Below are 102270 nucleotides of genomic sequence, written 5' to 3' on the forward strand. Positions count from 1 at the left end.
ATGCAGTTCTGGGTGGTAACTGCTAAGGTCCAAGCCTCCCTAAGTGAGCTCCTGGGTGAGCTGCTTCCCAGGGGAGCTGGTCTTGAGACTGAGGAGTGAGGGCGCCAGGGTCAGAGGCCGGCCCCCACCCGTGCCCACCCTGCCTGGTGACGCCGCTCCCGGCTGACCCGGGCTCGGCCATGCGACTGTTCAGGGAGGGTTATCAGCAAGTGTGAGCGCAGCGCCTGCACGCTGGGGTTCGTCTTCCTGGAACGCTGCCTCGTGGAAGCCAGCTGCCACGTGGGGGCCCGGTGGCCTGAGGCCACCACGCTGCCCAGGAAGCTGGAGCTGGCCTAGGGGCGGTCACGCGGGGAGAGCTTGGTGCCAGCAGCTCCCAGCCGGGTCCTCCCTCCTGGGGCGGAGGCCCCTGGCCCCGGGCAGCGGCCCTGGAGGGCGCCCTGCCCAGCCGAGCCCCCGCTCAAGTCCTTCACTGTGGCTTCAGCCCCTGAGTTTTGAAGGGTCTCACGCAGCGATAGCCGAGGCGCGGTGACGGTGAAGGGGGCGGGCCAAGCGGGGCGGCGCCCGGGGGAAGGGGAGCCCGAGCAGGAAATGCTAGAGAGCATCCCGCCGGCGGTCATGCGGCCGGGGCTCCGACCGCTTCCGGGGGCTCCGGGCGGCACAGTGGGCGAAGGGCCTCAGGACGCGCAGCGGCCCCACGCCGGCAGCAGCGGCGGGCCGGGGGCGACTCGTTTCTCAGAAGCCCCAGACCTCAGGCCCCGCCCCGCCCCCCCCAGGCTTCCGGCCGCACCCGCGCGGCCGAGGCGCACGAGCACCGGGCCAGGTGGAGGTGGGGGCCACCTGCCCGCGCGGAGCTATGTTGAGGTTCCGGCGCCCGAAGGCCTTTGAGGGGAGAGGTTCACCCGCTCGCTGCGCCGCACGCGCAGCAGCCAGCCTTCAGTCCCCGGTGCAGGCGCGGGTTTCCAGGCCGAGTGACCATCCTCGGAAAAACGTCAGACAAGGGATCTTTGTTCACTGTTGATGCAGAGCAGAGCTGCTGTGTTGACGGGAAGTGACACCTGGCGGTCCTTGGGGGGGGAGGCGGGGCCTGGGGGGGAGGACTTTCCGGAGGCGGGATGGAGGGGGTGGGGGGATGGAGGGGTGGGGCGGGGGTGGGGCTGGACCTTGGGGAGGGGGAGGGGCCTTGAGGAGGGCGCCCTCGTGAGGGTTCCATGGCCTCCGGGCCGCTGGACTCCAAGCACCCGAAAACCTGGCCCAGCGGCTCCTTGAAGTCCGGGCACGGAACTGACCCGCATCGCCGGTCAGAACCGAGAGGCCAGGCCTTGCCCCGCGGACCCTACGCCCGGGGCCGAGTGGACCTGAGACTGCAGCCGCAGGACAGCACGGCGTCTTGCGGTGATGTCAGGACCGCCCTCCTGATTTCATTTGAGGAGTGCGGACCTCTGGCGGGTCCAAGCGGCGCTGTGCTGTAAACCAGCCGCGGGGAGCGGAGGGGACCCACAACGCCCCCCCCCCCCCCGTTTTGCAGTGTCTCCTGATTTCTGTGGTGTAGACACTGACTGCCGCAGACTCCTAGCCAGTCCAACAGCCAGCTCCCCGAACTGCTGACGACGCAGCGGGGAGCGCCTCAGCCAGCACGAGAGCAGGGCTCCCCTGACCTGCGCGCCTCCCGCGGGTGCCCGCGCCCAGGGCACCCCCTCCCCTCCCCGCTGACATCGGCCGCGGGCAGGTGGGCGGTCGGAGGCGGAGGCTGAATCACGCCCAGGCCCAGGCCGGTCCGGTGCGCGCGGAGCCCAGGGCACGGGCCCTGCGCTCTGTGGACCGCTGGCCCGGGAGGATCGCGGCCGGCATCTCTCCCTGGAGCTCCGTCGCCACCTGGCGGCGGGGTCCCCGCGTCTGGGTGCCCGGCGGGGGTGCAGGTACTTCCCGGGACCCAGATGGTGTGACCCAGGCACGTGAGGGTTGCTGCGTCTGGGGCGGAAAGCCACGTGGCCAGACGAAGCCCCGAGGACCTGAGCCCCCAGCCCCTGGTCAGGTGCTCAGCTTCCTGCCTCCCTGCTGCTCCCTGCAGGTGTGTTTCGCGCTGTGGTCTCAGGCTCTGCTCTACAGGGACCGAAGTGGGGACCAACCCCAGTTCGCTCCTGTGCCGCAGCGCTGCCCTCCCCTCCCCTCCCTTCCCCTGGTGCCGATGTAGGTGCCACAGGGTCACGTCCCTGATCTGGCCGGGCGTCCAGGCTCCTGAGTGCCCTGTCCAGCCTGACCCGCCTCCGGCAGGACAAACTCCAGGAGCCGGACAATACACATTCTGCTCCTCCCAAAACTCTGGGTTGGAAAAGTGACTGAAACAAGGAAGTATTTCTTTCTAAAAGCGTTTTAATATTTTTTTCAAAATCTCAGCTTCCCAAATATATATAATGTATAATAGTGTAACATTAACATACAATGTATATTCACATATAAAGTAATATATAGTCCCAGCTTCCCATATATATGAACCATACATACTATGTTACAATACATGTCAACATATTACATGTATTATTCTTTATATGTATTTGGGAAGCTGGGATTTTGAGAAGATTTTAAAGGCTTTTAGAAAGAAAGACTTCCCCGCTTAGGAAGGAAGTTCCTAAATTACGAGAAGAACGTCTCTAATTTTGCCCAGAGAGGATCACATTAGCGGTTTGGTACCTGCTTCTCTGCAGCTGCTCTCGCCTCAGCGGCTTATGTGTGCACACGTCCTCTAAAGTGGCAGGACTTTTGCAGCTTTGCGTTTCCTTAGCTGCGCGTCTCAGTCGGCTTCCCAGAGGTGTCTGGGCTCGGACACCTCCAGGACGAATGCTCTGTGATGTGTTTGCGGTTGTCTGATCGATCCCTGATGGGAGACCTGCATCTAATTTCTCACTCGCACCTGCTGCTTGGTGATCTCACCCCCCAAACCCAGAGGGTCTTATGCGGGGCCAGTGGGAGGTGCTGGGTCCCAGGCTGGCATCTGTGTCCCCCTAGGAGTCACACCCACCTGGCAGAGATCAGGGGACAGTGCGTCTGTGCCCTGTCACCTGCTACGATGGGAACGTTCTGTCCTGCCTCTTGTTCAGTTTTGCACATTTGCTGCTGTTGACGCTGGGGACTCTGAAGCCACCTGAATACAGCTCCAGTTACATTTGGGCCAAGAGATGTGACACAAGGGGGACCAGCAGAGCCTGGAGGATGAGCGCCGTGTCCCGGCCCCGCATCCTCACGCAGTGTGCCCCCGCAGGCCTTGAGCCGGAGGAAAGACATCCTTGGAGACACACACATTGTTTCGGTTGCTATGGCTTCACAACAGACCAGCCGAAGCCTCAGCAGCTTTAAACAGCGGTGTTTATTGACCTCGCGTGTGGGTCAGGGATCTGGATGAGCACAGGACGTGCGGGGCTCTGCCGGACAAGCCTGGCTAGCCGGGCCCAGTGCCCTCTCCACGTGGTCTCCCCCACGTGGAGGCCAAGCCCCAGGAGAGAGAGGCGGCTTAGCCTCGGACGTCAGCACAGCACCGTGTGAAGGGTGTGGGGGACGGACGCGGCTCAGTGTCACCAGTTCATCATCCAGGCTTCTGTCCAGGTGACCTCAGTGGTCATGCAGGCTGGACGCTCAGGGACAGTGTCGGTGGACTGGAGAGCGGGCTGGGACTGAGCAGGCTGGGGCTGGGGAGACGGTCCCAGGGAGGATGCAGGGGGTCCTGGAGGGTCCTTGGCCCTCTCGGGCCTGACGATACCCCAGGTGGAGGGGACGGCTGCAGGCTCCAGGCAGGGGAGGAGGTGGATTTGATGATGGAAGGCACTGTGTTGCTGGTGGGCCATTAGGTCCTTCTGACCCAGAGCCCCACCAGTGGCAGAAGATGAAGAAGGTGGGACAGTGCAGCCTCCATTGTGCAGCTGGACCCAGGCAAGGGGCAGGGATTTTTTCCACCCTGTCCCGTAGCCATAGGGCCTCCTCCCAACAACAAGTCTGAGGCCTTTCTGCCAGGGAGGACAGGCCGGGGCCTCTAGCAGCCCTGTTAGGTGGCAAAGGCTGAGGCCACCTGGTCTCCCTGCGTCCAAGAAGCCAGTCATTTCTCAGACAAAACTCGGGGGTGGCGGGCCTCCTGTGACTGCAAACCCCTGTCCCGCCTCAGATGCAGCTCCCTGAGCTGGGGTTCAGTGGCGTGCCCTGAGCCAGGCTGCTAAACGGGGGCAGGCTGTTGCTGCTCAGACTAACACCCCAGGATTCCTCTCCTCCATTTCCCCTTCCTTCAGGAAGCCCTCCATGACTTCCTGCAAGCAGGGTTCCAGCATCTGCCCCGAGCACCCAGTGCTCCAAGGCGAACGTGAGGTTGGCTGGCCCAGGACCTGCCTTGGCTGAGTCCTCCAGGCATGAAGCGCCGTCTGGTCCACAGCGGAGGCCAGACCCCCTCGCAGGCCTTGCTGGGCAGAGGGCACAGGACCACAGTTCTGACGGGGGCTGGACGTGATGGGCTCGTCCCCTGCTTGCCCCCAGGGAAAGGAAAGTGGGATCAGGAGTGTGGGTGACGGATGGGAAGCGGTCTGAGCTCCCGGCCGCTGGCTCTGGTCACGTCCGCAGGGTGCACTCACCCATGTTCTCCGTGGGGCGGCAGGTTTGTTACCCCAGCGTGCAGGAAGGAGGCTCATGAGGCTTGGACCCCAAGAACGACGGACCGTTGTGAGGAGAAGCTGTAGCCGGGGCACGGAGGAAGGGCTGGGCCGTGCCCTTCCCGGGGGTGGGGGCCCATCACCTGGGCACTGCTACTCACATGGGGGCACCCACCTGCCCCGTTCCTGGCAGACCCTGCTGGAGCCGTGGGGCCACTTACCTGGAGGAGACTGGGGTCCGGGTGACCCCACTGCAGACACTCAGGCCCACCTCCTCCAAGTTCCCCCAGAGCCCCCGAGCTCCCCGCAGGCCCCACTCACCCGAGCTCACTGCAGTCTGTGGGATGCTTTGGGGGAGGGATGCACAATTTTGGTGCAAACAGAATGTGACTCTTGTTCATGATGGAGAAGAGGGGGGTGACACCAGCGTGACCTCGCCATGACAGTTTAGAGAGTTGGGCAGGGGCTGAGGTGAGTGGAAGGGTGCTGGTGGGAAGGAGGGAGGGAGCTGGGGGTGTGTGTTAATCCCAGTGCTCGGGAGGCCAGGCAGCAGAGCCAGGACTCAGCCGGCAGGGCCAGCCTCCAGCCCAGCAGCCTGGCCCCGCGCGGAGCCCACGTGGCTGGAAAGGGGCACGTGTGAGCCACGCCCCTGCCCGGACCCGGGTGTCTGGGCTCTGATTAATTAGTATCGGTGCTCTGTCGTCATCCTCGAATGAAGCTCCCGGTAAGGGTTGCCGTGGCCACGGGGCTCTGGCGCGTGAAGGGCCCTCCGAGTCCTACACAAGGCGCTCAGGCGGCTCTGAGCCGAGCGCCAGGCCCAGCACCTCTTCCTTCTGCTGCATCCGAGGATCCGCGGTGCTCCTGGTAGGAGCCCGTGATGGCAGGCTGTCGTGCATTGTTTCCTCTGTGCCCTCCCAGCAGCAGCACCAGGGTCAACAGGGCAGAGGCTCTTCCACCACTGAGCAGAAAAGGAGACAGAGGTTCACAGAGGACCAGTGACTCACCCAAGCCTAGTTAGGACCATCCAGGCCTTGTGTCTGGTGAGGATGCTGATGATACTGGGCAGGTCTGCAGCATCCAGCGCTGGGCTCGGGTGGGCCCACCCAGCGTCCCAGCAGCGTGTGAAATTAGTGCAGGCAATCATCCCCACTTTTCAGGTGAGGGGAGAGGCTCAGAGAGGGTGAGTTACTTGCCTCAGGTCACAGAGCAAGTGAGAGGCTGAGCTGGGCTCCTGGGCTGCTGGGGTTGCAGTGGCTCCTGTCTCGTGCCGTGTTGGGAAGTGGCCATAGCAGGGTGCTGCCCCCCGTCCCCGCGCCGGCCCGGCAGCGGGGAGGCCGGGAAGGCGGGGATTACACTGTGTCCACTCACGGCAGCAGCCCGGCTTTGCTCACAAGCTGGAGCGCGTTTCACAGACACGGCGGCGGATCTCCCTGGAAGCCTCAGCAGAGCGGCCCCTGCAGTGTCTCCTTCCAAAGGGGCCGAGTCTTCCTGCCTCACCAGCGCACAGGCCCATGCGGGAGCCAGGCGGGGTGTGAGAGCAGCTGCGGACGAGGCCCGGGCAGACCTGGGGGCGGGGGGCGCACCTGACGCAGTCCAGCTGCTATGCCCGTGTCCCCGTAATTACTGTCGCCGGGCCCGCTGTTCCGGCCTCCTAATTAGGGCGACGCTGACCTCTGTGTCCCTGCAGCTCGTCCCGCTCGTGTTAGACGACTGCGGGCCGCGCGTGGTCAGACCTTTGTTCCCAGAGGCTGGGCTTCCAGCTGGGATGTCGACCCCCTCCTCCGTGTTCTGGGCGGGGCCTGGGGTAAAGGCTGGCTGCTTCTCCGCTGTGCTCGTCCTGGGCTTGATGGGGTCAGAGGAACGCAGCCCTCTCTCCTCTCCTCGACGCCGGGGCTTTGTCCCATGGACCCGCTCCCGGTGGCCCTCTGCCTGCGAGCAGCCCGGCAGGTAGCCCAGGTCAGGCTCAGTCGGGGGCTGCCGGCTGCTGAGGCAGGAGGACCCCGTGCCCTGAGGCTCAGGCACAGGGTTGGTGCTCATTCACTGAGAGTCCAGAGGGCTTCCAGGTTGGCGGGTGGCCCCTCCAGCTGAGGATCCTCCCAGGCCTTGTCCTCGGTGTCCTCCACTCCGGGGGTTCGGGGTCCATCCCTGTATTTACCAGGTCCAGCTGCAGACGGGGGAGGAGGTGAGGAAGAACAGCCAGGTCCCAGGCCCCGGACCAGACGCTGGCAGCCTGTCCCTCCTGCCCCAGGCGAGCCCGGCCTCCTGCAGGCGCCCCCCTCCCCCGATCCCACCTAAACCTCTGTCACTGTCCTCAAAGGGACTTGGGGGTCCCAGGAAGCACAGTGAGGAAGTGGGCATGCGAGGCTGGGACAGCAGGGAAGCCAGTTAAAAAGGGGTGAATAACTGCTTTCCTGGGTATTTTCCTGAATGAAGTGGAAGCTTGTGGTCCCACGAAGGCCTGGACACACGCAGCAGCAGCTTAGTTTGCCATCGTCAAACTGCGAACAACCCAGACGCACCTGCACAGACGGTGCTGCGTTTACAGGGACCCTCAGTGATGGAGGGACAGTGGTGGGGGGCCTCAGTGATGCAGGGACAGTGGGGGGGGGCTCAGTGATGGAGGACAGTGGGGGACCCTCAGTGATGCAGGGACAGTGGGGGGGCCTCAGTGATGGAAGACAGTGGGGGACCCTCAGTGATGGAGGGACAGTGGGGGACCCTCAGTGAAGCAGGGACAGTGGGGGGGCCTCAGTGATGGAGGGACAGTGGGGGACCCTCAGTGATGGAGGGACAGTGGGGGGGCCTCAGTGATGCAGGGACTGTATCAAGGACTGCAAGGACCTGACGACAGGTTGCCAACTTTCAGCCCAGGGGTGACGGGGAGGGTCACCGTGACACTCGCCCCGAGATCGATGATCCAGGACACCTTACTCGTTTCAAGACCCCTGACCTCATCCCCTACTCCCGGCTCGCACTCACCTGGGGAGGACCGGCTAGACATCAAAGCACAAGTTCAATGTCATTAAATTCTGGACACGTGTAAGGGAGGCCTTCCCGCCCTCTCCCTGCAGACGCTGTGGAGCTCCGCCATAAGTGTGTGTAACTGACCTGCACTTGATAAAAGCAGGGAAACGAGGCACTTGGGGGCGGGTGGGAGGGAGGGCACCGTGTAACCGGGCCGGGATCAGTGAGCATTTATCCAGAGGGGACACAGGCCGTGAAGCCTGAACAAATCAATGCCTCAGAAGCAAACTCAGAGGAAGAATGCGGAGTGATTTTGAGGTTTTCCTGCCACTGATGGGGTGAAAGGGGAGGCAGTGGTGTGGGGTGAGGGTCCCGCGGGCACTCCCGAGGCAGAACCAAGCAGCAGCAGTGGCCGGGTGCACTGTCTCCAGAAGATGGAAACAGGAAGGACGCCCAGGCGGGCTGGCGAGAGGCAGTCCTCACGCGCTGCTATGAGTTCCCGCGGCAAAACCGGGGTGCTGGTGGGATGCGCGGCCCCTGAGTGTGTGGGGCCGGTGGTCAGCGGGCATCTGAGTGAGGCTGGAGGGCGCAAAGGCACAGCCGGTAGACCAGCTCGTGCCCACGGCGGCTGACATCCGCGGGAGGAGCAGGGTTCTCTTCTCGCTCCCCGTTACGGCATCACACGCTCTCAAGGGTGACTGTGACCACATGAAGCTTTCACTTGGCCTCATTTAGAAACTATTTTAAGACGCATCTCCAGGTGTCCCCTGAGGTCGTCTGACCCTCGAGCGTAGTCAGCTTCCTCATCTACGTCACAGGTGTTGCCATCAGTGCGGGTGCTTGTCACCACCGACACTCCCGGAATTGCCCTCCTCCCGGCCACCCTAGGTCCTCACGTGTGGCTTCCCTGTGAGCCTCTCTCATCCTTTGCCGATGGAAGTGGGCAGCGTCCTGTCCAGGACTTCGTCGGGGAAGGCGGACGCCAGCCTGGCGCACGTCTGGGTGATGTCCCCGCCGCGATGACACGGGAGGTTAAAGCTGGAGGACCTGAGCTCGGAGTCCCTAGGCTGTCAGGCTCCCTCTCCCAGGACTGGTGTGCGTGTCTGTGGCACCGGAGTTGGTGCTAGGCCTCTCGGTGTCACCCCTTGGACGGACCCTTTGATCTGGGGCCCGCAGGCACCGGTGGACAGACAGGTGGGCAGACCTGGCCGGGGCTGAGGGCAGAGGGTGGGGAGGGTCTCGAGGGCACTGCGGGCCGTGTGTGTGTGTGTGTGGTGGAGCGGAGCCAGTCGTGGGGATGGAAGACGCTCGAGCTTGGGTGGTGGTAGAGCTGAGCTGTGTCCCCCCAGACCCGTGTGTTGGGTCTTAACCCAGCACCTTGGAGGGTGGCTGTCATTGCAGATGGGGTCTTCACAGAGTGCAAGTTGAAACGAGGTCACTGGGGTGCGTCCTAAGCCCCTGGGGCTCTGGAGGCGGCACTTCCTAGGTGGAGGCGACCGTGGGGTGGCTCCCCAGAGGGTGTCTCCTCCCCGCGTCCCCACCCAGCCTTCCTCCCTGGGTGTCGCGTTCCTCTTCTAATGACGCTGGGAGCAGTTTCCCCCTGAGACAGAGGCTCTGCCGGGCCTGGTGCAGGACTGCGGGCACCGAGCAGGGTCCGCCGGCCACGCACGCTTCACATTGCAGGTTCGTGTGATTTTGAAAAGGCCTGTTGTCTGAGAGCCCCCGAGAAGCCAGCTGGAGGGCAGGCTGGGGCCTGGAACAGCTGGGCTTCTATTTGGGAAGCAGCGAGAGTGCTGCCGGCCCCGTGTTGCTTGGACTTGGCTACAGTCGGAGAGGGGCCCTGTCTGTCCTGAATCAGCCACCGGCGCCGGACACGGCCGTCTCGCCCTCCTAACTACTCAGGCCTTCCTGAGAGGACACACGGGGCTGAGCTGCGCGGTTTCGTGGCCCTGCCCCTAATTCAGCCTGAAGGAGACCCCATGTGAGCTCCTTCCACTTAACCAGGAATCCGTGTTCACCAAGTGAAACAGAAAACTCGTATCTTACAAAACGTGCTGGGACCACGTGCAGGGAATGGAGACGTCACGGCAGGGGACGAGGATGGTCACTTCCCCAACTTGATTGTTTAATGAAAGAGTTTGAATCCAATACGGATTCTCCAGTGTAGACCGATGGCAGAGCAAGTCACTGTTTATTCTTCAGCTGAGTCACGCTGGACACGGATGACCTGGGGTGCCACAACCCAAGGCCCGAGGGACTGGACAGTGGCCTGGGGGCTGCCGTGCCCTCGCCCCTCAGATGCGAGGTGTCTCCCCTGTCATCCATCTCTACTTCTCTGTCTCACTGCCTCCCTACCTGCCTTTCCTCTTCCATCTGGCCCCAAATGACCTGATTCCAGTGAAACCCAAGCCCAGCCCCCAGGGGTCAGAGGTCAGAGGTCTTGCCGGTCCGAGTGCCCGGCAGAGGCTGAATTCGTGAGCCTGTTCCCCTGGTGGGGTAAGTGCGGCCCCAACTCCCTAGTTGCGGGAGAAGTTCTTCTGGGTGACAAGGACACTGACGGCCGTGCTCAGCAAAGGGGCAGCCATCCCACTGCCCGGGGCTCAGATCCGCCACCGCGGCGCGTGCCCCGCCGGCCTGGGTCAGCGGAAAGAGGAGCCCAAGGTCAGAGCTACCCCGACGCTGCTGCGGGCCTGGGGTGGGGAGGCAGCACCTGGCTGGTTTCAGAGCGCGCGGCTCCTCCCTGGGAGCCCCAGCCCGGGACGTGCCACCTGGCGCTTCTCCCCGAGCGCCCGACCACCCGTCCTGGTCGGCCGCGCTGTCTTCTCCACCGGGCAGGTCTGGGCAAACCTCTAGAGCCCCAGGGGCTTCCCTGCCCGAGACCCACTTGGGGCGCCCAGGGAGCCACCCCCCGGGGTGGGGGCTCCAGGCCCCGTGCCTGCTCTGCCGTCGACCCTGGACCCTGTTCCCAGGCCGCGCAGGCGGCCCCACCGTCACTCCCGCGGCGCCGGACCGCCGGCTCTCGGCTCTCAGAAGCAGCTGTGCGTTGCGCACAGGGTCTGCCCGTGGCCGCCCGGAGCCCTGACCCCTCCCATGGGCTCAGCAAGATGACAAATTATCACTCGATCTGCACGCTTGGCTGGCAGGTGTGACGCCCGTCACTGCTTTGCTAACGGGAGCAGAATCTCCTGGTGAGAACCGGGGCTGAGCCCGCCCCTGACCCCGGCTGCTCAGCGCATCCTGAAGATGGGGGAGGGGGGCTTTCAAGACGTCATGGGGGCCTCAGCCTCAGCCTCACAGCCCTCTGGCTCCACTGACGCTCCCAAGGTCGCCAACAGCCAGCACAGACGTGAGCGTGACCGCTGGTGGGTGGGAGACGGGACAGCCGTGTTTCCCAGATGGCAGCCTCCGCTCAGGGTCTGAGTCTACACTGAACGGTTTATTGGCAAACTGGGTCAACAGATGTCAACACCCGTGGCCACAAAGGCACGTGGACATTGAGGGGATGACACAAAATTGTCCTCATAAGGGCTGGTGCTTAACCGGCCCCCTGGGGGCCTCTGAAGCCCCAGGGCCTGGAAGGGCAGCTCAGCTCAATGACCCAGACGTTGACCCTGGAAGTGCTCGAGGTTGTTGGCAGATGGGAACGTGCCTCCACGGATGCATTTTAAAGCCAGAGCTTCCCCGAATGAGAGACGGCCCCCAGCCTCCTGAGAGGTGCCGGCTTCTGGCTGGGGCGAGGGATGCCTGCCTCGGCTTCGGGACAGGCTGGTCCTGTGTCATGGGGACCTGCTCCCAGGCAGCTGTGCGGCCCCCCGATGTCGTCTGTGTCCGCTGTTGGCACGGCATCCCGTGAACGTGGCCTCCTCCCCCAGGCTCTCCTTGGGCCCGGCAGTTCCCTGGGGAATGCTGGACCGTCTGGGCCAGCGGGACACCTGGTGATGTAGGACACCTGTGAAGCCAGGAGGCCCAGGGAAGCAGGGCGTGGAGGGGCCTCGAGGCCGGAGGCAGGCAGCCGCGGGCTTGTCCAAGGACGTGGGAGGGGTGGGCTGTTGGGGAACCAGACACCGCCTTTGCCAAGAGGATGTCTCCATAAGGCCGCCCCAGGCCCCTAACCCTCCCCACTCCCCTGCCCCCCACCTGGCACCCTCTGGCAAGGACGTGCCTGAAAACAAGCCAAAGTCCTCTCAGGTCCCTGGGAGCCCTGGCCCACCAACACGTGACTCCCGACTTTGTAACCACGGCGCGGCCCTGCTGGGGAAGGGGTAGGGCCAAGGGCCTGACGTCCGGGCTGCAGCCTGACTTCGCTGTCTCCCGGGAGTGCGACTTTGGGAGAATTTCCTGCGCTGGGTCTCTGCCGCGGAAAGAGTCTTTACAGAAAGTGGGGAGGGCGCAGAGTGGAAGGCGGTGCCCACGGGGGCCAAGAGGGGGTCCCGGGGCGCTGTGTGGCCTGGGGGAGTGCTGGTGGGTCTGCCCTCGCCCTGCTGCTGCCCTTGGGAGCATCAGGCAGGTTGCTGTCTCTGAACCTCAACTCTGACCACCTGCCCTGCCCCCACCGGGCCAGGGTCTCTGGGGGACAGCGCGGTCCCAGGGCCTGGGGCGGATTCTGTTGAGATGGTGCCCCGTCTGTGGTGGCTGCAGTGATGCTGTGGGGCTTACACTACGCCATGTGCCCACCCCCCACCACAAGGCTGAGCCGCTCGCAGGGCTGGGAGCTGCAGGCCACATGGCCCGTCAGGTGTTCTGTGACAGGCTTGGCCTGACCCTCGCACACTCACAACCACTAGGCCCTGGGCATGGCTGCCGTCCTGGTCCTGGGGAGGCTTGGCGGAGTTCAGACGGTCCAGGGAGGGCGGAGCGTTTTGCAGGGAGGGTTTCCACAGGGAAGACGGGGGCCCAGGGAAGGCAGGAGGGGGTCCGGCAGCAGCACAGAGGGGAAGGGTAGGCCCGTGGCGGTGGCGGAGGTGGGGGAGAGAACACACCGGCTGGATTCTGCTTCTCAGTCAGACCAAGGATAGGCCAGTTTGGGCACCTCTTGAACTAAAAATGGACATTTCAGGATAAATACGAGGACGTCATCTCACACACTGACTCTCGCTGAGTAAACCCGAGAGACTGGGCTGATAAGACAGGACGCTGACGAGCCACGGACGGACTCCCAGGACCTGAGAGACCTTGGCCACCCATCCCCCGCATGCCGGCAGCGGCCAGCGCCCTCCAGCGCCCTCCGTTCACCAGCAGCCCTGGGGGCGGGCCTCGCTCCGCCCGTCTCTGGGAGACGAGGTCCAGAGAAGCGTGCGCACCTCCCCAGGACCACACAGCTCGCCCTGGCCGCAAGCCCGGGGGTCTGGTCCCGCACCCTCGCTCTCCCCCAGGTTGCTCCAACTCCCCGGGGTTCGGGTTTCTTCCGTGTACCCCGCTCGGGGTGCTGCTAGAGCGTCCAGCAGACGCTGATGCCAGGTGGGTCTCAGATATGACCCGGGACGGCCGTGCTAACAATTTTCAGGATATTAGAAGTGTGTGGGGCGGAGAGGGTAGAGGCAGTGGGGGCGGGCAGTCAGCCTGAGCCCTCACTCTGGGATGGCCGCCCCTGACTGTCGCTGTGCTCTGGAATTGCCAGGCTGCATCCCTGACCAACCAGACGGCTTCGGGGCTGGGAGGCAGGGATTCTGTAAGTGCTTGGGTGGCACCACAGGGAGGCGGCCTCTGCGTCCCCCGAGGGGTTAGGATAATGCTGTTCGTCCGCGTGGCTGCTGGGAGCCCTGGGACACCCACCTGCGGGCACCTGACACCTGCTCCGGCCGCCGAGTCCTGGGGGCTCTGCACCTGCTTTACCGACAAGGGAAACGTGAGACTTAGGGGCTGATACTGGTCAGAAAGAAAAGCCGTAAGCAAAGAAGCTAAAAGATAATATTTGTTAAATAAGGAACACTCGTGAAACAGCAGTGAAATGGTATTAAAATGTCTGTGATCACGTCCTTCTCAGCGCTGGTCTGATAACATAAGCGGTAGAAGCAGCAGCTGCACTTAAAAAAAGGACAAGGAAATAGCTGTTGGCTTAGTCGACGGAGAAGGTTCGTGTCCCGTGTGCGACCACCAGTGCCACTGTCGTCACCGAGGTGTCAGGGCGGGTGGTTCAAGCGGCCCGTGTCCCTATGCTGAGGGGCGTCCGCGGCTCCTTTGCCTGGAGGTCCTGGAGCAAACCTGGGCCCCCCCCGGGAGGGGCCTGGGGAGGGGCTGGCCTGTCCCCCAGCCCCCGACCTACGAGGCCACGGATTGCATATTGCTGCGTGGGGGCTGCTGAGTGTGGACACGTTCTGGAGGAGGCCCGACATTCCCAGGGTGGGGACAGTGTGGAGGGAGACGCGCTTGGGGCCTGGGGGGCAGGTCCCCGCTGTCCTGGCTTTGCATTCTCAGGGCTGGAGCTGTCTGAAGACCGGTGACGGCCGGGGGTGCCCCGTTTCCTTCTTGCGGGGAAGGTGCGTGGGCTGGGGCTGCCAGGGGAAACGGCCCAGGCCACAGGCGGACCAGCACATGCCCCCAGCCCCTTGCCTACTGCACCACATTCTGTGGGAATAAACACACCTTCCAGTCTGAATATTGCTAATGTGACGGCGTTCCAGGCGCTGGCCGCCGCGCCCTCGCCGATCCCCCAGAATCCGTCCGGAGGCTGCCTCGCGGTCAGGGTCTTTGGAGTTTCCGCTTGGGAGGGTCGGCAGTGCCCATCCGTCTGAGCACTACATGGCTCTGAGAAGGACGTGGAAGGGTGGAAACAGAGGCTGCGTGGGCAGAGGTCCCAGGACTCCAAGTATCCTTGGTGATGACGGACACCACACAGACCCACAGGCTGCCCGGGTCCACCCTCGCCGGCTCCGCGCCTGCACCCGCTGGCCAGGCTCCTCCGGGCGCCCGGGGAGGCTCACAGGTGGTTGTTCTTGGAGAGGTAGGCGATGAGGGCCACGGCCACGCCCACGTAGATGCCGGTCCCGATGGTGATGGAGAGCACGGCCAGGAACAGGGCCCGCCGGGAGCTGGTGCTTGCCTGGTGGAAGTCCCCCTTGGCCACTGCCTTGTTGGTCTGCAGAGTTGGAGGGGGGAGGAGAGAACGGGGGTCATGGTGAGCAGGCCCGGCACAGGAGCCTTGACCCTAGCGGACCCCAGAGAGGACTTGCCGAGAGGCTGCGTGCTCCCAGCAGACGGTAGGGAAGGGAGGACTCGGGCTGTCGCTGACCCCTGCCCACCCCCACCCCCCAACCCTGGGAGGCAGTCAAAGCTTAAAAGAAAAAAATCGGGGCCCTGGGAGATACCCGCGGCCAGCAGTCGTCCAGCTGAGCACCTGCAGGGGGGCTGGGGTTGCTATAGTGGAGCCCTTCCACCAGCCCCCTCGACACAGGAGATGCCGGACTGTGAGGACTGTCACGTGATCCAGCTGTGACATCATGGGGGGGGCCGCCATTGTGAAACGGCTCCTGTGGCAGACGAGGGTGGAGGCCACCAGGGCAGGACCCCGGGAGCCCCATGTGACGCCGAGGAGGTCTGACCCCCGGCGGCTGGGGGGACTGCTCGTCAGGGCAAAGGTGGGGCCAGTCCCTCAGGACCCACCTGCAGACCCTGGACTCTCACTGGACCCCACTTCCGTGCATCCTTGGTGTGTTTCTACATTTTTACTCAAACTGAAAAACAGCGAGGTTGCAGAGGGTCAGACTCAGGGTCACCAGGAGCTACTTTCTGCCCTCCGTGGCCCTGACCCTGACCCGGTGAGATCTGGACTCATGTCGGCTCGGCTCCTGGCCCCCTTCCCTTTTCTCTGACTCTGGGCCTCGAGGGACGTTCAGTCCTCCTCCCCCGATTTTGGGCTTGGATGTGAGGGGGCGGGCAGAGAACAAGGACAATGGTGACTCACTCCGTCTCGGCTGCCGTCGCCATATCTGGTGGCCCCCAGACTCTGCAGGGCCCCTCACGCAATTCCCCGGACCTGCCTCCTGCTCTGTAGGGGACCCCTCCCTGCAGCCTAGCCTGGGCCCACCCGTGGAGCCACGCAAGCCACAGGGGGAGGAGGCCGGGCCTGGGCACCCAGCCCCCGCAGGGCTGAGCACTGACCCGCCGCGTCTGGCTTCGCGCACGTTGGTTGTGACGCATGGTAGCTGGGAGCCACGGCTCGGCTGTTACAGGCTGGCACCTGCTGGGCCCCGGCCCAGGCAGGACAGGCTCCCTGAGGGCCGCCCTCGGCAGCCTGACCCGCGGGCGCCCAGTGCTGAATCCAGGCCCCCGCCCTCCCTCCAGACGGTGGGCTCACTGTCCTCTGCTGATGTCCACCCCCCACCGCTGTGCGACCTCAATCCAGAATGAGATGCCAACCTCCCACGGGGTCCGAGGGTCCGGGGTTGGGAGCTGAAGCGGGAACCTGCTCACAGCATCCCTGCCAGGACCTGCCGGCTCCTTCCTCGCGGCCCTGCTGGCCTCCGGTCCACCGACTACCCCCAGGACAGCAGCCTGGCCTCCTGGCCTCTCAGGACCGGCTTCTGGGGGCCCTTCATGGAAGCGGCGCGGGGGGCGTGGTGCCGGCATCCTCCCCACCGAGAACATGCTGCTCGCCGACCCCAGAAGGGCCCAAAGGGAAGAGAGATTCCACGCTAAGTGTTGGGAGAACGCGGGAAATCCCAGCTCTCCCGCAGACCTGGTGGGAGCGTGAACTCTCATCCCTGCCTGGGAGACTCACGCTCGCGACAGACGTGTCCCACTCCCCGCAAACCTCCCCACGGCAGTTCCGTGTTTGGTCCCCAAGGACGCTGACGGGTGGTCCGTGACCATCCCAGCCCTGACCGCGAAGCCAGCCCAAGTCCACCAACAGTGACAGGACACATGACAACGGTCCCCGACACGCGGTGAAATGCATCTCAGGAACTCAGCGTGGGCCAGAAGGAGCTGGACACAGGGTTCTGCCAGGTTCTAGCCCGTGAAGTACAGAACAGGCCAAGCCGTGCATGGTGTTGGCAGGGAGGCCGGGGCGGAGGGCGTCTCTGGGGAGGGGCAGGAGCTGGCAGAAAACGCAGTTGAAAGCACTCACTCTCACATGGAGATAATTCGAGAGGACTCTCCGAGATCAGACGAGCAGACGGGGGCCGTCTGCAAAGCCAGAGACGCTCCTCTCCCGGGTCAGGGAAACCGCGGCCTCGGAGCCCGAGGGGGAAGGCGGGAGGGAGATGCGGGTTCCCTGTCGGGTGGGCGCAGGTGAGGCGGGGTGCGGTGGGCTTCTCCGCACTTCTCTGCCTCTAGGGGACTTCTCCACCGCTGCTCACAGCATTTCCATCCCAACTCATCGATTTCCCCTTCCCTGCCCTGCGGGGAAAAGGGCCCCGGGCCCCAGAGCCTGCAGCCCAGCGCTGACCACGGCGTGTCTCAGCTGCACGTCCACGGCCTGATGGGCTCCCCAGGGACGGGGGCCTGGTGGGTGAAAATACCAGAAATCTAAGCTCTTACGGGAAGGCTGGGTCCTGGGCTTCGGAGCCGTCAGCGTGGCCAGCTGGGATCGGAGAGCCAGGCGATGCGGGGTTAACGTCAGGACCGCTGTTTGAAGGGTCCCTGAGAGCGCCCTGGCCCCTCAGGACAAGGTCTGCGTATCACTTACCCAGGGAGGCTTGGGGGCACGCGGAAGGGCTTTTCCTGCCATTTTCACAGCTTGCCCATTTGCAGATGGGACCCACCCCCACTGCCATGTCCAGACCCCCAGGCTGACCTGGTACCGCGGGTGGTGGCTCAGGTTCCGTCCAAAACACGCCTAATGAACCGACCACGCTCCTCGCCTATGACACAAAACATCTCCTTTGCTTGAACATAAATGTTTTGGTAAATTCGTTCGAGAACAGCACGCGAGGTTGAGGCTGAGAGTCCCGGGACGTGGGGACAGCGCTGTCTTCTGGGTGAGACCACGAGGCCGCTGTGTCTGCAGGCGCGGGGAGCCTCTGCTGGGCCCCCACCCGCGTGGCCTTCACCCCCAGGGAGGGCTCGGCTCCAGACGCCCCACTGTCGACGCCCCTGCCCTGCGGCTGGGCCGTGGGCCGACGCCAAGTCCTGGCTTCAACCTGACCTGGGCCTACCGCCAGGAAATTCTGAGACTGTCCTGATTTCCCCAGGTGTCTGCTGGTCGCCACCTACGCCGCACCTCCTCCCGGGTCTCCGCGGGCAGCCTTTAATCTACGTCGCCTGAGGATGACCCTGGGCCCTGCGACCGCCCCTGAGACCTGCATCGTTGCCCTGCATGTCTTCACGGAGTGTTACGCTTTGTCGCTCTTCACAGCTTCTTCCCTGAATCCCGCTGGTCGGGTACTGACACCCCTGCAGCTGGCTGTTCAGAACCACCTCCCTTCTGGCCAGGAGACCCCGTAACTCGGGGTGGGTGCAACACAGGAGCGTGGGTGGCCCGAGGGGGCAGCGGCCAAGGTGCCTGTGGAAGGTAAACAGGTCCTGGAGGACCAGCACCAGGGCTTCTGGGAGCCGACATCTCAGGAGCCCCCGACGGGGTTCCAAGGCTGCTTGGACCAAGCTGACAGGCCTGTAAACCGCCCTCTGCCCTCAGGGTCCCTGAGATCAACTCTGGCTCTCCTAGGTTGTTTGTTTGGGGCTGTGACGAGTGACTGTTGTGAACGATCTTGCAGACGCTCCTCTGTGCCCACGTGGGGTCGTTTCTCGTGGGCAGATGTCTAGGCGGGAAGCAGGGAGACGGACGCTGATGTTTACAAGACATCGCTGCATGTTCCCCCCTGGCAGTGGGTGAGCGCCCCCCCACCCCCCGCCATGGACATGGTGATCGCCAGCATGATCCCGCTGCGGGGGGCCTGCTGGTTTTCACTGCGTGCCCCGGGGGTGCACGGCTATGAGCCCCTTCTCCCATGCTTCCTGGTCCTCCACCACCTTCCTTTGCACGTGAGCAATAAAAATCTGTCTTTATCACTGAGTCACTGTCCTTCTCTATATGGAAGGGAGGACATGTCCTACCACCAGATGAGTGAAATGGGACACGGAGAGTGAGGCGTTCAGGCGGCTGGCCTGCGTAGCGCTGGGCTTGGGGTCAGCTTCTGACTCCGGGTGACCGTGGATGTCCCGCCTGCTCAGCAAGGTCCTGGTGTGCACGGCGGGGACGCAGCGACCAACACCATCTCAGCTCCTGGAAGCTGCCTGTGCCTCACCTTGCCTGCCCCCCGGAAACAGGCTGGAAAATGGTTCGGCAAATCCTGCATTATGTTCATTTCTCTTTGCTGGGATTGTGCTGGGCTCTGAGTCACTCTCGATTTTGGTGCCTCAGTGCTTTATAAATGGCCAGAAGGGCCCGGATGGTGAGTTCCGAGGGCTCACGTGCACGGCGTGGACTCTGTGGAGCTGGGTGATGGACAGGACTGCTGGATCTCTTCCCCGTGGCCTCATTTCCCTTCCTTCTTCCCTCCTCCTCTGGCCCCATCTCTTTGTCTCTCTGTTGTTTCAAGATTTCCATACCTGTTTGGAACACCCTGATGTCTCGGCTCTCCCGGGCGAACAGGGAGGCACGCCTTGGTCACATGGCCTCGGGCAGTCACTGTGTCACCGCTGGGGCTCCACCCACCTTGGGGCTCCACCCACCTTGGGGGTCTTCCCTGGTGGTGTGAGCGCTGGACCCGGGGTCGCGATGTGCAGGGCAGTGGTCCCCTCTCCGGGTGCCCACCGCACCCTGCCTTCAGGGTCTAGAGCTTAGATTCCGTGTGGGACGACCACGGCCCCTCCTGCCTGGGCTCTGGGGGCCGGAGCCCGCGGAGTTGAGACCGGTTTTCACTTCCGGATTCTTGGAAAAGGCTGGGATCAGCCTTCAGATGAGGGAAGGGCCACATAGAGGTGAGGCAGGTGGAATGAGGGTGGGTGAGGTGCCAGGTGCGTCCCTTGGAGGATGGCAAACTTGGCTGTGGCCAGTGTCCCCCATCTCTGCCGTGCGTACCCCGGTGTCCTCTGTTGGTTGGGGTGGGACATCTGAAAGCTCTGATACCTTGGATTCTTGGAGACCAGTGCCCAGAGGGGAGCATCGTCCTCTACAAGGGCCTTCCTGAAACAGACACCCTCCCAGGTGCACGCAGCTCCCTGTGTCCTTAGTCCACTGACCACGACCTTCCTGTGGACGTCTTCGGTTCCCTCTGCTGTAAGTCGATGGGCCTTGAGGGGGGTGACCCCCACCGAGGGCCCCCCACCAACACACCGCCAGGAGGCAGAGCCACCTGGGCTCCACACAGAAGACGCTTTGCTCCATCCAGACTCCAGGTTCACGGCTTCCAAAGAGGGTCACCTGACCGACCATGGGCTCTGGCCGCCCCCCAGAGCTCTCCATGTGCCCCTGGCAGCTGGGGCTGCTCCTCTCCTTTTCCTTCCAAGGAAGTTTTACACAGGGAAGGCGCTGAGCAGCTAGGCATGGCCCGGGAGCTGGAACACGCGAGCGGGCCGCCCTCACTCAGTTCCCCGGTTCCCAGCTGGGACCACTCGCCTCTCCTCTGAGTGCCATAAGCACAAACGAGTGAAAATGGTTTAACATCCACGCTTACACCCACTCCATGAATCTAAGATCTAAAGATACTGCCACAGCCGAGAGTACCAACTCCTTAATTTTTTGTCACTGCCTCTGCTCTCCAGCCCCGAGGATCTCCGTGTGCGGTGGCCATGAGCACTTCGTCGGACATGCAAGTTCGCACCGTCGGGGGGGGTCCTCCCCAGCTGGGTCTGGGGCCCAGAGGGGCCCCTGCGTTAGGTTCTTCACCCCGTGCATCAAACACAGGCCCACGAAGGCCCCTTTCCACTCTGGGAGCAAAGCGTCTTGCTGTTGAGAAGGATGGTTTTCCACTTCCAAGGCTGGAGGTAGAAGCCAGCGTCAGCTCCGGGCACTGGGGCTGGGGACCCCTCATGCTTCCAGCTGTCGACAGGCCGGCCAGGAGAAAGGCTCCTAGAGCAGGAAACTCGGTCTTCCTCAAAGGACGTCAGAACGTGGAGACACCGAGCACCCCGGCCCCACGCGGACCCTGCCCGTCACAGAAAGAAGCCTACGAGGGGGGCCCGAGCGCCAGCCGCTCACGGGCGCAGGTGATTCCGACACGCGGCCGAGGAGGGGACCGTCGTCGCACGGAGACAGCGATTCTGTGAGCCGAGGTCCTCGCGAGGGCTGGCAGCTGGCTCTCAAGGAGCCGGCCCACTTCCCCGAGGTGCTGGGCTCCGGCACAGAGCTCTCCCCCGTGAAGCCTCCGCAGATGCGGCCTCTCCCTCCTGGGACAGGAGGGTCCGCTCCCTCGCCCGCTGGCTAGCCTGGCTGGAGCTTTGTTTGTTTATTTTTATTTTTTAGAGTTTTATTAGTTTCATGGATCTTTTCAAATTTTATTGATTCCTCTTTTCAAAGAGGTGGCTTCTCATTTTGATGGCTTCTCTACTGCTCTCCTGCTCTCAGTGTTAGCCGGTTTCTTCTCTAATGCTAATGATTCTCTTCGTTCTGTGTGCTTTAACTTACTCTTGTTTCTCCGGTTTCGTAGGGCGGCTGCTTGGGTTATGACTTTTAGATCTTTCTTCTTTTCTAATATTTGCATTTAATGCTGCAAGTTTCCCTCTCAGCACTGTTTTAATGACACCCCACAAATTTTGATGTTTTATTTTCATTCTCATTTAGTTCAGAATATTGAAAAATTTCCCTTGTGTCTTCTTTGACCCATGAGGTGCAAATCTTGAATTCTGAGTTTATCCCGTCCCACCCCCTCTACCCACTGGTAACCATAAGTTTGTTCTGTGTGTCTGTGAGTCTTTCTGTTTTGTAAATAAGATCATTTTTCTTTTTCTTTTTCTTTTTCTTTTAGATTCCACATCTGAGTGATATCACACGGCATTTGTCTTTCTCTGTCTGGCTGACTTCACTTAGAATGACCATCTCCAGGTCCATCCATGCTGCTACAAATGGCATTATTTCATTCTTTTTTTATGGCTGAGTAGTATTCCACTGTATAAATACACCAGAGCGCCTTTATCCAGTCGTCTGCCGATGGACATACACTTCCTTTTGAAGTCTGTATCTCAGTCATCTAAGTCTACTTTTGAACAGCCCCATGCCGTCTCGAGAGCGGTCCAGGTACCTCGTGACGGAAGGTCCCTGTGCCCCCAACCCTGCTGTCACTTGCACGTATTCCTGTGTCACCGAGCGCTGGTAAGCACTGTTACATGTCACTGCTCTTGCTCTGCACTGACAGCAAGCCTTTAGGTGAGTTAAGAATAAGCAAAATAGAAGTGCTTCCCACCCTGGCAGACAGCTCCTCTCGGGGGAACCCCCCTGCGGGTCAGTACAGACAGGCCTCCTCTGCCTGTGCCTCTCACACCTCCCAGGTGCTGAGGGACAAGGACACACTGACGGTGCCCGTGCAGGGACCTGCTGCCTCCCGTCCCCCCAGCGGCAGCCCTGAGGAAACAGCCTGAGCTCCGACGGTGACCGTGGAGCTTGGGGGGCCGGGGGGGCTGGCTCTGAGGGGCCCCACCCAGTACGGGTCCTTCCCACCCACCCTCCTGAGGGGTCCTGGGGGCCCGGTCGCGGTGAGTTCAGCCGAGGTTCCAGCAGCACAGACGAGATGCTGGTGCTGAGCACAGACCTGCTCGTTGTTCCGGCGGAAGTGATTCACTGGTACCGTGCCATCATCCCCCAGCAAAGCTGGCCCAGCGCTAAGCCCGAGGCCACCTCCGCAGCGGACCCTGAGCAGTCCTGAGTCGCGGGCTGAGACGGGCCTGTCCGGGGTGAGACCTGCCGGCCCGGCGCCCAGGCCCGAGCCTCCGGCTACGGGGCCCGGGCTTCGCGGGGGCTGCGCCTCGTCCTCCACGGCGTCTGACGGTTGTCGCTGCTGTTTCAGTTGAGGAAACACTAATTCTCGAAGACGCCCCGCCCTCGGCCATGGGGACTGGTGCACAACATGCACGGTGTGAAAAAAGAGCCAAGGAAAACGAGGAGACTCTTCCGGAGAGAGGAAAGGTCGCGGCAGCGCCTGCAGCGCGTGGGCTGGCCATCAGCTCTACTGCGTGGAGGACGCGGGCGAACGCACAGCGGGAAGGGGCGCTTTGCCTCGGAGCGTCTTTTTTTCCAGCTTCAGTAGATGAGAGTAAGATATGAAGGTAATGAGACTGCTGCGGAGATGAGGTCTTTTCCTCCTCGGCTTTGCGGGTTGGTGGAGTAACGGGCTGGTAGGAGTGTAATTTGTGGGCCAGAAATGACTCTGGCAAGAGAAGGACAGACAGGTGGAGCCGCTGGTGCCCGTGAGCCCGGCGTCCTGACCGGCAGCCACGCTGCGGGACCACCCCCGGGGCTCCCCCAGGACCTCGGGGCCGACAGTGCAGAGGGCAGGCCCCTCCCTGCAGGGAAGGGAGGTGGGACAGTCAGCCGGGGCGGCCGTGAGCCTGCGATGCCCCCTTAGTCCCGTCGGACAGGGAGCCGGGGGTTCTCCTTTGTCAAATCCCAGCGCGGAGCTGGGAGGGGCGCGTGGAGCGGCCCGGGGGTGGGGGGACCCAGAGCCGGTGGGACCGCGCCGGGGGGGACGGGGGCCTGGTCACACCCCCAGAGGACCCCTCATCTTTTGGTGCCTGGACCCCTTTGAGAGCTGGTGGAACCGATGGACTTGCTCAGGACAGTGTTTTTAGGTTCATAAGCTGAAATACAGAGAGTTACAACAGGAACCAAATCTACTGAAACAGAGCCACGAAGACGTTAAAAAGCCACTCGTGATCACGTTACGCGTGACGCTCTGTTAACGGCTCCAGCCGGCCCCTCGTGCTGGAGCGTGGGTTCCCCGAGCAGACGTGAGCGTGAACGGTATCTCGAGACAGCACGCTCAACGGCCCCGTAATGAGAAGCGGCCGCGCTTCCCACGGGGGACGGAGGCTCAGCAGAGGCGCTGCCCGCGGTCACAGTCGGGAGAAGCGCTCAGCTTCAGTCAGAGGCTGGTGAAACCTGAGGAGCTCGCTCCACCCTGATCGCAGAAGTTCCAGATGATTCTCCTGCCTCTCAGGCGTCTGGGCACCTGCCCTCTGGACAGGACAGTGCATGTTCTCTGAGCTGGAAGGGCATTCCTGGGGGGGTGAACGCGGGTGCCTGTTTTAGGGACGACGTGGGGGTTTCCCATGCCCGGTGTCGCCAGCAAAGCTGCCTGTGAGAAGAGACCACCCGGAGGGGGGAGGTCGGCTCGGCGGGCCCAGGAGCAGGCCAGGTGGGCACGGCCATGGTTCCCGTGCTCCGGCAGTATTTCCTTGTCACTGAATCAGGGCTCACGAAGCTGCCAGCACAGACAGAGGGACATGGACAAAGTGTGCTCATGGGGACCTGTGACGACAGGACAGCTGGTGCCCGGCGTCCCTGCATTTCATTCAGAAATCCTGAGTCGCAGGGTCCTCCCCTCCTGGATCACGTCGGATGCTGAAGGAAGGCAGGTCTGGCCCGATTCCCTGGGCGCCTTGTGCCCAGAGCTGGGCCCCACTTGTGTGAGATGGGCACCGAGGAGTGAAACAGCACAAAGGCCCACAGGGTTCTCTGAGGACACCACTGCAAGTACTGGGGTCACAGAGCCCCCACAAGGAGCTCCATATAGCGAGGGGGCCGGCAAGGCAGGTGGGCCAAGGGAGGACCCTGGGAGGTGGTGGGGGCGGGGCGGTGCTGTGGGGGTGGCTCATGGGGCTGTAGGGAGCAGGGGTCCAGGCTGGGGGGCTCTGGCCATCCTGCAGACCATGGGAGCCACTGCACCAGTGAGCGGAGGAACCCACGGGCCATCTGCACATGGGGCCTGGGGAGGAGATGTACACAGTCAGGGTCACCTGGTCGTTCTCTCTTCTGCACCCCACATGTCCCCACCCCAGGGCCTTTGCACTGGCTGCCCTCAGCCCGAAAGCTCTTCCTCCCAAGATCCTCATCGCTGGCCTGTAGTTTTATCTTGAAATGCTATGCACTCAGCAGCCCCTCTGTGACCTCGTTTAAGATGTGAGCTCATGTCCGTTTCCAGCTTGAATTTCCTCCTTCATAGCTAGTCGCCGCCAGGCACCCTGTGACGAGGGGCTCTGCGCTGCTCGGTCCTGCGCCTGGAGCAGGGCCTGGCGCACAGCAGGTGCTCAGCCAGCATCGGCGGGTGGATGGACTTCGAGGGCGCGGTTACGGCTCTTGGACTCGAGCTCTCCAGACTTCAGGGCCATACGGAGAGTCTCTTTCCCCCAATTCATCCAGCTCCCAGTTGCTGGCGCTATTTGTAAAACTTATAATCTGATCCTTAATTCCCTTTTCTCATTTAACTATTGTTCTAATGGTGCAGTTGGTAAAGGAAAGAAACATTTTACGAAATGAAATGAAATCAAGACATTATAGATGCTCAAATGCAGATGTCTGCAGCAGACGCAGCACACGGAGCCCTCAGGCCTCCGGACCCAGGGTCTCAGGGTGGAGGGTCCTCCAGCTCCAGCCCGCCCTGCCACACGGGGCTGAGTGAAGCTCCCATGTAAGCGCCCAGTCCCGCCTGGAAGGCACCTCTCCTTCACTGTAACTCGCTCCAAACAGTGGGGAGACGGTGGGTTTAGAAGTGAGTTCTGTGCTTCTATTTTTGTTTGCAGGGGAAAGTCAGCTAAACTGCAGGAAATTTGATTTTAAGGGTTAGAAATGTCGGTATTTGCGTCGTGCGCCCTGCTGCCTCTCTGATTTCTGTGCGTTATTCAATCCCTTGAAACTTCAGTGTTCTTATCCATTAAATGGGTGCAATAAATCCCAGCCTTTCAGTTTCACTGCAAAGATTAAACAAGACACAGAGGGCAGCTGGACCGGCTCATGGCCACCACTTAGCAACCTGGGTTCTTTTAGCCTCAGTGCCGCTTGGAGCATGGGTTCCTGGTGGCTCCACCAAGATCACACACAGCACGTTCCCCTCTGTAACCATTCATAAAGCCCACTCGCACCGGGAGCTGGCTCAAACGATCGGTGTTGCCAGAGTCAAATGAGCCGTGGGCAGACGCCACCCTCGGGCCTCCACGCCGTGCGCCCCAGGCCCCCGCGCACGCAGCCCCCACGTCCACTGAGCCCGCTCCACTCGCAGCCACCCAGGCCCCTGACAGACCCGAGTCGTGCGCCGCGGCCCGTGTCCTCCAGCGGAGGAGTCTCTGACCCTCGTGGGACGAGGCGAACACACAAAAAAGAAGCTCAGATCGACCCTCCAGGCCAGAGCTCGATGTGGACCCACCTCTCAGCCCCCAGCCCCCCACCCCCATCCGTCCACCCTCCAGAGCTGGGACCCCAGAGCAGCACCGGGCAGCGGCCCGCCACGTCCCCTGGAAGTGTGTCTGGGGTCTCTCACTGTCCCTGCACAGAGGCACCGCTAGCGGGTCCTCCTGGGGTCAGGATAGGGGGGTGGTGACAAAGGAAAACACTAAGGGTCCCTCCACTCACTAGACAAAATCCAGTCAGTACAGAAAAGTGCAGGGAGCGGCGAGAGGCCAGGGGTCTGTTCTGTGAGCAGCCCGGGCCCAGGGCCAGAGCGGGAGCCCGAGGGCTGGGGCGTCCGGGTGCCCTGAGCACACGGCGAGCGAAGGGGCCAACGAGGGGCTGCCTCCCTCTGGTCTGGCTGGGGTACCGCGGTTGGGGAACGCAGGTTCTTTCTGGATGAACACTTCCCACGTGCTGGAGGAAATGTTTCACAACCTGGGCTCCGCGAAGACACAGGTGGGTGTCTGCCTGGAAAGGGCTGGACACCGGTCCCGTCGGAGGCCCTCGCACTGGACCGCATGCTCGATGACCCACGGGGACAGGCCGTTTCCTCCAGCGGAGCGTGGACCTGGGATGAGCTCAGACGGGTGGGCTAACCGGCATCTGAGGTATGTGGGCGAGCCTTTCACGAAGCAGACACCCCTCTGCTCTCCGTGCTCAGCTAGTCTCCCATCCCCGGCCCCGCTCGGCGCGTCCGGCTCCCAGCCACCCCACTGGCGCCACCGCAGCATCGGCTCGGGCCCGGCTGACGCCTTCCCACCTGGTCCCCCCGCCCCTAGGCGGCTGCCAGCCGGGCGCGCTGGCCGCGTGCGGGGCATGGCAGGGGCCTCACCTCATGAGACAGGTAGAAGGCCGCGATGCCCAGGGGCCAGAAACAGCAGAGCATGGAGAAGACGCTGAGGCCCAGGTGGTCCCGCGGGGGCATCATGAGGAAGTTGTCCTCGCTCTCCGTGTCACTGGAGTAGTCGCTCTGCGGGGAGAGACGGGCAGGAGAACGGGGTGAGCGGGGGTCCCTCTACGCTGCGCCCGACACGGGAGTCAGCGGGCACGGGGCAGTCCCTCCTGGCACGGAAGCTCTTACAGGAACAGGAGGGGACGCACCCCAAGGGCCGGTTCCTGGGCCGCTCAGGGGAAAAACCACAGACCCTCAGATTTCTGGGACGGAGGGCGGGACAGAGGGGTGAAGGTTCACCCCTCGGAGCGGGGCGGAGGGCACGCGCACCTCCTCTCCGTTCCAGGACGGCAGACGGGTTCCGGGGACAAGGCGGGGCCGCTGTCGGGGTCGGGAGCTGCTCTGAGCCCCCTCCTGCCTTAGACCCCGACCTGAGCTCGGGTGTCGCTGGGCCTGGTCTCAAGCCCGGGTGTCCGGCTCCTCCCTGGAGCTGAGGCGGCCCTGTGATCAGGTCACGCGCTCGTCGGGGGCCCCGCACAGGCCTGCACAGAGCCTGCTGGCAGGTGGGGGACCCGGCACAGGGAGTTTTAAGAAGCAGCTCAGGTGACGCCCACAGTCAGGAGGCCCCGGGCCCCCGGGCACACTTCCCACAGAGGGACCCCAGCCCCCGGACAGGACGCTCGCGGCTTCTGTCCTGAAAGCACGGCCGCTCCGGGCGCCCCCGATGCCCCTGGTGGGGGGCACATCTCCCTGACGGGTGCTTCTGACCCCCCTCCTCAGCACCGCGCTCACGCTGACCCCCCGAAAACCAGGGCCACTCCGTCTGTGCTGACTGTACCCAGCACTGTATCTGGAGTCAGACTTTACTCCAGATTTCGTTTCTAAAAAGAAAAGGAGCATTTCTTCCTGAAAGAAGGTCACTAGCTTCCTGCCTCCCTCTGCCGGCCCCGAGGTGGTCACATGTGGGGCCTCCTGCTGGGGCTGGGGGCGTCGGGGACGCTCGGGGACACTGGGCGGCATCTGCCCAGGCAGCCTCAGGGCGAGGCAGTCACCTGAGGGGCCAGGCACCCCCCCCCCGGGGGGGCCAGTGTGATGGTAACACCTGGGAGGATGCTTGCCCCGCCAGGACCGCCCCCGCAGCGCCCCGGCCCCCTCCCCCACACACACGACAGAGGAAGCCCCAAGGTGACTGTGACCTGGAGTCCCTCCTGTTTTGGTTAATTAAATGCACATAAAACTGCCAATTGGAGCCTCTAATCAGCCTGCGGCAGAAGCTTCCAGATGGACTGTTTCTGTCCGGTTGTTTGAGTGAAAACAGGCAAATTCGAAGGGGTTCACTCAAATCACAGACAGCGACCTTCTCCAGGGACCCCGGATGGAAGCGGTGACGCCCTGTCTGTCCAGAGAGCACCTGACCGCCCTCCACACGCACACAGACACACAGACAGACACAGACACACACACACACACAGACACACAGACACACATACACAGACATGCACACAGACACACAGACAGACACACACGCACACAGACACACACAGATACACAGACACACACACACAGACACAGATGGACACACACAGACACAGACACACACAGACACACAGACACAGACACACACACACACACAGACACACATACACAGACACGCACACAGACACGGACACACACACACAGACACACACACAGACACAGACACAAACACACAGACACACACATACACAGACACACAGACACACACACACAGACACACACAGACACACACACACAGACACAGACACTAACACACACACAAGACACACACAGATACACAAAGAGACACACACACAGACACACACACTCACACACCCCTTGAGGGTCCTGGGCTCCGGACCCCTTGCCACGTGGGTGCTGGGTCTGGACACCGAGTCCAGCCGCACGCCAGCCATGGCCTCAGGTGCTTCTTGTCCAGAGATGGGACGTCCTCTCTGCACCCCACATCCCACCCCAGCCTGGGAACCTGACGACGGCTCCCTGACTTGTCTGTGTCACGGTGGCCACGGGGAGGCCGGTGGCCAGAGTGGTCAGTGGCAAGTGTCCCGGCCAAAGAGCAGTGTGGTGTGAGCGGTGGCCACAGACCACGCAGGGATGGCCGGGCGTCAAGGGACACCACCACGCCTGGGAGGCAAAGGCTGTCCCCAGATCTTCACAGGTTTTATTTAGTGGTGGAAGGGAACCACATCTGTAAATGGCAAAGCTGTGGCCATGGGGCACCAAGATAACGAGTCAATTTTGATTAAAACAGATTTTAAAATTTCAGATAAATTACAGGGCAGCTGAAGCCAGCTCGGCTCCACGTCTTCCCCCTTCGTGGGTCAGCGGGTGAGGACGTCCGCAGGGCGGAGGCACGCGGTCCAGAGGCGTTTACAGTTCACAGCTGGAGGAACAGGCCCTACGAGGGGCAGAGCGGGGCAGGGCTGCTCGCCCCCAGGGCCACGACCGCCCCCTGGACAGCTGGCTCTCGTCCCCGGGGTCTCTTCCTCGGGAAGACCTGACAGAATAACCGGGCGCCAGGCGGGAGGCCCTCAGCGAGGCTGCAGGGCTGCGGGGTCGACCTTGTCACCTGCCCTCTCTCCAGGCGTCACCAGCCCTCCAGCTCTTCTGGCCCCAACTCCCTCTTGTCCCCGGCCTCCTCCGCTCGCTGATTCTGGGGAGCACCTCCGTGAGGCCCCGAGGCGGAGGGGGGCCCAGAGACCAGGATGGACGCGGACCTGGGGCTTCCTGCGAGGGGTCCCCTTGCAGGCGCACAGCCTGCAGAGTGCTCCTGACGGCAGTGCTTCCAGCAGCGCAGTCAGAGAGGAGTGTGCGAGGGAGTCTGTGTGGCCACGGAACCCGATGGTGCAAGGGCCGCTTATCGCCCCGGAAGGACGCTTGTAACAGCCGAGGTACAAGCCGGGGCAGGAAGTGGAAGAGCTCACGCTTCCTCCAGAATGCCGGACATTAAGACGCTTCTGCATGGCAGGCTTCTCAGTGATTTTTTTCCTTGCATTTGTGAGTTTCAGATTTTTCTACAGCGAGCAGGGTGATTTGGTAACGACACTTTTCACGAAGGCGCAGACGTGCTGACCGGTGGGGGCTCCCCAGCCCCGTCCTGGCTTCCCTGGGACTGGCTGGGAGACGCTGCATCACGGGCCCAGTGAGCCGCTGGCGGAGCAGGACCGGAACCCAGCATGGCAGCTGAGCCCCGCGATGCAGACAGACCCACCAGGACACTGGGGGTCAAGGCCAGCGCCCTCCACCCACAGTGCCCACGCCTGCGTCGGCCAGGGCGCCACCACCGCCCACAGAGCGACTGAAACAGCCCAGCCAAGACGCCGGCCCTGGCTCTTCAGCCACGCTCCGCCTCCCGGGCTCGGCGCCCGGCACCCGGGGCAGCACGCAGCAGGCACACAGCTCGTGTGCTGACGGCACGGAGAGTCCCCCCGGGCCTGAGCCCACGCGGGCAGCACCGAGGGCATGGCGACACCCCAGGGTGTCGGGCTGAGCTGTGCACTCGTGCCGCCTCAGGGAACCGCGCTTTGCTGCGTGCTGGGCTGGGTGACTCAACGTCCCTGAGGAGCTGAGTGACCAGCGGGCTCACTGCCGCCACCTGTTCAAGTGAGCACGTTTATGTGCCGCGAACCTTCTGAAAGAGACGCTCGGCCAGCGGTCTCCCCCCTGCTCCTTCCAAGCTCGTCTCCGAGCCCACGCCATCCTTCCCTGGCTTCCAGTCTCCAGATGCTGACGTCCTGCCCGCCAGGTGGGCTCCAGATGGGGCCGTGACGTGGGCACCGGTCCAGCTGGGACACGGCGGCCGATCTGCTGACAAAGGACAGGGCAGTGCCCCGACAGGAGCTCACGCCTTCCTCCAGACCACGGCCCGAGGCCAGGACGCCGCTGAGGCTCCAGCCGCCATGGGGCCAGGACTCCGCCCGCTTCCTCCGTGCACCTGGATGGGACGCCAGACACGCTTAGACGAAGAAGACACGTTTAGAGGGTCTCAGGCCAACGTCTTCCCCCACGGGCAGCGTGAGAGATGAGGGCAGAGCCTGGCTGGAGAGAGGCAGGTGCCTCCAGATGGCCCAGGTGCGGGCAGAGCTGGCCGGCCTCAGAGCCGAGACCCCACGGTGAAGCATCTGGAATGGGGGCAGGGCGTCCCCGTGTGCCCCACGCGGGCAGATCGCCTCTGCGTGAGGCCACGTCTCCGCTCATCCCCTGGGAGACCCGGAAGGGCCAGGAAGTGAGCAGAGCCAGCTGCTGTCCCTCCAGGAGGAGCAGGGCCTGGGGACGGGGCCAGGCTGTGAGGGCCGGGGGCCGTGCTTGGAAGAAGGAGGGCGATTCTCCGGCACCCAGAGCTGCAAGGGGCAGTCCAGCTCCAGAGACAGAAAATGTTCCCAGTCAGGCCGAGGGGAAGCGGATTGGAAGCCGCCCGGGCCTCTGGTCAGCGGGGCGCTCTGTCCTCCCTGCTCGGGGTGCGGTCTCGGGGCCCAGTGTCGGCCTTGCTGGGGGCTGGCAGACATGCAGACACCCAGGACCCGCCCACACAGTGGCCACGGGCTCAGGAGAGACTTCGGGCTGAGGAGTCACTGGGGGGTCTCCCCCATCCTGTGTCAGGAGTGACCCCAGCGTCTGCCTGCTACTTACTTGCTGCCTAGAAGGCACAAAACTCTTGTTGTAAAACAAATCACAGGGGTGCCGTGGACAGCGCGGCAGATGCAGTCGGGAGTATCGTAATGACTTTGGCGACAGGTGGCAAAACTCACTGTGGTCATCGTTTCGTTCTGTATAAAAATACCGAATCACTATGCGTACACCTGGAACTCCTGTAATGCTGTAAGTCAACTACACTTCTACTTAAAGAAGAGAAAAGGATAGCTGGATTTGGTGAAGATCGTGGGCTGGGGGTTCTAACGTGACGTCACCTGCAGGCCTGTGAGGACAACGCTGCCCCCAGCAGTTTTGGCCTGGCTGGTTTGCAGCACGGCCTCTGCACCACTGCCTTTCATAAAAGAGCCGGGGGACACGGTCATCGCGGAGGCGGGCCCCGGCCAAGGGGGTGTCGGCCCCATCGCTGTGTCTCTCCCGGCCCGGCTGTCACAGAGCAGACCTACCCGGTTAAAACGACCTTGGGGCCTCTCTGTTATGACTGAAATGCCAGTGGCGAGTCCCTCATGTCCTGCCTTCTCCTTATTCCTTATTTGGAGTCTGTCTTTGTTTTCGTGGTTTGGGAAAAACACAGTCCGCTCCTGTGTGTCCACACACTGCTGAACGCTGCTTGGGGGCAACTTCACTCGTGCCAGGAGGCCCCCCTGGGAGGCCAGGAGCCACCGGGCGCCGTGTCCCCGGAGGCCGGCTCCCACGTCGGCCCTGCGCACTTGACGTGGGTGACTTTCTAAAGCACCTCATTAAACAGAGTCAAGGTCCATAAAATGCTCAGGAGGAAGATCTCCAGGCGCTCGGGTGCTCACGTAGAGTTTGGCCTCATTTCCACTAAAAAGAGCAGGATGCTAACCTGGGAGGGCTCCTCTGGGAGCGTTATCTTTTCACTGGTAAACTGATCAGCTCAAAGCCAGCCAGGCGCCCACTCTGGCTGAGCCTGCGGACAGAGCCAGGAGCTCCCGCTCTGCCCTTCACCCTGGACGCTAAAACCCACTGAGCGCAGCCCGGGGGAGGAGCGGCCCTCAGGCCGGGGACGCCGGCCACGCTCCAGGCCCCCGCGGCCAGGCTGGGGCCCCTCTGCGCTGGCTCGGAGCCCTCTCCTTCCTGGACGCCTCTCCCGTCCTGCTCCCCCACTGACCGGCCGGTCCCCCAGGGAGCATTTCCCAGTAAATCACGTGTCATGAACCCTCACAACACTGTCCGCTCCTGGGAAACTCAACCTCAGACGCCCGTGTCCAACACAATGGAAAATACGCAAGTAAACACACACGACACAGAAACCACGGCCTCAGCGCGGAGTCCTGGACGCTGACGGGGAGGAGGAGCATCCAGGCGCAACACCAGCTGCGGCGCAACCGCCCGGGACTGGGAGGCCCGGGTGCTAGGGACGGGGCAGGGACGGGGCAGGGACGGGGCGGGGGTTGGGGGGGCGGGCAGGGCACTGGACGGGGAGGCCTGGGTGCTGGGGACGGGGCAGGGCGGGCAGGGCACGGCTCACGGGCGCCCACGGGGCTGCACTTTACTGAACCCTCTTTGGGTGGGTGATCTGCTGCCTGACGGTATTTCAAAAGGGACAAAACCAGAAGCACTGGAAGAGGAGACACTAATGGACAAGCCTATAAAGGCTTAATTTCACCCCGACTTTCAAGAAGAACATGAGAGGAAAATCCCATACAATCTGCTGACGGACACGCCTCCAGACTCCGCCCTGCCCGGCCGGAGAGCGCTGGATGGTTTGCTGGGAGGACGCCGTCCTCTGGGAATTGACCTCAAGGCCCAGGCGGCCCACCCCATCTCACCCCGGCCTCCACCCCGGCCTCCCTGACACACCGCCTCTTTGCAGCTGTGGTTGGCAGCGTGGACCTCTGTGGGGCCTCTGAGGGGAGGTTACGATTCCAGCGACATGTTCTGTTTCTAAATATACTTCTTTCGGCCCCGAGGCCGGTCCCCTGACTTCACGTATTCTGCGCGTTTGATGACGGCACAGACCTCCACGGATCCCCTGGTGCCTCTCACCTTCCCAAACTTGAGGTTTCTTTCTCTCTTTCTTTTCTAATCGCAGGAGAATCAGTTCACAATGTTGTGTCAAGGCCCGGGGCACAGCAGAGTAGTTCTGCCATACGTGCTCACACACGTCTCTTTCCGTTATCCGTCACTACAAGGTACGGAATATAGTTCCCTGCTCTGTACAGTAGGACCTTGCTTATCTACTTTATATAGACCAGTCAGTATCTGCAAATCTCAAACTCCCAATTTACCCCTTCCCCCCCCCTTCCCCTCCCTGGTAACCGTAAGTTTGTTTTCTATGTCTGTGAGTGTATTTCTGTTTTGTAAATAAATTCATTTGTGTCATTTTTTTAGATTCCACATATGAGTGATCTCATATAATATTTTTCTTTCTCCTTCTGGCTTACTTCACGTAGAATGACATTCTGCAGGAGCATCCATGTTGCTGCAAATGGCATTGTGTTGTCGGTTTTTATGGCTGAGTAGTATTCCATTGTATAAATATACCACCTCTTCTTTATCCAGTCACCTGTTGATGGACATTTAGGCTGTTTCCATGTTTTGGCTATTGTAAATAGTGTTGCTATGAACATTGGAGTGCAGATGTCATCCTGAAGTAGGGTTCCTTCTGGGTATATGCCCAGGAGCAGGATTCCTGGTTCATATGGTAAGTCTATTTCTAGTCTTTTGAGGAATCTCCATACTGTTTTCCACAGTGGCTGCACCAAACTGCATTCCCACCAGCAGTGCAGGAGGGTTCCCTTTTCTCCACAGCCTTTCCAGCATTTGTCATTTGTGGATTTTTGAATGACGGCCATTCTGACTGGTGTGAGGTGATACCTCATAGTAGTTTGGATTTGCATTTCTCTGATAATTAGTGATACTGAGCATTTTTTCATGTGCCTATTGATCATTTGTATGTCTTCACTGGAGAACTGCTTGTTTGGGTCTTCTGCCCTTTTTGGAGTGGGTGGTTTGCTTTTTTGGTGTTAAGCTGTGTGAGCTGTTTGCATGTGCTGGAAGCTAAGCCCTTGTCAGTCGCATCATTACCTCCTCTGGTGATGACCTGTAGAAATCACCCCTGAAAGCACAGCCTCCTGCGATTGATGTTCCGGCTGGAAGAGGCAGTTCTCCTGCTGCCCCAGCGATGGGCTCGTGGTACACGACGCGGCTCCCAGCATCCTTCCTCCTGGAACCCTCAGCCAGCCCCGACCCCCGGGACGGCCGAGGTGGGACCACCCCTCTTCCTCCCCCTGCTGAGCAGGGACAGCCACTCATGGAAGGTGAGCCCGGACAGGGACCCTCAGCACTTTGGATGGCGAGGTCTTTTTCTTCCTCCTCAGTGTCTGTCTCCTGCAGGTGAGGACACGCACCGGCCATGCCCCGCTGCCCGGGCCACAGGGCGAGGTGCCGGCTCTCCCTCCGAACAGACAGAGTCTCTCTCACTGTCCATCGGTTCGACCCTCTGAACATCCTCACACGAGCCTCATGCCTCTTGTCACAGAAGTCAAGCTTCACGCAAGTGCCCGGGAGCCGGTCCCCAGCCCATCAGCTTCCTTCTGCCTCTCGGAGCCCAAGATGCACCCAAACTGCCTGTGAGTTTCCTCCTGTTTTAAAGAAACATCGTGAGATGGTTTGCGAGGGGGAAAAATGGAAAGTATCGGCTCTTATAAAATTGGGCTCACCCTGGATTTTTGCGTTTATTCTGCTATTGTTTTCCTGCAGCAGGACAGACAGAAAGTACAAGAACCACGGCACAAGGGCAACGCTCCCCGAGGCCCCAAAGCCGGGCGTCGTCACCAGTGCCTTGAGTTCAGAGGAGGTGCTTCCTCTAACAAACTGGAGCTCTTGTTACGACACACCGAGTGGGAGGGCATCGTGGTCCACGCCGGCCAAGGTTAGGGGGCCTTCCGGGGCCTTCCGCACACGTGCAGGCCACCGAACACGGAAGTCAGCGGCAGGCCCACGAGGAGACCCGTTTCACGAACCATCGAGCAGAAACTGCGTCTCCAAAGGGTCCTTTTGGGGCTGGGTTTTGTTCACATGACTTGCTTGAAACGGATGAACCTTCAGCTAAGCCTGGGGAGGATTTATGGAACCGCAGTTTGGGTTAGCATCACGTTTACTGGTATTTGCTCCAAAGCGGGCCTGGGAGGGGCTCCCGGGGTCCGGGCCCTTCCTTTCACTGTCATCCGAGACACCTTCACCGTGTGCGCGTCTGGCTCCCAGCGCCCTGCAAGCGCACGGAGCCGGTTCCATCATAATGCGTGCAGCCTCACAGGAGGAAGGTTCTCGCCCTCTGGTGACGACTCCCTTCGCGGACGTGGCCACAGATAACAGCTCTCTCCTCTCCCCAGGTCTGAGCAGGGGCCCAGAAGCCACAGCCAAGAGAGCTGAGAGGCGCGAGCTGGAGAAAGTTCAGAGGCTTTTGTTTCCCGAGCGCACAGATTTGGTGTGATGCCCCCACCCTTCTGCTTACCGGAAAGTGTCTTGGAGAAATACGACAAACGGTCCCCTCGTGTTATTATGACAGATGGGTTTCTCAGCTTACAGAGTCTCTCCAAATCAGATTGGCTGTAATTACACACACCAGTGCCTTTTCCTGGCATATGTAAGATGACGCTATAAAGGTGTTGATTTTTATTGGGCCAGAAACATGCCGTAAGCCCACTTTTAAATGAGAGTCTTCCTTGACACAGAAAAGTAAAATGGTAGGTGGCATGCTACGACTCCAGTCATGTTTATATTTCACGTCGTATTCCTGGATTTGTCTTTGGAAATTTTAAGTGTTTAGCACGCCCTCAAAATACTTATTTCGTAAAGGTAAATGTAATCTCCAGATGTGGACGTAGGTCATATTATTGAAAGATAATTCATTCGATTGAAATTCTTAACCTAACCCCGAGCCATCTGTGGACATCTGAACATATTCTTTGTCCGTATCTTGCGTCTGCAGAAAAATGCACCTAGCATTTCAGACAACACCCTGTGAGGCTTCTGGGGGCACAGCCAGCAGGTGGGCAAGTCGGAGAAATGGCTGGACAAAACTGTCAACAATCCATGGGCACGCTTTAAATTCTGAGACAGAAACAAACTCTACGCTAAAAGGTGGGAAAAGATACCTCATGCAAACGGTGATAACAAGACCGCTGGAGTAGCGGCGCCAACGTCACACAAAACAGACCCGAAGGCGAGACGTATTATCAGCCACCAGGAGGGGCATTTCACCGTGATAAGACGGTCGGCACTTCAGCAAGATACGATAATTACAAATGTACATGCACCGAGCAGCAGAGCCCAACGTTTGTGAAGCAAAACCACACAGAACGGATGGGACAGCCAGGCAGACAAGCAGTAAGAACAGGAAGCGCGAACAGCACGGCCAGCGGGACCCGACAGACGCTCAGCGGACTCGTCACACAGAGACAAGCACGTGTGCCCCCACGCGGGCGCGAGGTGCATCCCCAGAGCAAGGACGTGTGAGGCCACACCTCGCATCTCAGCACACGGAGAAGAGGAATTACACAGACTCCGTCTTCAACCACGTGAAGCTAAACTGGGAGTAAACGACAGGCAGAATGTGGGAAGTCCCCAAGTGTGTGGAAGGTAAACAACACTTTTATGAAGAACCCATTAGTATAAAAAGAAATCACAACGAGGCTAGAAGCTATTCTGAGCTAACTAGAAAATGAAGACACAATCCATCCGATTTACAGGATGCAGTTAAAACAGGGTTTGAAAGTTGTAGCTTTATTACTATTTTTTTAAATTGAAGTACAGTCAGTTACAATGTGTCAATTTCTGGGGTACAGCACCACGTCCCAGTCCTGCACATACAGACGTGTATTCATTTTCATACTCTTTTTCATTAAAGGTTGTTACAAGATATTGAACGTAGCTCCCTGTGCTCTACAGAAGAAATCTGTTGTTTATCTATTTTTATATATAGCGGCTAATATTTGTAAATCTGAAATTCCCTAATTTATCCCTTCCCATCCCCTTTCCCCTGGTAACCATAAAATTGTTTACTGTGTCTGCGAGTCTGTTTCTGTTTTGTAGATGAGCTCATTAATGTCCTCTTTTTCCTTTTTTTGTGTTTTTAAGATTCCACACATGAGTGCTATCATGTGGTATTTTTCTTTCTCTTTCTGGCTGACTTCACTTAGAATGACATTCTCCAGGAACATCCATGTTGCTGCAAATGGTATTATTTCATTCTTTTTATGGCTGAGTAGTATTCCATTGTATAAATATACCACAGCTTCTTTATCGAGTCACCTGTCGATGGGCACTTAGGTTGTTTCCATGTCTTGGCTGTTGTATATAGTGCTGCTATGGAAGTTATAGCTTTAAGTACATGTAATACAGAAGAAAAAAAATCTCAAACTGAGAACTAAGGTCCTACCTAAAGAAACTAGATTAAAAAAGAACAAATTTATCCGATAGGAAACAGAGGCAAAAAATCATAAATATCTGAGTGCAAATCATTGAAGTGGAAAACAGAAAAGCCAGGGGCAAGTCAAGAGGAACCAGAGGTCAGTGGCTTGAGGAGGTGAACAAAATTGATAACCCTGTGGCCAGACTGACCGAGGGAAAAGTGGAAAAACTCAACTCACCAAAATTAGGCACGAAAGAGGAGACGTCACCAACTGTACAGAAAGTAAGACTTAAATGGAAAGTTATGAATGACATTATGCCGACAAGTTAGGGCGACGTCGCTAAAAAGCAAGTTCCTAGCGTGACACAAATGACAAAACTGAGCCAAGAAGAAAGGAAACCCTGAAGATTTTCTTCACAGCAACAAAGAAACAGGTCTGACCAGAAAGCGGAGATCTTCCCGCAGAGAAGAGCCCGGCGCAGAGGAGTCTCGGTGACGGCAGACACACACTCGAAAAGAAAAAACACTGATGCAGGGTCTTGCGGAGAGAAGAGGAGCCGCTTCCCGGGTCAGCCTGGGGGCCAGGCCACCCTGACACCAGAGCCAGACAAAGACACGGGGGAGGAAGACTGCAGACCAAGAGCCTCGTGCGCAGAAACCAAAGCCCCCACTGAGCCACCAGCACGGAGAGCCCAGCGGTACTTGGGGGGGGGTCCTCTGCCCCGGCCTCGGGGCGTTCGTCCCCAAACGTAGGGACTGTCTGATGCATGAAAGTCAGTTAATGAAATGGTCACGTCCACAGAGTAAGGGACCCAAAAGGCCACCGTGATGACACAGAAAAAGCATTTGTTGGAACTAAACACCCACTTTTTATATTAAAACCCCTACCCTTGGGTCTCCGCCCTGAGGTGACTCCCGGGCTCCGCTGAGTCTCCACCAGCACGGCCTGGTCTCCTTCCTCTTCAACCCAGAGCACTTGGGCGGTTAACCGCCTCGGACAGCAGCGCGCCGGCTCCTCGGGAAAGGCCTGGACACATGTGCCTGCCCCCCAGCCCTGACCCTGCGTCCTCTGCGGGGGACGCATCCCTCCACCTACGAAACGCACTCACCCATCAAAGCCACAAACAGACCTCCTTTCCCTCCCTCCTGAGGCCCTTCCCTCCCGACGGCCCCCCCTCCCGCCCCATGTCCTGGGAGAGCCGGCTCCAGCCTGCAGAGAAGGGACCGCCCCAGGCTGGGGTGGACGTGTGACCTCCGCTCAGACCCAGCGGCATCTCCCCCTCCCCGCCCGGGCTGCTGTGTGATCTCTGAGCGTGTGGTCCGGGGCCGGCCGCCCTCCTGTCTACTGAAGACAGGTTCAGAGATAATTCGGCTCATCTGCCCTTAAACCATCAACTTCAACTGTTTCTTCCAGCAGGTCAGCTATTTCTGGAATAGCAAACCAAAGAAGCCACTCATGGCAGCAAACATGTCCCCAGCTGTCCCCACACATGCACTCCCAGCCTCATGTGATCTGGGACCACGCGCCCTCCCTCACCTGCTCACTTTGCTGGAGACACTCTCCCCTGTGGCCGCGGGGACAGCAGGGTCCCCGCCAAGTGGGCAGCACTGTCAACCCTAATCCCTCAGCCCTGCCCGACGGCCGCAACCACGGGTCCTCACTGACCAGAGTCCCTGTGGCCTGGACCTCGCCTCCACCTCCATCCTTCCATCTTCCACAAATATTCCGAGTGAGGGGCACCCAAGGCCTTGGTTTCTCTGCACTGTCCCACCCTGGCGCTCCGCCGCACACCGCACGCCGCCCGCGGCCCGTCCCCAGGGCCCACGGCGGTCGCACGCCCTGACCTCCAGCTCCTGGAACTCCTCCTCCTCCTCCACGTCATAGGACAGCGTGTGGATTTTCATGTCTTCGGCCGAGAGGTCGATGAACTTGCTGTCGGGGTACTCCAGGCTCTCTTTGGGGGGCGACCGGTCCTCGATGAAGGTGGTCTCACAGCAGTCGGCGGCCACGCCGTCCCCCCAGGAGCGCAGCACACCCTCGGAGTAGAGGATGATGTTGGGGCGGTAGTGGGACTCCACCGACTGCTGGAGGGTGTTGGGGTCCAGCAGCTGCTGGAGCGGCTCGTTCCTGCTGCCGTGCAGGGCGGCCGGGGCTGCGCTGTCTGCCCCCCGGCCGCCCTGGCACTGGTGTGCGGGGTACACGGACGCCCGGCCGTCCCTGCTCTCGGCCGTGAAGCTCCGGGTGTTGATCAAGCCGTTCCTCCTGCCGGCCTCGCTGAGCTTGCTGCGCACCAGCACGCTCTCCTGCTCCAGGACGCTGGCCATGGTGCTGGCCCTGCCGGCCGGGAGGCAGGCTGGAGGGCTGGACACGAGGGTCACGCTCGCCTCACAGGGCCCATTTCTCCTGAAGGAGGAGGACACACAGATGAGACAAGAAAACCACACCCGAAAAGCTGCCCATTGTCCAGACCCGAGTTGTTTCGGCGTGGCCGCGTCGCTGGTCCGGCGCTCCCTCGTCTGCCAGTTTCAGGAGGACTCCCCAGGCACCCGGCCAGCGAGAGCCTTCCACACACCTCTGCAAAGTCTCTGCTTCCAGATGAAGGAGACGCTGCAGGAACTGGAACCACTGCAGCTCGAGAGAAACCCATGGTCCCAGCTGCCCCCAGACTCCACGTGGGCCCCCCACCAGCCCAGCCACGGGGACATGGGGCTGGTTCCCCCCAGACCCCCATGTGGACCCCCACACCAGCCTGGTCTCAGGGACATGGGGCTGGTCCCCCCAGACCCCCATGTGGACCCCCACACCAGCCTGGCCATGGGGCCATGGGGCTGGTCCCCCCAGACCCCCATGTGGACCCCCACACCAGCCTGGCCTCGGGGACATGGGGCTGGTCCCCCCAGACCCCCATGTGGACCCCCACACCAGCCTGGCCTCGGGGACATGGGGCTGGTCCCCCCAGACCCCCATGTGGACCCCCACACCAGCCTGGCCACTGGGACATGGGGCTGGTCCCCCCAGACCCCCATGTGGACCCCCACACCAGCCTGGCCATGGGGACATGGGGCTGGTGCCCCCCCCGACCCCCACGTGGATCCCCACACCAGCCTGGCCACTGGGACATGGGGCTGGTCCCCCCAGACCCCCACGTGGACCCCCACACCAGCCTGGCCACTGGGAGATGGGGCTGGTCCCCCCAGACCCCCATATGGACCCCCACACCATCCTGGCCTCGGGGACATGGGGCTGGTTCCCCCAGACCCCCACGTGGACCCCTACACCAGCCTGGCCTCGGGGACATGGGGCTGGTTCCCTCAGACCCCCACGTGGACCCCTACACCAGCCTAGCCACAGGGAGATGGGGCTGGTCCCCCCAGACCCCCATATGGACCCCCACACCATCCTGGCCTCGGGGACATGGGGCTGGTTCCCCCAGACCCCCACGTGGACCCCCACACCATCCTGGCCTCGGGGACATGGGGCTGGTTCCCCCAGACCCCCACGTGGACCCCTACACCAGCCTAGCCACAGGGAGATGGGGCTGGTCCCCCCGGCCCACGGCTCCTCATCCGAGCAGACAACATGCACCAAGGAAGGAAGGGTTTCCCCGACGTCCCACACAGACTTGGAAGATGTGTGATGGGAGACCCACACTAACTGTGCGTGGACAGACATCCCCACAGGCGAAGGGAATCCCACGCGCACATTCCAGGACATTCTAACGCGCGTATTAGAATTCACTCAACGCTCACACACGCCACCGGCCTTCAGCAGGGGCCCAGGAAGCGGACTGGAAATTTCCCTGCCTCAATGGTGCTCAACCTAGAGGAACGTCCAGGTTCCTGGGGTACAATTAAGACAGCTTCTAAACGCTTCTCCCTAGATCGTGGGCCTTCCTAGAGTTTCAAATGTTAAGAAAAAGGAGACACCCAAGCCAAGCGTTTTGGAGGCAAGTTTCCCTCAAGGTAAGAACTGTTCTGTAGGAAAAGGTTCCACCTTGGGGCTTTGGGGTGCTCTGACTTTCTATGTGATTTAAGAATTGTCTTCCGTGACAGCTGCTTTATTTAGGGGGGAGCTACAGGAATCTGAAATTCCAGACTGAGCAGAGGAGGAGAGAGAGGAGTAACTGGAAAACAGCAATTCGACAGCATTGACAGGTGACCAGGGTGTCACCAAGGTGACACTGTGACAAACGAAGAGAGGTGAGAAAGCAGTGCAGACCCTGCTGTGCGCTGAGACGTGCTCGTCCCTGGGGACACAGTGCAGTCAGAGCCGGAACCACTGAGCGCGCTCTGAGCTCCCGGGAAGCTCGCTGTGTGTGAGCACGGCCCCTGTGCCTGGTCACCTCCCAGCCAGCACGGCACGATTATCCACGTGTTTCTGGTCCACACGCCTGGCTTCTCTGATCTTCCTCCTTCCACGGAGAAGCCGCCGGGCTGATCTCAAAGCCGGGCCCTTGTGCGGGGTGGACATCCCACCAAGGCCAGAATAATCTTCTTGGGAGCATCACGCAACTGACGTTCGGTGGCACTTGTTCAAGTTCCTCCTCCTGGACGGAGTCACCTACTCCACCAGCCAGTCTCCCCTCCCTGTTCAGCTGCGCCCCCAGCAGCCGTGCTCTGGTTCCTCCGACAGCATCCTTCTCTGCCAGCATGACCGCTACCAACGCCACCTCCCCGTCAGCCCCGCCCGGCGCCCAAGACCAGGGAACCACGGTTACTCCCACCCCTAACGCCTGGTCCGCGGCACGGACCCCGTGAACGCCTGCTGAACAACAGTCTCAAGGGTTGCAGGTTAGAGGACCCCCCCAGAAGAACCCCCGAGCTGCCGCTGCCCCGGGGGGGGTGGGAGCCCCAGCGCCCTGGGGCAGGCGCAGCTCCGTCTCCACCCGAGCTGAGCTGCGGCTGGGAACGCGGCGTCGGTCCCGCCCGGGCCTGTCAGGGCCTGGAGCCGCCGAGCCGGAATCCGCACTAACAGGAGCAGGGGGGCTTCCCTGCACCTTGATGTGAGGGGCCCTCAGCCAGCAGCGCAGGTCTGGCTGTTGTAGACACAACATTACTGCTGAGCAGTTTGCAGCAACCTTTTTAAAAGTATTAAAACAAATATATACAACAGTGTGCATTCTTGAGGAACTTACTTCCTTCTTGAAGCGAACCCTTCAGCGGGGGTGTCATAGATTACGAGCATATCTGAGCAGAGGGGCTGAGGTGGGTGGAGCTTCATCTCTGTCACGTCAGCATCCTTCAGCACCATTTCCTGGAACCGCCTGCCTGCCGCGTGCGTTGAGCTCAGCCCACAGTTCCACCTGCTCGTTTCTCCTGTGTGGATTTCTGCCCGCTCCGACCTGACAGAGCCTCTCCCCAGCCGGAGTCAGCAGCCCAGAGACAAAACAGGACCGGGCTCAGCCTCCGGGGTCCTCAGGGCGCGCGCTCGAGTCTCACCCAGCGACCGCGCCGCTCGCCTACGGCTCTTTGTAACAGACACAGAATTACGTAATGCAATGGTTATATTATGTAACAGGCAACACTTCACTTGTCCCTCAGTCTATGAAATACAGAACCAGGAGCTGCAAAGAGGAGAACCTCTCGATCGTTATTCCGGCTTGAACAGCCCCTGCTCCGTCCAGGACGCCGCCTGCCTTCTGCCGACTCGCCTTCTGGCCGTATCAGCAGGCGGCTGCCCACCTCGTCCCCGGGTGGGGGCCCGGCGCGTCTCCCCGCGGCGGCCGAGGCCGTGGCCAGCCATGCGGTGCCGACGTCGCGCCCGCCCACGCCCGCCCGCCTCCTTCCGTAGGGCTCGCTCGGAGCCCGGCGCCAGGAGCCGCCGCCCCGGGGCCGGGGAACCACAGGCGGACGAGGACGCTGACGGGCAGTGGAGGGAAACCAGCAAAGGCCGGCAGGCGAGCCGGCGCACCCTTCACGTGTGAGGAACATGCCTTGCCTTGTGTCGAGGCTGTCGGGCACACGGAGGGCTAAGGCGAGAGGCCGGAGGCAGGGAGGGAGCCTCAGCGTTGCTGCTCAACGCCTGTGCCGTCTCTGGCGCGTTGCTCACGGAAGCGGCCTCGCTGACGACGCGGCAGAGTGAGGAAGGCATCAAGGTCTCCCTGCTTGTGGCCCGCGAGTCTCAGGGCTTTAGGGGTCAGAGGGCGCTTCTCTGGAGGCAGTGAAAACCTCACAAAGACCCCAACAGTGCAGCTTTCAGTTCAATAAAATACACATTTATCGACTGCTGACGGTCACGAGGCACAGCATCAGATCAAACGCTGGATCAAGGAAAAGCAAAGCCACTATGCCGTAACAGTAGTTGGACAACGAACATGCCCGGAAGTCAGGCCCACGTGACCCGGAGAGCTACATTTCACAAAGAGCTAAAAGGGTCGGGAAAATGGGAGAAATCGTGAAGAACAAGGGAAACCAGAACTGGGGAAGTAATCAGAAGCAACAGAATTTGAGAAAAGTACGTGAACAGAACTCAGGGAAGAGACAGAAGTAAAAAACAAAGTAATTTCAGAAACCAAGGCCAACCCAGAGGGAACAGGACTGGATAAACACAGTGAATCATCCCTTAAGAGAAACAGCAGATGGAAAACAGAAAAATGTTTTAAATTAAAAAGCGTGAATACTTCAATTTATATGAAATTCCACGGCAGACAAAGTGCTCCGACGTGGACGCAGAGCACTGCCTGGATCAGCGCAGAGGACCATTTTGTGCGGAGGGAGATGCAGTCCCCGCGTCCCAGGAAGGCAGAGGGGACTCGGACGCACGCGCTCGCTACCAGACCTCAGCACCAGAGTGTGCGTTTCCCCGTGTGCGTGTCAAGTTCTGGGAATATTTTGAAAGAAAGTGATAAATGCAGAATAAAGGCAAAGACAACCCACCAAGCACATAAAAGGAAGCTGCGGAGAAGAGAGACAGTGGACAAGGCCCAACACGGCAACTAGGACTTGAGAAAACGATCCTGCAGTTAACGCTGAAAGGCTCAGCCGGCGCCCGGAGAGCGGCCGGAGGAAGCCCCGCCCCGGTTAAGTCATAGCACTTCTACTAAGGGGTGAAGGGAAACAAGCAAGGACACCTTCGGTTACTCAGCAGAAAAGCCTGGGACCCTCAAAGGGGTCAGGAGATCAGACTGTCATCGGACTTGTCCACGAAAGGCTGCGGAGCAGAAGCCGGTGGAGGAGCCCCCGGAAGACTCGAGGCAGGAAAGCGAGTCAGAGACGTCACAGCGACTCAGACTGACCTGAGCTGAAGGCCCGCGGGCCGCAGACGCGGTCGGCCCACGGCGCCTCCTGCGGAATCAGCAGCGAACCTGGCCACGCAGCGACCAGAGGGGCGGGCGGGCGGCGCCAGGCGGGTGTTGGCGGCTGCGAGCCCTGTGGGAACAAAGACACGGACTGGACGCCGTCGGGCGGGAACCGCGTCACCCCGGAGAGGCCTTCCTGCCGAACACACACCACACGACACAGCACAGCACAGCCTTACTTTCTTCTTGTCTCCACATCTAACTACCAGTTACAGGACATTCAGACGACAGAGGAACATGTCAAATGTTCAAACACGTGGGTGTACGAAGCCAGCAAAGGCCGGAACGGGGACGCCCCTACGGGAAAAATGACCCCAGAATCGCAAGGATCACGGGACGGGGGTCTACGGATTTAACAGACTTGGGCAGCTGAGCCACGAACTGCATATATCAATCTTGTTTCGGTCTAATTCCAACAGATGAGCTGAGATTTTTTAACTGTATGTGTGTGTGTGCACAGGGATATACGTGCACTCACACGCACACGTGCACACACACGTGTCTCCCTACATTTCTGCATATTTCTGTTTTTTATACACTGCGCACATGTACAGTTACACACCGAGACCAGGGAGCAATGAGGACGCTGCCTAGACAGCAGACACAGAGATGTTATGTAATTTTTTTTAGGCGTTGCTAATTTTTGGAAGGTTATAATGAGGATTAAAAAAGAGCTACCTACTTTCAGAGACTCATATCAAAGCATTTACACGGTGTTTACAGGTGAAACAGCTGACTGAACGTCTGGGATTTGTTTAAAGATCGCCTGTAGAGGGAGGAGGCGGGCTCCAGAGAGAACGAGGTTGGCCGTGAGTCGATAGTCAGCGAGGCTGGCTGATGGGCACCTGGGGTCTGCTATCCAGTTCTCTCTACTTCCATGTATGTCGGAAATCTTCTATAATAAAGGGTTTTAAAAGCCAGCAGGTGACGATGTGTCAGAGCCATGTTCCAGGCAGAGGGAACGGCGTGGAACGGAGGCCCAGAGGCAGGACGGGCACGGGCGGTGTTGGGGAGACCCTGGCAGAGGGGCCGGGGGCCAGGAGAAGGGCGGCGCTTCTCTGGAGGGTCCTGGGTGCCACTGCACACATCAGACACCTACTGTCATGGACTCTGGGCCACCTGCTCCAACGACGCTGTGTGTGTTGTTGAAGTATGGCTCCCAGGGGCCGTGATGTCACAGAGGCAGCCGGGCAGCCGGGCTGGGGACAGTGTGGGTGACGGGCCTGGGAGGGAGCCCCGGGCACACTGGTGACATGGCCGGGGTGCAGTTGGGAACCCTCCAAGCTCAGCTGCTTTGACGCAGCCAGAGGGGCCGATGTCTGTAGGACCCTCAGGGCGGCACAACCTGGGAGAGCACAGATCACGACGTCGTCTCTCTGACAACAGGTGGTACAGAGGTGCTCTGAGTAGCCAGGTCCATGGCTGGAGTTTCCACAACTGTGAGCATTTCGCGTATGGCCCAGAACAGAGTGGCTGCAAGCAGAGGGGGGTCTCCCCCACATCAGCTAGACCAGAGAAACCCCATGGTCAGACGGGCCATGCAACGTGCGGACGGAGGGGGCCCTGAGCCTGCCTCCTCGCTGAGCGGGGAGCTGCGACCCCAACGCGGCTGGTGCCTCAGAGTCAGGCGGCCCGGGCTGCAGCCTCCACCTCTGCCTTCCCCGTCGGAGGCAGATCTGAGCAGGGCTGCGCTCCGTCGGCATCTGTCCCACGAGGAACACCGCTGTTAAGGAATCTGAGCGTCCCCTGTTTTTTTGGCTTAAACATCAATGCCTTTATTATTGCAAAATGCAGAGTAACATGAGGCATGCAGCTGGTGGCCTGGAACCCCGTGTCACGATGACGGCAGAATTATACCCAGACCTGTCCGCGTAGAAACCGGGACGGTACCTTCCACGCTGCATTTCTCTCAAGCTCACTTCTAATGTTTAACAGATGCTTTGCTCTGAGGAAATAACTAGGAAGAAAAATCAAAAGACAGTTTTGGAAACCAGAGTGGTAAGTGTCATCCTTTCCAAACGGAGGCTGAGCAATGAAGGAAAGACAAACGAAGAACTCGAACCTCCTCCTGTTGTCCCTTTCTCTGAGCCTGCGAGCAGTTTTGGATTTTTAAAAAAAATCTATCTCTTCCGGCCCCCCTCCTGCCCCCCCATCCCCTCCTCCCACAGGGAGCCGTGAAGGTCAGTGACAGGGAGGGCTGGGCGCGAGCTCACAAACAGGACCTGAGGTCTGTGCCTGATGAGATCCTCATGTGCCAAAGATTTGGGGCGGTGACTGTCACTTAACACATGCAATGCCTTCAGAGCAGCACCTCCGAGTTGAAAGAGAATAGAACCGACCATCCAGGCAGCTGATGCGCCCGGGATGCCTGGCGGCCGGGCCCTTGCAGCCTCCTCTCGCGCAGCTCAGTCCGCAAAGCGTTAGGACGCCAGGTGCTGGGCTTCCCTTCCGACTCTGTCAGAAGCCTGTGTAAACAGCAGTACTTCCTGCCAAGCAGATAATAGACATGTCCCCACCAGGGCCCAAGAGCAGCCTGCAAATCCTCATTAAAACAATTAAAATTTGCCTTCAGCACACACGGAAAAGCCTGTGATTTGGCAGTGGAGACAGTTACCAAAGCATTCAGAACCGGATCGGTCTTTAACATTTAGATGCCACATCACAACCGCAAAATGCTGCCTCACCACCTCGTCACTTTTGGTCGCCTGGGACTCCTGCTCACACAGCCAGCCCAAGCCCCTTCTGGGAGCAGGGCTTCACCACAACACGTCGGGAGAGGGCGGGAATCCTGAGGCTGATTTGTTCAATGAGTGTTGGCGGAGATGCTGGGACACTGGGAGTGAGAAGACCAAAGGCCACTGCTGTCTGTGAAACTTGTGCCAACTTCCTTCAGCTTTGTGAGTCTCCATCTCAGTTTTAAGGAAGATGTGGGAAGAGCCTCCTTCACCAATAGCTCCTCTGTGTCCACCTTCACTACCACCATCTTCACCACCACAGTCACCACCACCACCACCATGACCACCACCATGACCACCACCACCATCTTCACCACCACTGTCACCATGACCACCATCACCACCACCATCACTACCATCACCACCACCACCATGACCACCATCACCACCACCACCGCCATCACCACCATCACCATCTCTAACACCACCATCACCATCTCTAACACCACCATCACCACCATTGCCAGGAATTGGCAAACTACAGGCCACAGGATAAATCCCGCCCAGTGCCTGCATTTGTACAGCCCACAAGCTAAGAAAGACTTTTACATTTTTAAATGACTGAAGACAAGAAGTATATTCCATGATACATGAAAAGTAAGGAATTCCAAAATCCATAAATACAGTTTTGTTGAACCACACTCCGTGCCCTCGTTCATTCACACGTGCCCACGGCTATTGGGCATGAGAAGGGCAGAGTAGTCGAGCACCTGTGACAGAGGCCAGATGGTCTAAAACCCTAAAATATTTGTTCTCGGGCTCTTATTGAAAAAGCTGACCGATTCCTGGCCATCACCCCTCCCACAGCACCACCACCACCACCACCACCGCTGCCACCACCGCCATGAACACCACCAGCACCCTCAGTGCAAGTGACGCCGCCTCCACCCTGACCGTCAACAGCAGCGACAGCCACCCCAGCCCACTCCATGGTTTGGGGACATGGAGCTGCCCACGGGTCAAAGAATTGTGAGAAGACTGTGAATGAGAGCACAGATTCAGCAGGAAGTCTTCCCCCTTCCAGTGAGCGGGAGGGACAGGAGTCTTGCAAGCAAGCATCCTTGTGGCCAATATCGTGGGGGAACCTGCTGCCCTGGGCGGGTGCTGGGGCACCTTCATCTCTGAGACTGTCCAGCCACAAGCCTGCACTCACGCCCCGAGGGCTCCCGCTCCCTGAGCCTGGAGAATCACAGCTGAATACTTGGTTCGGGGGTGGGTTCTTGGGGCGGTGAACCCTCCGCCCTGACTGGCAGAAGCAAATGCAGATCCCTTCTGGGAGGACATGCTAAGACGGGTCTCAGAGACTCCACGGTCTGGGACACATGATCCACGTGGCACAAGAAGCCGGAGTCTGGGATTAAGCCCTTGAGGAGATGAGCTGCCTTCAGCAAGTGGGCAAGCTCCCCACGGCTGGGACCCACATGCTGCACTCGACCGACAGACACGACATTCAGGGAGACCGTAAAAGCAGCTGGAGGGGCAGGGCAGATAGTTTGCTCAGCAACCAACATTGGAGGACGAAGGCTGCCCGGCCGCCGGGCAGCAGGAAGACAACGGAGGCGTGTTGAATGATTCAGCTTTAGACTTAGGTCAACTGTGCCTGCGTAGATTTCAAGGATAACGACCAAACAGAACACGCGTTTCAAACCAGGAGAGAGAAAAATGCGTATGCCTGCAAAGAGAAGGCAGGGCAAACAAACACAAAAGACCGAGACCAGCAGTGAAAGCCGTCGGTGCTCGCAGCGGCGCTGATTCGTGAGGAGTGCAGCGAACGCGAGCCTTCCCTCTGGATTTGAAGGAGTATCCGGACGTATGCTGTTTACCGGAGACACACGGAAGCACTGAAAGCAAAGGGATGGGAAGACGCACAAGGAGAGTCCTGGGCAGAAAATGACCCGGAGGAGCTTAATGAGTCTAAACGAAGCAGACGCCAGGCGGCGGCGATGCCAGTGCCCAGCACGGCCCGGGCAGAGCCTCCCGCCTGGCCCCGCGCACGCCCCGGGCACACAGCAGCTCGCGCCACCGCTTCCCGGGCAGGATCGACAGGCTCACGGGGATAATGCGGCCTCTTTGTCAAAAACACAACAGTTTTGACCAACAAGCGTGCGTAAGGGCTGCGCCCAAAACCAGAGGAGACTCTTCCCGGCCCAGGTGTTCTTTCCTTTCCTGTTTCTCCTCACCTTCCCTCCCTCCCTCCTTTCCAGAAGTGGATCAAGGACCAAGCCAGGAAGTGCCACCACATCGCACACAGGTAGTACCTTGAAGACCATGTTCTGTAACCACAACACGGTTGATGTAGAAGTCAATACGCTTCATAAAACCACTCTTCTTTGGAAGTGAAGAAAAAAGAGAAACACTTTAACAACCAATGGATCGAAGAAGAATCATAACAAAATACACAACTATTGAGAACTGAATTGTGCCGGAAAAGCCACAGATGAAGACCAACTACTTATCAAAGTCTGGCAGTGCCGGCGAAGGGAGACCCGGCAGGAAGCGAGCCTTAAACGCGTCACTTAGGACGATAAAGGCTAAACAGGATGCGTCAACCCCCAAGTCAACAAAGTCGTAACAACAGAGGGAAAGGTAGCGACAGAGAAGGGGTCAGAGACAGTGGACTAGGGACCGGAGGCACAGCGCAGAGAACGACCCACCAAGGTGGTTCTCCGCAACCTGCCCGCTGGTGGCCCCGAGGAGGGCAGGGCACCCGGGACCCTCCAGGCTCCGGACTCCGGACGGACCGCTTGGCATGCTGATGATCTTCCCTCTCTCGAAGACGGCATTAAACTATTGCTAAACGAATGTTACGGGTCTTCCTGGAGAGACAGCTGTAGCCAACACTTAACAAAACACAGGTGGAGGGAGGAGGGGTGCGGCCGAGGGCACGGGGGCACGTGGGCTGACAGCAGGCTTCCCACTAGGACAGCACAGGCCAGAAAGACAGCGGGGGTAAAGCCTTCAAAGCTGGGAGGAAAACTGTACGTTGCGCACCCGAGCAGGCAAGCGTTCAGGTGTGAGCCCAGAAAAAAGGGAGACAGAATGACGGCGATCAGTCCTCTAGCACTCAGAGAATTCAGCTCACACGTGCCCTCTGAATAAGGAGCTCGTACACTGACTCCAGAAAAAAAGGACAGCGGAAAACTAAGGAAGCGGGTAAACAGGGATAAAAGAAACAGTGAATAACTCCAGAAATGGGTGAAAAGAAGCCCCAGCTGTCCTGCCCAGGCTGCCCAGCCCCCACCCGCCATCTGGGCTCCACGGAGGCCGCCTCCGAGAGCGGGAAAGAGAGCAAACGCGACACTGCGACCCCCGCGACGCTGGGAGAAGGCACACGTTCGCCCTCGAGGTCCAGACAAGGTCATTTAGCGACTCCAGAAGGAAACCGGAAAAGCTACCAGAACTCCGTCGTGTACACACACGAAAACCAAAGGCCCCGTTCTCCTGGGGAGCCACGGACGTCAAAAGACAGAGCCCATCTGACCGAGACACTGAGAATGCTTCTCGGGCACCGCGGGTCGGACACTGGCAGCCGGTCAGGAGGAGACAGTGTTTCACCCAACGTGGGTTTACAGAATCAGGGCGACAGCGTTTGATAATTGAGCAGCTGGAATCTACGTAACGAGAAACAGATTTTAAAGGTCACCAGGTCTCCGTCATCATCATCACCATCGTCTTGGCCACGAAACGCTGGGCATTCCCTGCACGTCAGGCATGGAGCTAAAACCCTGATGAGGTTTGTTCCGTTTAATTTTCACAACGACCCCGAGGCAGGTTCTCCCATTATCCTTATTCCATCAACGCGGAAACTGAGGACTAAGAGGCTGAGTGACTGGCTCCGTGTCTCACCTGGGAGCAAGCCAGGCCCGGCCTGGGCGCCTGACTTCAGGGTCTGGCACAGGTGCTGAGCTGGACTCACGCGCTCCAGGAAAGGCAAGGACACCGTCAACCCCGCCGGGAAGGCACAGGGACGAGGGAGGGAGGGGCAGATGTGCCGCCCGCCGCCTCCTCCTGCAGGAGGAAGACGTGTCCAGGCGCAGCGACAAGAGTGACCGACGAGAGCCGAAGCCTACACCCCCGGACGGCTGCGCGGGGGCAGGAGACGGGACCTGGTGCCCTGAATTCGGGCCCCAGGTAAGCCACAGCCCACCCTCCCGAAGCACGGAGGCCACTGCGCAGAGCCAGAAGTGGGCGTCAAGGGGCGGCGGGGCGGCGGGAGGGGCGGGTGGGCGCGCGCTGCCTCGGGGGCAGGCTGGGGGCGCGGATGCGGTGCTAGGCCCCGAGCTGAGGGCGTGGGAATTCTCACTGCTATTTTCGTCCACTACTTTGTATTTTGTTATCCTAGCAAAAGTAACCATTGTTTCAGAGAAATCAGAGCCCCTGTGTACTGCTGGTGCGCATGTCAAAGGGTGCAGCTACCACAGAAAACAGCAAGGTGGTTCCTCAGAAATGAAACCGAGCTACGCACGACCCAGCACTCCCACTTCCGGGTAATTATCTGGAAGAGCTGAAAGCAGGGCCTCGGGGAGGCGTGTGCACACCGTGCTCACAGCAGCAGTTTTCACCTGGAAGCAGCCCAGGTGTCCATCAGCAGATGCCCGGATAAACCAAGTGTGATCTGGACACCGTGGAACATTACTCAGCCTTAAAAAGGAAGGGAATTCTGCACCTGCGCCCACATGGGCGAAAGCTGGAAGCTGAGCGAGAGCAGCCAGGCACCAAAGGACAAACACCGTCTGGTTCCACTTCCACGAAGTACCTGGCTGTCGAATGCACAGAGACAGAAGGCAGGGTGGCGGCTAGCGGGGTCTGGGAGGGGCGGGGACTCACTGCTCCGTGGGTGTAAGTTTCAACTTGGGAGGCTGGGAAGGCTCTGGAGACGGGTGGGGTGATGTCACTCAGCACTGTCCATGTGCTTGAAGTGACTGAGCCGCACTTTAAAATCGGTTAAAATGGTGAATCTTACATAAGGTGTGTTTTACCGCAATAAAAAATGACTTCCTTCAAAAAAGGAAGCCAGGACTTTGGTGTCCAAGTCAGTAAGATGTGGTACATTGGAGTTATTTGAGTGGAATATAAGTTCGTTCTTTTACCACTTTGCAGAAAATACAAGAACCTCAGGATGTGCTGCTTCTGATCAGCCTCCCGATTGAGTACCATTGTTGTCCTTGCTTAAAGTCACATATGCACATACACACATGCACAAAATACTGCTTCAGAACTCGGCTGGAGCTGGACGGAGCGCCAGGCAGGTAAGCTTCTGCAAGAGCTTTGGAAGGATGGAGCTTTCTTTCAGAACAAGGCGTCTCTCTTGACAAAAACATTTTGCTGAAAGGTTGGTTACGTCCTAGGAAGTGAGAAAAGGGATCACCAGGTGATCCAGTGTTTCCACCAGGACAGCAGAATTCCTGCTGGAAAACTGGTTTCTGCACAACACCTACTGCAACTGCAAAAATGCCTTCAGGCTTTGCCTCTGAGCAACGGCCTCGCTCACCACCGGCCCCGCCAGCCCTGCCTGGCTCCCCGCCTCCCGGACACAGACACTGCTTCAGCCTCACGCCATCGCCGTCCCTCCCCTGATGGCTCCAGGGAATCCGGAGCACAGGCCCCAGTCCTCATGCCCCCCGCCCTGCAGATGCCCCATGGTCCATGCAGCCCACGGGACTGGGAGCCTCCTCTGTTCCTAGCTGGGGGGCTCCAACAGAGCGGGCCCCAAAGTTAGAAGAAGTAGGCACCGGGCAAGGCTGGATCACCGACACCAGCACAGGAGGAGGGTAGTACCACCGGTGATAAATGGGAGATTGAGCCCAGAGCACGTGGGGAACTGGAGCTCCAGATTTATTCTAAAATCACAGCTAACTGAGATTGTGTGTGTGCGCACGTGTGCGCTTGTGTGCGCCTTTGCTGAGTCCCTGGAAGCCCTCTTGGGTGAAGCAGAGCACACCTGTAGCCCATCGGGCCGTAAACTCCGAGTGACTGGTGTCTGCACCAGCGGTTTCTGCAAAAATCCCAGGGACACCATCCAGTGAACTGACGCTCACCCCAGAGAGAGTTGCACCTCGAGCCTGCGGAATCCTTCACACACTTTATTTATAGTCTCTCTACACTGTGTTACTTTCTCAAATCACTGTGAACGCATTCGGCCGCGGGGCTTGGCATCTGGGTAACCGTGTTTTTATTTCTCACGGGCCTGGCAGCAATGCTCTTTATTTAATCTCAGGCTCCTTACTTCTGTCCCTATTTATTTCCTTTTTCCCTCAATTCTGTTTTTCCCAAGTGGGCCTGTGGGGAAGGTGAGCCTGGGAGCCAGAAAAATCATGTCTTTATTTTTTTTTTTATCACTTTTGAAGAGCTGCATTTTGCTCCCAATTCCTAGTCTTGTTGGAAAATTTGAGTGCGCGTTTGTTTTCTGCTTTTATTTTATTTTTCACTGAAGTCCAGTCAGTTACAATGTGTCAATTTCTGGTGTGCAGCACAGTGTCCCAGTCACGCATGTACATGCATACATTCATTTTCACTAAAGGTTATTACAAGGTATTGAACATGATTCCCTGTGCTATAGAGAAGAAACCTTTTTTTAAAATCTGTTTTTATATATAGTGGCTTACATTTGTAAATCTCAAGCTCCCTAATTTATCCCTTCCCACTCCCTTTCCCTGGTAATCATAAGATTGTTTACTGTGTCTGTGAGTCTGTTTCTGTTTTGTAGATGAGTTCATTAGTGTCCTGTTTTTTTTCTTTCCTTTTTTTTTTTAGATCCCACATATAAGTAATATCATGTAGTATTTTTCTTTCTCTGTCTGACTTACTTCACTTAGAATGATGATCTCCAGGTCCATCCATGTTGCTGCAAATGGCATTATTGTATTACTTTTTTATGGCTGAATAGTATTCCATTGTGTAAATATATCACATCTTCTTTATCCAGTCATCTGTTGATGGACATTTAAGCTGTTTCCATGTCTTGGCTATTGTAAATAGTGCTGCTATGAACATTGGGGTGCACAAGTCTTTTGAGTTCGAGTTCCCTCCAGATACATGCCCAGGAATAGGATTGCTGGGTCATACGGTAAGTCTATTCCTAGTCTTTTGAGGAATCTCCATACTGTTTTCCACAGTGGCTGCACCAAACTGCATTCCCACCAGCAGTGCAGGAGGGTTCCCCTTTCTCCACAGCCTCTCCAGCATTTGTCATTTGTGGATTTTTGAATGGTGGCCATTCTGACTGGTGTGAGGTGATACCTCATTGTAGTTTTGATTTGCATTTCTCTGATAATTAGTGATACTGATGTTTTTGGCTTTTATTTTAAATTACGATCTTTAACTTTGAGACTTCCTCCCTAATTGTGTTGGTTCTGTTTTTTGTTTGCTTATTTTTAACAGGTATTGTCAGTCTTTTTAAAATCTCATCGACCTGTTTCTTTCTTGGGGCTTTGAGTGATTTGACAGTTACAATATTATCTCCTTATTTTTAACTCCCCGTTTCCCCACTGTTACCACTGTGTGGTCATCTCTCTGCATCTTTCCCACCTCCCTTGTCCGTGTTTTAGCCTCTCCTCTTCTCAGGCAGTTTTTTCCTTTTTTACTGGACTTTGCTTTTAAGCCCAGACGTGCCTCAGGGAGACCCAGACCCTCCACTCCAGTTACCCCTGAGCAGCCCCTTGGGCGGGGCTCTTACGAGGGACCACGGCCCCCGACCTTCCTGCTTAGCGAGTCCTGGATTTGTGGGAACAGTGCACTTCCTGCCCACCCCCTGCCCTTCTTAGTGATGAGACCCTTGCATGGGTCCACAAGTTCTGGGCAAACTGTCCACAGTGTGTCCTGGACCAGGAGACAGACGGCCTGGTCGGACAGCAGAGGAGGCCGGTCCGGGTGCAAGTGCCCAGCTCACACTTGCTGGGGGCGCACTTTCTTTTCTCCAGCAGGGACGTCCTCAGAAGCAACCAGGGGAGCCTGCGGCCTCGCCGACACTGCCCTGTGTGCTGTGCTGGTGCAGGGAGGGGCTTCTTCCCAGCCCCGCGGCCCCTCCCTGGGCTCCCGAGCTCACAGCCCTCTGACTGTGGCCAGGTCTGGGTTCCTGGAAGTGCAGAGGGACAGGCTCGAACTGGATCCACACAAAGGAGGGGCCTTAGGAGTGAGCCCCCAGCAGCAGCATCTCCCGGAAAAGCCCAGACTCTCGCCGATTCTCATTGGCTTCTCCCTCAGGAGAACCCAGGAACAGCTCCTGATCCTGCTGCGACAGACACTGACCACCGGCCTGTACGCCCGCGATGCCCATCCTGCAGCAGGCGCCGCAGAAGGTGTGGTCTGGCCCGCGTGCCTGCCGGCTGGGGGAAGGGTCAGCGGCCCAGGAGCGACCTCGGCACCATGGACCCCGGTGGTGCCGGGACCACCCTCGGGCTGGACCGGTCGCCCGTGCGCTGACTCTTGCTAAGGAGCCACTGATTGTCACCACCCTTCCCCTTGCCTGCACCCTATCCTCCCTGAGTCATTTCCCAAGAAAGCCACCTGCACCCAAACCCTCCAGCCAGACCCTCCTTGTTCTCATGTCCCCCCTGGACTGGACGAGGACCCAGGCTGCAGCTACCTGCCTGTCGCCTCGCTTCTCTCCTTGTCTGGCCAACTGACCAGCTGATCAGGGGTGGCCCGCCAGCCGCGGCAACCACACCAACTTGCAGGGCGGGTCCAGGGGGCACCACTGCCCTGGAAGTGAGGCCACGGGCCAGTCCAGGTCAGGACCTTTCCTGGTTACAGGCCTTCCAGAGACTTGAATTTTGGAAAGTTTAAGTTTGAGATTTTATTCGTCCAGCTTTCAGGGGAACAACGTGACGCTACACCAGGATGCTGGAGGCATCAGGGAGGGCTGCTGCTACGCTCCGCCGCCGGGGGCCTTCTTCCCCCAAACCTGGATTGGTTTCCTGACAGCAGGCCCAGGCCCTCCCATACCCCGGCCCCCTCATCCCAGGCCTCCCCACCCTTTGCCAGGTCACCCTCCTCCATCCAGCCCTGGGTGCTGGGTTTAATCCTTCCTCCCGCATAACGTCCCTGTTCCCCGGGTGCCAACTGCCACCCACGTGCCACAGACAACAGACCCGCACCAGGACCTCTCAAAGCATCAGACTCAACGCACGCCAGGCCCCCTGCTGGCTCCTCTCCCTGCCTGTGTCTGTCAACGCCCACCCCCTGGCCACCTGTCCAAGTCCCAGACCTGGGAGCCTGTTTTACCCCCTCCTCCTTCTCATCGTGGAAATCGAGTCACTGAAAATCCTGATTCCCAGCTGGGACCCAGGCCGTCTCACCGTCTCCAGGCTCCTCCCACACCTGTTCCCGGCCGGGGCAGTGGCCACAGGGGTCTTCCAGAAACACTATGATCTGGTGACACTCGGGTAAATCCCACCAGGGACACCGGTCCTGGGTGCCGACCAAGGCCCAGGAGGCCCAGCAAACACCAGCCCCGTCTAGTTCTGCACCTCAGCTCCGACCCCCAACTTTTTGTGCTCCAGCCCCGCTGACCTGTTTTTACTTCCCTGAAGTTAAAGCTACTCTTTATGAACTACAGATTTCAACTCTGGGTCCTGACCCACTCTGAAGAAGGCGGCAAACTTAAGAATGTCTATGCTTCACAATCGAAAAGATACAACCCCAAGACCGGCCCCCAAATGGCCTCGCAGCCACAGACGGGGGCCCAGGCGCAGGGCAGGGCCGGTCAGCCCATGGGCGGCGCGCGTTTCTGCACTCTGTCTCAGCCCCCACCACTCCCTGTTTTCCTTCCATGGGCTTCCTTGAACATTTTTGTTATTTACATGGTCCCATTTACACAGCATCTTTCTCTGAGCCTCGGAGTAAAGACGCTGCGGCCTGCATTGCTCTGGAACAGGCCACTCCAGACCCACCCGCCAAGCACGCCTGTGGCACGAGCTGCTCCGGCTGGAGCCCAGGGGGCGTCTTTGTCAGGAGCAGACCTGAAGGAAGGAGAGTCTTCAACCCACTCATCCAGCAACACAGACCGAGCGCCTGCGCGGGGCCGGGCGCTGTCCTTGGTGCTGGGAGGCAGCGGTGAGTCTCACAGGTGAGCCGTGCAGGTGGGGCCGTGGGAAGGCTGGGGCCGGGCACGGGGACCGGGAGCGGTGGGGAGGCCCCCGTGAGGACTCTGCGTCTCATCTCAGGAGCAGAGATGGGCGAGCGTCTCAGGAGCCCTGGCTATTTTTACCGCGTGGACGCGGTGAGTCACGGTGCTGACTGTGTTTCCCTCCTGCGCGCCTGCTGTGAGCACGGCTGGTTCTGGACGCCAGGATATGGATCTGGGGCACTGGCCTCTCTCCTGGTTCTGGCTCATTTTCCCCAGTGTTTCCCCTTCACCTTGCTGGTGCCACCTACGCAGTAGTTGGTTAATTAACCAGTCTTGTCAGCTGCGTCCTTCTCACGCCCTGGTGATCGATCCAGGCAGAACCATCTCATCAGTCCCCAGCTGCCAGCAGCCTTTGCTCCGGCGAGGGAAGCCAGCCTCCCTCCGAGGCCCACAGGAGGGAGCGGCTCAGAGGAGGGGGGCGGCGGTTCGCTCACCAGGTGCTGGAAGACCACAGAGCCGCTGGGACCCAGCCACAAATCTGGGGCAAAGCCTGTTCACACAGCGGGGATAAAGGACCCCCAAAACGTGGTGCACAGGTGTGACATACGTCACGCCATGACGTCCAAAAGAGCGCGGCACGGCCCTGTCAGAGTTAAGTCAATGTCCACTGAAGGTCTTAACTGGTCAGAGTTTAAGGTAGAATAAATGTAAATGCAGGTGCTTTCCAGACACCCTGGGAGCAGGTGTCCGATGACGCTCTGCGGTTCAGCTGCCGACACCCGTCTTACTTTGACTTGTCACCTTCAGTGGCTGAGGACAGCCCTGCAGGGCTCCACGCCTTCCTGACCAAAAGCCAAATGCCACTGCACTTGGGGAGGGGGGTTGGGTCTGGAAACGCGAGTTACGTGTTCTTACGAGATTCTGGGAGGGAGGCCCAGGGGACGACCTCTGTCTATGAAATCACTGAAGTGCCCTCGGAGGCCGACGGGTGGCGGTTCCAAAGTCACCTTCTTCCCCAGGTGGCTCCGCAGGGGAGGATGCCTTTGTGAGCACGCGTGCGTCTGTCTCCCTGAGACTCCCTCCCCTCGGTGCCCGGGAGATGACTCATCCTGGGAGTCGTGGCGCTCTGCGAGTCCCAGGGCGACCACACACACAGGCGAGGCCCCTTCCCAAGGGATGCTGCCCCCCAGTGACACGGTCGGCCCGCCTCGCTGGCCGGGGGTGGCGTTTGCCTCGGCACACCATCCCGGTGGGACCCCGGTTCAGCGTCCACAGTGACGCCCAAGTCTGCCAGGCAGGCCCCACGACGAGGACTAGAGTGGAGACAGTTCATCTGGGAGGCGGTTCTGGAAACACCGGGCAGGGAGAGCTGAGCAAGTGGCCGCAGAGAAGGGCCCAGGGAGTGTGAGCTGCAGGTGCTGGGCCCGGGAGCCTGCTCGCAGGGCTGCCCCACCCAAGGGGCCTCGTACACCGTGCCCTGCCCATCGCTGCTCCCCGGCTGCTCCCAGGCACTCGCACCCCGGCCCTCCTGCTGGGCCAGGGCCACAGGGGGAAGGTGCAGGTGTTTGCCAGGAGCAGCTCCGGGCTCGCAGAGGTAGCACATAGAGGCGAACCCACACGTGACACTCTCGGACGATGTGAGAGGACGGCTTCTTGGCCTCCACAGGGTACAGCTGGCAGCGAGATGGATGGACTCCACAGAGGCCGGGGGGCCAAGCACCTCACAGTCGGTAAGTCCCGGCCACTCTGTAAGGGGGGCATTGTCACCACCTTTGCCCTTTTCAGGAGAGGGGACTGAGGTCTGACGGCCAGACGGCTACTGAGTGCAAAGCTGGATTCTGAACGCAGCCAGTCTGGCCCCAGAGCCCTGTCTCCAGGCTCTGCTCCAAGAAGCTTCCCATTGGGAGAGCAGCTGGGCAGAGAGATGGCCTGGCCTGGCTGTGCGCAGCCAGCGGGCCCACAAATGGGGCTCAGCTGTGTCACCTGAATGACATCGCAGCAGCCACCCGGGGCCGGCACAGCTGCCGTCAGATACCCCAGAGAGACGTGTCCCCCCACAGATCCGGAGGCCGGAACCCACGACCAAGGGGCGAGCGTGGCTTCCGAGAGGGTCCTCACACGCCCGTCCCAGGGGCCTGCACTGGACAGACAGACCTCGCTCCTCCTCTGCGTTTAAGGCCACTGGCCCCATCTGACCTCATCTGACCTCAGTTGACCCCAGTCACCTCCCAGAGCCTCACCTCCAGCTGCCACCCCCCCCGAGGCTGGGGCTTCAACATATGGATTCTGAGGGGACACACACACTCAGCCCGCAGCACAACCAAATAGCAATTTTCAAGAGGTTAAGTGTGTGATTTAGAGAAGAACACTCAAAGCCAAACACTCGTACTACGACACAAAGTACAAAATAAAGTGTGCAACGTACTGAAATACATGAAATGCGCAGACACACCAGGTACTGAGATCAGGAGACAACTAGATACGTTTCGTTTCCTAAAAGCCGCAAGTTACTCCAGATGCGTGCCAGCCTGCGGAAGTCTCATTTCTTCACTTTTTTCGTGTTTATGTGGAAGAGTCGGTAAGCCATCTGCCTCTGCTTTCAATTTCCCTCACTAATTAGAAAACGCTCCAGTGGGCCCCCCGGGGCCCTGGGCACAGGGCCGACCGTCCGCACAGATCACGAGGGTAACTCACTCCGCTTCGCGGGAAGGGGTCTCCCCGGGCACCGGCCTCCAGGCGGAGATCCCACGTCCCGTGAGCTGGCCTCCCCGGGCAGCGCAGGCGCTCGGACAACGTGCTAATGTGTTTAGCACTTCAAAGGCTGGGCGTTAACCCAGCGCCTCGTGGAATGGACGTGCAAACCGCATCCGAGCGTGACGCCCCGCGAGGCCTGGACACGGACGCTGCCTTGGATTGTCCACCCTAGAAATGACGGGGGCACGTTGTCTGGGTGGAGACAGAGACTGAGAAGGACCTGCTCCCGTCTGCCAGCGGACACGTCAGGCCTCTGAGCTGGTACGGAAGTGCCCAGAGAGCCTGCGCTCGGGAAACTCACTGAAGACGGACTGAAAACAGACCTTCCTGTAAAGAGGGTCCCCAGCCCTTCCCTGGTGGCACGTGAGGCGTTCCCACTTATCCCGGCGTCGTCCCCCGGCCGTGATGGCGTTAACGTCTTCCAGTGGCATTTGTCCATTTTTAAAGGAAAAATATCACCCTTTCGCATCTTTTAGAATGACCCTTTGTGAGATTTAAACGAGCCAACGAACAGATGTCTCCTTGGGGCCCGGCCTGGCCTCGGGCCGCACGCACCCTTTGCCCACCTGCTAACGCTCAGCGGGATGGAGAAACCGGCTTCCCGGAAGGCGGCAGCCCCGCTTCCCGAGACGCCTGATTCACATGCAGGTTCGCTTCGCACCCCGAGCGTTGGATGGCATCTGGCTGGTTCACGACTCACCAACGGCCCGGCCACTGCTGGGGCACAGGTCAGAAGGATGCCCGGGCGCCTGTCACCCGCTCAGCCTGCTCCTACCTGACCCGGTTGTGAGTGTGAGTCATGCCTCTGCTGCGGGGCCCTGGCTTCACCTTGCCCACGACCCTGGACTCGGGGGGCCACCAGGACAGCGTCCGAGCCCTGCATCGTGGACAGCAGGGGCGCCGAGGGAGTCAGACCAGCTGCAGCTCTGCATGGAGACTTCAGTGGAAGGCCGCCTGAAAACCTCCGGAACTTATTTTAATGTAAGAGATGACTGTTGGCAAAGGATATTTGATCTGGGGGGAAAATCCAGTTAGAACAAATCCACTTACACCACGAAGCAGCCTTCACAGTAGTGGGCGCCCACGTGGGCATCACGCCCCGGAGGAAACCCGTCCTAGGAAGTGAGTGCATTTAACCTTCAACGAGATTTACAGATAATTGTGAGCGCGCGAGTCTCAGACCAAGGGGCCGTGTGGTGCAGGTATGCTGGTGTACCGAGCGCTTCCAACAAAGCCGACCTCACAGCACCTGGAGGGAGAGTGAGTCTTGCAGAGCAGCCAGAGCTCCTCCGCTTCAGTGCGAGCGTCTCAGCGCTCCACAGCCTCAAGCTGCAAAGCGCCTTAAAGCCCGAACCCTGCAGGGAGTGGTCGGCGTGGCAGGGCCGCCACAAACCCCATCTCCAGCCGGCACAAAGACCCCATCCCTGCCCCCACCCAGCATCCCTTACACCAACACCTGGAATTCCTTCCACTCAGCAGGACACGTGCGCTCCCTCTGCTGAGAGGATCTGGGGCAGCCAGAGGTCCTGGTGGACGGCGGGTGGCGGGAGGGGCTGCCTGGGGGCGAGCTGGTCAGCGAGGCGCTCACACTCGGGAAGGCGGGAGGCGCGGTCAGTCTCACTGCCCACCTGACTGGGCTCTGCTCCCAACTGCCCAGCGGTGTGGGTGGGGCTGTGCTGGCCTGGCTCCGCCCACTCTCAGCACAAAACAGAGGCCTTCTGGTCCTTTGTCCTAAGTGGGGCCACCACAAGGTCTGCTGCTTCTCTCTGGACGTGGCTGACCAGAGTCACCCAAGCCAGGACGGCTCTCTCTCCAGGCAGGGCCGTGGGGGCCGCTTCCTGGGCCCAGTGTTGGGCTGAGCCTCGGCCCCGACAGGAGTGCAGGTGCCCACCAGGGGCCAGAAAAGGGGGCAGCACATTCTGAGCGCCTGGATGGAGAAGGCTCTGCTCAGCATCCCTGTGGCTGCCGGAGGTCACGGGTGCAGCAGGCAGGAGACCAGGGTGACACACAGCACCACTCAGGCCAGACAGAGCTGGGCTGGACCCAGGGGGCCCTGTGACCTGGGACCCTTGTGACCTGGGCTGCCCGTGACCCAGGACCCCTGTGACCTGGGATCCTCATGACCTGGATCCCCTGTGACCTGGGCCTCCCGTGACCTGGGACCCCTGGGACCTGGGACCCTCATGACTTGGATCCCCTGTGACCTGGGACCCTTGTGACCTGGGCTGCCCGTGACCCCGGACCCCTGTGACCTGGGATCCTCATGACCTGGATCCCCTGTGACCTGGGCCCCCCGTGACCTGGGACCCCTGGGACCTGGGACCCTCATGACCTGGATCCCCTGTGACCTGGGCCCCCCGTGACCTGGGACCCCTGGGACCTGGGACCCTCATGACTTGGATCCCCTGTGACCTGGGCCCCCCGTGACCTGGGACCCCTGGGACCTGGGACCCTCATGACTTGGATCCCCTGTGACCTGGGCCCCCTGTGACCTGGGACTGTCGTGTTCTGGATCCCCTGTGACCTGGGAACTTGTGGCCTGGATCCCCTAAGACCTGGGCCCCCTGTGACCTGGGTCCCCCCGTGACCTGGACCCACCAAGCGTCAGGTACCCCGGCTGTCCATGGGGGTGACAGTGTCTCATGCCTCGTTCACAGAGTACTTTAGGTTTTTACTGGTTTTACTCCTTCACCCACTCTCAGAGTCTCTCATTCTTTTTGAATTTTTATACTTTTTTGTTTTTTCTTCCAAAATGTCCCTGCATCGGAGGAAAGTGGCTGCATCCCGAGGGGAGGGGCGGCGTCTTCTGTCTCACTGTGTTCCCAGGACGTGCCCAACGCGGGAGGTGCCCAGGGACCTGCCACTCAGGGGGGACCCCACCGTCTTCGGTCACTACCTGCTTCTGACTCTCTCCAGTCCCCAAAGCGCACTCCAGTCGATGTCATTGCCAGCGTCACCATTATGTTTCCTCTTCATCGTTTGATCATAACGTAAGTGTTCACATCGGCCCCCCCTCCCTGGAGCCCCCTAGGGTGTGTCCCCACATGTGTCTGCGCCCCAGGCTGCAGTGGTCCTGACAGCTGTTCTGGGTCCCTGACCGGCTTGGTGCCAAAGCCCCTCCCTCACCCCACTGCCCCCCGCACGGGCCCTGCGTGGCCAGAACCTCGGGCTGGGAACGTCCAGGTGACAGCGTCCGAGGGGCCTCCTGTATTCCATCACACTGCCTGCCTGCCAAGAGTGACCTGACGTCCTGCAGCAGACGCTGCGCGTGCCTGGCCTCCCAGCCGCGTGCAGACCGCGAGCCCCTAGGCACCCTTTGCTGTATTCTATGCCGCTAGTCGCCACCTGTGCCCTCTGAGGGGTCACAGACCTGACCGCAACGGGCTCACGATCACTTCTGCCAGTCAGCTGGTGTCCTGAGGACCAAACCCCGGGGCCTGCTGGACGGGGCACACCCCCTCGTTGAAGCCTTATTTTCTGTGCAGTTTCCACCTCCGCCCCCTTCTCCGCTCCGCCTGGCCTCTCCCGGCCCCTGTCCTGGAAGGCCAACCTGCACCTGCGCCGCTGTCGGGCCCCCAGGGAAGCCCAGGGCCATCTGGACTGGGCCCCTCTGCCAGGCTCGGGAGGTCGCCCAAGACCCCCTGGGATCTGGCCTCCCCGGCTCTGCTCCAAGGTTACAGAATGTCTGCGGGGCTGCTGACTTGGCACCTGCCCCGCTGGACCCTGGCTGCCCTGGCTCCCAGCACCACCTCGCCCCCGTGCAAAGCCCGCCCTGGCTGGCCTCAGTTAAGGCCTCAGCTTAGGCCCCATGTGAGGAACTGTTAGCCATCGTGTGCTGGCCTGACTTCAGCGACACTGCTGGGTGCTGCCCCTCCTGTCCCGTAATCGTCCTGACAACAGCTAAGGGCAGCTGTGTCTCCCCTCCACTCATGGGGAAACTGAGGCACAGGGAGGGTGAATAACTTCTCAGAGGGCGGGAGTGAGCCAGGGTTCAAAGCCGGGCCGCTGATGGCAGAGTCCCCAGCCCAGACCTTCACACCAACCCCTCCATCCCCAGCCCCTGCCTCTGCATTTCCCAGCCACAAGCAGACCCCGTCCTGGGGGCTCACAGGCAGAGCACAATGTCTACCTTAGGTGAAATAACTCTAAATCAAAATCAGGAGGCTGTAGAGACAAGCCTCACGTAAAGTTCTCTGGGAACTGTGTGCCCTGCGTGGGGTGGGGAGACAGACCGACCCCCCAGAGGGCCCGGCACAGCAGAAGGGCCCCTTTGCCTCCTCCTCCCGCCAGTCACACGGGAGCAGAGCAGAGAGAATCGCCTACATAGGAGCCTGGGCCGAGACTCTCCCCGCGCCCCCTACGTGCTCCCTGGCTGCACCCCGGTCCCCTGCTGCTGCGTGGGCACAGGGGCGGCTGAGCCAAGCCCGGGGGCCGCGTTCAGATCCCGCCAGCTGAACGAGCCAGGTGCTCGGACACACTGGAGCAGGGAGCTGCTTAGTGCAGAATAAAGCACACAGTCCGGGGCTGCGGCTGTCTGTCCCCCGGCCGTCCCCAGGCTCTCCGTCCCCCACGGCCCCTGGGAGCAGCTCCACAGCAGTGACATTCACGGCGGCAAGTTACGTTCAGGCTGTGTTTCTGGAAGTGGATGCACCCGTGTGTGCGTGTCAGCGTGTGCGTGTGCGTCTCTGTGAATGTACGTGTGTGTGCGTGTGTCTGTATGTGTGCGTGTCTCTGTGAATATGTCTGTGCATGTGTATGCGTGAGGAGTGGGGAGGGGACGCGACCTTCCTCTGTGCAGAGTGTCTCCTTCTCAGGGAAGCCGGGCGCCCGGCTCCACGTCGGGGCCCCTGCAGGAAGCTCTGCCCCCGCGGGCAGCTCAGATGCGCCAGGACCGTGCACAGGGCCGAGTCACGGCAGGAGAAGCAGTGACTCATGCGGAGAAGGCTCTCTGCCTGCTACGCAGGGGTCGGCGCCAGCCCTTCCTGTCCAGAGCCAGCAGCGCCCCAGTCTGTCCCAGCGGGCCCAGGAGAGCTGCTTCTAGCTGAGAGGAGGGTCTTCCTCCATATTTAACTCCTGTTCTGCAAAACGCCCACCCCTGGGGCCCCGCGCCCAGAATTCAGCATCCATCTGTCTGAGCAGAGCCTGCCCCCAAGCCCACGGGTCCCAGCGCAGAGGACGCCCGCCCTCCTCAGCGGTCCTGCCGCCCAGGAGGTCTGGAGCTGGACAGTCAGCACTGTCTCGCACTAGTGCTCATCCATCTGCTCTACCCGTCCTCCTCGTGCCCCAGGCAGCGGGAGCCACAGCCAGGTCACAGAGGGACACGGTCGGAGCACCGATGACGAGGAGGTCGCGCTGCAGGGCACTGCTTCAAGCACTTGGTGTCAGTGAAGAATGAGCGATGTCTGCCCGCTGCCGGCTCAGGTTCTGCGACAACACAGCAGCTCACCGGTACTGCCCGGGCTCAGGGGTCCCGGCTGGGTCACCGCCCTTGCTTCCCCCTCGCAGGAGAGCTGCCGGCCGGCTGAACTCCCGGCCGATGTTTGCCCATAGGCTGCAATATTGAATTTTGTATAAATGTAGATTTTTAGGCAGAGATTTTCCAGTTCACTTTTTTCTAGCCACATGTATCAGTTATTACTTGCTGTGTAACAAACACCCCAAAATGTAGCAGGTTAAAATGGCAGCTGTTTTATTTGCTTACAGTCCTCTGAGTCAGCAGGTGAACTGAGCTGAGCTTCTCAGGTCTTGGCTGGTCTCTCCTGGGATCACTTGTGAAGCTGCAGTCACTGGGGTTCCATGGGGGTGGGAGGGCACAGGACAGCCTCAGTGACGCATCTGGTGGTCCTGGTGGCTGTGGGCTGGACCACATGCCAGTCTGGGCTCCGTCACAAGCTGGCGGGCAGGCAAGGACCAGAAGAAGCCCTCATGTCAGAACCAGCAGTGTTGGTCAAGCAGGTGGCCAGGCCACCTTCAAGGGCGGAGAAGTGGACTTCTCGTGATGTGAGGGGGTCAGGAAAAGGGAAGCATGGGGAGATGAGAGAAACTCACGTCTGCAAACAAGCTACTGCACCTCCCACGGGGCAAGATCCTGCGGAAGGAAGGAGACGGGTGGCGCACGTGGGTTCCTGCATGCGCTCACACGCACACAGGTACACACGCACAGCGTGTTTGCACACGCGGACGTGCATTCATGTGTAGTTTAGCCCCACTGCACGCCAAGTGTGCCAGTCCCTCTGCGAGATGTTGCATCACTTTCTTTGAGAAAACAGCTCTCGTCTCTGATGTGTAAACATTAAATAACGCAGGCAGGCAGGGACGCCCCCCTGAGCCTGGGGGACAGTCTCGGCTCCTGTGACACCCACCCCAGTGCACCCAGAGGCACAGCAGTCACCACCTCCAGCATTTGTTTTTTTCCTCTAGGTGTTCAAATAAAAGGGACATCAAGAGCTTGGTTTTTAAAAAAATATTACAAAAGGCAAACTTAAAGCCTACTCTGTTTCTTGACCCGAAATCCAGGTTCTGCAAGTTCACGTCTGGTGAATAAGCCTGTCTGAGCATTGTCCTCGTGTCCCCACGTGGGGACATCGCCTGCTAAGCAGCTGGGACCCTCCCTGGGCTCAGACCTGGGACAGGACGCCCTCCCCATCTTCCGAGACCCTGTGCCTCCCACCACCCCTGGGAGCCGCGGTGCCTCCTCACTGGCACTTGTCAGAAACGCAGACCTCAGGCTCTGACCTCGGCCTGCTGAGCCCGGACCTGCACGTCTGCAAACCCCCAGGGGTCTGTGCGCACCGGAGTTCAGCGCGTGCAGCTTTAACAGGTGCTTCCCTACGCAAAGCCGGCTCCACTGCTCCTTTAATGTCACCAAAGCTCAGTCTGCAGTCTTCACCTTGGCTGTGTGCACACCAATTCTCAGCGTCCCCCGGTGGACCCACCGTGCAGCCAGCTTTGAGAACCACCTGGACCTGGGCCACCCGAGGCCACAGCATCAGCTCGGGGTGCAGGGCCACCCGCCATGGTCCGCTGCCCCAGAACCTGCATCTGCCACCTCCAGGAGATGCACAGGGTCACCCAGCGGAGCAGCCAGGCTCTGTCTGAGTCGAAGCCCTCCTCCTGGCCACCCGGCTCAAGCCCAAGGTTGGGCGCCTCCCTTGAGCCCACCGGCTTGCCATCCCTCCCACAGACACCGCGCGGAATTTCAGCACCAGCAGACCGCTGTGCTCTCTTGTGTTCAAAAACACACCGTCTGATCTCCCATCCCACAGGACGCCTAGGCACTCCTCTCACTGAGACCTGCGGACAGTCACCGGCTGAGTGGGGAACCCACTGCAGGGTCTCGCCTTTGCCCACCTGCACCAGGAGGCTGGAAAGGTTACATCCTCCTCCTCACCCCAGGCTTCCTCACAAACGGCTCTGGGCAAACGCCACCCGGGGGGCTCTGTCCACCTCTCCCACTTCTTGCCTTGATCTCGGATGTGATGGCTGGGGCTGCAGCAGCCACCTGGGAGCCAGGAGGTGGTAGCGATGCAGCCTGACCCCACCGAGCTGCCGAGTCAGCACCCCACCCCAGGCTTTACCACGTCAGAAAAACAAACCCACAGACCAGCTCCTGCGCCCTGCTTTCCCGTCATCTGTTGCTGTTTCACTTCTAGCCTATGTACTCACGCAGCTGTTTAAACAGGTCTTTTTACTTTGCATATAAATAAGGAAAAAGAGAAAAAAAAGTGAAAAAGCCGAAAAGCTAGACCCTAATCTGCCATGCCACTGATTTCTTGTAAATCTAGAGAGGCTGCTAGACACGCAAGCACACAAACTCCATTTTTTTCTCACTTGTCCCTTTTATCAACTCAGTGAGAACTCTGGAGAACGGTAAGACTGAACGGAACTCCGAAGACCTAGAACTCACTCACGTAACAAGGAAAGCACCCACAGAATGTGCAAAATTGGTGGTATTAATTCATGCCCCAGTTTCTGACTATGGGCCTCAGCGTCACATTCCAGAACATGCTTCTGAGCAATAACTGGGCTGGTGACACACACAACCGAGGGGACGTGGCAGGGATGCTTTGCTCCTGTGGCTACATCGGAAAGGTCCACGTCAGCTATTCGCTGGAAATTAGAGCCTTGGTGCTCCAATTAACATAGGGTTGTTTTTTTTTTTTGTTTTTTGTTTTGTTTTTTTTTGCAGTAAAAACACACGACATAAAATTCACCATCTGGACTGCTTTCAAGTGTGTGGATCAGCAGTGTTCAGTATGTTCACATGTTGTGAAGGAGATCTCCAGACTGTCTTCACTCTTTCTGCGCTGAGCCTCCCCACGTCCCCGACTCGAGTCCTCTCCCCGCTCATCTCCACTTGCCTTTTCAGTAAGCCCAGCGAGGAGGGGGCAGGCGCCTCCTCCATTCTGCAGATGGGGAAGCACCAGAGTCGGGTGGCCTCATCCTCGTCCCCTGGGCGCTTGCGTTTTTTCCTTTGGATGGTCCGACATCCACCCCACCGCTCGTGCCCAGAGACGGGGCTCGCTGAGTGTGAGAAACAGCCAAGCTACCCGTCCCGCAGCCGTGCTGTTGCTGCGCTGAGGCTTAGCTGACACGCAACACTACACCACTTCCAGGTGTGCGACCCATGACTCAACACCGGTCCACACTCTGAAACGAGCACGATTAGTCTCACGGACATTTACCACCGGGCGTAATGACCACTCTTTCCTTGTGATGAGAACTTTGAAGATCTACTCTCTCGGCAAGTTTCAAATATACAGCGAGGGCTGCTAGTTACAGCCACCGTGCCGCCCAGAGCACCCCTGGGGCGTGATTATTTTGGCTGTTCAGGGTCTTGTGTGTTTCTTACGTAGGACTGCTCGCTCCGTGCCTGTGGAAAACGACACTGGAATTTCGGTGGGGACTGCCCTGAACCTGCAGGTTACTGCGGGTGGTATGGACCTTCTAACAACTTCTCGTTCTTTCAAGCTGTGAGCGTGGGATGCCTCTCCGTTTATTTGTGTCCTCCTCAGTTCCTCTCATGTCTCGCAGTTTTCAGTGCACAGGCCTTTCACTCCCTGGTTACCTTCATTCCTAGGTATTCAATTTTATGATGCAATTGTAAACGAGACTGCTTTCTTAATTTCTCTTTCTGATGGTCCATTATTAACGTATACAAAAGAAACAGGTTTCTGTGTATTAATTTTGTATCCTGCAACTTTACTGAATTCATCGATTACTTCTAACAGTGTTTATAAGAAGTCCTCAGGGTCTTCTACACACAGTATCATGTCATCGCCAAGTAGTGACAGTCTTCACTTCCTCCTCTGGGATCTGGGTGCCTCTCATCTCTGTTTCTCGCCTGGCTGCTCCGGCTGGGGCTTCCAGCGCTGTGCCGGACACGAGTGGGGACCATGGGCATCCTTGTCTTATTCCTGACCCCCCAGGAAGAGCTTTCAGTCTGTCACCTGTGAGTGGGATGCCAGCTGTGGATTTGTCGTGTGTGGCCTTTGTAATGTTGCTGTGTGTTCCTGCTGTACCCACTTCATGGAGAGGTTTTATCCTAAACTGGTGGAGACCTTTCAGAAGCTACTGAGAGATGTCGGCAGGAGGTGTGTGTCTAGTCGGTGTTGATGGTGGAAGGGGTGTCGGGGAGGAGGAGGAGGAAGGGCGAGGGCGAGCCTGAGGGGTGAGTTACGCGTGTGCCTACGGTGTGTCTTCACCCCGGGCAGGGGCCTGGGCGGGGCGGGCTGGGGCGGGCTGGGGAGGCAGGCAGAGGACGGCTCTCTGAGGCTGGCTCCCCGGGACACCCAGTGCAGGGCTGGTGGGGGATGTGGACACACATCTATTTCTGAATCATCCGAAACTCTGAATACAAATTCCAGGAAGAGCGGCGTTTCTGGGCAGCGTCTGAGAGAAACAGCGCTTCCAGCTTCTGGGAAAAGCCTCGCGCCCAGAGCCTGCAGCAGGCCGGTGCCGGACAGGGCTCGCTGGGTGGCCGCCATGCAGTGCACTTGGATGTCCTGTGCAGCGCCTGGGGCCTGTGGCGTTAGAGGACACAGTTGCCCTCCGGCCGCGGCGTGCTCTGCAGGACGCCTGCAGGCCCACGGCTCCTGGCAGGGTCACAGCTGGGCTTTTCCCTCAGGCCCGGTCCCCGTCTGCCAACCTGCGTGGAAGCCACCACGAGCACAGAAGGACAGACCGCCAACTCCACCTGTCCTGTCTGGCCTTTCTCGAAAGATGGAACCTCCTGCGTCTATGTGTCCGTCCAACAGGTGCACAGCACCAGCAAGGGATCTGAGCTTCACAGCAGGCGTGGGGGTGGGCAGACGTGAACTTAGGGACAAACATTAAACAAACAGACCCTGAGGACCCAGGTCCACACGCCAGGCCCTCCTCTGGCCACAGAGCCGGCAGGCAACCCCGGGGCTCAACCCATTAAGGGCAAGAAGGGCTCTGGAGAGGCTGGCGTGGACTCAAATGGAACAACGCGCACAATTCCCAGCCTCCCCCCACCCCCGCCCGGGAGGGGGCGCTGAGGGTGCGCGGGCGAGCGGGAGAGGCTCCTGTGGGTCTCCCGGAGCACGCCCGGGACGAGCTGCAGACCAGCTAGGAGACTCGGCAGACTGTCCGGCCCCAAGTTCAGTGACCCAGAAATGGGGGGCCCTTCAGTGTGGCCAGGCCAGCTCTGTGGGGAGGTGCCCGCTCAGGTGGGCAGAACAGCTCTGCCCAAGGGAGAAGGGAAAGCAGGGCCACCTCGCGGGGACTCGGGAAGCGGATGCAGTCCTGCAGGCGCCGCAGGTCCAGACGGGCCCGAGTCTGGCGTCCGAGCACCACAGCCGTGAGAAGAGAGGCCCTTCCTCCGCCAGCTCTCTGCCTCCCTGGGCCCCAGCATCGCTCACCATCGCCCCACGGCCTCAGTTTTCTCTGAAGGGCCCAGGACACCTGCAGCCAAGAGGGAGGGTGTGCCACGGCCCCGTTGGGACGCGCCCTCCCTGCCTCCCCCGCCCGCCACGTCCCCAGTCCCGAAACCTGCGGTCTTGCCTGAGCCTCCCCCTCCTCTCATGGTCACCCAGTCCCAGAGCAGCCCCACTGCACCCGGGACGCCGGCCCCCAGGCCCGGCTTACACGCGCCCATGTGCACACAGGCTGCGGGGCCCTAGCCCCGAGGATGGACCCGAGAGGTCACACGGCTTTCTCCCGAGGGCTGACGCGGCAAGCCCAGAGCACGGCCCTGAGTTGGGGGTGGCTGTCAGGAGCGGAGGCCGCGCTCCCGCTCCACAGACGGAGCAGAGGTGCTCGAGGGCGTGGGGAACCCGGGCTGGAGGCGAGAGCTGTGCCCTGGGAAGGCCCTGGGAAGGCCCTGGGACGGCCCTGGGACGGCCCTGGGACGCGTCGGGAAGGATCTGCTGGTCCCTCCCCAACAGCAGGGGGAGGGGTGGGGTGGCCACAGCACCACGGAGGAGGAGCTGGTTGCCTCTTTCCTCCTCCTCTTCCTCTTCCCCTGTGTCCCAGTGCCCGAGCGGAGCAGCGATGGCAGACGGACCAGGGTCCCTCCCATGAGGCAGTGTTTCTCCAGCCCACAAGGGGATGTGGCTGCAGGTCTAAACTGGACAATCTGAAGGCTGCTGGACACCCACGCAGGAGCCCGGGGCCTGGAGCAGCTGGACCACGAGACACAAGCAGCTCTGGGTGGGCCGTGGCTCGGGAACCCCCCATCGAGGTCACCGGGAAGCCCTTTCTGGCACCATCTGGGAGCTTGGCTGCTCCTGTCCTGGGTGCACAGAGCAGCAGGGGAGGCAGGGCCAGCCGCCCATCAGCCAGTGGGATCAGCCTGTGACTTTGGAGGAGCTTCTGTGTTGGGGGCAAAGAGGGGGCACAGGGACATCTCCAAAGCTTCCACTTTCCTGATGGATGCTGGCGCCTGGTCCGTGGACGGGCGACCACCGCTCTGCTCTGCACCCGGATCAAACACTGGACAGAGGGCACCAGCGTGGGGGGCACGGCTGCTCTGGGTCCCCCTCGCCCGGCTGGCCTCTCGGTGTGCACGCAGAGATGACTGGAATCTGGGCAGGAGCAGGTCCGTGACCGCAGAGCCCCAAGTACGTGGCCTTCCTGGGACGGGACTTGGCAAATGAGCCGCTCCAGGTGCAGCGACAGAAAGAAAGTGCTTGTTCTGCACAGTTTGCGTCCGTGGTTTTAAATCAGACTGTGATGTCCCCAGACACACTCTGTGCCCCTGTTCGCACTAACACGCCTGCACCCAGAGCATCCAGCTCAGCAGGCCTGCCAGGAATGTCACACAGAGGCCCCAAGACGGTGGGATCAGGGCCCTCCTGCTCTGAGTCTCTGGAGAGGGACACTGGGCCGAGTCGGGGAGGTTAGGAGGGTCCACCATCGGGCGCCTGACAGTCTCTGTCTCAAAGCTGCTTTGGGGACAAGTGGGGATGGCTTCATATGAGGCTGGGCTGGGAGAGGTAGGCTTGCCCGGGGCAGGGTCCCCTCCCCGTCCGAGTCCCACAGGGTGGAGTCTGGAGCAGACGGCTTGCTCTTAAAAGAAATCTCCGGACGCCTGAGCCAGAGGCGTGGGCCAGGCCCTGTGCTCAGACAGAGCCTCAGCCCCTGAGCACATGGCCCACCCGGCTCATCTCAACTCTCCTGCGTGCCCCACAGGACACAGCACCTCACCCCCAAAACGCCTGGGTGGGGGCCGAGGTCGGCTACAGAAGGCACGTACTTTATTTCAAGTCAATTTTAGACACTGCAAATGACGGGAGAATGGGCCGCGATCTCTCAGGGCATGGCGTGGGCATCCGTGGGGCCCCTCGAGTTAGTGCTCCCACAGACCCTAAGCCCACCCCAGCTGCTGCGTCCCCACCCCGTCCCGGGACTTCATCCTCCTGGGATCCTGGGAGGCAAACCCCCGTTGCAAACCCCTGCAGCAGCTGAGAGCCCGTGGCCCAGATGCGGGGCCAGGATCAGGAGAGCAAACCCAAAGCTGCATGCTGCGCCCGTGGAGGGAGGGGCGACGTGAGCAGCTGGAAGTCCCAACATGTCTGAGGTGGGATGTCTTCCCCCTGCGGGACTCTTTTTGGTCTAAAGTTGAGGCGGGGGTTCTAATTTTCTGAAATGTTTGTTTGCCTTTCGGTTTTGTTTTGGACACTGCCGTTTCCCAGCAGAAAGATCACGGAGGAAACAGCCGGGAGGCACGTCTGGAAAGTGGTCCCTCAGTGAGGTCGAGTGTTTGCAAAGTGACACTTGTTAAGGTATGAATCTCAGCTGAGCAGCATCAACCTGCAGTCGGTAAACAGCCACCTTCTCTCTCCCTCGGAGTCACGGCCCCTAAATGTCCCTGTAGCCCTTCAGAGATGACTGATAGACAAGAGCCAACGGGAACTAAAACCTCGAAACGTTTTCCTCTGAACACTGATCAGAGCCCCAAAGAGAAAATCCCCCACCTCTCCAGAACAACGTTAGCTGAGCTCCCGCGTCCACCCCTTCCATGCGAGTCAGCGGCAGGGGCGTCCCTGGGCTGGTCTGAGCGGCGCCTTTGGGAGCAGCTTCCGTGTGCGTCATTTTCTGCACACGTGTGCTGTCTCCCAGTCTTGCTGGTCTTAGTTCTAACAGTTATCTTGGGGCCCGATACTTACATGTTGTATCTTATTTCATTTTATGCAATTTAACAGGTTATTTATGATAAAAGGGTTTAAGATGATTTGGGCGTTTGATCTAAACAACTTTTGTAATGTAAATCATCGCGTGTGGTCAGTGGTGCTTCGCGGCTCGTTGGTAGTCTGCTTTAGAGCGTTTTATCCTAGAGAACGTGCGTTACAGAGCTTTTTTTCTTAATTACGATTTAATTATTTGGAGGTGGAAATGATGAGGCTTACTTATTTTCAGTGGTGGTGCTGGGGACTGTGCCCAGGACCTCGCGCACGCCAAGCACACGCTCTGCCACTGGGCCACACCCTCCCCGCGCCCAGAGCTCTCACAACGCGACGTGAGGCCAGGTTTAGCTGTGTTGAAGGCGCAGGTGTAAGCTAACGCTCACGGGCCTTTCCCAGATGTCCCCTCGCAACCCACCTGTCGGGAGTGTTCCCACCGCCCAGGCAAGCTCCCACCTGGGGACACACCGTGTGGACCTGGGCACACCGGCCCTATTCTGACCCTTGCTGACAAGACGCTGCAGGCGCAGGGCAGGGCTGGGCTCACCCTGTGTTCTCGGAGAGCCGGGCAACGCGACCTTCACCCAAAGAGGCGTCCAAAGACACGCCAGTGCTCCTAAGCTGGAGTCTGTCTCATTTTTAAGAAATTGTGTCAGCTATAAATATTTTGTTTGCAAGATCCTGGAAAGAAGCACGGATGAAAAGAGACAGAATCTCAGAAAAGTTAAGTGGTCTCGGTCACGCAGCAGGCAGCAGCAGAGCCCAGAGATGGAGGCCTGGCTCCCGGCAGGAGCCTCAGAAGTTGTCGGGCCGGGAAAAGCCACCTTCCTCGCTCCCCACCCAAATCCTCACGCTGCCCGTGTCACAGAAAAGCCACACTGAGGCCACCCGGGTGCAGCCTGGGGCCTGAAAAAGTCAGAGCAGCTCGCCTTTAGGACAGGTTTGTGAACTCCCGGGAGGAATCTGAGAAGTCTCAGTAGCTGGCGGTGAGAAATGTAGAAAACTCACGTGCCAAACCAGCGCCGGTGACCCGGCGCGCCGCGCTCCTCCTGACCTGGAGACGCGGGCAGGTGCCTCCAGCGTCCGCTGCACCCAACACGCGAAGCCTTTAACGTTCGGTGTTTCTGGCGCGTTGGCACAGCACTGCCGGTGCAGTGACACTGGGCCAGGCCGCGGCTCCAGGGTCCCCCGCGGCAGCGCCTTTCACCCCAAACGGCCCCGTGACTTCCCACCGAGGGGCCAGGCCGTCCTGCTTCTCATCGGCCCCTCGTGTTGCTGATGCCGACAGACCGACACCCGGTCCTCCGATCGCCGGGCCCGCGCCCCTCGCGCTCAGAAGGTTGCTGACGATGTGAGTGTTCGCACCACAGGTCCCAGCAGCGCTCGGCGGGTTTGGCCACAAGGGTGCACGGGCCCCAAGAAGGCCAACGGGAGAGGCTCAGGGTCACGCTGGTTCTACCAGGGGGTCGGAGGACATGAAACTGCCGGCCTGTGGGCTGCTCAATCATATCACAAAAGCTTAGCCAAGGACGCCTTACAAAGGTACCCAGAGGTCTGGCTGAATCCTCCAGGCACATCGTTGACAATTTTTAGGAACAGCTTTTCTGTAAAGGGAGGCACAGAGGTGTGCGGGGTGGGGGGGCCACGTGGGGGGCCACCCTCCCCCAGTCCCTGGAGGCCAGCCCAGGCTACCCCTCTCCAGCCAGCAGACCCCACACTCGGAACCCATCTGAAGGAGCAGGGTCTCCAGAGGGCATCTCAGACGTGCCAGGTGACGCTCAATCGTGTGTTCCCTAACGGAGATGGAATACTCTCACCAACCTCAGAATAGCACCGACTGCTGTCTGCCCTGGGAAACTTACGTAAGAAAACATCTTTTATTCTCTTATAACAGTAATGACTCCCGAGAAGACGTGCGTTAGGAGCTAATGAGAAAGGTGAGTGCAATTTACGCCCGTGCTAAATGAGGAAGAAATGAATTGTTTACAATTTATGAATTGAGCTTTGAAGGTTTTTTTTCTTAACCGAAAGAAAACGTCTTTTGCTCATCCTGGTTCAACCGGAAGCCGACCCCCCACTCCGCCTGGCATGTCTGTCTGCCGATACAAGTTAAATAGAAATGTTTCAAATGTCTCTTTTCTCAGGATCTGAAATTCTCTCTCCTCCTTCAGTTCCCCTCTTTGTGCCTCAAGGAATGTTAGCAGTTTTCCTTTTTAACCCCCAAAAGGAATCATTCAAAGAAGCTGTTTCTGAGGATGGCGAGGAAATGAAACGTCACAACCGCATTTAGAGGTGGAGGGTTTCCACATCCTTCCTCAGACACAGCTCCCGGACTCCGGGAGGGTGTCGACAGAGGGGAGGGCAACGGGGAGAGGGTGAGGTGGGCTGAGTGCACTGTTCACCCCACCTTTGTGAACCATGGAAATTTCCCACTGTAAACAACTTTAGACGTAGATTTCCCCAGTTTTTCCTTTATTTAACCAGGCCTTCTTGATTATGATGATTTCATTCTCATGCAGAAGGTGGGGGCAGGGTGGGAGGGGGCACCAGATCAGCCACAAACAAAGGGGCCAGGGTGCTGGAGTCGGGGGAGACCGAGGGCTGACCCTCAAACGTCTCACAGGCCTGCGCCTGTGGTCCGACCTCCAGAAAGACAGTTCACAGAACCACCAGGCTCACAGCATGCAGTAATTCATGCAAAAATTCGCTCCAGCTACCTCCCGTCCTAGCCAGAACGGACATCAGACCGCCACGGGGGGGGGGGGGGGGGCTCTCCACTCTGGCCGCTGCGAGCATTTACGGAGCCAGGCCCCCCAGGGGACCACATCTTGGCACCACTGCCGACTGACTGCCAGGCAGTGTCTCTCAGCAAGGAAAAGTTGGCCGGCTCTGGGGCTGGTTACAGGCGGCTCGCCCCACGGCTGCAGGTCTGCAGCCGCTCCCTCTGGGCTCTGACCAGACGCACTGGCCAGCAGGAGGGGGACCGACTCAGACGCTGCTGCCTGCCCCACCACTGAGCCTGACTCTGACTAACAACTGGGGACCCCCCCCCCCAGCCCCTAAGTCAGCCAAGCTCTTGGTTAGTGTCTGCTGCACTGAACACCCGGACGCGGCCAGCGAAGGCGCAGACAGCAAGTCCGGCCAGGAGCCTGCTGGCGCCAGCGCAGCTGACGCCGCAGAAGGACTGTGCGCACCTGAAGTCTGAGCTAGGCACCCAAGCCTCTGCCTGCAAGGGGACCCCCAAGGAAACGAAGGCTAGCAGAGGACCCCTTCCTCGAGTCCTTCAGAAAAGCCAAGCCACCTCACTGGCAGCCTCCCCCGGGCAAGGCTGTCAAGTGCCCACTCCACTGGGGTCTTGCAGAAGACACACCCCATCAAAGCCCCTACCCTAGGAAAAGTGCCCGATTCTGTCTGTAATCCAAGCCTCTTTCTCTGTAGCTGGGAGAGCGCACAGGAGGGGTCAGAAATCATACCGAGGGAAATCAAGACGAGAACTTGAGCCCCAAAGCGCATCCTTCATCCCCTCTCAGCGCCGGGCTGGCGGCTCCGGGGCTGCGGGCTGTCGCGGCTGCCAGGGACCAGACAGCTCGCGGGCGCGAGGGGCTCCCGGGGTCCCCACCTCCGTCCCGGTCGCCTGTCGAGAGTCCCCATCTCCAGCGCGCTGGCACCCTCGCCTTCCTCTTTCCCTCCGTTCGGAGAATCGAAGCCCGTTTCCCTTCCCGGTCCCAGATGGACCTCGGTCCCCAGCTCCGCGGCGGCCCCGCTCACCAGCCCCAGCCGGTCTCCTTTGGGTCGCTCGAGGGGGTCTCCCGGACCCGCAGAGCCCATGCCCGCCGCGCGCTTCCACCGCCCCCAGCAGCCCCGCTCCGCGGCGCTCCCGGGTTTCGGTCTCAGCAGCTCTCTCCGACTTTGCACAGCGGCCCCTCCGCGCCACCGGGGCGCCCGGGGTGGCGAGGCGCCAAGCTGCAGCCCTGGCTGACAGCAACAGCCCCTTCCTCCGCATCTTCATCGCCCGCTCCTCCCTCCCTGGCGCCTGGCGACCCCTCGCCTCCCCGGTCCCGCCGCCCGGACCACCACGACTCACCCGGGCGCCGCGCCGCCGCCGGTGTGCGCGCTCCGAGGCGGAGCCAGGATGCCCTCCCGCGCGGGGGCCGCCTCCCGCGCCCGCCCGCTGCCCCCGCCCCGCTGCCCCCGGCCCCTCCGCTGCCCAGGCTGCCGGGGCGGTAGGCACTTACCTCCTGGACAAGGTGACCCACTAGTGCGCCCAGGCGGCGGCCCGCGCGTCTCCGGAGGGAGCGAGGGCGCGGGGCGCGGGGCGTGGGGCGGTGAGGCGACCGCCTCTGCTCCTCGCCTCCTCGGCTCCCGGTCCCCGCCCCCGCCGCTGCCCGGCCCTCCCCTCCGCTTCCTCCGCGCCTCTCCGGCCCTGCGCTCGTCGCCCGCGCCCCCGGCTGCTCCGCGCGTGCTGGAGCGCCGGGCGCCGGGCAGCGGCGGCGGCCGGGCGGAGCCGGGCCCTCCGGCTCCCGGGAAAGGAGGGTGCGGGGAGACTCCCGCGGCGCGCGCCCGGCCGGCGGGTGGGCGAGGGGTGCCCGGGGCGCGCCGCTCGGCTTCCGAGCCTGGAGACACGCGTGCCGGAGGCGGCGACCACGGGCTCGGGGGATGGCAGCGAGGAGAAAGAGGAGGAGGAGGCGGAGGAGGAGGGAGCGGCCCCGCGCGAAGGCGGTCGCCAGCTGTGCCCTAGGCCCCCGGGGCCCCGAGGGATCGCGTCTGGCAGGTGGCCCGGGGTCGGTGTCTGGGAATGTGAGGGTGCGAGCGGCTGGGCAAGAAGGCATCCGCCGGGGACCAGGAGGGCAGCTTCGATGCCTGGCTCTGAGAAGAGACGGCTCCCCTCGGTCCTAAAGGCCTCCCCCGGCTCCGGCTTGGGTTTTGTTTTGGGTTTTCTTTTTCTTTCTTTCTTTTCTTTTTTTTTTTTTTTGAGGCTCATAAGGACCCACTTATAGTCCTGACCAGCCAACCACGAAGAGGTAACCAGGCACGGGGCCCAGACTCCAGGACCCCAGCCCAGCCCCAAACCTGGCTGATGTGCCTGCAGGGCTGGCCCTGGGCAGTGGGAATTCAGAGGAAGCTGGGGGGGGGGGGCTGGGGGGAGGGGAAAGGGCTGGGGATGGGGGATGGCAGGGCATAATCCTGGTGAGGAGAGTGGGCAGTGGGGAGGGAGAGAGCCCCGGCACCTCCCAAGATAGCCTGCGTTGCAAACGTTGGGGGACGCGGGGGAAGTGGTGTTTGCAGCTTGGATTTCGCAGAGAAAGAATGAAGTACCGGGAAGGGAGTCAAAAGTGGTTCAGGGAAGGGACCTGTGAGCCCGTTTCTGCCCTGGGCACAGAGGCAACAGGGGCCTGCGGCCCTGCCATCCGGCTCACGCCCTGGTGTCAAAGTCAGCTGTGCCCCAGGAGACCCTCCTTGGTGCCAAGCCCTCTGCCTCTCCCTTTGCCTGGCTCCTCAGGTGGGGTTTCCAGAGGACTGGAGTTGGAGGTGGGGCCTCCAGATTCCTTTGCAGGACTGGCTCCTATGGGTCCTTGGCAGCCGGGAGAGAAAGCTTAAGTCTCAGTGCACCTGCAGGAGGCACTTGGGTGGAGGCGCGGGTCCACGGAACCAGCTGGCACCATCAGAGCTTTACATCCACCTGTGTGACTTCCTGGCTCCACCACTGCTGTACCTGGAAAAGTCCAATTTAAACTGCCAGCCACGCCCTGGGGCACAGGCAGGCCCAGCTGAAACCCAGGCTGGAGTTCTCTCTCCCCAAAGCCAGTCCACAACCTAGACCAGCACGAGTGCACCCAGAGGCGAGAGCTGGCGTCCTGCGGCTGCGGAAACCTCAGGTGGCCTTCTGAAAAAACCCTCAGCTTCTTCACCTGGCAAATCGGAGTAACGATTCTCCACCTCAGATGAGTGTAATGGTATCTGCTGAGCCCAGGGGGTCAGATGACAGAAGGTTCTGGTCGGGAAAGGATCCAGGAATGGCGGTGAGTTTACTTGGGTAAGCTGGCAGTTCTCTCCCATCTGAGACGTTCTTCCAGACGGGAGGAGCTCACACCCTTTTCTGAGTGTTCCAGACCACAGCACTGCAGCTCTGGGATCTAGAGGACACCTTGGTAGCAGCAAGTCTGTTTCTGTTTTGTAGATAAGTTCATTAGTGTCCTCCTTTTTCTTTTTCTTTTTTTCAGATTCCACATGTGAGCAATATCATATGGCATTTTTCTTTCTCTTTCTGGCTTACTTCACTCCAGGTCCATCCATGTTGCTGCAAATGGCATTATTTCATTCTTTTTTTATGGCCGAGTAGTGTTCCGTTGTATAAATACACCACAGCTCTTTATCCAGTCCTCTGTCGATGGATACCTAGGTTGCTTCCGTGCACGTGCACACACATCTCTCAGTGTTTCCCAATGGGCGTTACCATTCTTTGCATAGGAAAGTGGCCAAAGCCAGGAATCTCCAGTGAAGAGAGGGGCGTCTCCTGCTCCTGGCAGATGCGGAAACTTCTGGAAGGCCTCCAGGGCTCCTGGGAGCACTGGGCTGGTCTGGAATGCTAGGTAGCTGCACGTATAGGGTGGTGTCTCTGAAGTCTGCATCCTGAGTGGTTGCTCAGAGTGTCGTCATAACTCCTAAGCTGTGATGCAGCTTTGAAATCAGGAAGCAAACGAAGAGCTGTTGGGTATGGAGCGGCGGAGCGCAGGGGAGTCACCAGGTCTCCTGGGCATCGGGGAACCTTCTTGACAATGCTCATCTCTTAGGAGAGATGACAGAACCTTCAGAGCTCAGGGAGGTCGGCGTTGTGAACTGTCACTCAGGCACAGCCAGCTGTCAGGCTTCTGGACGACTTTCAGGAGAAGCTGAAGTAGGAAATATTCCTCAACGTGCCTTGAACTGAAAGGCTCCGGACCCCGGGCCAGGCTTCCGAGCTGCCCTGCAGTGCCGCGCGGGATGCCCACTGCTCAGTGGGGCTCCTTCCAGGACCACCTTCAGGTCAAACGTGTGAAATGCTCACTCTCGTTACACGTTGATGGCAACACTCATGGTGGAGAGTGGTGGACCCCATGTGACATCCATGTAATTAACCGAGTCTTGTCTTTTCTCCCTGCACAATCTGTTATTAAATTTTTTGTCTTGAACTGACAACATCCAGGAATTGAAATGCGGCCACGTCTTCTGCCAGGAGTCTTGTGGGCTTGGGAGCACAGGGGACGGCTACTCAGATGTGCCACGCGGACATGAAAGGTGAGGCTCTAAGAAAAGTGTGAGCTGGTGTCAGAAGTAGCGGGAGAGGGACTCAAGACCAGGCGTGTTTCTGGGTGGGTGCTGTGGTGAGTTTAGAAGGGGGAGAAGACGTGTCGATGCTGGAAAGCTGGAGCGCTCGGCGCCCGCCTGGGGCCGCCCTCTGCTGCTCCGGTGCGGAGACGGCGCCGGGTGGGCTGAGCTGGCGTGGAGCCCAGGCTGGGATCCCCACTCCCAGTTCGCAGTCTCGCCTCTGCGTCCTTCGCGTCACTTTGGAACGAGTCGAGGAGGACGGGAGGGGGATGCGTGGTAGCAGCCTCTGTGGTGCCAGGGCACCTGTTGCGCTGCTGCGCGAGAACCGCCCCAACCGTGGCGGCTTAGAGTCTCACACTCTGCTGGCTCACGCTTCCGAGGGCTGTCCCCTGGGCTCGGCGGGTGTCCCGGTCTGTGGCTGTCCGGAGCCTCGCCCACGTCTGGGGTTGGTGGGCTGTGGAGAGGGGTGACGGGCCAGCTGGGCCGTGAGCCTCTCCCCTGCCCCTGCCCAGGGCTGGCCCAGGACTCTTCACAGAGCTGGTGGCGCCCACGGCGGCCCCACGCACACAGCTTTCCGAGCCCACGTCGCTTAGCCAGGAGCTCCTTGACCAGAGCTGGGCGCGTGGCCCAGGTCCCAGAGGTGGGAGACAGCCTGCACCTTGTGGCGGGTGGTGCCATGACGTCCCCTGGAGACCCGGATGCATGGCAGTGGGAGACAACTGGGGTCATTTTTTGCTGTCAGCTGCCCCTGGAAATAAGATCTGTCTGTAGGCCCAGGACCACGCGTTGAATCCTGATCTGAGCTCAGCGGGGCTGCAGGAGTGGCCCCAGGCGAGGGAGAGGCTGAGTGCTGGGCAGTGAGTGGGGGAGCAGGGCTCGGACCCTGCCGGCACTGCAGGAGGCGTGCGCGGGAGGGATCGGCCGGGGTGGGGGGGTGGGCAGCGTCGTCGCTCCTGGCACTGTCCTCACACAGGAGCCTGGTCTCCTCGTGGGCGTGAGCGCAAGGAGGGGCAACGGGCCAGGACATGTCTGCACGCTCTGCCTGCTTTCCTGAGCACAGACGGCAGGTACTGTTCCTGAAGACAGTTGGCGAGACTGTCTGAGCTGCTGGGTGCTTTTCTCAAGGAGGTTGAGGGGTGTGGCACAATCTAGATTCTGAGCCACAACCAGCTAGAGCTGGGAGGCCGCGGAGCGCCACGTGAGGGACGGCTGGAGCTTCCTCCTTTGTCCGAGGGCGCCTGTCACTGGATGCCCCAGATCCCCTGGCCGGGTCCCTCTGGCGCCCCGGCCCTCCTCCTTGATCTGATGACTTGCGCCTGCCTATTTCTTTAGTCTCACTTGCATCCTGGGACGCGGGCTCCTCCTCCGCTCAGCTCCAGGCCTTAAAGCCAGAGCCCGGAGCGACCCCAGCACGTCTAGGACCCCAGACACACGTGGGACAGTGGAAGGCGAAGGCTCAGTTGCAGTGTCCAGCTGGGGTAGGCCCTTTGCTACGCCTTTCCCAGCAAACAGCCCCCTCGTGCCGGGCAGCCAGAGACCAAGCGGGACCGAGATCAGGTTCAGGGTCCCCCTGCCCTCCGTGCAGGTGTTCTGGCCCTTCCTGCTGGGTGTCTCCCACTCCGCGTCCATTCCCTCTCCTGATCTGGGCAGTTTATTTCTTCCCGCTGGACGGTCACTTGACCTGAACACAGATTTGGCCTCACTCTGTCTTGGGTATCTCTGGCAGTGTCAGGTATCAACCCAGCCTGCCCTCCCCACAGCCCCTGTGTCGCCGGCGGGGCTGGTCCTCCACGGTCCGCCTGACCTGCCTTGGCAGGTGGCTTCTTTATCTAGTTACTAGTTTCCCGTGATCCAGTTACGGATCCATAGTGTGTATCTATTATGATCGACAGTATCAGAAAAATCTGTATCTTTGAGAAAATGTGTCTTAGCTGAGAAGTAGGATTGTTTTCAGGACCATTGACGAGAAAAATAATTACGAAAAACTCAGCTTTACAAAAAAAACCTTGCTATCAGGATGGACTGTCAGGCCAGAACATGTGCCATGTGTTCAAAAACACTAGCCTCAAAAATGGACTCAGACGTCCGCTTTGATACCCTCAGCAAAGTGGACAGTGTCCCTCCTTCACTAAAACGAAAGACGACCGTGTTTTACTTGCTGCACAGAAGCTCCCCGTGTCCCAGCCCAGCTCTGAAGTAACGAAGAGCCAAGAGGTCGGGCCCCTTGAAAACCTTGCTGGTGCAGAAGTAAGCGTTTAAACACGGCATTAATTATTAGCATGATTTTGAGCCTTTTTAAAAAGGCCTACGAACTTGTTTCTGGCTCAAGACATTATGGTTTTTGTTGTGTGGGCTTTTTTTTTTTTTTCCCCTATGAAAGAATAGAATTCTATGGCAAAAGCGACCACTTCTGTAATTCTGCAGGACGTGGAACTGGAGGAAAAAAGCATGAATGAAAGCACGTTCATTTTTGTGATGTCCAGTTTATCACTCACATTTCAGGAAAAGAACGCCTGTGAAATAAAGGAGCTCACTCAGGCAGGCGCCGGGACCTGTCTCTGCGCTGTGTGTGCCGGGCGACTTGTCACGCACATCCGCACGGCCCCCAGGTGTCCCGGGAGCTGGTCCTTCCCGGGGCCCCTCAGACATGGTTCGCTTGCTGTCAGGGCATCGCCGGCTGCACCTCCATCCGCCTCCAGGCAGGCTCGACTCCAACATCCCCATTCCCAGGACACAAAACTGGGTGGGACCTGTCCTCCCTTCGAGGAGGGGTCGTCCTCCTGTGTCCCTGTTGCCTGGACCGCTTCCCGCCTGGTGCTCTGTCTTATCCGTCTTACTTGTTACACCTGCTGGCCTGGGTGCTGTTCGGGGACAGGACGGTGTGCAGGCGTGGGGCGGGGCAGTTACTCTGTGCTGCGTGTGTCCTCAGCTCCTGGGCGGCAGCTGCCCGAGCGCTGTCCGTGGTTGGACGAGGACGCGTCGGGGAGCAGAGCGCACACACTGCGAGCACCGTGGGACTCTCCTGTGCAGAGCCTCTTCCTGGAATGTGGGTGTATCATCTAAACTCGTTCTCCTTCCCACACGGATGTGTTTGATAATTAAAAACTTACATTGCCCATAACAATCTATTGTAAAAACCTTCTGTCGCGGCTCTCACTGCTGTGGGCTCTTGGCAGCGGCTCCTGTCCGGTGCCGGCTCTGCTGACCGGCTTGGGTGGCGGCGTCCCGGCTGCCCACAGGGGCGCGGGGCCCAGCCCGCCGCCTGCCACCCACCTCTCCCGCACGCAAGCCAGCTGCACAACAACATGTTTTGTCTCATCAAGAAACCCTGTTTGAGCACAAAAAAACCAACAGGTAAGGAAAGACATCTCACTGCTTCACTGAGATGCAGTTTTCCACAGAAATGTGTCTCTTTTCTGAAAACAGTTTAACTGTCCCCTAAGTACCAAGATGAAGGCAAATTCTGGAGCAGCACCAGGATGAGTGTCCCCTGTGAGACGTCCCCTCGGCCACCCTGCCTCGGGACGGCGTGTGGGTGGCGGGGACGCGCAAGCGGGAGCAGCAGGGTGGGCATCACAGCCCGACCACTTGCAGAGGTGGCAGCTCCTGGGCGGGTCGCGTGGGAGGGGAGTGGGGGGCTTGGCCCTGAACCACACCCCAGACCCAGTTTGGCCCTGATTTGTTTGCTTTTTCACCTTCCAGGTGACTGGTCCAGCCTTCCTCCTCTTTCCTGTGGTCTTTGGGTTTAATGGTGTTTCCCGTTTCCGGCCTCAGCTTCCCCTAACCTCGTGTGGGTCTGGGGCCTGACCTCGGCTGTCCTGCCCTGCCAGGCCCTCCCAGGCCCTCCCGGCTGGGAGCACGGCCCTCTTGCTGCGAGCAGGGCCGGGCGGCACTCGGAGCCCTCCGGGCCTTCAGGACCCAGGCCAGGCCCCGGTCACACCGGCCAAGTGGCAGAACTGGCGCCACGTCTGGGCCTCCTGGGTGGGGGCTTCCTCCCGACCACAGTGCACTTGGACTCGCTGACCGTGGGGGCCCCGTGCGAGAGCTGCCCACAGGGCGGAAGGATGAACGCTCCCCACAATTGGCGCCACCCGTGCAGCCCAGCGGCTGACCGACGGACGTACGGCGTCCCCTCTGCTCCCGGGTGGTGCCGGGCACCAGTCCTCCCAGCCCCGTCGGTGCCCGGAGCCCAGTCCCAGCTGAGGCTCCGGAACTTCCTGTGTGGGCGTCGCTGTCACTCCTTTCAAAGAAAGCGTGTTCCTTTTTGTTTGTTTGTTTTCGAGGGGGAGGTAATCAGGCTTTTATTTATTTATTTGTCTGTTTTTTAATGGAGGCACCAGGGGTTGAACCCAAGACCTCACGCATGCTAAGCACGCGCTCTGCCACTGAGCTACACCGTCCCCCAACGATCTTTCCATTTTATCAGTAAAAATTAAACACGGGAGCAGGGAAGGAGGGAGGTGCCTGAAGGCCTGGCTGGTGGAGCAGAAACGCGAGGTTGGAGGGAGGAACTCCCACAAACCCTGCTCGCGCTCCGGAGTGGGGAGCGGCAACTCCTTGCTTCTCGGGTTTCCTGCGTAAGTGGAGATGCTGGTCCCGCCCGGATGGCGCCTCGAGCCCAGGGTGCTGGAGGAAGGGCGTGGCCCGGTGTGGTGAGGGTGCGGGTCCACGGCTGGAAGAAACAGAAACGGTGCAGCCGATGCTCAGGGTGCTTTGGGTGTCCCTTAATGACACCACGCTGACTCACATGAACCCTGCTCCAGCGGAGGAGTGCTCCCAATGCCACCTTTCCCCCAGGCACAGGCCCGCCTTCCTCACTGACAGTCGTCCTGGGTGACACACACCCGCTGACCGCAGCCACAGGGCCCCCGGGGGGTTAAGTGGGCCGAGGGCCCTGGGCTGAAGCCGGCGCGCCCTCGAGGATGCTGCCCCGACCCAGAGCGCTGGGGACGGTGGGAGACGCGTCCCCCTGGCTTGTCTCAGCCTGGACGGCGTGCGCTGCTCTCCCGAGCTCTCAGCCCCCAGGGCCACACAGGGCTGTCCTTGGTCTGCCTCGTGCGCTATGCCTGCGTCACGCCTGCTCGGGGCGAGTCACGTCGGGAGGCACCGGCCTCGCTGCCGGCTGAGGGCTGCCTTCTCCTCTGAGTCCGACGCCACCCGGCCCTCGTGCGTTTGCCGTGTGTCCCAGTTCTGCCGAAGCAGCCGCCTTCTCCTCGCGGTTACTGGATCACTGTTTCGTCTTCTCTTGAGACTGAGTGGACTAATTTTGTCAGCCTTTCTTCCAAGACCTATTTTCCAGCCTGCGTTGCCGAGGTCACCGCCGGCCTCCCAGCCCCAACACGCGCTGCCGAGGTCGGGGCTCTGCTGTGACGGGGTTGGTCTGATACCTGTGGGGGACCCGGAGCGGTGGGTCCCGGCCTCCCCGCCCGCACACCCTGATTCCTCTTCCCAGCGTGCGCCCACTCGCAGCTCCTGCCTCCAGCACCTGCACCTCCTTCAGGGGACTCAGGCCACACAGCTGCTCACCCTGCGCTCAGAGAGCTGGGGTCACCTGTGGGTGGGGTCCCCCCTGGGGGCCGGTGACCAGTGACGGGCAGGCGGGGGTGTGACAGCCCAGCTCCCTTCCTTCCTGGCAGGACAAAGCAGAGCTGTCGCCTGCCCTCCAGAGCCTCGGGGTCAGGCTGAGGCCCCCGCTGTGGGACTGTCCTGAGGTCCTGCCCCGGTGTGACCACCTCCCTCCCCATCCCCTCTCCTGCTCCTCCTGACCCAACCGGGACGTCTTCTGTCATCAGTCACTCGCCCCTGGGTCCCACGTCGGGGTCTGACTCTGGGAGAACCTGCCCAAGACACCTGGGGTTCAAGCCTTGACCGAGTCCCCTGTAGCCTCCAGGGAACCCCTCACGCCCGCCGCCCACTGCCGTGGACGGAGTTTCGGCCGGTTCGAACCTCTGAGCCCCGGCAGCTGAGGCTGCTGCGGCACGTCTTCCTGCGCCCGGGAAAGAGGGCTCTGGGCTTAGCGACTCTGCGTGTGTGCGCCCGTGTGCGCGTGTGTGCTTGCGTGCAAGCAGGTGTGTCTGTGAAGAGAGAGACAGACAGACCCCGGGCAAGCACTTGGCCCTTCCAGGCCTCAGGTCCGAAGTGTGCGATGGGTGCAGTGACCATCTCTTCGTCACATGGGGAGGAGGACTTGGCACCACACGTGCAAAGCGCGGGGTCACGCGCACCAGCGTGCTTTAAACCCTCCATCCTCTGTGGCCGTCCTGTCGGTCCAAGTAGCCCTGAGGGCAGCTTGGGAACTCCTGGCAGGATTCTCCCTGGGGGTCGGGGTCTCAGAGGCTGCTGGCCTCCGGCTGCCTGGGCTGGCGGGAGTGCGGATCCACACCTCAGCTTCTTTGATCTTCTGTGAGGGACACGGCGGTGCCCAGGGGGGAGGCAGAAGCCCCGACCCTGGGCTGCGGGGGAGCGCGGGGCGCCCCGCACAGGCTGCGGACAGTGGGAAGGAGCGGGCCTGGTGCTGCGGGGAGCAGAAGACAGCCGGCCCGGGGGTCAGTTGTGGAAACAAAGGTGAAGTAATTTACTCTTCCCTCTGGTTCTAGGGGAGAGCGGTGCTTTATAATTAGAGGATTTTGCCCGGGAGGGAATGTCAGAAATTTATGGCACAGAGTCCTGCTCACTGGATGCCTGAATACAAGAGAGAAAAGGACAAAACACTCAGGAAATTAGAAGCCATTTAGAAAATGAATCCCCAGGGGATCTGCTGAATTCTCAGTTGGCCGGATGACTTCCGTTTTCCACAGGACCTCCCTGTCTCCTTGCTGGTGGGGCCCGCCTTCCGCAGGGGTGGCCAGTCCTGGACTTTCTCCCGCAGGGAGTCCGAGCAGTCGGGGAACTGCGGCTCCAGGAGGTGGGGTCTGAACCCACAGGAAGCGTCCTCCTCTGGGTCAGCGGGCAAGTGGGGGACGCAGGTCACTCCCCTGCTGACGGAGGCCCAGGTATCGCCTTAGATGCCACAGAGGAGATGGCGACACCAGCCTCTGCCTGGAAAGGGCTGATAATCTGGGAGGCTGGGGGTGGGGGAGACAAAACCAGGAAGACCCAAAGCGAAGAGAGACATGCTGTGCAGGGTCGCCGAGGGAGGGGACGGGGGCCAGGAGGGGGCCAGCGTCCCGGCTCGGCTCCGGTGCAGCCCGCACGGCCCCGCGCACCGCTGGGGGAGCCTCTGCACAGACCAGGGGGCTCCCCGCAAGAGCTACTTCATTACACATTTGGTTTAAAACACTTGAAGTCACGAGCACACTTGCAGACAGTGTGCTTTATTTCCATGTAGCTTCGTGGTCCGTGTCCATTTTCATGATGTAAAAGTTCTTCCCAAAAAGAAGATTCTACTTTATTGCACCGTGAATGTAGCGGCTAAGGAACTGAACCAAGATGCTCGACTTGGGGTCCGGGCTCGGCCAGGCGGCTAGTGAGCTGTTGCCGTGGCTGGATTTGGAGAAAGCATTCACCGCAAACTCCCCAGTCCAGCTCGGAGCTGTGCCATCACACGCTGGCCCTTCTGGTTGGGCTCAGGTGAGGCCCCGGGTGAGCCCGCAGCCGCAGGCTCTCCTCTGCTCCCGCTCCCCCTCGGCAAAGCGCCGTCCTGCACCGGTCGCTGTGTGTCCGCTTGGCCCACCACCTTGTACACACTGAACAACACCAACCTGTTAGTCTGATTGTCTCTAATCAGCTTCCTGATTTTAATCTCTAATTAGATGCGGCATCACAGAGTCGTATTGTTTGGAACAAATCATTTGATTCACTAATACGTTCATATTCTTAATATGTCTCACTTTTTGCAAAAATATCAGATTGATTCATTAAACTGTGCCTAATATATGAGTTGCGTTATTAATCGTGCAGGGGTTTAACATTAAAATAAAAACCAGCAGCTAGCTCCGAGGGGCACGGAAGCTTTCCCACCCGCTCCCTGGGTGACCGTGGGGGCCACGGTCTGCTCTGGTCTTCCCTCGTGAACGTGCGGATTTCCACCCAGCCCTTTCCAAAGGGACTCCTTCTGTGTGGAGTCCAGCTTGCCTTCCTTCTGAGCAATGCTGAGAACTGAGACCAGCAGGATTTCCTGCCCCCGCGCCACCTGGTGCTGGGAGCCGCACGTGAGGAAGCAGACAGAACGCTGTGCAGGCGCCTGCTCCCTGAGGCCCGGCAGAGACTCCGCTCCCAGGACTCCTTCCAGACCCCGGGTGCAGCACCCACCAGGCCAAGGCCGCTTCATCAGCCCGCTTACCAATTCCAACCACTCCTCACTTTTCGAGACCTGTGGACAGTCCCTGTGCCCAGGCCCCGGGGCCCACAGCCCCGCCCCGCCCTTGCCCTTTGAGCGTGGCAACGGGGGGCCTCCTTTCTGAACCGCGGGCTCCATCAGGCTGAGCAGAGGACAGCCTGTGTGGAAAGCAGGGCGTCTCCCTGGAGCAGCCGGCTTGTCCTACATCAGAACTGTCGTTCCCCCAAGACCTGCCCTGGGAAAGTGGGTTAGGGTTGGGCTTTTCTCAAGATAAATCTGAGTGAGTCTGGCAGACGGCCTGGAACAGCAGACAGAGCAAGGGTGGCAGGAGAGCAGGGAGCCAGCGCGGTAAAGGGGGTGGGGTGACGCCTTTGGGAGTGGTGAGTGTGTGAGTGGGTGTGTGTCTGTGTGTGACCATGTGTGTGACCGCGTGTTCACATGCATGTGCGCACACACAACCATGCATGCGTGCGTGTGCACGCGTGTGCATGTATGTGTGAGTGTGCACACGTGTGTGTGCATCTGCACATATGTTTATCTGGTGTCATGAAAGGAAAAGTGAAAAATCAGGGTTCACACAAGCACGGGACAAGCTAGAGACAGAAACATTTTACTTCATTTCGCTCATATACTTCATACATTTACACACCATGAAGGAAAACAGGAAAATCTTTATGAAGTGTTTGACCTTAACCGTTCCTACATTTGAAAGCTCTGCCGATCTGACGGACGACGTGTGGCCATCAGTGTCATTGCTGTTCCCCGGGTCTCACTTTTCCTCTGCACTCGCCGGCCACTGGAACTGCGTGTTCTGGGAATCTCCCGGTCTCAGGCCGCGCGATTGTTTTCCATCTGGCGCCTGTGACTTTTCCTGCATTCTGCAGTGTCATTTTTCTGTGATAAAGATTCTACCCCTTTGCCAATGACACGTCAGAAACCACTTTGTCAGTTGCACGTGCCAGGCTACGTGTTACTTTTGTCCTTCAGAACGTCTTAATGTTTTTGAAGTCAAGGTTCGCATCTTTCTGCTTTCTTGCTTCTGGGTTTCTGTGAGCTCCGAGGGCGGTCTGCACTCCGAGGGATGGACGCACATTCTGCTGAAGCCGCTTTCAGCCCCTCCCAGCCCACCACGCACATCTCACGGACGCCGCGTTTGTAACTGTCGGACCAGATGTTTTGTTGCATTTGGCTCGTTAATTAATCCGGAATGTATTTTTATCCGTGGAATGGTAGAAACCTCACTTTTCCAAAGTTGTGTTCATTTGTTGTTGCCGCTGAAACAAGTCACCAAGACTGTTTCTGGCTCACGTCGCCAGAAGTCCGATGCGGGCTCCCCGGACCAAGACCAGGACGTGGGGTTCCTCTGCTTTCTGGAGACTCGGGAAGGACACACCTCACCTTTCCTGCCCCCGGTTCCTCCGTCTCAGGGCCCTTCCCCCCTCTTTAAAACAGCACCATGTCACCCCCGCCCTCCTTCAGCCTTTCCCGGCGGACAGTTCAGCTTTCAAAGGCTCAAGGGGTTGGTTTGGGGGCCCAGGCGTTTGGGGGTCCGCTCCCCACTGCAAGGCCTGTGACCTTCATCGCGTCTGCGAGTCCTGGTGCCACATAACGTAAGCTGGCGGGGAGGCTGGGGCTGACAGGGCTGCTAATCTGCCACGGAACGGAGCGGGTTTTCCGGGGTACGGCGCACTGACTGGCTCACCTCCCACTGCGTGCTCCTGCGGCCCGCGTGTCTGCGCGCAGGTCTCTCCCGCGATGGTCCGTCCCCTCCGGCTCGCCGCCCGGGGCGGCCCGGGTCAGCCGCCGACTCCCCGGCCTGACTGTGTGGCTGCTCTCAGGTCTGGTAGGACAGCTTCTCATCACCACTGATGTTTAGAAGTTTTTACTACTCTCTTATATTTTCTTTTCCGTATTAACTTTATAGACACCTTGCCAAGGTTTATTTAAAGAGACCACAGTATTTTGATAGTGATTTTTAAGTTTGCTGACGGACTTAAGAGCATTCCCAGCTGCACGGCGCAGGGCCGCTGGCGTCCCTTCCCGTTCCTCTGTCCCGCCGCGAGGGCGGGCTAGCTGGCGCGTGGGCGCGGCTTCCCCTGGCCTGCCGTCTGCGCTGCTTGGTCTGCGTGTTCCTGGGCCTTTCACGGTGCTTCCACTCCTCCGCTGCAGTCGCTTTCCCTCGCTTTCCCTCCGGGCCGTGGCCGGTGCCCGGCACAGCTGGCCTCTCCATGCGGAGCTGGTGCCAAGGCTCCTTCCCGTCCCGTATTAGTCCCACCCCTGCTTAGCGGGTTCCATCCGAGCTCTGAAGTAGACGGATATTCGGAATTGTAATTTCAGAAACACAAACTGAGGTTGTTAATCATTTCCTTCCCATTGTACAGTTTTGCCCTCAGGAGCTCCCACCGCCAAGAGAAAAGGCCGAGTTAAATACTTTCATTAGCAGAACGTGCCTTCGCCCTCCTCGCAGTTCATTCAGGAGGGAAAAGAGTGGAAGCTGGAGGGTGGCCGGGAAGGCTCGGGAGTTCCCGCAGGAGACGGCTGGAGGGGAGGCCAGCGGGAGCCAGCGCCCTGCCTGCTGCGCGCTCTGCCCCTGGGGCCGACTTCCCCCTGGGCCCGACTTCCCCCTGGGCCCACGCGGAGCCCGCAGGGTGGAGGCAGGGTGTCCCCTCAGTCTGAGATCCCCGAGTCCGAGCTCTGTAACAGGCACCTCATCGAGCCTGCTTTAATGATCAGAATTCTCCGCTGGATCGGCCATGCATCCAGTTAGGATGCGCCCATGTCACCGGAGAGCGGGCAGGGACACGGGGTCCCCGGACCCCGGCCGCTGCAGGCCACGTGCAGACGCGCGTCGAGGAGGGGCAGACGGCCCGGCCGTCCCCGCCCACGGCCAGCGCTGGGGGCGGCTCCAGCGACACTCGCACAGCCGCGCTGGGTCTGAAGGCACACAATCCTGGGCTCCAACACCCGAGACAGAAGGTGAAAACCGTAGAGCTCTGGTTTCCGGTGAGAGGGGCGGCCACACGCCACGTGGTGAGCGGGGCTCAGGTCCCAGCTCTGCCGTGTGCCGGTCGCAGGACCGGGGAAAACGGCCTCGCCCGCAGTGCAAGTGTGTGCACCTCGTGTGCACACACACGCTGCCCTGTCTCAACAGAAGGTCCTCAGTGAAGTGTTTCTGCATTGACTGAGGTTGGTTCCCGGGAACACAGCCTGAGCATGAGATTTATAGCCAGAAGGCTCTCAGGAGGAACCTGCAGGGGAGTGAGGGGATCCGGCAGGGGACCTGGGCAGAGACGTGGTTCAGGAGAAGTGTGACCTCGGCCTGGACCCGCTGGGCGCTGGACCGTCAGTGCTTCCGAGGCAGCCGTCCACCCAGAAGCAGGGGCTGAGCTGCTCGCCCGACATCGCCCGTGGGGGCTGGGGTCGCCTCCCAGCGTCTCCAGGTGAAGGGTTTGCCTGGCCCAGGGCAGCCCCCCTTGAGAAGCCCACCTCCCGGCCGCAGCCCAGGCTTGGATGCCCAGGTCCAGTTCAAGGTCAGCGACAGCATCTGCTAACAGTGCTTAATGACTATGAGAACAACAGCAGCGGGAGGATCGTCCGCCCTCGGCCCCGAGGCAGCCCAGCCTCAGGCAGCTGTGTTACCAAGGACAAGGGCAAACTTTCCCAAACGCGCTTCCGTCTGAGCTGCCCGCTGATGAGCGCAGCCTGGTTACGTGACGGTAAACAGAAACGGCTCCACTCGCATCTGTGTCGTCTCTCAGTTTGTGAGGCGCCTTCATGCCTCCTTTGCCATCAGGCAGAGCCCCGCACGTCACCATGCTTTTTCTGAGAGACGTGAACCCAGGAAGGCTGGGGCAGAACCCGGCCTGGAGGCTGGACGGGGCGTCACGGCCACTCCCTCTCCCGGCGGAAGCCCCGCCACTCGTCCCCGTGTCCCAGAGACTCGGCCACCTCTTGTCTGAGCCTCCGAGGGGCCTGGGGCCGAACTCCACTTGACCTCTGACCTCTGACCCTCCGTCCTGCCTGCCGTTTTCTGAATACGCTGTCATCCCCACAGGCCCTGCTGGGAAGGAGCTGGGCCGGGGCCTGGACCTCCCCAGTCCTGGTTCTCCCATCACTTCCGACGTACAGACCGCTGCTGGCCTTCGGGCCTGCAGAAGCAGCGTCGGGGAAAGGAGCCGGGGACCCTCCTGCACAGGTCACCCCCCAGAGCAGTTCACTGATGCCTTGGCTTTAGAGGTTAGAGAAGCAGCCCAGGAGAGCTGCCCAGATGCTGCGCAGGCTGGTCTGAGGGCCGGCGGGAAACTCCCACAAGGCGCAGCAAGGGGCTCGGATCCATGATTTTGACACAAACAACACTTGGAGCTCCAGAGGGCGCAGCTCAGGCGGGACCCTCTCTGTCCCCGAGTCCCTCCCTGAGTCCCTCTGGGGCGTGGGCTCGACGCTGTTCACTGTCTCCGAGTGTCTGGGGTCCAGATGCTTTCTGAGCAAACACTCTCGGTGAGTGACGCTTGGGGCCGGGCTGCAGACAGTGCGATCTGTTCCCGTGTAACTGGTCTTTCGGGGGCATGTGAGGCGGCCCACGTGCCTCCTGCAGCTCCAGGTCCGTTTGCTGCTCCAGGCCGCGCCTGTGAGCCGGGGGACTGGAGCGTGGACATCATTCGGGCTGGGCTCGGCTGAAAAGATGTGGCAGGAACGTCGATGGCCCACCTGCGTCCCGCGGGCTCCTGTCCGAGGTCGCCTGCAGCTGGGATGGTCAGTTCTGCGAGTCCTGACAGGGCCTCACCTGCACCTGTGTGGGTCTGTGTCGCTGCCCCAGCTCCCTGGGCACCTGCGGGGCTTCCTGAAGTGCCGAGGAGGCAACGCCCCAGGACCACCAATGAGGGACGGGGTCACCGGGTAGATACCCACGTTCCCTGTCCCCAGAAAGACAGCCCTGGGGGCGTCCCAGCAGCTCCCTGCAGGATGCAGGCGAAGGCAGCAGGTCTGCGGTGCTGTGCCGACGACACATGTGGGCACAGGTCCTGTGCGAGGATCCGGGACCAGCTGCCTGTGGGCGGGGCGAGGAGACCGTGTTGTCCTGTGCTGTTCGGCTTGGGTTTTTCAGCTGTGAATGTTCCAGGCTGAGATAAAAAACTCTCAGAGGAATAACCCTCAGGGCAGACTTCCTGGCCGAGAGGGGCTTGAGATGCGCATCGGAAGAGGAGACAAGCCAGAAGGCGGGAGGTCCTGCCGGAGTTACAGGCAGGGCGGCAGGAGGCGCAGGAGGGCCGGGCGGTGCCCCAGGCCGAGGCGGGGCCGGCGGTACTGGGACGGTGTCTCCTCCTGCCCCGGCCCAGCCCGGCCCGGCTGCAGATCCCTGAGTGGTGTGAGGTCCCCGCCCTCTCCCTCTCTGTCTCTCTTCCCAACTCAGACTCCGGTCCCCACTTACCTGAAGGAGGAAGGGTGAGGTGACAATGACTTCACTGCATTTTATCATTACAGTGAAAACCAGTGTGATAAAAATCAACTCAGTTCAACCAAGACAGAGCTAACACGGAAAAAAGCACATCAGACGTGCAAGTGTGGTAAGTGAACAGTCGAAGTGCTTAATGACCCTCCAGCCGCGTCTTGTTGAAACGGCAGACGTCCCATAAAACAAATGAATGGCTTTTACCCCCGAAGCTGGGTTATCGAATTATGTCCGTGATGCTTCCGTGTGTCGAGGGACACATCTCACAAAGGGAAAGAAAGCAAAGCCACCGCAGACAGAAGAGGTGCTGTCGCTAGGAAAGAGGCTGCTCTCAAAGAAAGGCTGCCGCAACCTGGAGCATCCTCACGCACGCGCCCCGTGGCCAGCTCTCCCCTGCACAAGGGCCCAGGACGGAGTAGGCGTCTTAACAGAAGTTTGAAAGAAAAAAACTATCATGTTTCCCACGAACCATAGCTTAGTAATCTCACGCTGTCCCTGAAAGTTTCATCTTCCCAGAGTCAATTTACAACGGAGAATGTAATCATTTTGTGTCCCTTCCCTGGACACTCCGCAAGGCTTACTGCACCGAAGTGGCGGGGATCCCAGGGGTCCTGCCCGGTCGCCCAGATGCTGTCAGCCCTGCGTGCCCGCCCTCCCCGGGCCTCCTGCAGGGTGGCCTGTGCCCAGGACAGATGGGGCCTCCAAGACGCTTCTCCTTCCGGCCTCTCTCCAGTCAGAGTGGGGTGGTCTCCCCCGTGGGGCTCAGGAGGAAATGGGGACAGAGCTGCAAATCGGGCCCCAGTTGTCCCCCCCCACCGCCCGCACCTTCCTGACGTGCTCAGACCTGCTGGAAGGGCAGGGGGGCCAGGCCACTGTTTCAGCTGGGAGGGAGGCTGCACCCCGAGCGCCAGTGGTAGCCGCCCTCTAAGGAGGTGGGTTCTGCACGGCTGGAAGGGCCCCCGTCCTCAACGGGGATGCCGTGGGCACTGGTGGGGCTCTGGGATCCGGGGGGCTGGCCAGCCCTGAGCTCAGGCTGCTCGCTGTGCTGTGCTCTGGTGCTTCCACCTCTCTGTCCCCAGGTGGGGACACAAGCCACACCTGGGTCCCTGGCACACCCACCAGGCTGGCGTCTGGCATGGTGACCTTCTGGGGAAGAAAGTGGGTGTGGACCCGCTGCTGCTGAGAGCTGCTCACTGGCCAGGATCAGTCCGAGGAGACCTGGCCGGTAACGCTGCGGCTGCAGGACAGCCCACCCCCGGGTTCCCGCCACACTCAACAGGGACGCAGGGAGACAGGCCCGGATTGAGGACTGACGAGAAAGCAGCCATCCTCGCGGTGCCAAGGGCAGAGAAGGGAGGAGAGGCAGCGGACGCGCGGGCCTTCTGGTCAGTGCTCTGCGTCGCCGGGAAGGGCTCTGGGTGTCGCCGGAGGTGCGCGTCGGGGAGTAGTGCTCAGCCCACCCAGGTGGGGAACAGAGGAGGGGCCGTCAGGAGGGCTGGTTGTCAGGGGCGAGACTGAATCCTGATTCTGATGAAGGGACCAGTGACAATGACGCACCTGTCACACCTCATCCCGGAGACTCATCTTTAAGAGATCTGAGGAGGCGGGCAGTGGGCCAGCTCCGGGATTGCCCCTTCCACCTTGCTCTCCCTGCCCCTGTCCTGCAGGACCTGCCCTTCCTCAGCCCTGGGCCAGCCGCGTCGGGGCGGGGCTGGACGATGGAGGCTCTGGCGGGAGGGGGAGGGAGTGAGGGAGGGAGGAGCAGGTGTTTCTCGTCCCTTCTCTGCTTCCTGTGTGGCCCCTGGGTGAACCTCTCGACCCCTCTGGGCACCCCGTCCAGCAGGAGGCGGCCGTGATGTGGCTCTGGCTCCGACCAGTGACCCTCTGCTGTGCCCTGGCAGTGTCACCACCACTCCGGGGCTCTGGTCCCGTGGTCCCAGGGGCTCCCCGATCTCTGGGACCCGCCACCCAGCTTCTCAGCTCCACCCCGTGCACACACATCCCTGCACGCAGCTCCTGGGGCCCCTCCAACAGGCAGTGGGGCGCACCTCTGGTTCCCACTCTGGAGCCGCTGGCCTCGTGACGATGAGGTCCTCACAGGGCCGTTTGAGATGCTGGAAGCAGAAAGTGCGTCTCCGCAGCGCACAGGGCAGTGGAGGCGACCTTGGCAGTTCCGGTGCCGCGCTTCAGCGCTGCGGGTCTAGCTGGGTGTCCAGGTTCTGGAGGAGCTGGAGACCAGGGCCTTAGGCTGAATTAATGCAGAATGTTTCCATTAAGGGTAAGGATGTCATAAGAAGAGTGCACGGCTTAATCAGCAAGATGTTTAGCCCTTTTCCATCATCAGAAATTTTATTCCTTTAATGGAGACGTAATTGATGTACAAAAACATTCAGAGACAGTGTGAAATACTTCCCTGGTGAACACGATCAAAGGGCAGGCGAGAGCCGTTCTGCGCTCTCCTCCTGAAGGGGGCGCTCACACGTCCAGCCGTGAAGGTGAGCGGCCGTGGGCCTGTGGGCTGGGGACGGCAAACCAACCCCACTGTCATGCAAACTCCAGGTCAAGACAGGGGCCCTCACAGCTGCCCACGCCACGCCCTGGGGCCATCGAGGACAACCCACGGTCATCGGTCCTCTGTCTGCTTCGTCCTGCAGGGCGCCCACTTCACCCAGTGTGAGCCAGACTGTCGTGAGCACCCCGTCTGCCCAGCCGCACCCCAGTGCCGCGGCGTCTGCGGGAAAACAGCCAAGTAACCTTTCTCAGGAAGAGTAACTAGAAGGCGCTCAGTCTGTCAATCGCGCGGGAGCCTGGCGGGCGGGGCCACCCCGCCAAGGCCGAGCACACAGACCGCTCTCCGGGAGGCAGCGTGTCGGCTGCTGCCGCCTGGCGCCCGGTGCTGTCAGGTGTAAATCTCTCTCCATTCACGTGGTGCTGCATCGGGGCCGAGCCGGCACCCAGGCCACTGCGGGGTCTTCAGTGTCGGGAGACAGACTTCCCAGCCCGGCTGACGGGTTGCAGGAGCCCCGAGCCTGGGCCCGGCTCACCTGCCAGGAGGGAGTCGGTGGGCTCCGTCCATGACGGTGGTGGCGTGGGCGGCCAGCGCGGGGGAGGTGAGGTCCCTCCACAGCAGAGAGGACCCCCTTGTTTTTAAGAAAAAGATACGTGGTGTCTGAAAAGGCCTTCAAAAGAAGGTGCCTGAGGGTATCTTGAGAACTTTTTTCCCCAGATGCCTTCTTGGCACAAGGTCCATTCAGAAGACCCCGGTTCAGGGAAAGCAGACAAACAGCCCAGTGAAGGCCGGACACCGTAGGGGCTGAAGCCAGGGCTCCGTGCCTGTGTGGACCCCGCTCCTTTCCCCCAAGAACAGGACTACCTGGCTGTCGCGTTTCTGCCCGGTGGGCTTGGCGATCTTCTGAGATGCTTCTGAGACAAAGATTGTCTCCTCCTGAACGTCCCCCTTCCCAGCCACCTGGGGGCCCCGGTTCTGAGCCCCAGGGGAGGGAGGGAGGGAGCTGAACCCGAGAGGTTTCCTGGCTTTTGTGTCCACAGCCCTGAGCCTGAGGATTTCTCAGGGCTGGTGGTGGATGGAGAGGGGAAATGGGGTAGGAGAAGGTGGGAGGAGAGAGGGGCTCTCCCAAAGCAGGAGTGAGAGTTTCCAGGGCTGATGGGGTGGGAGAGGGTCTAGGAGGCAGAGGAGACGGCCAGCAGAGGTGCCGGCTGAGCTCAGGAGGGGCACGCAGGCGTGGAGAAGGCTCCCTCCCTCCTGTGGCCGTGGAGGACATGAGTGCAAGAAAAGACAGGGCTCGGGCCGTAGGGGAAGCCTGAGCAGGCGGTGAGCGCTGCCCAAGAGCCCTCCCCAGGCACGGACCCCTTCCAGGCAGCCTGAACCCCAGACCCCGGGGCTCCCGACACAGCACGTTCCTGATGGAAGCACCCCCAAATTAAACGGGGCGTGTTCCTGCCAACCCAGTGGGATGGGATCCACAGTCCAGCTAAGCTGGGGTCGCAGACTGACAGCCCCCTACCTACAGTTTCCGAGAGTTTGCGTCTTCTAGGTCAAGACGAAGTCAGCCCTTTCTGGTTCCTTTCTCTGACAGGCGGGAGGGATTGGGGTAAACGCAAAGGGGGCCTGATTGGAGTGGACGCCCGGGGCTATGGCCACTGCATCGGGGTGGGGCTCCTCCCGCAGAGGTATGGGGTGTGGAGCCAGGGGCCCAGAGAGGTTCGGGAACAGTCCCGGGGCAGGCTTGGCCCCAGGAGGTTCAGACGAAGAGGCTTCCGTGGAAGCAGCACTGGGAGGTGGGGGGCAGGGCCACGGGCCAGACCAGGTGGGGTGAAGGCGCAAAGCTGGCTGCCCTGGGGGATGGTCCCCTGGCAGGATCGGTCCTCGCAGGAGCACAGGCACTGTCCGAGCCAGCTGCCTGAACGGGGGCATCGGGGGAGACACCTGGTTTCTCTCTACTCCAAACCTCCCACCTCCGCCGGTCGTTCTCAGCCAGCAACGCACCAGCTCGTCCACGGGGATCAGCCCGTGGGGACAGAGCGCAGGGCAGAGAAGCTGGGGCGGGAGCGTCTGGGGGAAAGCAGGACGGAGGGCAGGTGCTGAGGAAGGAGGGCGGCAGCCTGAGCAGGTCTGAGGTCCCGAGGGTCTCGTTCAGGAAGGGGATCCGGTCCGGGAAACCGGCGCCGCCCCCAGGAAGGGGCCGTTCTCCTGGGCTGGGCTGCGGCTGTCGCAGGCCCCGGGGGCCAGTGCGTTTCCCGGGAAGCTGAGCGTTCGGCTCTCCACCAGCTGCGCCCGTGCACCTGCCGAACCAGCCACGCATGACCCGGAGCCAAAGACCTGCCCCCACCGCTCGGCGCCCTCTTCAAAATAACGTTTCCCAAGTCGTTCTTTCAGCTGAGCTGTGACCGACATGTGAGTGCTCGTCTGAGGCGTACAGCGCGATCTGGCGGCGCCCACGCTGCGCGGCGACCACGGTGGGGGGTGCCAGCGGACAGCCGTCACCGCACTGACAGCCGTTTTCCTCTGGGGTTGAGGGCCTTTAACACGCACCCTCTCAGCCCTCAGCTCTCACTGCTGGGGAGCGGGAGCGAGGAGATTAATCCCCAGAAGGGCCTCATGAGGCGATTCGTGTCCAGACCAGCGCAGTTCTAGAGAAAGGACCAGGCACCTCTGCGCGTTCAGCAGGAGCGGGAGAGCTCAGTCCCGGCCTTTATCACCAGATGTCAAACTTTACTGAAAGAATAAACAGGATGAGAGACTTAGCACAAGCGAGAATAGAACGAGGGCAATGAAATCCTAACACGCGGGTGCCCACCTCACTCAGGGTCCCTGATTCTGGCTTCATCGCTCTCACCCAGCTCCTCACAGCCTCTCTGAGCCTCACAGGTCGGCCTCAGCAAAGTAAGGGCTCGGCGCCTGCCTGGTGTCGGGGCCCTGCCTGCGAGTGAGCCCTGGCAACGTCTCCTCAGTCTCGGGGCCTCTCCCTGCGTCCATCTGGCAGCGGGGTGGCCTTCTGACTCCCAAGACCAAGTGCTCCGAGGGCACGGGGCTCGGGTGGAGTCCGCAGGCCTCTCAGGACCCAGCCCAGAAGCCCCAGATCTCATCCCCATCAGCAGCTGAGTGAGCTGCTAGGCTTGGACTCAAGGGGAAGGGAGGCAATCCATCTCCCTAAAGGGGAATGGCCTGCATACGCTGGTGGGGGCAGGGGAGACGCTCGGACCACCCTTGAGACAAGCCAGCTCCCCAGAGCTCCAGAATGTGGGTGCAATTCCCACGAGAGAGCTCCATCCTCGGTGAACTGGGGGTGGCAGTTCTGCCTCCTGCAGAGGGTTGCTGGCAAGGCTCCCACTGAGCTGCTGGATGTTTGTGGTTCTGGCCGGGCCCTGGTGATGGCCCGTTCGGGGGAGGGGAGCAGCTCTGGGCCAGGCTAGGCTCCGCCCTGGCTCCCCCGCCTTCACCGCTCTGAGCACCCGTTTCTCACCTGTGAGGTGTACATGGTGAGGGTGCTGGCTTGTAGGAACGCCGTGAGGGGCAATGGGACAGTGAGTGCTTGGCGTTGCTGGACCATCACGTCTGCTTCCAGAGGTCAGCAGCCGATACTGCCCACGAGTGAGGTCCGACCCGCACGACAGAGATCCAAGGCATTGTCCCCCCATCTTATGCACAAGGAAGCTGAGGCTCATGGGAACAATAACAATTTTTTAAAAAAAAGTATCTTCTCCAAGGTCCCAATGCTGGTAACGTGAACTGAGGCTCAGGTCAAGGTGACAAGAGGGAACGAGAAAGAATCCATGACTGGGGGGCAGAGAATAGACTACGCTGGTGACAGGAAGAAAGGAGGGAGCTTGGAAGGGGGCGGGAGGGGAGGCTGGTGGGGTTGGGGGTGTTGGGGGACAATGCAGAGGTCCCAAGGGGGCGCAGGGCGGAGGGAGGGAGGTGGCCACGCAGCCCATGGAGACTCGGGACAGAGGAGCCGGTTACGGCCCGAAGGTGGGGCGACAGGAGGGAGAGTGTGGACAGGGCGGCAGAGCGCGGCGGGGGCTGTTACATCGGGAGAAGCCCTGGTGACGCGGCGTCTCTGGGGAACGGGCACTCGGCGCCGGCTCCTGGGGGCGTGCCCGGCTGCGAGCCACATGGATTCGGTTAACGGTCCCTCATTTCCAGACGTCACAGTCTGAGGGTGAACGTGCTGTCCTTGCAGAACTCAGGCAGCAGAGGGTCGGCCTCTCCAGGAAACAACTAGGAAAATAATAAAAATCTGAATAAGGGGCACGAGAACTGGCTCAGAACTAGCCCGGCGGCGCCACCGCTAGCGCGGGCCTGCAGTGCCATCTGCTCGCCCGGCTGCCCGGCTGGACTCAGGGCACGTGCCGGGGGCGCTCTCGGCCCGGGGGGCCGGCGAGCTCAGGGCTGAGTGTGGGCGCGGGGAGGGCTTCA

At 60.2% G+C, this 102270-nt stretch overlaps 1 protein-coding gene across 3 annotated transcripts; it reads right to left on the reverse strand.

The window, feature by feature from the left end:
- Window positions 1-13480: 13480 nt before the first annotated feature.
- On the reverse strand, window positions 13481-78688 carry SYNDIG1 (synapse differentiation inducing 1). Of its 3 annotated transcripts, XR_012500737.1 has the most exons (5): window positions 78534-78688; window positions 39645-40203; window positions 26675-26812; window positions 15189-15259; window positions 14535-14664 (listed from the first exon to the last, which is right to left on the reverse strand). XR_012500737.1 is itself a non-coding variant. In XM_074347762.1 (4 exons), the coding sequence occupies exons 2-4, from the start codon at window positions 40122-40124 to the stop codon at window positions 14506-14508; spliced, it is 777 nt and encodes a 258-aa protein (XP_074203863.1). In that variant the 5' UTR covers window positions 40125-40203; window positions 78534-78688; the 3' UTR covers window positions 13481-14505. The 3 variants fall into 3 exon arrangements, 2 of the variants coding, with proteins under 2 accessions (XP_074203863.1, XP_074203865.1); XM_074347762.1 differs by lacking the exon at window positions 15189-15259 and having other exon boundaries at window positions 13481-14664; XM_074347764.1 differs by lacking the exons at window positions 15189-15259; window positions 78534-78688 and adding an exon at window positions 78383-78410 and having other exon boundaries at window positions 13481-14664.
- Window positions 78689-102270: the final 23582 nt, after the last annotated feature.

The sequence above is a fragment of the Camelus bactrianus genome, chromosome 19 (genome assembly GCF_048773025.1).
Source record: "Camelus bactrianus isolate YW-2024 breed Bactrian camel chromosome 19, ASM4877302v1, whole genome shotgun sequence".
Classification (NCBI taxonomy): domain Eukaryota; kingdom Metazoa; phylum Chordata; class Mammalia; order Artiodactyla; family Camelidae; genus Camelus; species Camelus bactrianus.

What these genes read in the sequence shown, in the direction of transcription:
- SYNDIG1 (XM_074347762.1), bottom strand. Translation starts at nt 40,124, where the DNA reads ATGGCCAGCGTCCTGGAGCAGGAGAGCGTGCTGGTGCGCAGCAAGCTC. An exon ending in AGGAGTTCCAGGAGCTGGAG is followed by an intron (nt 26,813 to 39,644) that starts GTCAGGGCGTGC and finishes CTCTCCCCGCAG; the next exon opens with AGCGACTACTCCAGTGACAC. An exon ending in CCTTCTACCTGTCTCATGAG is followed by an intron (nt 14,665 to 26,674) that starts GTGAGGCCCCTG and finishes CCAACTCTGCAG; the next exon opens with ACCAACAAGGCAGTGGCCAA.